General features: G+C 33.0%; 12 protein-coding genes, 1 long non-coding RNA gene, 1 other non-coding gene and 1 pseudogene across 21 annotated transcripts; 9 read left to right on the top strand and 6 right to left on the bottom strand.

Annotated features, from left to right (window-relative positions):
• Positions 1 to 844: 844 nt before the first annotated feature.
• LOC127900822 (4-coumarate--CoA ligase 2-like) lies at positions 845 to 10,433 on the bottom strand (annotated as a pseudogene).
• Positions 10,434 to 12,782: 2,349 nt separating this feature from the next.
• LOC102610487 (probable NADH dehydrogenase [ubiquinone] 1 alpha subcomplex subunit 12) lies at positions 12,783 to 16,083 on the bottom strand. Its single transcript, XM_006478847.4, has 5 exons — positions 15,924 to 16,083; positions 15,713 to 15,739; positions 14,993 to 15,081; positions 13,251 to 13,360; positions 12,783 to 13,175 (listed from the first exon to the last, which is right to left on the bottom strand). The coding sequence occupies exons 1-5, from the start codon at positions 16,004 to 16,006 to the stop codon at positions 13,017 to 13,019; spliced, it is 468 nt and encodes a 155-aa protein (XP_006478910.2). The 5' UTR covers positions 16,007 to 16,083; the 3' UTR covers positions 12,783 to 13,016.
• A 5,455-nt stretch (positions 16,084 to 21,538) lies between these two features.
• On the top strand, positions 21,539 to 27,636 carry LOC102610175 (ERAD-associated E3 ubiquitin-protein ligase HRD1B-like). Its single transcript, XM_006478846.3, has 8 exons — positions 21,539 to 21,702; positions 21,962 to 22,498; positions 23,125 to 23,301; positions 24,159 to 24,308; positions 24,393 to 24,601; positions 24,910 to 25,063; positions 25,580 to 25,859; positions 27,191 to 27,636. Exons 2-8 carry the CDS (start codon positions 21,966 to 21,968, stop codon positions 27,353 to 27,355), a joined length of 1,668 nt encoding a protein of 555 aa, XP_006478909.2. The 5' UTR covers positions 21,539 to 21,702; positions 21,962 to 21,965; the 3' UTR covers positions 27,356 to 27,636.
• Positions 27,637 to 27,950: 314 nt separating this feature from the next.
• On the bottom strand, positions 27,951 to 31,811 carry LOC102609866 (ER lumen protein-retaining receptor-like). 2 transcript variants are annotated; one of them, XM_052437362.1, is made up of 7 exons: positions 31,537 to 31,811; positions 30,934 to 30,966; positions 30,544 to 30,806; positions 29,715 to 29,830; positions 28,571 to 28,644; positions 28,422 to 28,485; positions 27,951 to 28,208 (listed from the first exon to the last, which is right to left on the bottom strand). In XM_052437362.1, the coding sequence occupies exons 1-7, from the start codon at positions 31,625 to 31,627 to the stop codon at positions 28,172 to 28,174; spliced, it is 678 nt and encodes a 225-aa protein (XP_052293322.1). In that variant the 5' UTR covers positions 31,628 to 31,811; the 3' UTR covers positions 27,951 to 28,171. The 2 variants fall into 2 exon arrangements, with proteins under 2 accessions (XP_052293322.1, XP_006478908.2); XM_006478845.2 differs by lacking the exon at positions 30,934 to 30,966 and having other exon boundaries at positions 31,537 to 31,803.
• A 6,229-nt stretch (positions 31,812 to 38,040) lies between these two features.
• On the top strand, positions 38,041 to 38,478 carry LOC127900821 (uncharacterized). Its single transcript, XM_052436068.1, has one exon. It carries the CDS (start codon positions 38,041 to 38,043, stop codon positions 38,476 to 38,478), a length of 438 nt encoding a protein of 145 aa, XP_052292028.1.
• A 6,064-nt stretch (positions 38,479 to 44,542) lies between these two features.
• LOC112498146 (uncharacterized) lies at positions 44,543 to 46,880 on the top strand. Its single transcript, XR_003065192.2, has 2 exons — positions 44,543 to 44,857; positions 46,629 to 46,880. It is a non-coding gene; the product is annotated as an uncharacterized LOC112498146 (long non-coding RNA).
• A 7,938-nt stretch (positions 46,881 to 54,818) lies between these two features.
• On the top strand, positions 54,819 to 71,678 carry LOC102609571 (protein EXPORTIN 1A). Of its 2 annotated transcripts, XM_052436506.1 has the most exons (32): positions 54,819 to 55,272; positions 56,489 to 56,605; positions 57,943 to 58,035; positions 58,133 to 58,204; positions 58,413 to 58,520; positions 58,601 to 58,683; positions 59,224 to 59,362; positions 59,477 to 59,545; positions 59,759 to 59,836; positions 60,032 to 60,094; positions 60,181 to 60,225; positions 61,021 to 61,128; positions 61,253 to 61,351; positions 62,252 to 62,455; positions 62,864 to 62,923; positions 63,878 to 63,988; positions 64,965 to 65,062; positions 65,313 to 65,421; positions 66,048 to 66,113; positions 66,267 to 66,365; positions 66,455 to 66,535; positions 66,650 to 66,739; positions 68,510 to 68,595; positions 68,721 to 68,801; positions 68,882 to 69,064; positions 69,495 to 69,561; positions 69,886 to 69,996; positions 70,162 to 70,269; positions 70,367 to 70,504; positions 70,582 to 70,719; positions 70,805 to 70,909; positions 71,076 to 71,678. In XM_052436506.1, exons 1-32 carry the CDS (start codon positions 55,174 to 55,176, stop codon positions 71,196 to 71,198), a joined length of 3,231 nt encoding a protein of 1,076 aa, XP_052292466.1. In that variant the 5' UTR covers positions 54,819 to 55,173; the 3' UTR covers positions 71,199 to 71,678. The 2 variants fall into 2 exon arrangements, with proteins under 2 accessions (XP_052292466.1, XP_052292467.1); XM_052436507.1 differs by lacking the exon at positions 59,759 to 59,836.
• Positions 71,679 to 72,070: 392 nt separating this feature from the next.
• On the bottom strand, positions 72,071 to 73,477 carry LOC102609299 (anthocyanidin 3-O-glucosyltransferase 7-like). Its single transcript, NM_001320060.1, is given in 1 exon segment — positions 72,071 to 73,477. A coding segment is annotated over 1 exon segment (1,407 nt).
• Positions 73,478 to 78,328: 4,851 nt separating this feature from the next.
• Positions 78,329 to 83,315, top strand: LOC102609009 (uncharacterized). Its single transcript, XM_006478842.4, has 7 exons — positions 78,329 to 78,615; positions 78,789 to 78,879; positions 79,448 to 79,563; positions 79,762 to 79,821; positions 79,905 to 79,970; positions 82,689 to 82,888; positions 83,078 to 83,315. The coding sequence occupies exons 1-6, from the start codon at positions 78,559 to 78,561 to the stop codon at positions 82,878 to 82,880; spliced, it is 582 nt and encodes a 193-aa protein (XP_006478905.1). The 5' UTR covers positions 78,329 to 78,558; the 3' UTR covers positions 82,881 to 82,888; positions 83,078 to 83,315.
• Positions 83,316 to 83,818: 503 nt separating this feature from the next.
• Positions 83,819 to 83,892, top strand: TRNAT-AGU (transfer RNA threonine (anticodon AGU)). Its single transcript has one exon. It is a non-coding gene; the product is annotated as a tRNA-Thr (tRNA).
• A 620-nt stretch (positions 83,893 to 84,512) lies between these two features.
• Positions 84,513 to 97,805, top strand: LOC102608528 (hypothetical protein). Of its 3 annotated transcripts, XM_052438671.1 has the most exons (18): positions 84,513 to 84,850; positions 85,244 to 85,302; positions 85,400 to 85,531; positions 86,148 to 86,288; positions 87,708 to 87,764; positions 88,859 to 88,953; positions 89,119 to 89,251; positions 90,449 to 90,622; positions 91,174 to 91,364; positions 91,532 to 91,598; positions 92,798 to 92,931; positions 93,248 to 93,314; positions 93,865 to 93,927; positions 94,018 to 94,262; positions 94,345 to 94,474; positions 96,260 to 96,352; positions 96,839 to 97,024; positions 97,224 to 97,805. In XM_052438671.1, exons 1-18 carry the CDS (start codon positions 84,601 to 84,603, stop codon positions 97,518 to 97,520), a joined length of 2,514 nt encoding a protein of 837 aa, XP_052294631.1. In that variant the 5' UTR covers positions 84,513 to 84,600; the 3' UTR covers positions 97,521 to 97,805. The 3 variants fall into 3 exon arrangements, with proteins under 3 accessions (XP_052294631.1, XP_052294633.1, XP_052294632.1); XM_052438673.1 differs by lacking the exon at positions 85,244 to 85,302 and having other exon boundaries at positions 84,703 to 84,850; positions 85,303 to 85,531; XM_052438672.1 differs by lacking the exon at positions 84,513 to 84,850 and having other exon boundaries at positions 85,252 to 85,302; positions 85,396 to 85,531.
• A 484-nt stretch (positions 97,806 to 98,289) lies between these two features.
• Positions 98,290 to 103,710, bottom strand: LOC102608047 (uncharacterized). Of its 2 annotated transcripts, XM_006478838.4 has the most exons (7): positions 103,436 to 103,708; positions 102,960 to 103,046; positions 101,934 to 101,982; positions 101,682 to 101,778; positions 101,098 to 101,150; positions 100,270 to 100,332; positions 98,290 to 98,990 (listed from the first exon to the last, which is right to left on the bottom strand). In XM_006478838.4, exons 1-7 carry the CDS (start codon positions 103,561 to 103,563, stop codon positions 98,715 to 98,717), a joined length of 753 nt encoding a protein of 250 aa, XP_006478901.2. In that variant the 5' UTR covers positions 103,564 to 103,708; the 3' UTR covers positions 98,290 to 98,714. The 2 variants fall into 2 exon arrangements, with proteins under 2 accessions (XP_006478901.2, XP_006478902.2); XM_006478839.4 differs by lacking the exon at positions 102,960 to 103,046 and having other exon boundaries at positions 103,436 to 103,710.
• A 3,184-nt stretch (positions 103,711 to 106,894) lies between these two features.
• Positions 106,895 to 117,887, top strand: LOC102607545 (protein TOPLESS-RELATED PROTEIN 2-like). Of its 3 annotated transcripts, none has more exons than XM_006478836.4 (25): positions 106,895 to 107,862; positions 108,297 to 108,476; positions 108,766 to 108,879; positions 108,965 to 109,123; positions 109,362 to 109,542; positions 109,619 to 109,745; positions 109,829 to 109,938; positions 110,107 to 110,245; positions 110,486 to 110,595; positions 110,894 to 110,963; positions 111,057 to 111,130; positions 111,212 to 111,307; positions 111,423 to 111,518; positions 111,691 to 111,818; positions 112,076 to 112,310; positions 112,383 to 112,550; positions 113,917 to 114,024; positions 114,101 to 114,247; positions 114,629 to 114,739; positions 114,819 to 115,001; positions 115,133 to 115,261; positions 115,663 to 115,758; positions 116,365 to 116,550; positions 117,074 to 117,246; positions 117,341 to 117,887. In XM_006478836.4, the coding sequence occupies exons 1-25, from the start codon at positions 107,783 to 107,785 to the stop codon at positions 117,546 to 117,548; spliced, it is 3,408 nt and encodes a 1,135-aa protein (XP_006478899.2). In that variant the 5' UTR covers positions 106,895 to 107,782; the 3' UTR covers positions 117,549 to 117,887. The 3 variants fall into 3 exon arrangements, with proteins under 3 accessions (XP_006478899.2, XP_052293049.1, XP_006478900.2); XM_052437089.1 differs by having other exon boundaries at positions 113,917 to 114,028; positions 114,105 to 114,247; XM_006478837.4 differs by having other exon boundaries at positions 106,896 to 107,862; positions 117,344 to 117,887.
• A 4,279-nt stretch (positions 117,888 to 122,166) lies between these two features.
• On the bottom strand, positions 122,167 to 125,469 carry LOC102607249 (uncharacterized). The gene is made up of 5 exons (XM_006478835.3): positions 125,060 to 125,469; positions 124,380 to 124,776; positions 124,176 to 124,253; positions 122,592 to 124,072; positions 122,167 to 122,464 (listed from the first exon to the last, which is right to left on the bottom strand). The coding sequence occupies exons 1-5, from the start codon at positions 125,171 to 125,173 to the stop codon at positions 122,387 to 122,389; spliced, it is 2,148 nt and encodes a 715-aa protein (XP_006478898.2). The 5' UTR covers positions 125,174 to 125,469; the 3' UTR covers positions 122,167 to 122,386.
• A 3,727-nt stretch (positions 125,470 to 129,196) lies between these two features.
• On the top strand, positions 129,197 to 135,256 carry LOC102606960 (uncharacterized protein At1g51745). Its single transcript, XM_006478834.4, has 4 exons — positions 129,197 to 130,082; positions 131,947 to 132,539; positions 132,708 to 132,995; positions 133,625 to 135,256. The coding sequence occupies exons 1-4, from the start codon at positions 129,895 to 129,897 to the stop codon at positions 134,911 to 134,913; spliced, it is 2,358 nt and encodes a 785-aa protein (XP_006478897.2). The 5' UTR covers positions 129,197 to 129,894; the 3' UTR covers positions 134,914 to 135,256.
• The last annotated feature ends 1,168 nt before the right edge of the window (positions 135,257 to 136,424 follow it).

Raw genomic sequence — 136,424 nt, 5'->3', positions numbered from 1 at the left:
TTTAATTACCTGTCGCTGGGTTTTACAACTTTGCAATTTGACCATAAAATATATATATATATATATATAGAGAGAGAGAGAGAGAGAGATAGTCCGGTAAAGTTTTAAAACCGCATGATTTTCAAGGCTTAAAACTGTAAGCCTTTAAAACCGTGCGGTTTTAAAGTTTTTTCAAACTTTCCCGCACTTTAAAATTACAGACCAGAAAATTACTATATATATGTTTATATAAGAATCTAAAGATTGACTGCCTTAAGAGTAGAGAGTTATAAGCTGGTAAAAGTTCATATCATACATGCATCAATGTGAATATAGCATGAAAGATATTGTAAATAGGCGACGTTCGTGATGTAAGATTTTTTTTGGTTTAGGTAACATTGCATCACACCTATTTATAGTTGAACCCATAATCTATTGCTTTGATTACAATAATTAAGTCAACTGAACTATTTTTTAAAATAGACCATAATATAAAATAACTAAGCAATTTTGTTTTTTCCGACAAGGAACCAGATATTACAGCTGAACCCATAAGAAGGCGTCCCTTAGCAATCCACGTACATAATCATCACATTTCTCATATCAGAACTAATCCAAATTCAAGTATACGATTTTTACATCAAAAAAAAAAAAAAAAACAAGAAGAAGAAGAAGTATACGACAGCACATATGAGCAAAACTTGTTCAAGCGCAAGCCTAACCTTTTCTTTTAATTTACTGCTTCTCATTCCTTTCTTCATTAATTTTTCTTTTCTTTTCATTCGTATAATTAAACATCACCACTTTTTATTTAATTAGATGACTAGACAAATAAGATTGTAATTTGTGAATTTAACGGCAAAAGTTCAAAGAACAAGAATTTATTAATTTACTAAAATTTATTACAATAAAATTTTGGAAAACTACTCATCAAAATTACATATTACAAGCAAACATGATAATTTTTTTTGTCACACCATTTGAAGTTCTTGAATGCCAACAACTCAAAGGCGAACAAAAACTAATGTAATAAATAAGAAGAATTAATTCAAGGGCATTGAAGAGGCCAGCTTGGCTATGAGATCTTTCCTCAAAATCTTACCGGAAGGAGATTTTGGAATTGCATGAACAAAATGAACCTTGTGCAGTCTCTTGTAAAACACTACCTGTTTTGCTATGTATTCTTTAATGGCTTCTTCGGTAAGTTCAAACCCATTTGATCGAACTACAAATGCAACTGGAACTTCTCCTGCAACTTCATCTTTTTGCCTAAATTTTAATTAGCGGCACGTCTAAGTTAGAATCTCTTCTGAAAACTTTAGGCCTCATTAATTATAAATGCGAGCAATCTAAAATGCTGAGTGTAATTTCACTTACGGAACCACAGTTGCATCTGCAATTGATGGGTGGCTTAAAAGGAGGGCTTCAATCTCAGCCGGCGGCACCTGTGTGCATGACATCCAAAAAAAATATATGGTTAAGTGCTTACATTATGATATGTAACATGAAAAGTATCTCACAAAGTAACATTAGGATCTTCTCCTGATCCGTACACTTTTGAGCTTTTAACAATGTTATGTCATGTGTCATGTAGTAATAGTATATGGCTAAGATATTACTTCTTTACATTTTAAATTTATTAACCACAAATTAATACATGAATTTTTTCTAAGGAGAGGATCTTAATCCTATAAAGTATATAATTTGAGTATTGCTTTCATGTTTCATCTTAGTTTCCGAAAAATTTTAGTTTAAAGATTTAACAAAAGGTTAAGAGAATATGCTTGGAATCCTTTGAATTTGATGATTTCCTTGACCCTATCGACTATGAAAACCTCATCATCATGATCAACATAGCCTATGTCACCAGTATGAAGCAAACCCTCAACGTCTATAGTTGCCGCAGTTGCCTCAGGATCATTCAAGTAACCTATAATTTACAAGATTTGAAAATGAGTGTTACATTATATTAAGATTAAAAATATCAAACAATGAGAAAGCATTGGGAAATTTACTCATTTGACCACTTTCTAATTTTTAATATAAAAAAAAAAACCTCACTTCAAATTTTCTTACAATATCAACCACTTAAAAAGCTCTCGGACCAAACTCCCCTAAATTCTCAAAACAAAACAAACAAACATCTCTCCCAATATTCACCTAAAAACATCTCTTACCGCCCGAACTACACCCATACAAAGTTCCTTCACTTCCAGCGTTTCTTAAGTTCCATCTAGTTCCTTCACTTCTAGTGGCGTGTGTGAGTTATTTTGGTTCTAGCAAATTCCGTCACTTACGATGTTGGTGGCTTAGGCACTTTCTTGATTTTTTTTCATTAATTTAGAAAAAAAATTTGTTTATATTGTCTTGTTGGTTCATCATTGATCATAGTTAATCATTAGGATGTGTATTGGGTATGAAAATATGAGAGTTTTTTTTTAAGATTAAGATATCTAATAAATGGTACACCAAGTGTTTGTTTAAATGCCTCTAAAAATTATTGATCTAAACTTAGAATTATTTTGAGGTTAAAGAGAAGGTTGGCGTGCCGCCTAATCAAGAACGTGGATGGTTACCCGTGTTGCCTAATTTTTGTCCTGTCACCCAATTTTCTCGAGACCTGCATAATGCTTGACTAAACCAAGCAATGGACAGCTTTTTAAAAAATCGGGCGACTGGCATGTCACCACATTGTCCGTTGACAACTTTACATGGGCGACATAAGCTGTCGCCCAGGTGACGCTGCTTGTCACCCGATTTTCAAGAGAGTGGCATAATGCTTGACAAAATAAAGAAAAGAATAACTCTCTAGAAAATCAGGCGACAAGCAGCGTCGCCTGAGCGACGAGCCTGTCGCCACAATGTTTGTTAGCTATTTGATGACAGCCTGTCGCACTGCTTTTCGAGTGTTGTCAATTGCTTGATTGTAGTCAATAACATGACACCATAATTAATCAACATAATAAAGTCATTCCAAATTTAGATAATACAAGATTTATCAAAATAAGAACCTCCCATAAATCTTACATGATAAAGTCATTCCAAATTACATAATACAATTTGCAAAATTAAATATATCTTTGAACACACTAAAACACTATTAATGTAGATTTGCTGGAAGGGGATTCTCACATGTCTTCCGGTTATGGCCACACTCCTCGCATCGACCACAAGTTATAGTAGACCGAGGGATATCCACACATATAGATGGTATTCTTCGTGTTTTCCGACGACTGGAAAATGATGGTACATCTGGTGGGTTCACTTGCGATGTTTGGACGTCTGCTATAATTTCCCAATTGTTCAAATGTTGCATTTTTTTTAAACAAAATGCAGTAACTTTTCCATTCTCATACTTCATACGACCATCCTCCAAAATCTCCCACGCTCCATCAAATATACATCTTAAGAACTATTGACTCTATTAACCTAATGTAGAATAATAATACTACTTTATTAAAAACACTGCAAACAATAACATTACTATATTAAATAAATAATTAATTATCAACAAATTCGGGTGATAGCACTATCTCCCAGGTGACAATATTATATATTAGGCAACATATTTTGTTGTCCAGGTGACGAAAATCCAAGTGATACATACCTGTCACCCGGGCGACAAGTCATTCTAAGCTTGGGCGACAGTTTTGTCACCAGGGCGATTGGTACTTGTCTCATGAATTCTAGGTTTTGTCTTCAACATCGTTCAAAAACCATTTTTGTCAGATTTTGCTGAAATTTTACTAATTTATAATTCTATGACCTCATATTAACTATTTAATGTACCCACATCGTAATAAAATGAGCAACTGATGTTTTGTATGAAACCCAATCAAAAAATAAAAGATAAAGATTGAAGAAATACTAACCTTAACTTCTTATTATTCTTTAGTTTGTTGCTTGATTTTGTATTCAATGCTTGGATAAATATATTAATTTGATGAATGTGAGATAAATAAAAGGGAGTTTGAGTGATAGTTGGATAATGTGAGAGAGGTGAAAAGAGGAGTGTTTTGGTGGTGTGTTCAGATGTTTGGCTGTTGCTTGGGAGTTCGATAATATTGGGCAAAAGTGTTTGTTTGTTTGTTTGTTTTGTTTTGAAAATTTAGGGGTAGTTTGGTCCAAAAGTTTTGTAAGTGGTTACTATTATAAAAAAAATTGAAGTAAGATCTTTTTTTATATTAAAAGTTAGAAAGTGGTCAAATGACTAAATTTCCCAAAAGTAATGGCACTTGCTAATAATATATACGCGCTATCATGTGGAACTATGTAAAGACATGGAATAAAATAGCTTCACACAAATAAATAATTGAAATTCCCGAAAATTACGGAGGATAGACAAGAAATTTTATGATTTTATGGTACGTTTTACGTTTGGGCGTCATAATTTTCATAAATTTCTCAAGTTCATGGTTTATCTTTATGAAGAATAAGGATGGCAAAATCGAAGCTTGGGCCTAGGCTTTCGATTATTATTATTTTTTAATTGTTGTAAATTTCAAATGAAATAATAATCCACAAGTTTATAATTAATAATGAATTAAAAAATATATATATTTTAAAATAAATAAAATGAAACAAATAAAAATTTAATTTTTTAACGCTGAATTATCTAATTCAAGCATTCTCTTAATTAATTAACACTTAACAAAGAATTTAATATATAATTTTAGGTTTTCGAATAGTTATTGATTTATGAATTAGGGATTTAATTTTTAATTATTTTTATTTTAAATTTATTATTTTAATTTATAATTTTTTTTAAAAAAAATAAAGGATCGGAACTGACCCGAACTTTTTTTTTTTCCCTTAGACGCCCTCATGCGGAGGGCTAAGTCAAAAGCCCATCCATCTAGTTCGACTTGGGCTTTGTTTGCCCATCCTAATGAAGACCCCACCGTTAGACTATTCAATTTTATAATTTCATCATCATGGCCTCTATCAGACCAAATTCAAGCTCCACCACTGTGCGCCACTGTTTTTGACCACGAGTAGTAGCAAGACTGTTAGGAATAAATTACCATTCATATATAATACACGGACGTATTGCACTGCTCATCATGTAACTAGTTCAATCAATAAGAACTACAAAGGGAAAAGGCAAAAAAAAATTCAAAAGCATAGAAATAAGGAAAGAAGATATGAGCATGTATAATCATGGCAAAAGAGAGGAGGGTATCTTTCATAATTTGAGGGCCGCGGATGCAAATTTCGCCGGGTTGATTGTAGGGAAGGGAGGCACCGGTTTCAGGGTCAATAACTTTGAGCTCAGCATTTCTAACTACGGTGCCACATGATCCTGACTTTGTAGGAAATGGCTGCTTTGCAAATCCTAGGCACATTGATAGCACTGTCCCTGCCTCTGTCATTCGATATCCCCGGTGTTTTTAGTCATTTACAAACTAATATAATTAGACAAAGATTTGATACAGTGTGTGTATACATAATCTTTCTTTAGTGTGGGCATATATAATTTTTTTTTTTTTCATGTGGATATGCTGTTAAGCCTTACGATTAAATAGAGCCAACCGGTTTTAATGTTATTAAACCGCACAACTTAACAGTGTGTCTTTAAACTAACAAAAAAATATTTGTTCAAACCCAATAATATGAATGAGAGGAAAAATTATTTGATTAGATTAAATAAAGAATTTAAAATGAAACATTTGCATACACTATCGCTTCTGGAGTTTAAAACCAATTTCAATATGGGATCTATATAGTACTAGATAAAGTTGGCAAAACAGGTCACTAGGTCAATTTCGTATCGTGTCAAATTTAGGTAAAATATAATTTATTTAATAATCGTATCAAAGTATTCAAACTCTAACCTAACAAAGAGACTCAAAGGGTTCTCACTTAATATATATATATATATACCAATATTATAACACACACACACATATATATATATCTACCAAGATTTTACACATTTATATTGTTGATATCTTAAATTTAAATAAAATTTTATAAATGAAACACTTGCTTATATTTATATCATGTCTAATAAACATTTATATCATATCTAATAAAAAGAAAAAAAAATAAAAAGAAAGAATCATGTCCAATTTTTGAGTTTTAATGACAAGATGTACATACATGTCCATACAAATTAATTTAGAATAAAAATATGATCGTGTCGTTGATCGGATAAATGGGTCAAAAACCTTAGCTTTAACCCGAACCAAAAAAAAATCATGTCAACCCCAATCCAATCCATTTAATAATAAAATCAAATTTGATAATTTATTCCTATTTATACGTATTGTGTTTCTATCAAATAATTAAGTCGTGTCAAATTTAGTTCTAATGCTAAATAACAACAACGTCAATTATCTACTTTCATATTTGGCAACGGCCACACTGTGAAGAATGAATCCATTGGATATTTAAAAAAAAAATGAATTTTTAGAAAAATAAATAAATAAGTAAAGCTTATTAATTGGGTACTGCAACCAACCCGCCGAAGTTGGATAGACAGCAGAAACACCCAGTCACCCACAAACCGAAAATAAGACTAAGGCCATAGCTCGGGCCACATCATAAATAGCCACATGTGAAATGTCAATTATTTTTGCCCAATGTGACAACATTACCCTGCGGCCGCAGCAAATATTACGGCAAAAAATCCAACCCAATCCAAAGGACTGACTTCATTCAAATAACTCAGCAACATTTTCGGAAAATAATAGCAAAGCTCAAATTGCAGCTTGACTGCCATGTGTACAAATATTTTTATATCGTCGTGAAATAATTTTCTAATAATTTACAATAATATAAAAATGCTTCCACATCATTATAAGTATTTTAAAAAATACAAATACGTGTGATTATGAGCTAAAAATATTAGTATGTCATATATATCTAAAAAATCGTTATTTCACGTCAATTATCAATGAACTAAAGTGCTAAGCACAAAGAAAATGATCCCCGTCGATCTATCAGTAATTGTAACTCATTCCTTTGACAAAATAGCATTGTTGTTAGACTAATAAAGGTTAACCTAAACGCACAAAAAAAAACAAATAAATAAAGGCAACTTAAAAACGGTTATTCAGTTATAACAACAATCAATTGAATGTAACTTATTTAGTTAATAAATGGTAATTATCATATCAGATACTGATAATATCGCTAGTGGTAAGTCTCTCATTATCGTGGGAGACGATGGTCCTTTGTAAAATGAATGACGACGACATCCTCATGGTATACTGTTAGTGCCATGAAAGGGGATGTGTTACTACTAGCGGGTCCACAAGATTTGCACACAAGACATGGTTGGCATTGATGCAAGGTGTGTGGTGAAATTTATGTCGATGGCTGACAAACTTCTATGAAAGTCAACACGGAAGTTACACCATAAATTTCGGCAGGAAATTTCGACATGTGCCGATTTAAAATTCTTAGAATTGGTAATTAATTTTAAGTGTTATACTATTTATAGTGGAGTATGATAATTCTCTATGTGAAGGATTATGACTAATGTGAAGACATTAAGTATAGTGTTGAGATTAATTGATTTTCAATCAAATCTCCAAGTGGGAGAATGTGAAAAGTGGCAAGCTGGCACCGCCCATCTAGATGGGGTGCCAGCCATTATCAACATTCAAATCTTTGAATGAAGAAATTTAAGAAAAAAATTATTTTTTAGCTATTTTTAGCTATAAAAGGGGAGGTTTTCCATAAGTTTTAAGCATCCAAAAATTCAATTTCTTATGAGAGAAAGAGAGATGAATGGTTAGTGAAGTTCTCTAGAGTTTAGTGAGAAATTGGTTGTACTTGGGGCTTGGGTGTGAGAAAATTATTTATGAGAGTGTGGTTGTAATAATTTTTTACATAGTGAATATTTTTTCTCTAGTTATCTTGTGACAACAGCCGTGGTTTTTCTCCGGATTTGGAGTTTTCCACGTAAATCTTGTGTTGTGGGATTAATATTATTCTCAATTTAATTTTTCTATTAATTTGTTGCGTGACAATTTACATGGATAGATCTTGGGAGGAAGCTCAAATTCTTAACAGTGGTATCAGAGCCATTTATTAAAATTTTGGTGTCGGGGGGCACTGTTCACATATACGGTACTATTCAGTATACGGTACTGTTCACGTATACGATATTGTTCACTTGAAGCAGTGGGAGTCAATCCAAACAGTCAGTGGTAAAGAGTAAAGGCTGATCTGCAAAGCAAATATGTGAGGATTAAAATTTTCAAGTTCGGTGAAATTTGATATAGAAAAATTCAATGGGAGAATTAACTTTGGCATATGGCAAATTCAAGTCAAGGATGTGTTGATTCAATCTGGGTTACACAAGGCATTGAAGGAGAAGTCATACCCTACTTCTAGTAGTGGCTCTGGAAAAGCTAGTATAAGCGATGAAAATTGGGAGATTTAGATGATAGAGCTGCAAGTGCCATACGACTGTGTCTAGCAAAGAGTGTTTTTGCAAATGTAGGAAATATTCCTACAACGAAAGAACTTTGGGAAAAGTTAGAAAAGTTATATCAGACAAAGAACATCTCAAATCGATTGTACCTAAAGGAACGATTTCACACACTGCGAATGGCTGAAGGTGCAAAAATTTCTGATCACTTCAGTGTTCTCAATGGTATTGTGTCAGAACTAGAAGCCATTGAAGTTAAAATTGAAGATGAGGACAAGGGGCTTAGGTTTCTATGGTCAGTTCCAACTTCCTATAAACACATGTTACTTACTTTAATGTACGGGAATGAGACAGTAGATTTTGAAGAAATTACTAGTACTTTACTCTTAGAAAAAATAAGACTCAGTGGTGAAAGTATTGAAACTATAGATGTCTCAGCTTTGGCAGTTGTGGGGAATTGGAAGAAAGATAAATTTAAGAAGAAATGAGTCTGCTGGGGGTGTGTCCAATCGGGGCTCATAAAAAGAGATTGTCATAGTAGAAATGGAGCAAGATCGGCAAGTGGCTCCAGATCATATACTGATAATATTGCTAGTGGTAAGTCTCTCATCATCATGGGAGACGATGGTCCCTTGTAAAACATATGATGATGACATCCTCATGGCATACCGCTAGTGCCATGAATAGGGATGTGTTACTACTAGCGGATTCACAAGATTTGCACAGAAGGCATGGTTGGCATTGATGCAGGGTGTGTGGTGAAATTTATGTCGATGGCTGACAAACTTCCAAGAAAGCCAACATGGAAGTTGCACCATAAATTTCAGCAAAAAATTTTGACATGTGCCGATGTAAAATTCTTAGAATTGGTAATTAATTTTAAGTGATATACTCTTTATGATGGAGTATGATAATTCTCTATGTGGAGGATTATGACTAATGTGAAGACATTAAGTATGATGTTGAGATTAATTGATTTTCAATCAAATCTCCAAGTGGGAGAATGTGAAAAGTGGCAAGCTGGCACCGCCCATCTAGATGGGGTGCCAGCCATTATCAACATTCAAATCTTTGAATGAAGAAATTTAAGAAAAAAAATATTTTATAGCTATTTTTAGCTATAAAAAGGGGAGGTTCTCCATAAGTTTTAAGCATCTACAAATTCAATTTCTTATGGGAGAAAGAGAGATGAATGGTTTGTGAAGCTCTCTATAGTTTAATGAGAAATTGGGTGTACTTAGGGCTTGGGTGAGAGAAAATTATTTCTGAGAGTGTGGTTTAATAATTTTTCACATAGTGAATATGTTTTCTCTAGTTGTTTTGTGACAACGGCTGTGACTTTTCTCTGGATTTGGAGTTTTTCACGTAAATCTTATGTTGTGGGATTAATATTATTCTCAATTTAATTTTTCTATTAATTTGTTACTTGACAATTTTCTTGGAGAAACCTTGGGAGGAAGCTCAATTTCCTAACAACAAGATCGTCGGGCTTGATGGCAACTTCTGGGATTTGATCCTCATTTGCTTCTGATAACACTGTGAAATGCAAGCAATTCTTCGAAGGGGCATCGACCGTGATCACTATGAAATCTTTGTTGGCCTTCGGCAACTTGTCGACGTACTGAGACCATATGATAATCAATTTGGCGCCAGAGGTTCTGAACTATTTCAAGATTTCAGCTGAAGTGTAGAAGGGATTGGTCGTCGTCGTGACTGCACCGATCATGGAAGCTCCCATGAACGAGAAGACGAATTCGGCGTAGTTCTAGAGGAGGATCATGATCATCTCGCCCTTTTTGATGTCGAGATTCGATAAACCGGCTGCAGTTTTTCGACAGATGAGGTGTGTTTTGGCATAAGAGTAAGTTTTGCCATTTGAACCAACGATTAAGCATGGATCGTCAGATAAACGATCTTGGAAACAATAAGCATGGAGAGGGAGATGATTGGAGATGGGTATATCGGGAAACTTGAAAATATGGGTGGTTATCTTTTCATTGGATGGTGCTGGTGGTGCTGCCGAAGAGATATTAAGAGACCGCTCTGGTTTTTTAGTGGCTATTGATATCATCGTGAATGCCTTTTTTTTGTCGAAATTTTTTTGGATGAATAAGAGAAGTTGGCTATTGCTTAGGGAAATTAAGTTAAGATAGACACATGTAGGGGTGGCAAAAATACTTGCCCGGTCCGGACTCGAACCGCACCTGGGGTTTGTGGGCCGGGTATTATCTGATCTGAGTATGAAGCATGTCCGTTCTTGGACATTACTTAATAAACCCAGAACCCGGATTTTATTAAAAAAAATTATAAAATATATTATTTTAAATATTTATATTTGACTCATTTATTACACATATATAAAGTTTTAAACATTTAAAGTTCATATTTTCATGTCAAATTTTATTAAAATAAATTTAAAACTTATAAAATTACCAAACAATAAAAAATATACACATATAATATTAAAAAATATAAAATTCGGGTACTCGGATTAAAGCCTGGCACAATCTAGCCCGGGCATCTATTGCATCTGGGCTGGGTCCGGTCATTGCGATACCCGGACCCGACCCGGGGTTTTGCCAACCCTAGACACATGACATGAAGCAAAAGATTGCACAAAGAAGAAAAACATTTAAGGAGAGTGGGGGAAAGGGTGGTAGGTAGAATAAATGGATGTGAGAAGTGGGGAGATTTTAAATTTGTAATTTGAAGGTGGACGTTAGCAAGAGCATATGCCCATCCCACCATTCAATTCCCTCGGTTATTTTTCTCCTTTCCATTACTTGCAATCAAGTCCCTGTCGAATTATGAAATTCCATATGTGGACATCAATAAGTGATTATCACTAGGTATTGTCATATTGTGATTGGTGACGTTGATTTTAATTAAAATAATTTTGTTATGTGGTAACGTAGTATATTGGCTGGTCGCGTAAACGGCAAAAATATAATTCTTTTTAATAGATTCATTTTTATAGCCGTTTGTGTTAAGATCTTGATCAATCTTATTAGAATTGACATCTTGCTGTAAATTGATCTTCTATTTTAAAAAATTATTAGTGGTATAATAAGAAATATTATTGCATAGAAATAAGACAATTGGCCTACATATAGCTAAACATGAAGAGAGCAAATAATCAAGATTTCAAATGACAATTGTCCTTCATGGTTTCACAAGAGAACATTATGATTAAACACAATTTACGATCGCAAATATGATTTTGGCTACAAGAATCAAATATACAAACAGTTGCATGTACATATTAATTAAAATAAGATTATAACAGTATCTTATAACTTCTATATATATCTTGCACTTAATTAAATGTTAGATTCAAGAATATATATTTCTAGACTGCTATTAAGAAACATAGGCAATTTCTTTACTTGCAGCCTGTTTTCAGTTCTTCTGTTTTAGCTGAAATTATGAGACCTGATGGCTCTTCCACAATTTCAGTTCTTAGTGGCGAATCTTTTTCCGCTGAGTTGGCTCTTGAACTCATGAGTATTCAGGTAAGGGTTGAACTCATGAGTATTCAGATGATTTTTACTCTATATTTCAATTCCCAAAAAAAAAAAAAAAATACAGGCCTATTCTAAACTATCATGAATTTGTCAATTCTAATTTTTAACAAATTAATTTTAAATTTTAAATTTTTTATAGATTATAAGAGAATGTTAACAAAGTTTATCTTTACTAAACTCTAAAATCCTTTAAAAAAATTAAAAAGAAAATATTTCAGAAACAAAACGTTTTGCCATCAACTGAAGGACATAATAACATCTCAATTAAAATTACTAATAAAACTTTAAATTTTATATAAAATTAATAAGTATCATTTCTTATAAATCCGATCCATTTGGATTTGGACAATCATTGTCATCGCTGACTATTATTGTGCATGCGTGAATTTTTTTTTATTTAAAAAAAAAACAAAAGTAAATTTTATTATGAGTAATGGGCACTGCAGTTCTGTTGTTTGATAAAAATTGAGGGAAAAAAAAAAAGATCGGTAGTTTGCAGTTCGTGCCAACTGAGTAAGTGACTTACTGTAAGTTCTCGTTTCAGTTTTTGTCCATAGACTTTGTTTGTCGTTCAACTTAACACTGAAAAGGCCAAAAGGTAGTCTCGAAAACAGAAAACACGTCTCTTCACTTCGAAATCACTAAAACTTGCTTTTCTTTCCTATAATTCCTAAACTTAAATTTGACTCTGAGTTAAAAAAATATGAACTGCTTTAAGAAATTCGCCGAGCGACCCAAAATCATCAGCTGTGAGAATCAAGATTCGGCATCTATCAAAAACCTTCTGAGAGACAATTAGATATCACTAGCTTACTTTAGCTTTGTTGAAAATTAATCTCTACACCTGAACAATATTGCATACTCAAAATTACAGAAGCAAAATTATATCTAAATGCTTGAAGGGGTAAATGGGTTCTTAAACTTGTCGAAGATGAGAAAGCACAATGATTATTCACTTGACATAATCCAAAATGAGCTTTTGATCAAAACATGAAGTACAAGACATTTCATTAATGTGGTAAGCAAATGCAAAAATTCTATTGCTCCAAACAAGTACTAGACATTTTATTAATGGAAATGGCAGCTAAAATCCAGATTTTGCAAGTTAACACAGGACGTTGATGAAGAAATTACTCTTTCTTGGTGGGTTCCCATGGTTGGTACCTAGACCAGTCTCTCTGCTCTGGATTGAGGAAATGTCCTTTGGAATGATAGATAAACTCCTCACCCTCTCCCGATAAATTTTCCCTGTGCTCAAGTCCGTATCTCTTCGGTTTCAGCATCAGAAGCTGAAAGAAATGCATTATCATCAGTACACAAATTTGTTATTTGGTATCATCTGAATAAGTTAAAACAGAGCTTGCCTCATCTCCTGTGTGATCAGTCATGCAGTGCAGCCAACCGTGCCATTCTGGTGGCACCTGGGAAGCATTGTAGCGACTCTTCTCCGCATATTCAACCCACCTGTGTCTTCCTGTAAAAACGGGCCGTAGGAAGTTAGAAGGTATATATATATAGGATTAAGATCCTCTCCTGATCTGAGCACTCATGATTTTTTACAGATCTTGTGCCACTTGTGTTTTAGTATTAGTGTATGATTAGGATTTAACTACTTTTTCTTTTTAATTTATTAACCACCAATCATGTTAATAGAACTTGTTCAGATAAAGATCATATCAAGAGAGGATCCTGATCCATATATATAAGTTAAAATATATAAGTGCACATCACATCCACAACATTTTTTTTTTATGGGAAACAAAGAAAATAGTATTAATAAGAAGAGTAATTACAAAATGTGAACAAAGAGTCCAAAAAGAAAGAACCCCCCCAAAAGATCACTGAGAGATCTATACAGTTGAGAGCTAATCAAATGACAATATAAGTATAGGGTCTAAAAGACTATGAAAGCTTTACAACAAAAACACAGAATTAAGCCAACACCTCTTCCCAGTTTTGATGAATGAAGAAGAAAGAAGAATCTTGAAAAGAGCTGCTAAGGCAATTTAGCTAGTGAGTTGTGACTTGTGACCTAATTATTTAATAAATATTTTACATTGACAACCTCCATACAGGCTTCTAAAAGAGCTCACAAAACTTAGGGGAGGCTTCTAAATTTCAGAAACTAAAAAGAGATTGCTGGTTGAAACATGAAAGTTTGTATCAGCCATATTTCTACTAAAATCACTAAATCCTGAGATAAGTATTGATATAAATAAAACACAGAACAAGTTAAAGAACATTATCCCAAAGAAAATATGAAAAGAAAGATAAAATGGCTGCTTAGGTTGTCCAGATGTTCATTCAAGGAATCCTAAAATTTTATGAAGGAAAACCAAGAAAGTACAGTATAAGTTATGCAAAGGTGATTTCCTTTTATGCGCCTCTCTCATTAATGGTGTGGTATGTGCACAAATACAGGCAAAAGATAGGCAACCTCCTCCTTCATTGTTGCACTGCTTCTAGTTTGTCGAATATATTAATTCAGGCAGCTAATCTTGAGTCGCTAGGCTAGAATTTGTAGCTATATATATTTGTGGAACAAATGCACAATTTTGGTAACAGGGTGGAAGTATGCTGTTTTGCTACATTTTTGGGTGATTTGTCAAGAACGAAACAGAAGAATTTTTAAAGTTTTGAGTCTGGAAGATGTAACTGTTAATGGGATAAACTACATTTGCTAGCTTCTCTTTGGTTGTCAGCAACAAAGGAATTTCAAGACACATCTTTCTTCTTTATAAATTTAAAATTAATAAGTAGTTTTAGACCAAGATAGATTTGTTGTCATTATTTTTGTTAGGTTTTTTCAACTTTGAGTGGGCAAGTTTGATTTTGGTTACTTTTGACGTTCTGTCCAGGATGACTCTAGTTTCTGCAGGCAGTTGATTACTTTTTATAAAATCCATACTATTTTTGATGTAAGTACAAGTTCCATTCTTTTAAATAGAAATAAAAAGAATTTCTATAAATAATCAACAGAAATTCACAAAATAACTAAAAGGAAAATATAGATGATGTAATTGTTCAGTAGTAGTCTTTTAGCATCTTCAATTAATAATAATACAAATTTGGCGTATTAAAACAGAGGAAGATTAAAATTACTGACCAAATTGCTCGTCAAGTTTCTGATAATACTTGTTACCAAATTTATCAACTCCAACAAGCGTTGCCCCTCTATTATGTAACTTGGTTTGCCTGTATCGGTCAAACAATTTGTAGCTCAAGATGCTGAAGATAAACAATTTGTAACTCTCACAAGAAAGATAAGAGAAAATATCACATTTTAAGAGCTTCTATTGCTACTCTATGCGACTAACACCCAAATTCAAACCTGCATGTTTCCTAGTTTGCAATATAGTCTATTCCCAGGTTAATATATACCATCTTCAACACAATTCATCATGCAATGCCCCCTCAACAACTCTTCCCTTTACTTATATCACCCTGCCTCTGCACCATATGATCTCTTGTTTAATAACATTTTTGAATGTTCAAACTCCAGCAACAAGTGACAGATCTAACAAGCATTTGTTCTAAATTCAGCAAGTGTTGCAGGTATTTTTTGATAGATATCATTGACGGTACAGTAGGTTTTATTAATTCCTATTCCACGCTAAAACAAATGAATCAGAAAACAAAGCATAAGAATATAAAGAGTTGGGGAGGAGGTACAAAACAACAAAAACAAAAAAAGCAAAACAGTAACAACCCTCACATAACAAACAAGAAATCAATAAAATTTAAAAAATTTAAGCAAGTTTCTTTCTATAATCTTAATTTTTTAAAAAAAAAACAACGAAAATATCAGCAAAGATTTCTGACTTACATGAGATTTCCATCAAGAAGTGCCCTCCTGAAACACGAAAACAAACAATTACAATCAGCGAAAATTGTAAAAACTACCAAATTATTTTGCGAATAAATTAAATTAAAACTGCAAAAAGAAAATTTATGTACATAAATCTTATATATTGAAATCATTTTGAAAATTTCATGGATTTTGTAAACAAATTAGAGTGAGGGAGAAAGAGACAAACAGGAAGCCTTCTTCCTTGAGCTCGCGAAGGAAGGAACCGAGACCTCTCTCTCTGATCGACTTCAACGCGCTCTTCATAGCCATTTTCTCTCTTCCTTCGTTCTAATAGCTTCCTCTCTTCGATTTATTTCTTTCTTTTTCCCTTGAAAGAATATTATTTACTGTACTGCGATTTTTCGTCTTTTTCCGTACAAAACATTTTTTTGGGTAAATTCTATATTGCCCCCAATATTTTGAGAAAATCATCCGAGATCCAATAGTTTTCCAATTCGTCAAGGTCACCCTAGCACAGATTTTTATGGCAATTTTGTTATGTTATACGAGTAAAGTAGGTAAGAAAACGTGAGATTATTTGAATTTGTAACCCACTGAAAAATGGAAAGGTTATTTGATCTATTAAATCACTTATTAAATTCACTTCTAAAAAAAAATTATTACACAAGTATCCTTAACCAAAAATCACTACTATTACTATTATAACTATTTCTCCCGCTAAAGGTTTTCATCTCTACATTTGTTTTTCAATACATATAAAAGAACATTGTTGCTCTGTAACATTGACTAAACTAATGCTAAAAAATTGAAAGCTGAGGGCTCGTTCGGTATCATTTTCCAATCATTATTTTCATTTTCGTTTTCAAAATACATATATAATACATGTTAGGTGGATTGTATTCAAAATATAGATTACAAAACAAAAAAAATCCAAATTCATTATTATAATTGATAAATTGAAAACATGTTCAATATGTTCTCCAAATATTACAAAACTAAACCAAAAAATGAATTAAAAAACAAAACCACAACCTCATGACCTCTCTCTTTATCCTTTTCTCTTCATCAACGCTCTCTCTTCCCCCTCACCTTTCTCGATCCAGTTACAGCAAATCTGCACTCTCTCTCCCTTTATCTTCATCCAACAGCATTCTCTCTCCTTATTTCTCTCGATCTATTCTCTCTCGGTGTGCCAGCTGCTGTATTTCGTCTCTGCCGCTGTTGCTACTTCATCTCAGCCACTGCCACTGCTCTGTCTCCACCGTAGCTATTGTTGCTTTGTCTCTGTCTAGCCACTGTTGCTCCGTCTCAACAAACTCAACTGTTGCTGATCGCTCGGCTCTGTCTCTTGCCGGTATTTGTTTTATTTGAGTAATTACTTGAGTGATTTAATTAATTATTTTTAATACCATGTAATTATTTGAGTAATTATTTTAATGATATGATATTGTTCACGATTGTCATTGCCATGATAGTGATTTCACTACAAATGCCATTTTGTTTAAGTTTGTTGCCTGTCACTCCAAAAATATTATTTTTTTAGAGAGAAAATGATTTAGGTAAATTGGGTTTTTCTTATTAGGGATAAATAGAGATTTTTTGAAGCTTTTCTTTTTATGGAATTCACTTAAACACCCTGCAACTTGTGGAAGTGAGAACAAAAAATTGAAACTCATTTTACCAATTTGATTAATTGATTATAATACAATAGCACTGATTATAAATTTTTTGTTGTGCCCTGAACAAAAAAAATAAGTTAAAAAAATTTGGTGAGAGCTCGGCCTTAATTTGAATGGGCCACTTTGTAGTGTTTGATTTTGATATATTTAATTTTTTTTATCTATGACATATTGCTGAAGTGAAAATATGTTATGTTGAATTTCATATGTGTAATTTATTATAATATGTGTATGCGCATGTGATCGATGTTAAACTATGTATTGGCTTGGGATAACATTGATCCCATGTGTATTGGCTTGGAATAACATTGATCGCATGCACATGTTTGAACAATCAAATTTGGAATAACATTCCACATTTGAAAGCTGTCTTTTTTCTACACAACTGTGCTGACATGGACATACACACCATGATCTTTCAAGTTTTTGGATTTATGGGGAATTTTATCTTGTTTTTTTTACCACAGCAGTGAATTGGGAAAAAAATAAGAGCAGTTTTTGAATTTGATATGTGTAATTTATAATCTATGTATGTGTAAGAGCAGTGTCTTTAATTTGATTAATATTTGATATATGTTATTTTTTAAAAATTTTTCGGGTAACATTCAATTTTCTATGACATGTTGCTAAAATAACTTTCATGCTATGTTGAATTTGATTAATGTTTGATATGTCTTATTTTTTCTAATTTTTCAAGATATAGATCCACATGATGTTGATGGTGAGGATCAGTACCTGATTGGTCTAGCCGGATCGAAACTGCTTTTATTCATATAGTGCATGACCATGTAAAAAAGGGTGATTTACAAACATCAAATTTTACTAACGAAATTTGGACCACTATAAGTGATGAGTTATTTGAACAATCCCAAAAAAAATTCAACGTAGGACAACTTAAGTCCAAGTTTAATATTGATAAAAAAATAGTTCAAGTTTAATAGGTTGCGCAAAAAATATCGAGAGTTTTCTAACTTAATAGCTTATATTGGGTTTGGTTGGGATCCTATTTCAAATACGATCACAGCACGGAAGCTGTTTAGACTTAATATATTAAGGTAAAACTATATTCGCAGTATATTATATAGTTTCGTATAAATATTTTTTTTTTGTTTTATACACTTATTTTTTACAGAGAGTGCCTGGGGTGAAGTCATATCGTAAAAAAATATTAGAGCACTACCAAACTTTAAGGGAGATATTCAACACCACCACAGTTTCTGGCCATTTACATTTTTCCTCTAACCAAGTTCCATTGTCCTCGAATGAAGATCATGAATTGGAAGAGACTTTTCTTATTCATGGAGTCTATGTTGATATTGAGGATGACGATTCAATGAAACCTTTTCCGAGACTAGGACAGGAAAAAGGCCTCGTCGGCCAATTTCAACTTCAACTGAGCGTGGTAAAAAAATAAAAGTGAGTTTGACAGCTACTTTAAAATGGCTAGTTCAATGATGAATGCTAGATTGGAGATGGTTAAATGTAAAAGTGTGGAGTCAACTTCCAATGTGTTGAAAAGTGATATATTGAAAAGTATATTGAAGCTGTGGAGAAATTGGGAGATGTTGATGGAGATACGTACAACAAATTGATGGATAAGCTAGTGCCCAGTATTGAGTGGAGAAAAGCTTTGCTGAGCATCTTTATCATTTATTTATTTTAATTAAGTTATAATATAGTTTTTCAATCAGAGATCCCTGACTTTAATAAAGTCAGGGATTAATTAAAAAAAAATATAAACACAGTCTCCAACACATTATATTTTGTCATGTAGTGTATTAATTTTTTTTTTCTTTTAGCTAATCCCTGACTTTAATAAAGTCAGAGATCCATGATTGAAAAACTACTATATATATATATATATATATATATATATATATATAAGTTAATTTCTTTAGCCTTTATTTTTTTAATTAAGTTATGTTTTATTGTTTCCATATTTTAGGATATTACTACGTTGTGGACTCAAGATAGTAGATACATAAATATTTACGGATTTTTGACACCATATAGAGGTAAGATATATCATTTACTCAATTATAGAGGACCAAGTCGAGCACCTAAAAGTCTCCAAGAATTTTTTAATTATAGACATTGATCATTATATAATGTAATTGGCGTTATTTTGGTGTTTTAAAAGTGCGATTTTTAATTTTAAGGGATATGCATAATTATAATTTATGTAAGTAACATTTAATTCCAATTGCATGTTGTGTTTTACATAATTTTATTCGACGAGAAAATACAAGTGAGAGGTTGTTTGGGGACTTTAATGCGCAAGATTTGGTTACCAACGAAGATGGAGATACTAGTAGGCCACTTATTAATATTGATTTATCTCCAGCAAGTGTCATAGAGATAAATGCTATAGGAGATATAATTGCAGTTTCTATGTGGCATGATTACACACGTAATGTATAATGTCTACCATGTGATTTTTTGTAATTATTTTGTTTAAATCATGTGTTGTAATATATATCTTAATTATAGTGTAAAAATAATGAAAATGTAAAACTTTTTTTAATGCTAATTCTAAAACTTTATCATCATGTAATTTTTTATAATAATTTTGTTTAAATTATTATGGTATATTTGTGTTTGTATTAGCTAAACAATTATTTTCTAACTATATGTATGACGTAAATGCTTAGTAAAAACTATTTTTGAAAAGGTTATTACCGAATACATATTCTCTGTTTTTATATTTTAGTCATTTGTTTTCTCTCAGTAGTTTAACAATAAAATTTTTCACAGCTGATTATATTTACAGCACAACCAACAACAATTATTTCAAAAGTTATAGCACTCTCAAATTGACCCTTAATATATCTTTTACAAGCGAGAATCAACTTAATATAACCCATTCCACTTAAGACTTTTGAACTCCTATGATTAAACAAGTGAGTATCAAGTTAACCCTTTTACTTCCTTCCACCAGAGAGATGAATAAGTTATACAATTTAATTTAGGACATAATAATAATATGTCACATATGGGTAATAACTAATAGCTACAAGTTTATCTACTTTATTTAACTAACTAGTCAGTCTCATGTGGGCCATACAAAATTAAATTAAAAAGTGGATTTAACAGGTGGGTTTAATAAGTTATCCTCCTCCTTAATATTTATTAAAATTATGCATGGAAGATTGTTAAGGGATCTATGCTGCAAAATAGAAATTAAAAAGAACACAATTAATTGTTTACGAAAACTACTAGACTGTTTGATTTTTTTTAGAGCAATAAAGATTTAGTTTTAATTTCATATATTAATTGAGTGTGATTAATATATGTGATTTTGATACTCCACAGTTTGAAAATTATAATGCCAAATTTTATTGGCTTTTATTAACTTTTAGATTATTTAACAGTGTCCAAAGAATAAGGTATAATATGCACAGAATTGGACAATTTTTATCATTTAGAAATCCTACAATCTAACCCAATCATGTACCGTACCAAACACAATAAAATACTAATTATAATCTGCTCAAATACTAATTATCATTTTCAATCCTATCCATGGGTCTAAACCCACCCAATTGTCATTGGTTGGACTCGTGAAAATGCAAGAGTGAAGCTTCTAAATCAGTATAACACTACTTTTAAATTTTGTTTTCTTAGTACCCCCAATTTAATTTATAAAATACAAACTCATATATTAAAATTAACCATTTTTCCATAAAATTTTGCCCTAAAAAGGTATTTCTTTTAATTTTTTATTAATAAAATACATACAAATTTTAAAATCTTAAATTGTTTTTTATTGTATAATTTTTTATCTTTATAACTCTAAAATTTTATAATTTTTAAAAATATTTTTCAATTAAAACTTAAGATATAAATATAATTATGAAATGAGTGCGTGCAAATAATTTGTTAAAAGAATAATTTATTTAAGTGTTTAATTTGAATTCTCAATCAAAATAAGAAATCAATTAATTTTTTTAATTATTTAAGTAATTTTAATTGAAAAAGGGAGTTTATGAGAAATTTCGTGGGTGTGAAAAGATCTACTCTTAATAGAAATCTTAGGCTGTAGTGACTTGTTGTCGGAAGTGGGGTCTTGTAAGACATCACATGGGGGCAGATTAGTAGTACATTGAGCGATCAAAAAGTAATTGACAGTTGGGCCTTGAAACTCACTTGCAGACCGCCAACATACTATCGCTTGCGTGGCAAACTCCCATTGGGATTGATGACGCCGAACAAATAGATCCATTTATGGTATATGTATAGGCAAATTTTCTTAAAATAAAAAAAAAAAAAAGGAATTTGAAGTTTCTGTTAATCGTGCAAGGAGTGGAGAGATTCTTAAAAGGCCAGGTAACTAATTTTTTTAATTAATTTTTAATAGGGTTTCTCTTATGATGAATTTGGATTCAATAATCGGACTTGTTAATGGTCGCTCAGAAATTACGAGATAAGAATGTACATATACGATTTTCAGTCACTTTCTCGGCAACCAAATAGGGCATTAGCTTGTTTTAGATATCTGATTTGATAGAAAATTTCAGAATTTTTCAAAATCTCTTCAAGTTAAAGCATAGCATTGAGTTTTGATTGAATGATTTTGTTGTAACAGTGAAATGATGAGGCTGCAAACGTACGCGGGGTTCAGTTTCATGGCTACTTTAGCTGTTGTGTACCATGCATTTAACAGCAGAAGACAATTTTACCCTTCCATGGTGTATTTATCAACTTCTAAGATCAGTTTGGTGCTGCTTATGAACATGGGTTTGGTCATTATGTGCATTTTGTGGCAATTGATCAAGAAGGTGTTTCTTGGTTCTCTCCGTGAAGCCGAGGTTGAGAGGCTGAATGAGCAGTCAAGGAGAGAGATCATGGAAATACTCTTTGCTATCACGATTTTCCGGCAGGACTTCTCTGTTTCGTTTCTTGCTATGGTCACTACGCTTTTGCTGATTAAGGCTTTGCACTGGTTGGCTCAGAAGAGGGTGGAGTACATTGAGACTACCCCAACTGTTCCCTTGTTTTCTCACATCCGGATTGTTTCTTTTATGAGCTTTCTTCTTCTTGTGGATTCTTTATTTTTGTACAGTTCTGTCAAGTTTCTGCTACAGACACGGCAAGCTTCAGTTTCTCTTTTCTTTTCGTTTGAGTAAGTTATTCATACTAATGCATTCTTTTATTGATCTCTTCATTGGCAGTGAATTATCTCTCTGTGTCCTTTTTGTCTTAGACGAGTAGCTCTATGTGTAAGTTTGGTATTAGTGGATGTGGATCACTTGGTCTTGCTTACATATTCGTGATATGTGGTGGTTATGTGTAGTAAATTTGATTAATATGATACATTTTAGCTGATACCCAGCCACTTCACTGCTCAGTCATGGTTAATGTTTCACGTTACTGTTACTTAACAGAATAGAGGTTGGGAAATGCCTACTTGTGTTTTTATCATTATCCAGATTCATGAGAGTGAAATCATTCATCTGATTTTCTTGAAACAGATTCCAGTTTTGTGGTTTTGTAGTCCTAAATAATTTGAGTGTACTGGATATTGGGACTTATCCTAAATAAGCCTGGTTTTGATCCTTTATTGGAACCCCTTTGATGATTCAACTTGTCAATGGAATTATTACTTCGTAAAAGCTTCTTTTATTTTTGTGATACTGTTGTTCTGATCTTCAAATTCTTTCATCTGGACTTAACTTAATGGATTAGATTAGAAGGCATACATTTGGGATTTTTTTTGATAGTGCTAATGGCATGAACTTTGTTTCTCAGGTACATGATACTGGCGACAACAACAGTATCAATATTTGTAAAATATGTTTTCTACGTGAGTGATATGCTTATGGAAGGACAATGGGAAAGAAAGGCTGTTTACACCTTCTACTTGGAACTCATCCGAGACTTGCTTCATTTGTCTATGTACCTGTGCTTCTTTCTTGTGATTTTCATGTAAGTAAAACTTGCCACTTCTGTTTGCTTAAAATGTTGTGTTGCATTTGATATTCACGGGTTGCTCATAGGCACAGTCACACACTACTCCAATTGAGGTATATACACTTTTTGTTTGATGAAGCTCTATATCAGGTTTCAGGTCACTCACCCGATGCTACAATTGGACTCCACATACATAAACATAATTATATAATTTTAAGCAAATAATATTATGTTGCTTGCTAATTTTTTGTTTACATTACTCTTTTACTAATTCTTCCATGCTTCATTTAAAAAAAAAAAAAAAGAAGAAAATGTTTTCGAGGCTTTTATTTAACATGCATTTAGTGAAGTCTAATTATGTGCTGATACAAGTTTTTATGATGAAAAGCAAATGGCTCTGTTGATTGTTAACTGGATTGGATTCTGCATCCTCCATTTCTTCAAAAGTGTATTTTGTTTAGGATTAAGAATTATTGTTTGTTCAGTATCTTTCAATTAGGGATGGAGGATGGTATTAGGCATAATGCTCAGGAGAGTTGTATGTCGGACTGAGTATTCCCCAGTTGAGATGCTGAACAGAACTTGAACTCACTTTTTGAGCTTGTGTTAGGTGGGTATGTTACTTGAATGGTTTAGGTGGAGGAACGGTGCATCGTGAGCGTGTTGGTTTATATTTAATTGGTTATTTTAATCTTTTGAGTTATGGGGAGCTATGATTCAATGTTTCCATTACAGTATTCGTTTTGATGTTTGCTTTGCAATGATACTTGATGACTTTGTTCGTATGTTCACTGTTGCCGCTTCTTACCATAGCACCTATCTTTAATGGTTATGTTTGCATTCCTCTGTTTTTGATTGAAACTAATCTGCAGGAACTATGGTGTTCCTTTGCACTTAATACGTGAGCTATATGAGACATTTAGGAATTTCAGGATCCGTGTTGCTGATTATGTTCGCTATCGAAAGATCACTTCAAATATGAATGATCGATTTCCAGATGCATCACCTGAAGAGCTTGATGCGTAAGTCTTGAATCTCTTATGAGCATATGCTTATATTGTTATCCATTGAGACATCTTTCCTTACTGTTTTGCATGGACTTGCAGAAGTGATTCAACCTGTATTATATGTCGTGAGGAGATGACAACAGCCAAGAAATTAATTTGTGGACATCTTTTCCATGTCCACTGCCTTCGCTCATGGTTGGAGCGACAGCATACCTGTCCTACCTGCAGAGCTTTAGTTGTACCACCTGAAAATGGGGCAAGCACTGCTGGAGTACAACATGGCCAAAGGCCGGATACTCACCAATCGGGTAATCTCCTTATTACAACCCTTATTATTGTAGTTAACTGTTTGTGATGAGTCTATAGCTTTGTTCCTTCTATTTATGTGATTTTTGATATTTGGTCATGACTAAAGATGAAATCATTGTCTCTCTCTTTTTTTTATTCCCTTTCTACATCTATATTCTATAAGCTTCATATGGTTGTAGTAGGGGGGATTTTTCTTTATAACTTCATTGTTCTCAGCAGAATATTTTACGTTTAGATATCTATTGAAATAAGCCCACCGATTTAAATGATTTGGAAAAAATTTGCTAACTGTTTAGATTGCAAACAGGTACTGCTACTGCAAACACAGCTTCCCAAGGTTCAGCTAATGATGCGGCTAACAATAACTTGACTCTCCACCAGGCTAGGCTCCAGGCTGCCGCTGTCGCTGCCTCGGTATATGGGAAATCCTATGTTTATCCTTCTCCCAACACACTAGTTTGGTAGGTGCTATAGTGTAGCAAATTTCAGATTTTTTGTTTGCAACCTGAATATGTTGTCTCACAATATAATCTTATGTCACATTTGCCATGAGTGTTCATAATTGTTTACAGATTGTGTTTTCCAAATTTTCCTGTATTTCTGATCCAAAATGTCTTCTTCTTCCCCTCTCCCCCCCCCCCCCCCCCCCCAACAAAAACCAAAACCTTCTGTTTTTGTTTGGAGTTGCAGAAGAATTTTGTGGTGTATGATGAGAGGATTTTTGTAATGGGTCACGGGTTGTTGAATTCTGATTCTAAAGCAGATATATTAGTAGTTATACATTTGGATAGTTTTAGAGCTTTATCCTATTTGCTTATAGATTTTCTCTAGATCTTTAACGATTCTGTGCTCAGTCCCATTACTGCCAACTTAATTTTATTTTATATTATTTATTTTTTCTAATTGCATTCTCAGCACATCTTTTTGCTGTGGTCATCTGGCTAAAGCTAACACATAAAAGTAAAACTTCTATGCAGGTCTCCTGGATATGTTGTACTTCCTCAAGCTAACAGGCCTTTGGGTGATTACACCAGTGTAGAATTGGGTCAAGAACAGGCTTCTGCTGGTCAACCACAGCAGTTTGTGAATCCTGGTGGATCTGCTACCTTCTCGTTTCCTCAATTTCCTCAATCAGTTTTTGTCCCTTTTCAGACACCCGACGCCAATTTGATTGGTGGAGAAAGACTGCCAAGCACTCAAAATACACCAGTCTCTCAGCTGGAAGCTCAGAGAAAATTTATTGAGAACCAGATTGAGGTATCAATGCAGCTCATTTTCTGTATTCATGCTTTCTCTCTGCACATGTCAATGAATAGTGGTTCTGATATTTCTACTTTTATAATTAAGATTATGTTTATATGTGCTATGCTTTATATCTGACCAGTATATAGTTGCCTTAGATAATTTATATTAGATAAGCAAAATTTATAACCAATAGAAGATGCAAGTTCTTGCTTTTGATAAAGGAATTTGCTGAACACACACACATACACACACCCCGGGTTTAAAATCCACTCAAATCTCAAGTTAGTCAGAGATTTCAAGAAGTTTTATTGCTTTTTACTTTGCTTGTTTTGGAATCAATGAAAGTTTTATTCCCATGTCTTGGGTTTCAAGGGTTTCTTCTCTCAAAGTTTTGAATAGATTTTGGTGTTCTACACTGTAGGGAAGGTTTTAGTCTGTGGACATCTGGTTCACTTTTGTAATTTTCTATAATCCCTTTTTTAAAAAAAAAAAAGAGGAACGAACGACCTTGTTTTCTTACATGGATTTGTGAGCTCATTTGGCTTGTTGAGCTAGCTTGATTTAATATATCCTTTTTAATTTTAGTAGTTTACAGGTGATGCTATATGGTTGTTTTCCTACATTTAGTATCACTGTATCAGAGGCAGTCTCCATTCTTTAATTTCGGAATAGGGATATTGCTTGTGAGATAACATATTTTTATTTATACCTACACAATTTCTCAGTACATGCACAAATTGATGCACACATGAGTTTATGGCCACTATTTCTGACTTGTATATATGTAATAAGCATGGAGTAGAAACTCCTGTCTGTTCCTTCAGTGCTAGCCTTTTTTTTTAACTTTTGTGCTAAATATGTATAATTTTCTGTCTAGTACTAACTTACAATACCCACACACACACACACACACATCAGCACCATAGTAGTTCTCCTGCTTTTGAACTATGTTCATATCAGATATCATAGTGTAATTAGATGCAAATTTACCTTGATCATTTGCTTTGTTCAAAAAATGCTGGATATTGATTTGTTTTATGGTGGTATCTTCAATTCATTGGCATGCTTGAAGCAAGAGGGGCAACTGCAGTCAATGGCTTCTACATGATTACAGTGAGATAAGGAGTGCCTAAAACACATTAGAGGAGCACTAAATTGCATTCTGTTATGGTCCCTAGATAGATTTTTTTTTTCAGCTGCACTAGAAAGATGGCCTCTTAGCTGGTCTCTTTTCAATTTGTTTATACTTGGAAGATCGGTGTCAGAACATAATTACTTAGCTTCTGCTGTTCAATAGATTGTTCCTCTGCATTTTTCTTATTTAACCCTAATTTTCTTAATAGGTCCTGCAAAACCAGCTCCAACTTCTGCAGAAGTCAAAGCCCGAGGGAAATGTGGAAACAAATTCTACAGTGTCATCAGGTGGCAAAGGAAAGGCAGTTGCATCTTCATCTGTTTCTGCATCAGACACTGGGCGCCATGGGGAAAACCAAGAAATTGGTTCATAGTTTTGTCACAATTGTGGTGTCAGTGGGAGACTCAAAAAAGTTTAGATATAGGTAACGGAGAAAACAGAAATTGCTTTCTTTTCTTCGAAGTTAAATTATCCATGTCCTTTCCCCTCCCCTTTTTGTCTTATTTACATTGAACAATGCCTGTGCAAATTACTAAAAAAGATTCTGTATTGTCGCTCATGTATAGCGTTGTGAAGGTGATAGATCAGTTTCTTTTAATGTAGAGGGGCACTGCAATTAATCATCTGAAAAACATTTCAGTTATTGGGGGAAAAGCTACAGACTCTGTTGATGTTTGATGTTGTGTTGAGTTGACTTGGGCAAATGCTACAATATACAGATAGGTCTTCATGCAGAATTTTCAATAATAATAACAATGACAAACGTTTTGGTGAGTGATATTACATGTGAGGTGTTTTAAATGATGATTTATCTTAACAAATGAAGAAAAATGCTTAATTTTATAATATTCAAAGTGAAATTAGTTAAATAAAATTCTAATTTTGCTGGCTTGCAGCCTGCATTTTCTTTTCTTCTTTCACTTTTAACAGCTCAAGTTTTTTTTTCCTCAAAAATAAAAATAAAATAATTTTAATTGTCCTCACCCAAAAATATAAGCTTTTTGCTTGCTTAATTAAAAATGTAAAGATTTTGTTAATCATAAACAAATTAGGAACAAGGACCCCTATCAAAGAGTATAGAGGCATTCACTGCAGACAAACTTACGTGTATTAAAAGCGAAACTAGAAAATTATAAGTTCTCTGTTATCTTAGAATGCCGTAAAACATTTTAACAATGAAAGCTCCAATTCAGGCAGGCAGCTTGAGAAGTTCACGGTTCTTCCAGCTGATACAAAAATGGGAAAATGCTGTTAGCAGGGACTCAAAATTTTAGATGTATGTTAAAGTATGAATAATTATTTTCATCTCCCTTTTTAAAAAAAAAATTCAGTTACTGTTTGATCGAACAATTATTTTTCCCAGGAAATGAATAGATTCCCTTGTATATGAAAGTTAAGGCTTGAAATAAAATGAAATACAATGAAACATGAAAATATACCTCTTAATGTAGTAGTAGAAAAAGTCAGCATAAAGAGCAGTCTGAGCCAGCCCCGAAAGCCAGGCTGTTTTTTGCACATTGACAAAAAGATTCTGTTAGGAAGGAGACCATGAATGCAACAACACCAGCAAAACGGCAGGAAAACTTACGTATCCAGCGGACTTTGTGATCCTCCACATAGAAACGGTAAACCCAGTTGAGGATATATAAAGCTCGGTAAGCACTAAACAAGAAATAAAACAAAATAAAGAAATAGATGAAGCAAAATAATAACAGTGATGCCTACCTAGACAGAGAAAGGAAACCGCACAAGCGAACATGAAATGCAACTAAACAAGAAATAAAACAAAATAAAGAAATAGATCAAGCAAAATAATAACAGTGATGCCTACCTAGACAGAGAGAGGAAACCGCACAAGCGAACATGAAATGCAAAATTTTAACCGCAGTTGTAGATCACAGTTTTTAAATAAACAAATAAATATCTGGCAAAGGCAAACAATAACCTCCCAATTTAAACTTAAAACACAGCATAATGTGCTAAGGGCGCCTGGATGTATCATTGAAAGATGAAAAATCCATCTGAGATTCATTATTCCACGACACGATGAATTAACTTGTTTGGTGTCGAATCAAGTTATTTAAATCATGGTTTACCAAGTCAATACATCCAAATCATACAAAGGAATTGTGTTCATATACAGTGTAAAACGCAAGGGTAATACACAAATTCTGCAAACTGGCCAAAGAATACCTCACAATTGAGGCCATGACAAATGGCTACTTGTATCGTTTACCATATGGATTGGGAATCATGTAAAAGAATTCTGCAGGGCTACCATTATTTTTATTTTTATTTTATTAACTTTTACCAACAAACGTCTAAACAAATTCTAACATCTGAGACACATTTATACAATGCCAGACTTCTGAAGACAGTTTTAATAACACTACATATTCTCTAGAAACTTCAGAATAAGTGCACTGAAGAAGAACCATCAGCACATCAGCGCTGATTTTCAATCACTTGACTCTCCGGTGGAAACAATTAACACTATTTTATTAACAATCACTTAATCTCTATGACCAGCCTGCCAACACACTAACAACTCGAACGTCAAAATGAAGACGAAGAACATGGTTCATACTCTTACAAGTTTTGCTAACCAAAATGTCATACCAACAAACATTATACAGTGTTAAGAAAGATATAGTTTGCACACGCAATACAAATATATGAAAATGGAGCAACATGAGAGAAGAAAGTAAGCATCTCAATATAAAACAGCATACCCGAGAAGAAAGACATAATTTCCAGTTAAGTTGTCAATGTTCCTTGACCGTTGCAGCAATACCAGCTGTGGTAAGATTGCCACTGCTTCAAGATAAATTGAAAATGTCCACAGAATCTTTCACAAAGAAATAGTTATCATCAGAGATCATTCAACCTAGTAAGTAACTAGTAAGTAAAAGCCAATTATACAATCAGACAGTAATAGGTTGCCGCTGTAGAGCAATGGAATCATTCAAACAAAATGAAAATGTAAGCAATTACAGAAGACATCAAAGACAAGTATTGACCAAATTATTGTTTATGGGGGATGTTAACCAAAAAAAAAAAAAAGGAATATTGAGGGAACCAACCATATGAGATATGACCATTAACCATAAACTACAAAGAAATTGTCCGTGGCTGCTGCCAATGGAACTGACTAGTCCAGCTCTAACAAGTAAGTTAAAAGAAGGCACTTAACTATTCATTGCGATTTTAAGCAAAAGTATTCATATATATTGTGATATTGCCCAAGGATGTATATTCCCATTAAAGGGAAAAGATCATGACTCATTCTTGATGTAATATGAATGCAAACAATTAAACATGTCAACTTATGGCCAATCAAAACTGAAATATTTCTCTTGCATCATGAAATCCAAAAGCGTGAGCCACGAATGAATAGCAGTTTAAGATAGTATTAACTGTAGTAAACAAAGGGTGTCAAATTCTAGATTGATGTTCAACAATGAAATGTATCATTTGTCAATAAAATTTGGTTAATACTTTATTGTCTTTAACAAACAATTTGTTAAATGGAACCAAGGATGAAGACAAAAACATTCATACCTCAACCGAATTAAAGGCATGGGGAATCAGAAGGGCCAAGACAAAACTCGGGAGAATCAGAAAATAGTGTTTGAATGTGTCTTCGTCCTGGTTATAGGTCTGCTTCACAACTTTGTGGTATCGCATGTACCAAACAATAGCTATTGAAGTTCCAATAAAGACTAGCTTCATTATGGAGTTATAGAGAGAGATGTATCTCGTGAAGAAGAGATACCGAGAAAGAAACACTAAGACATACAGTTCTTGAGTCTTGAGTGAAATTCCTGGGGCAATGAAAGATTATGATAACCTTACCAACGGAAAAATACTCAAAGAAAAACAGTGCAGCACAGAAATTATCCAAATTCAAAAAACAAAAGATGCCTCTAATTCTTAAGATCACTGAGAAACCTAATTCTGGAAAGCCCTTTTGAACCTGTTTACCTGGAAAAGATATTAAAGAATATAAAATTGTGGATACAAAATTTCAGTTAGCAACTTTCAAGGAAAATTCTCAAAGAAACAGATTTCAAGCAGAATCCCGTTAACTTTCTTCTACAAGATTGGAATTCCCTAAAAATTTAAAGGACAGTAACATCAAATAAGACTTTTAGATTTGAACACAAAACAAAAGAAGATTGGGAGCTCAATAAATCAGTCAGAATCCTATAAGTCAATGTATTTCCCTCCCATTTTTTTTCCAAGAAAATAAAACAATAAAAATAAAGAAGTAAATAAATAAAAGGTGGGAAGGTGGATAATTGGGGTACCTGAGATTTTAGTTGCAGTTTCAAAATTTTTTTTTTTTTAAAAAGAGAAAAATAAAAGTAAGCCTTTGCACATTCCAATTGAGTATCAATTGTATAACATACAAGAAAGCTCAAAAGCATTAAAAACACAAATGGGCAGTCAAAAATGCTGCAAAAGACCAACCAAAAGAAAGCAGGAATACACAAAATGGAATCAAAGGCAATAAAAAATTAAAAAAAAATAATATCAACAAAAAAAAAGTACCTGCACATGATTTCGTAGTACGAATTTTGAGTAGAAGGACCACTATACTAAGGAGGTGGGTCATGTCCCCGACCAATCTAAACAAGTTCATGATTCTTTGTTGTAATTTTTCTTTCACTTCCCTCTTTTCTTTTAAGCTCTTCCTTTTTTCAGTTCTGTTTCAATTTCCAGACCAAACCTAACGGCTCCCCTTTCAATTGTTTCACTTTAAGGTTGACTGAAACGGTTCCTAAGCGCCTTCGCAGCGCGTGGTCGTTGACTACTTGACTTCCCATATGATTTTTTGAAAAAAAAAAAAAACAAATCTAAAATTTTTCTACATGACTAGTTGACTACGTAACAACTAACTAGTGGTGGTAAAATTCGGATCCGGATCCGACTTAAACTTTTGACATATGGATCCGTAAAAAAATATGCAGATTTAGATACGGATAATATCTACATGGATTGCAGGTAGATATTTCAGATATCCAAATCCACATATCTAATAATATTAAATAAAATTCAATTATAATTTAACAATCAACAATCAACAATCTACCATCAATTCAATATAAATAACATACAACAACACTATAAATTCACAAACAATAACTTCACAATATAAATCAAACATTAAAAAAAATCTAAGGTAAACCGATTTATTACAATATTCTCTAATTATTATTATTATTGTTGTTGTTCTTGTTGTTAGTCTTTTAACATATTTTTCATAGTTAATGAAGATTATAGAGTTAATTATGCTTGTACATTTAAATAAATAATTTAATTTATATATTTTTCAATTGAAACTTAATTAAATAAATAATTTAATTATAAAATAATGCAGATCCGCATATCCAATTTTCCGGATGCAAGGGCATCGGGATCTGGATCCGCACGGATCTTGATTTTTAAGATTTGGATCTTCAGGATCTTTGCGGATTCGGGCCGGATCCGGAGTTTATTGTCAATCCTAAACAACATTTCGTTTCATTAGCTTTAAAATATTGTTGGAATCTGTGCATGGGTTCACGTTGATCAATTTTAATCCATTATTAAATTAGTGATCATAGATATTCTAAATTTTTATCTTAAATTTCATCCTAAATGAAATGTGATTAATTGATAATTCTTTACAAAATAATTGATGAATGCTACATCATTTAAGATAGTTTTTTGAGATAAATAATTTAGGATTGTTGCACTACTCTTATTAAATATATGGTATTTGCATCACTTGTTCAACTATTAGTACAACTTTAGTTATAGGCCAACAAAGCAATTGTTAAGGACTAATATGTAAGAAGATTTTATTTTTAAATTTTTTAATAATATTAAATTATCTATTATAAGAAAACTTATTTTTTAAACTTTTTCTTTAGTTAATAATTATTTTATAATTAAGATTTATTTTGTATTTGATATACTTAATGTTAAATAGCTTTAATTGATAATATTATCAAATCATTGATTCATTTGTTATTAGTCTTTTCAAGAAAAATATAATTATTTAACATTAAAATCATTGACTTTTAGGTTTTTTTCAATTCCTATGAAAAATCTTTTTAATCTAAAAAAATAGTAGACAAAGAATCAACAATAACCAAAAAATTTCTTGCTTTCTTCTCTAGAAAGAAGATCATTACATGCATTAGCTCATTAAAAAAAAATAAGTTTCTTAAAATATAAAGTCTATAGCCATCATCTAATTATCAATTATCATCTCAACTTTCTAGGTACTACTATTCTATATGTTTTATCTGAAATTAATATTGTTCTTATTTATTTATTTTTATAATAATTTTGATGGAAGCAAAAAAGATATCTCGTTGACTGTTTTTAAGGTTTATTTTTTAAATTTTTTAGGCTCTACTTGATTATTATTAAAATCCAAATATGATGAAAGTTGAATAAATTTTAAACTCTTTTATGTTGGTTTGACCATGGAAGTTATTAAACATAAGAATTTTTTTAAAAAAAATTGCCCGAGACCCAAATATTCTAAAGCCAACCTTGTCAACAACAATAGTGAATATTTAAATTTAGAGTTTTCTAAACAATAACTTATTCATGCACAAATAAGTATTCAATTAATAATATCATATTAATTTAATATTTATTTATTTATTATCTGCCGAAAGTTATTAGAATTTGAGTAGGTAATGCTAAGAATATTTCAAAAAATTATATTTAAAATTGTTGAAAAATGTATCTAATTGGTAGTTCCGTTTTAGGAATTGACTTACAGGAGAAGACTATGCTGCCACAATTGTAAGGTAGCCAGACTCATCATTACATGGGTCCAGCTACAATACCCATGCGGTTTGGTACCCTATTTTTTGTCTTTTTCAAATCTACCGTTGGATTTAACGTAAGAATTGCATAATGGCTGAGATGTAATTATTGGGTTATTAACAACAAAGACCCTTATTGTTCATGGCAAATAAAAAAAATCAAAAGTTTTAAAATTATGACGTATAAGTCCATAATATTCTCTTTTTCTTTTTAACTATTGAACTCGGTTTCTAATTAAATGATTTTTTCTTACATTTATTAATATCTATTTAAATTAATATATTTTTAATTAATAAATTAACTATTTTATTATATAGTTAAACTATGTATATTATTTACCAACCATAATTAACGATAAGTATAAATATGATCTTTTTTTTTATTTAACATAATGGTAACCAATTTCCTCTCACCTATGTGAATAAGGTTCAAAACCCATAATTTTTTTTTAACACGAGAGATTTTATTATCTCAAGTAGATGAAATATACAAAATACAAAAATAAATTTAATTTCATATTCTATATAGTTAATTTTTTTTGTAACATAATATTTATTAAACATACTATCAATTATTTAATTAACTAGCAAAAATATGTTGATTTACTAATAATAATCAAATGTTAGTTTATGAACTTGTAAAATCTTTTTTTTTAACAATGAGTTTTTGTCCTTAAAATAAAAAATAATAATTTAATTGCACACTTAAATAAATTAGTATTTGTTAAAAATAGTAATTTAATTGCACACTTAAATAAATTGGTATTTGTTACTCCACCCCAATTGTTTAAATAGTCATTAACTTATCTTGAGAGAAGGGTAAAAAAATTCTAAACAATTACTCTATTTGAAAATAATTTAAATATTTCTTTAGAAAAATAAACTAAAAATAAGTATTTTCTATTCTTTCTTCTTTCTTGCTAACATCACACATGAATAACAATAGAGATGGCAATTCAACACATATCTATCAATTCAAATAGAAGTCAATTAATATAATTAATTGAATAATTAATTTGTGTCATGAATGAGTTATCGTATTAGGAGTTATAAAACCAAACCCAATAGAATTATTAATCGAGTTAACAACTAGAAAGAGCAAACAAATCCATTCAAGTTGGATGTCTAAGTATCTGAACCAAATAGATTAGATAATATCCATCTAAAATACTCCAGATTTGATTTATTCAATATCCATCTATGAACTTGAATATTAGTAATATTTAAGTGTATGAGACTGAAATTGAGTATTATATTTAATATTTAAGTTTTGTAAATCAAATGAAAAATCAAAATAATATTGCTAAAAATTATTGCACCATCAATGACAACAATGACGGTATCATCACTAAGAAATAGAAATGAGTGAACACAAAAAAAAAAAAACTATCAACGTAATCAAAATTCTCCGATCAATGTAATGGTGGCAATGTTGCCGGATAAATAGATATGCCGGCGATAGATGAGCATTCCAATGCAAACAACTAGAACAAGACCCAATGATTAGATGACATTTTAACGTAGGGTGGAAGCGATACTAAATTTCGTTCTAGTATACGTCTTGAAAACTCAAGAAAGAGACTCTCACCAAAGAGAAGATATTTCAATTGAGAAAAACTGAATATTACTAATGAGAAGCTTGTGTCTGTTATCATAAATTAAGAATAATAAGCCTATATATATAATAGTAGTTAACTTAATCCTTATCTTTCTCAAATAAGAGAAATAATCTAAAATCCTAATTAAATTAGAATTTCAAATATGACTCAAGTAAGCTTAATAAAATAAGATAAATCCTAATAAAATATTAAATTCTAAATTGACCCAAATATTATAATTTCTAGTAAATTCTAATTTATTTATTTATTTATAAGTTTGTTTGGTTTTTGGGTTTTTTTTTAAAGAACAGAAAATTATAGGTAATAGTATAAGTATAGAAACGTAAAGGGGCAAAATTAAAAATAGGCAAAAGTTGGTGTTGTTGTCGACAGTGGTCGAAAAATTGGCCTAGGATAGGTGGATTTGGAAGATTTGATGGTGCTGAGTGTGATGTTGGTGGTGGTTTGTCTCAAATAGTTGTGAGTTGACCGAAAAGTTGAGCTAATGTAGCGGGTGGAGGTTGGTTTCGGTTTCCGGCGATCCGGCCGGGGGTTGGCAGCGTGAGTGGGTTGAAAAGAAAGAGCTGATGATGGTGGACGAATGAGTGGTGGTGGAGGCTGTGAATCGCGGCTGATTGTAGCGAATGGAGAGGCGGATTTTCGTGGTGGTTCAGCGGCTGTTTTGGCTAGTTTCCCATGGCTACGGTGACGGGATGGTGGTGTTATGGGTTGGGTTATGATTGGTGACGTGTAGGCTTTTAGATGGGAGAGAGGATCGACCGAAAAGAAGAGAAACTAGTGGCGGCGATAGCCGTGTGTGGCAGATGTGATGGCGGCTTCGGGTTTTGCTAGTTTTTTTTTAACTTGATGGAACTCATGTACGGAGTTGGTGGTCAGGAATGCTCTGCCTGCTACCAAAAAAAGCTCTAATATCATTTGTCTTGAAAATTTAAAAAAAAAATCCCACTAAGGATTAATATCTTAATTGTGAAAATATTGAATATTATTAATGAGAAACTTGTGTTTGTTATCATAAATTAAGAATAACAAACTTACATATATAATAGTAGCTAATTTAATCTTAATCTTTCTCAAATAAGAGAAATAATTTAAAATCCTAATTAGATTAGAATTACAAATATAACTCAAGCAAGCTTAATAAAATACTAAATTTTAAATTGACCCAAATATTATAATTTCTAGTAAATTTTAATTTATTTTATCTAATATGCTTCCTACATCACGTTTTAAGGTTCATTACCTTTAACAACCAATTTGAGGGTCTCTAAACTAAAAAAAAAACAAAAGGTGGTAGTGTAATGTAACTCCTTGTGTTTTTATGGTATAGTTATTGTTGCACCTATTTTAGAAGGAGCATGTAACTTTACATATCACCATTTGCTAGCATTGAGACTATCTTTATGTAAATCATCCAATTTCAAGTCTAATGGAATCCTTCATGTTCCATTTCGGTTAATAATGTCATTGCACATGAAAAAGATGCAACAATAACTATATTTTCATAAAAAAGATGCTCTTGTTGTTGAACATATATTTTCATTATCTGTAATCTCGACAACATAAAAGGCCACGAAATATCTCTACCTTAATAGGACGAGACTATGTGCAAGAATTATTGTCTGGGCATCTAGATAGGATGTATGATTTATTTCGCATGGACGGACATGTATTTTTAAGATTATGTGACACTCTTCAAGAGTTAGACTTGGTACGAAATGAGAGAAAAGTTGGAGTACATGAAGTTGTGGTGATCCGCTTATTTATTGTGTCACATAGTAGTCGTATGTGTGTTGTTGCTGATCGATTCCAACACTCGAATGAAACAATTCATAGGCAATTTTATTGTGTTCTTAGGGCAATATGTTCCTTGACACCACACATTATTTGTCCTAGAAATCGAGGAGAGACACCACGTAATAACCCAAAATACTATCCATATTTTAAGGTACGTATTTATAGCTGAATCACTACAAGAAAAAATAGATACGACAACTGGAATTTAGCAACGTGCATATTATGTGTGTTGCAAAATCTAGTATTTAACAACATTTGAGCATTGCGTGTTGCTAAAAGTTAGTAAAAGTTTACCTTTAACAACATGCTTCTTAGCGCGTTATGAAATATCTTATCACAACAGTTTATTAATTGTGGTGGATTTCATGAACCAAATGACAACGTGCGAATGGTGCATGTTGTTAAAAGTTTCATCCTCAACAACATTTTGAAGGGTGCGTTGTTAATAAAAATGTATCACAACATTCCCTTGATCATTGTCATTTGTATTCAACAATGTGCTTCCTTGTATATTGTGAAATACTTGACCACAACTTGCAAATGCACGTTGTTGATTATTTTATCACTTTCTTTATTAATGTCTATAGTAGTAACAAAGCAACTAATTTCAAATAATAAGTGATTCATTATAAAACAATTAATTTATATTTTATCACTTTCTTTATTAATGTCTTGCGTTCTCGTATTGCGGAGGGCTTGCGAGGTACGGCTCCCCCTAGGAGGTCGATCTGTTTAGCTGCTTGGACGAGGCCGCCTCCAGCCCTCCAATAGTGGCTAAGCTGACTGTGGATGGTTGCTCTAGGGGCAACCCTAGGATGGCTACTTCTGGGAGCATTCTTCAAGATCATCGGGACGTGGTTTTAGCAGCTTTTGGATCCTTTTTGGGCTACAAGCCGATCTTATATGCTAAGCTCATGGCGGTGTGCGAGAGGTTGGAGCTTGCCATTCAACTTGGGTATTCAGTGCTTGAGGTTGAGTCGGACTCAACTACAGTGGTGTCATGGATTCACACCCAGGGTCCTGTTCGATGTGAGTACTCTTATTCTCTGCACCAGGTGTGCCGTCTGGTAACGTCATTCCCCATTCAGGTGAGACATGTTCTTCGCGAGGCTACTTCTGTTGCTGATTTTCTAGCCAACTGGGCGTGCACTCATCGGACTAGCCGGCATTTCTTATCTCCTCGGGAGCTTCCCAAAGGCTTATCTGGTATTCTTTACTTGGATGCCCATACAATCCCCCATGTCAGACGTTAGGATTTTACCTTTTTCTTGTATCTCATTTTCTCTAGGAGGTTTTGGCTCATGCCTCCCTCCTTTGTATCTGATTCATTTTCGGATTTATATTATAAGTAGGGATTCTGCCTAACCCCCCACCACTCTGGTGGTTTTAAATAAAAAATAAAAACAAAGCAACTAATCTTAATCTTTTTACATAAATATAACACTTACAATACTCTACATGTTGAAATTTCTAGGATAAAAATTGTTATAAAAAATGAAAACCTTTTGTTTGATTTTTATCTTAGTTTTGCATATTTATAAGCAAAGCCCAATAGAAAAAGAAAGATACAGAAAAAGAGATTTTGAAAATTTCAAAAAAAAAAAAAAGAGCGAAGCCTAGCCCGCCATAAAATTTTTCAAAGTATATAAATAATAAATTAAAGAAACCGTAGTTTCAATTTTTTCATCTTTTTCCTAGCCGCCCCCCCCCCCCCCCCCCCCCCCCCCCCTTATCTCTCTAGGAGTGAGTCAACTTATTGCCCTCAACAATGAAGCCAAACAAGGAGATGACGTTACCAATGAGTTTATTGTCTTCAATATGTAAGTCCAATTTTATCAATTTCTTATGCCTCTTCATGTTTTTCTTTCTTTCTCTGTTGGCTATATCAGTTGAACTTACAAACAAAAATAATTGTAATAGTTGTAATAATAGACCCATTAAGGTTCCTGAAGTCCTAATTGAAATATGAAATGATTCTTTTCGCTTTAATTTTGTAATTTATTAAATTCTACATTTGGGCTTTTAGGTTTTAGAAATTGATAACTATTTTTCTAATATACGTCTATATTGTCTTGTGAGAATGACGAAAATAATCATAGAAAAAATAAACAAAATATAACATCAAATAAGGAGTACCACTTCGATTGATCATTATTTGGGAGATTTCTTCGTAGGTCTATCTATTTCTCTTTTGTTATTTTTTTCACCATCTCTAATAGGCTGGTTTCTTTTTCTTGCATATATTATTTAAGATATATGTAAACTAAATATTTTTCTTTATCCTTTTCTAGTTTCTTGTGTAGTTGTGCCAATAGTTATTATTTTGACAAATCTTAATTTTGTTTATGTAGGAATTTTTCTTTTTATTGCAAATGATATGATGGACCTTGATCGAGGATGGAGTTGTTGCTAATATTGAATCTATTGAAGAGATCATTTTTTGTTATTATTGCTTTATGATAGTGACAATATCAAATTTTGTTAAACAAATTGTTATAGTGAGTGTCAAATTAATTTGTAGCTACTTCTTTTTAATAAAATAAAAAAATTTAATCAATAATTATTTGTTTGTTAGTAGTAAGTTTTATATTTATAGAAAAAAAATAAATAAAATAATATTTTGCAAGTAAAAATTGCAGACAAAATAAAATTAAAAAACAAAAAGCCAATTCACAATGATTGTATGCATGTTGGGAAAAGAAACTTGAATGCTAAGTTTTTTACAACGTTAATTTTGTGTTGTTTAAAGCATTTTCAACAACAAACACAACACTTTTAATGACATCTCTTGCATGTTGCTAAAACTAGCCTTCCATAAGACAACATCTTAACCCGCAGCGTGCGAGAACACGTTGTCAAAGACTTTTAGCAACGCTCAATGTTCATTGCCATATCTAATTTTTCTTGTAGTGGCAGTGACAAACATTATAAATATTTAAAATTTTTAATTATTTGTTTGTTTAGGGATGTATCGGTGCAATTGATGGAACTTATATTGCAGCATGGGCACCTACTAAAAAACAAACATCATACAGAGGCAGAAAGGTTATAGTCACACAAAATATTATGTGTGTATATTCTTTTGACATGATGTTTACATTTGTGTATACGGGTTGGGAAGGGACAACCAATGATTCAAGAGTTTTCTTAAATGCAATAAGGATGAAAAATGAATTTCCTTTGCCGAAAGAAGGTATGAACTAAATATATTTTTTCAATGAAATTATTTTTAAAAGCATTTATATGAAACTAACATACATGCATACTTATAAATAAGATACTATTACATTGTGGACTCAGGATATATAATCATGCTTGGATTTTTAGCACCATAAAGAGGTCAAAGGTATCACTTACGTGATTATAGAGGGGCTCAAAGAGCACCAATAGGGCCAAAAAAAATTTGCGCTCTTCATTGCGAAATGTAATCAAACGGTGTTTTGGCGTTTTAAAGGCTCGGTTTCCAATATTGAAGTTAATGCCAAACTATCGTCTAGGGGTGTTCGCGGATTAGATTTTACGGATTGGACATCAATCCATATCCGATTCATGATTTTACGGATTGTAAATTTTCAATCCAATCCAATCCACGGATTGACAAATTCAATCCAAATCCAATCCACATGTTTATGGATCGGATGTGGATTTGACCCAATCCATATCCAATCTATTATTTTGCGGATCGATTTGTGAATTAAAATTTTTTAATTCTGTTCATTGTACGAACTTATTAAATAAAAAAATCTTATATAAAAGTAATTTTATTATTACCGATCAAATTTAAAATTAAATAAGATTTAAATAAATTAAAATTTTAAAGAAATATAGAATAATACATTCAAAGTCTCAAAATATAATATAGTGAAAAGAAAAAATCTCATTTGTTTAAATCAATACATGAAAATTAACTAAAATTAACTGTTTAGAAAGCTATATTTCTTTATTTAGTTATTCAATTATTTAATCATGTTTATTATATATTATTATCGGATAGGATATGTATAGTGTTAATATAACTACATTTTAACTTATTTATTTATTAGTAAGTAGTAACCCACATTTACAAGTTTTATTTTTTATTTTAAATAAATATATATTTTTATTTTTACGGATTCGTGGATTTTTGTGGATTTACATAAGTAAATCCATATCCAATCCACCGACTGCGGATTTTTAAATTTTCAATTCAATCCAATCCACCAATCCACATATCGGATTTTTACGGATCAGATTTTTGCGGATCAGACAGATTGAGCGGATCGGATTGGATTATGAATACCCCTACTATCGTCCATGTACACAACGACTTATCCTTATTGCTTGTTGTGTGTTGCATAATTTTATTTGTAGAGAGGCCTAATATGACAGATTCTTTGAAGAGTTTCAAGTAGAAGATATGATATTCGAAGAACAGAATGAAAGAAGAGCGTTGATAGACAAAAATTTATCTTATTAAGAGTACATTGGGCAAATGAATGCCATTAGAGATATGATTGCAAGAGCATTATAGCATGACTATACACGACATAATACGTATGTTAATATATATTTGTTATATATTTGAGTTTCTAATGTTATTATCATTATTAAATATCATATAGTTATTTTTTTAATTTACAGGTGACGCCCTTCGCGTTGAAAGGAATAGATGTTAGCTATGTTTTGAATGCAAATATTTTGTACTCTTTTCTTCTTTATATTTTGTGTTGTAAAATATAATTAGTACAAAGGAACTACTTAAATGTCTATAATAAATATAATTGAAGTGTGGTTTGTTATTTTGTTATGCTAATTAATTCTACATTTTATTATTTTATTTTAATTTCTTAAACTTAATAAAATAAAAGAGGGTTTTCTAAAAATTATTATTGTTGTATGAAATTTGATTTCATTTTGATTAAAATTATAATAATCAAAGATAAAATGTATAAATAAATTGAAGAAAATTATTTTATAAAATATTCTATAAAAAATTCTATATTTTCAGACAAACAACCAAACGTATTTTTACTGTTTTTCAAATTTTTAAACAAATAACCAAACAAATTTTTACTATTTTCATTTTCATATGCTGTTTTGAAAACACACTACCAAACAAATTTTCATTTTAAAAAACATCACATCAAAAATATCATTCTCTTTCTCTAAAATAAGAGCAAAAAACATTAGTTAAAAAACATTACCAAACGCACCCTAAATCTTAATCAAACATTGCAATATTTTAGTTAATTTAGTCTTGAAATATATTTTTGGTAGCTTCATATACACATGCTTTCTTTATGGCCATAATTTACTATTCATATTTTTTCCATTGACTTGAAAAGTGGCACCCACTTTGTGACCACAATATTGGAGACACTTTTAGCGTGAAATTATCGAAATAATATATGAAGCATTTATGGTTTTGATTTTTCATGGAATTTAGAATTTCTAAATGAAAGGTTTAACCATCAGTGGCATAAAATTTAAATATAAGAATTACCATTTTGATAAGTTCTTTTAAGAGAAATTTAAGATTTTTGTTTTACTGAGCCTACTAACTTTTGCTATTTTAAAAGCACTTTTCATTGTATTCGTGAGAATGAAGAAGTTTTAGTTGAAAGAGCCACAAGTTTTTGCATAAAATTAGTTTTATACTCAAATGTATAATCTGTTGTCATACGAACAACAATCATAACATATTGTTTGGTAAATATTAAGAATTAATCAGTTAGTCATTTGTAATATGGTATAGTTTAATTGAATTTATATATTAGATATTGACACTGCAATTTTAAATGCTTATTTAATTGATTTTACATTCTTTTGTGTGCCCCTGGCTTGTGTGTGCTTTTGTTTCCCCTCCATGTTCTTCTATTTGATCGAGAAGTGCTCATGTTCATCATTCTTTTAGTTTTACCTCTTTTGGTCTTTAACTCTTTATTTATTAGCCTGTGGTGGTGGCTCATATAAAGCATATATTCTATTCAAGTGGATAAAAATGTGACTGTTCCACCTGATACTCATGTATCCAAATGCAAATGCAGCTGTACTAATCTAATATCTTGTTCTTGTGCTCAACTCAATGGCTTTGAGTTTCCATATGTGCATCAAAATGGTGGCATGTGAGATTTACATTATTATTCTGATGTCAATGTTGTAAATGGTAACTCAGTGTTTCCTAATGTGTTTCGAAGAATAAAAACATCATTATTGTAGATAAAATGAATGGAAAAAAGAAAGAATTTTGTAACTGACTATATTTAATTGCGAATTAGACTCTCTTGAGTTGCGTTGGGTAATTTATAGTTCTTAAATTATTAGATATTTATGCAATCATATATTCTAGTTTCATTCTATCTGTTTAGGATATTCATGTTTTGCCCTTCAGCTTAGCTTAATAAAACATATGTATCAAGCATTTAATATTTTACCAAACATTTTCTGTTTTGCAATTTTGCTTCATTAATGCCCATACTTTATATTAAATTATTCCTGAAGGTGAACGTACTCTTCTCCTTGACACGTAGTTGTTGCATACCATTACGATATGTAATGGCATATTCAGCCGTCAACAAATTTGTTGTGTAAAACTAGTTATAAGTTAGTCGAATAGAAAATTATTCTGTTTAATGATGAATTCTTCTCTATTCTCTTCTATTTAATATAGAGGAACAATGGAGACATAACTATCCATTAAATATTTTAGTAGCTTAGGATTTTTAGGTCATGTATCTTTCTTGTATTTATTGTGCAGCACAATATTCGTTTTATTATTATTAGAGTTTACTAAATTAAAGTTAGCAATAAAATGATAATGACATTTTTGCTCTATAATGCCAGACGTGTTGTATGACCACTTTATAGTTCTCCCAGAAAGTTGTATTGATATCAATCATGCCCATCTTAGCTAATACATCTCCTATCAATTCAGAGCAATAACCCTACTAATTGACATTTAATAGGAAAATGAATAGATAATAATCTTATCATGGACCTTTTCATAATGAAGTGATTATTGACTTCAATATATATGACTTGGTCATTGCGATATCTTTGATGGGAGGCTATGACTTAATCATACCTATATTTTCGTTGGGAGGCTATCTATGATATAATTCAAAATCAAGCTAGATAGATTAGCAATTGAAAAATATTATAATGCAAAATAAATGTAGTGATATTTTATATTACAAATATGTACCTTAAATTTTCAGCTTAAATGTGTCATTAAAATAAGCTTTGTATGTTGAGTGGTGTCACTTGTGGGTATTGCACATATGCTGCCTCAAAAGCGCCAAACAATTCATGACAAATTAAAATGAAGTAATTAGCTCGTAAACATGAATACGTATAACACCGACTAAGTATCCCATAGTTGATCAAGACACCTAATTTCACATAGCCTTATGAGCGTGATGTGAGGTTTATCTACAATAATAACCATACATTTTAGAAAAGTTATTTAAAGTTTAAAAATTAATGGTTCTCTAATTATTCTGAAAATTTTCATTGAGTTGATTTCATTAGAATGTTTTTATTTACAAAGATGATTGGGAAATGTTTATGTACCTACAAGCAACCTTGTGGTGAAAGGAAATGAACAAGTATCAGAAAATTCACCAGAATTTTGCATAGATGCTTGTCTCTGTGGTAAGGTTGCAAGATTTATTAATCATAGTTGCGAGCCCAACCTCTTTGTGCAATGTGTTTTGAGCTCTCATTATGATATTAGACTTGCTCGAGTGTTCTTATTTGCTGCAGATGATATTCCGCCCATGCAACTTAGACTCTACTTTTAAATTTATTCCTTTGTTCTTATATTTATTTGCCTTTTTGTCTAATTTTTCTTTATTTGATTGCATAAAAATTGATAAAAGATTTGGATTTTATACTCGAGATGAAGGTACTCTGATTCTTATTTTACTGAATTTCATATTTGGATGCCTTTCTCTCTTCTAGTGATTTTGGCTAGCAGATTAGTTGTAGTTTTAGAAAAATTTAATAAGGCAGAAAATTTTTGCAAAGAAACTAAAGAAGGATTATTGTGAAACCTTGAGAATGTTTTTAACTAATCTATAAAATAATTCAGATGAAATAGTTTTCGACTGGTACTTCAACTAGAAGTAGTGATTGCAAATTCAACCTTATTGTAAACTCTGCTTGCTGGTTCGCTATGGATGTTGGATGGACTAGAGAGGAGAAGAGACAAGTTATTTTGAGGATGGATTTAGGAATATGTCTAATTTTCTTTTTCTTCTAAATTTGATAATTGTTGGATGAGCACTGATTAAGTACTTTTTTTGCTTATAGAAACCATTTCTTTTATGGCAAGCACTACGTTTTCAATTGTCTAACTTCTAAGCTTACAAAATAATGTTGTGAGTACAGTAGTTATGAATATTTTTTCTTGAAAAAAAAAATGTAAACAACCACCTTTATTTACGCTTAAAGAGTCAAGGTTGTGTCACCTTAATCTTCGCACTAAAATTGATCTTAAGTGGCGTTTGTTTTTTTGTCTGAAATCTGAATAGATTTGAATTAATCTGAATTCTGAATAGATCTGAATGTCTGAATTTGAATAATATGTTTGTTTTTTCGTCTGAATTTCGAAAAATAATTATTAAGTTGTTTTTTTTTCAACTTAAAAAATTGAAAATATGTACTTTTACATTTGTATCCTTATTAAATTTGAATGTCAAATAAATAATATATTAAATACCACAATATTTTAACATTTATAAGTAAAACTATATTCAAGTGAATACATAATGATTTTGGAATTTTAATATATAAAATACCATAATTTTCAAATTTTATTGTATATAATATAAGAAAAAAAAAACTAATAAGATGCTTGAAACAGTTGATTTGCCATTTCATCTCGAAGTTGTCACATGTAATTTTGATCTTCAATATTTGAGGAGTTGATACCAAAGTGAGGAGGGATTTCATGACTGCTAAAAAAATAATGATGAGATTATTATGTGGGGAAAGTATCTATGGGGGAGTTTTGGGATAGACATGAAAAATAAATCATAAAGCATGGATATTTTTGACATTAGAAAGTAATTGACTTAATTTAGATGTCTCTATTAAGTAAAAAGCCAAAAAAATTGGCTTATTTTATTAAGTCAAAATTATCTAAAAAGTCTCATTAAGTTATAAAAACAAACACATCTACTTAACTTAATTAATTAAGTTAAGTCACTTTAAGTCATTAAGTTAAAAAACAAACGCGTCAGTCACGCAGCCAGTTATTAGTGTTTTATTGAAGTCCTTCGTAGCTAGTATCTTAAGTATATTGCTTCATACTCAGCCCTTAGCTTTCTTTTTTGGGATTTATTTGTTCTTACAAATAACATAATGTTGTTTGATGATGCAAACAAGAACTTACATATGATTATGGTTATGAACTTGATAGCGTAGTTGGTCCTGACGGTAAAATAAAGCAGCTGCCATACAACTGTGGTGAAGCTGGCTGTAGAAAGCATTTATACTAGGCAGATGGAGTTTCTGCAATTCATTGACTCTCATATCAGCTGCCCACCTGCTGAGCTATCAGAGATAGATCAGTATGGCTCCTGTCTTTAATTTTGAATGATGAAGAGCTGTTAAGAGTCCTAATAATGTGGATTGTTGCATATATGAGAATGTTCGACATCTTTTCCTTAAACTGATGGTGATATGAGGATTTAAAAATACTATAGGATTTTTTTTTTAAAAAAAAACTTTTTTTCTTTTTTAATTCTTCCCTTGTAAGAATTATTTATTCAAACAAAGGACAATTTTCATGTGAAGTTCTATGAAACAAGAATCATATAAATTCATTGTACTCGACTTTGTGGTTTTGAAGGGCCTTTCATGTCCGACTAGGGCATGTAGATATAACTCTCTTACGGCCATAGATAAGTAATTTAGAATTATGTTTTTTTTAAGGAATTAAAAATTATGTCACGAAAACAAAAAAATCGTGAAAAATTGAGTGATGGTACCTTAATTAGAGTAAACTCTTTTGAAAAATTTTACAATCTCAATTCTCACAAACTAGTATTGAGCTCATCACAATTAGTTCTTTTAAGTTACCCCTACTATACAGCACGAGTCATCCTATATTTGATGCTAAATATCGTGGAAACATACTTTTTCTACATGAAAACAATGTGAATTATTAATATAATCAAGGAAATAATTTTATATCACCCATATTTTTGTATTTCTTGATAAATATATAAGATTTTTCCAACTAGCATATCATCAATTTTCATAAATTGGAAACTAAGGTCTTAGGATCGATCTTCAATAACTATGTGAATAAATTAAAAAAAATAGTATTAATTATTGATAGATGACATGGGGTCAATATAAATAAACATAAAAATGGAGTGTTTCAAGTAATTGATTATCTTTTATTAAAAACTCAAGCTTTGGGCGTGCTGTGTTAAACATTTTTACCATCTCTAGCCAAGATAAAACAATATAAACTAGAGTAATGTTAGGCAACACAACCTAATTGTTTCTATTAAAAAAATTAACTGTTAAAAAAGTATTTTTCAAAGCAATTTGGTGCTTTAATGTTACAAGGGCAAAATAATCATAATAATATTTTACTAAGGCAATCTTAGTAGTAGAAAATGGTCAAGGATCTAATTGACGGAAAAAAAAATAAGAAGAATTTTGTTTGATTGATATTCTAATAAATAAAAAACAAAAATAAATTTAAGAAAAAGAAAAAAAAAATTCATCAATGATGAAATGATTTTGTTAGAGCATATCTAAAAAAGAAGTGAGGAGGATGTTGACCACTAAGTTAATGAATGGTTTGTTAATTTGTATTAAGCTGAAGGAAGAAAAATAAAAATAAAAAAAGAGGAAAAAATTGGCCTTTATTGAATAACTTGTCATTTTTATTTTTTTATTTTTTATAGATGACAGTTCGTAAATATTTATTGTTATTGTAGGACATAACATTTATAAATTTGGAAAATAGACAACATGTAATATATTTTCACCTTGGAGTAAATAATGCATGACATGTCTTTTATTAACTCAATAGATGATTAGATGACGGTCAATTTTGTTTATAAGTATGTCATGAATTAATATTTAAATTAGTCATAGAAATATTTTAAAGCATTGGATGTATAGTAATAAAATTATGAATTAATATTTATGCTTATATTTATACTAGAAAATAGAACCACGCTTCACGCGACTTTAAAAAAAGAATTTAGTATTATCTTTTTTTTCTTACTTTACACTTGATAAAACTGATAAAAAATATGAATTGATTTTTTTTTAAGATGAGCAGTCTTATAAAACTAATGTTATTTATAAAAGTTAATTTTTTTGTTAACTTTAAAAATATATATTATTGTGTATAGTGTAAGTGTACAGACCTTATACTTTTTGTAGTTGTTAATAAGTTCTAAATTATATTCAACTTTCTAATCTGTTAGAACTTTTATAAATTTTTTTTCCAACCAGCTCCAACGATCTCAATATCACCCACACCACATAAACTTCCGACAACTTCTGTAATATTATGAAAAAATAACATAAACATGTTAAAACATAAGGATCAATAATTTCTAATATACACTTAAAGATTAACAAACATTAATAAATAAAAAAGAAGAAGAGAATTGTGTTATCATTCACATGTGTATCAATCAAATTTAGATATATGAATTGGAATCCATTAATCGGAATCTTAACAGTTCATTCTTCTAACCTCTTAAGCGAAGTTATAACCAACAAAATAATATTATTTTGATTTGAAAGTGGTCTGTACTCGCCTGTAGTTGAAACAACTTTCAAATTCTTGACACTATACAAATAACCCTCACTTAACATGTACTTAAACCTTGTCACTAAATTTTTCCTGATTGTTGCATGCATTAGATTTTTCTACGAAAAAAAAACATGCTACATTAAGTGTAAAACAATTGGAAAAGAAATTAGAGAAAATAATGAGAGAAAAATTTTTTTATACAACATTTTCATCAATAAAAATCATGTTCACACTAATCAATTCTCTATTCTTCTTGATACTAACAGACTCTCACATCCTACAAAATCTAACCCTTATCATCCAACTATTTTTATCATTGTTCAACTCATGAAAAAAAGAGTACTGTACGAAGCACAAAATACTAAAAAATTAAATAAGTTAAAAAATAAAAACACAATAATATTTCTAAAAAGGATGTTGGTTAAATTAAAAAAAAAACAAACATAACAAATCTTAAATACTTAATGTTTATTGAGTTTGAAGAAGTCAAAAGATACTAAACAAAAGGTTGCATAATTAAATATGAGATTATGACATTAAAATTAGGCCCTAATGACATTGATGAGGGAAGATGAATGAGCCTTCCTTCCTATATTAATTAGTTCATGTATTTTAAGCCACTAAATTTTAGTTGTTGGCTTAATAAAATAAATGAATGTTTCAAGACTTATAATTAATTATTATTAATGGTTACATATTGTTGAATTTAAATAAAAAGAGAAAGAGACATGTAATCTTTTGTAATCTAATAATTATTTTCTATTTATTTTCTATTTTTAATATTTTGTAATGTAATTATTTTTTAATCTTAACCAATATATTAGATAATAGAGAATATAAAAAGATGAGAAATAATAATGCCACAAATCTTAAATACTTAATGCTTATAGAGTTTGAAGAAGCCAAAAGACACTAAACAAAAAGTTATATAATTAAATATGAGATTATGGCATTAAAATTAGGCTTTAATGGCATTGTTGAGGGAAGATGAATGAACATTCCTTCCTATATTAATTAATTGATTGATATACTTTAAGTCACTAAAGTTTAATTGTTGGCATAATAAAATAAATGAATGTTTTAAGACTTATAATTAATTATTATTAATGGTTACATATTGGCATAATAAAATAAGTGAATGTTTTAAGACTTATAATTAATTATTATTAATGGTTACATATTGTTGAATTTAAATAGAAAAAGAAAAAGATATGTAATCTTTTGTAATTTAATAATTATTTTTTTTATTTTTAATATTTTGTAATGTAATTATTTTTTAATCTCAACCAATATATTAGATAATAGAAAATATAATAAGATGAGAAATAGTAATGACACATCACCTCTTGTAGTCCCAACTTTATATATATACTAGGAAATAGAACCGCGCTTCGCACGGCTTTAAAAAAATAATTTAGTATTATCCTTTTTTCTTGTGAATACATTGAATAATCTCTAAGGCTTAGACTTATAATTTTGTTATTTAAAACATACTATCAGAACTGTGTTGTCTTCAACATCATATTATGGAAAAAAATATAGTTCTATGGCAAGGGATAATTAATGATCCTCAAGGAAAACATAGTTGGGGCTATTCATAGTTTTTCCTTTTCCAAGGTATCTAAAATTGGCACTGAGGAAATTATATAAATGCCGAACATAACAGAGCATAATAAATTACTCAGCAAATGGTTCTGATATCTATCACTGATTTATTTCTACGCCAATCAGTTGATGCCATCAATTTTGTGACTAATTTTGACATCTTAGAAAGCATTTGTTTTTCATATATCAGTTTGAACTCCTGCTTTTCTACACATGAAATTTAACGGGGATTCCAAATGAATTTGGCTAGTTTATAAGCAGAAGTAATACATGCGTACATATAGATAAAAGCAGTAATATAATGATAAGTTTTAATAGTATTTTTCAGTCCTGGTGCAATATATTGCAGATTCTAATTTCACAAAAGTTTTGGCTTAATTAATTTATTATACCGGTTTGATCTTGAGGAGGAAACTACATCAATTGTAATCCCTTCACTTATCTTTGATTGTAGTCTCTAGTTTATCTACTTCAAGTTAACTCACAGCTTGATACCATATCAAAAACTAAAAACTAAAAACTAATCTATGAGTTTCAAAAACGACAAATTTCAGATTAAAATAAAATTATTCACAATAATAAAAGTTTATCCCCTCAAACCAGATACAATATTTATTTTACTAAGTATGAAGATCGATTAGTAAGATTTATCATTAATCCACTTGATTTCAATTAAATACAATCCTAATATCATCCCGTGATTTGGTATACCAGTTCATAACAAAGAAATACCTATTTAAATTATTTTTCCACTTCAAATTGATCACCATAAGTATATTTCTAATTGGGTTATTATTAATATATCTGTCAAGCATGAAATGTTTTCAAATCATCTGTAACTTTAACTGCTAATAATTCACAAATCTTTTTAAGTTTTCAAAGCATGATATGTTTTATCTTTTAACTACCAATTAACAGAAACTTACTGGTAGTATAGCACCGACACCTATCTATTTTATAGGAACTTGCCAATCCAATTTATAGGAACTTACATGCATAAAAGCATCCAAATCTGATCTTCAATATTGCTAAATCCTCAGAATGTTCATTAATTGCAGTCCAAAGCAACAAATCCTCATGGTTAGAGCACTGGAATAAAATTGCAAAAAGAAGAATGTTGTGGAGGTCTTAGATTGATGATTGCTGAGAAGTCAGTAACACAAACCTGGATATCTGTAATCAAACATGTATAGAGATAAGAAATTGCTAGGTCTGAGTAGAACAAAACATCAAACCTCAACTCAACATTAAGAGGGGTTAAAGTGGAAGGAAGATGTCATATGATGGGGAACCTTATCAAATTTGAACAATTATAGTCCAACCGCCAAAACAATAGAAGAACAAGACAATAAAACACCAGAAATACTACTGATTTTAAGGGTACATGCAAGAATAAGACACTTAAGAACACAATAGAAAAGGGTAAATATCTATTTGTTCTAGTGTAATTTTGCAGTTCAAATGCTATAAAAAAATTCAGCCAAATTCATAAAGATAAAAAGATATATTTAGATATTTGTATGATACAGTGGAGCAATCTAGTCACCGTCTACAAGTCAAAGGAAGCAAGGAAAAAGAAAGAGTACAGCTGCAAATAAAGGCTCCAAAATACACATCATAAGCGGTATACCTAAAGCTATAAGTACAATCGACAAAGACTACAAGATAAAAGAAGTAAACTAACGGCCAAAGACGTTAACAACATGAAATTTCTTCCAACTTCCAGGTTCAAAACATGGAAAAAAAAAAAGAAAGAAGTTAAATTTCAATACTATTTGTTGTCCGCATCTCTGCCATGAAATGCTAAAACAGTTATATGTTAGGACTTGCAGCAGCAACACATTGTAGATCGGATAAGGAGAAAGAACGCCAGGGGGAGTTTCGTCGAAGAGGTGGTGGCGGTGATCCATTGCTGGGAGATTTTTTACCTTGAGGATGTAGAGGTGGAAGATGATGCAAATGTGATGAAGCAATCGAGTCGGAATCCCCTCTGTGATTCATTTCACAGCTTTTCATGGTCATTCCCGAAATCATGGCACTTCGACCACAGTTGGCCGGTTTCTTTGATGCCCCTCTCCCATTACTTTTAAATTGGTGGTTGTGATTCTTATCAAATAAGTTATTATGAGCCAATAGATTCTTGCATTTCCTGGTGTATGGATCTTCTGGCTTCGCAAGTTCTTTAATAGATGAAGCTGAGGAGACATTAGCTAGGCTTGTGAAAGACTTTGATTTTCCATTATAAAAACTGGATATACCTCGAATATATAGATTTATGATCAAGAAGGTTTTAATTAGAGAAGATAGTGGGTCTTTTGATGAACTGTTATATATTGATTATGTAATAACAGTCAAATTAATTATGAGAAGATAAAAAGATAAATCTGAAAGAAAATTTCTTTATTTATTAGATAATAGAGAATATACAAAGATGAGAAATGGTGATGCCACATCACCTTTTATAATCTCAACTTTATATAAATACTAGAAAATAGAACCGCGCTTCACGCGGCTTTGAAAAAATAATTTAGTATTATCATTTTTTCTTACTTTACACTTGATGAAACTGATAAAAAATATGAATTGATTTTTTTTAAGATGAGGCATCCTTATAAAAAATAAAAAAAATTATTAGTCAGCAATACAAATAAAGAAGCAACGCAAGATAAAGAATAAAATGAAAGAATATATTATAGATTGATTTTATTCATTCCAATTGTGTGTGTACAAAACAAAAAGATGAACTCTCCTTTTATAGTTACTTAATCACCCCATGAAATTAATGAAAAATTATGAATCATAATTCCTTGTAAGATAGTATGAGTTATAAGTAGGGTTGGCAGAAAAGCCTGGGCCGGCCCAGGCCCGCGGGTTTTAACCCGGCCCGTGGCTTGAAAGTATGGGTAAGAGCTCATAATTAATAAAGCTCATAACATATGGGCTCAGTCAAGGGCCTAAATGAAAAGCCCGGGCTTAATAAATAATATAATATATATATTATATATTATGGATAAAGGCTTTTTATATATATATATATATATATATATTAAAAATGTATAATATATTATAAAATTGAAAAAAAAATTAAACAAAACAATAAAAAAATTGGGCAAAGGGAAAGGGCAAAGGTTGTCACAAAATGTAAAAATTCATAAATCGGTAAATCTCTATTAGTTTTTTTTTATATTAGTAGTTGATTTGTATGTTATGTATGGTACTTGTATTGTTAGTATTTTTATATTTTGTGTTGGCTAATTATGTATTAGAGAATTATATTTAAGTTTTTAGCCTATTGTAGTATTATGTATTGGATAATTATGTTTTGAAAATTTATAGTTTTATTTTTAAAAAAAATTTGAAAATTCGTAAAAGTCCGGGCTCGGCCCGAGGCCCGCCCTGCCCAAAGCCCACCCAATTTGGATGGGCTTTGAGAGGGCCTGAACTTATTTAACATTATATGGGCTTGGTCCTGAGCTTGGCAAAGCCCAACCCAGGCTCTTAAATTGCCAACCCTAGTTATAAGGAAGCTAAAGGTTGCTAATGAGAGATAGTGGAGAGATTAAGAGATATATATTATGAACATCTATATTTATTTTAATAAATTCATAACACTCCCCCTTGAATGTTCATTACAAAGAATATGCCTCATTAAAATTTTTACATAATTGTTATTGTGTAATAACAATCAAATTAATTATGAGAATATGAAAAGCCAAATCTAAAAGAAAATTTCTCTATTTATTAGATAATAAAAAATATACAAAGATGAGAAATGATGATACTACATCACCTCTTGTAATCCAAACTTTATATAAATATATAGATTTATTAAATTTTTTTCCTTTATTGATGAAAATTAACAAATTGATATTTTTTCTTAAGTTATCTGAAAAATTGTCTTTAATAAGAACGAATACGAACTGAAATGGTAAAAAGGTGGCAAATCATGTGGTGACACGGAAGACAACTGATTTTCACATCTCTGTTCTCTCACGCAAGTCATTAATTACAAGCGACGTCGTTCAAGAATCACGGCCGTTGGCCCCACGCAATACACCAATGACCAAGGTTTATTCTAGAGTCACGGTACGCGCGCCTTAATTACTTACTTAATTACATTTTTATTAAATTAATTAAATTGAATTTTATAAAAATCAATAAATTAAATTTTAGCACCAAAAAGCCTCCACCCTCCCTCTCCCAAACCCTTGTAAATTCTAGGGCCCTAAAATCTCTGTTTTTCTCTCTCTCTCTCTTTTTTTCCGAATTAATTAAGTGAAAAAATGATTAAAAATAAAAATTAAAAAAAGGGGAGAAAAACACATTTCAAAGTCTCTTTCTCTCCCTCTCTGCTTCGATTTTAAGCTGTCTTTTAATATAACCTTCGACTCCGCTCCCTCTATTTAAAGTTTACACAGCACTCTTCTATCTTTTTCCCTCAACTCTCTCTCTAGAAAATCAAATCTTTACCTTTTTCTCTCTCTTAGGGTTTGGACCGTACACTATCTAGGGTTTTATTAGTGTACCTTTTCGGAGACAGTGTGGTAGTGCCGTGTCTGAGGTTTCAGATATGGCGGCTGAGAAGCTCCGAGATTTAAGCCAGCCGATGGACGTCGCGTTGCTTGACGCCACTGTTGCTGCCTTCTATGGCACTGGATCTAAGGAAGAGGTCTGTTGCCTTTCCTCTTCTCTCTCATCATACTACTTTTCTATTTGTTTCCCGAGAAAGTAACGGAATATCACTCTGTTCGTCTAAACTATTTGACTTCAATACGATTATAAGAGGGTTTTCACGTGACTTTTTGGTTTTCTCTCTTTTTAGTTTCTGCTCGGTTCCCGAGTTGCGGGAAAATGAGGGCGTTTTCGACATGTGTATTCTTTTAGGGTTTCATTGGCTAAGTCAATACTAAGAGAAATTGTGATCTCTGGTTCTTGAGAAAGTGAGTGACATTTGAACATTAGGGTTTAGCGAGCATACCACCTAACTTTCATAACTTTTTTTCTCCGGTCACTGCTGGTTCTGTTTGTTTGGTTTTGAAAATGGTGAGGCAATATATAGGCAAATGCCAAAACTCAGGGTTTAGGACGCTAAGCCTTCTTTAGCTTTGACGATTTGGATTTGTTTATTATAAATTATGAGAAAATGAGTTTTAGATTCTTTGGTGCAATGCCCTTGAGACTTATAGACTCAGGGTTTTTATTCACCTCGATCATTTCAGGAAAAAAAATTGAGGGTTGGAGTTCTCAATAAGCTAACTTGCAATTCTCAAGATATTCTGTTTGGTCCACATCAAAGTGTAGGAAGATAGGGTAAATTTTATTATTTGTAATAAGGTTGAAATTTCTTGACTTTTACTGTACTTGGAATTTTTATTATTTGCCTGGTAGTTTGGAAAATGAAGGAAGTGCAGAGGATTGTGTGAGAGTATGTCGTCTAGTTAAGTTGACTTTTCTGTCAGGAAATATGGGTTTCATTGTCTTCATTGTTTCATTCCTGTCTATTCATTTTCTTTGATTTCTTGGCTAACAAATTGGTGTTTTGACGAGATTTAGTTTTTAGTTGCTTATGCGTTAGTTTACAGCATGTTTATTTGTTGGGCAAACTGATATTTGAGTTCTTTCTGCTTCGTTAAAGTAAAACATGTATTAATAGAAAACATCTTAAGAATTGGTAATATCTTTAATTAAATTAATTCATTTAATTAGATAAAATTTGGATAATTATTTTATGGAATTGAAGGAAATATGTTTGATGTCTCATTTCCACATTTTGTAATTCTGTTCGTTAAATTACTAGCTTTATTTGTGGTAAGTGGTGGTTTCCTGTTTAACCGTGCATTGGGGTTTTATCTCATTGTTTGTTTCTATTTTTGTTGGTGATGTAGAGAACAGCTGCAGATCAGATCTTGCGGGACTTGCAAAATAATCCTGATATGTGGCTCCAAGTTGTGCACATCCTGCAAAATTCAAAAAACCTCAATACCAAGTTTTTCGCCTTGCAGGTCAGTGACAACATTTATGTTCATAGTTATCTACGCTTAGTGCAATAGTATAGCGTATAAAAGCAAGTTAGTCAGCTCTCTGTTTTCACAATTATTAATTTTTCCCCTTATTTGAAAATGCATAGATTTTTGTTATCTTTGCTCAGAACTGTTAGTCACAGTAGTTATACTTTTTTACAGTTACGCTGTTTTAAGAATGTGTAGTTCCTGCTAGGATGACGTTGACTTTTTGAAAATAAATCAAATTTCTTATACTGTTCGAAAATTTTGAATTGAAGTTTATCATGTTGCAGTACTTTGGAGCTGTTTTAACATCCATTCTAGTTCTGATAGTGATGAGTGGTTTTGAAGAGGGATGCTAGTTTTGTGTCTCCTTTTTCCTGGCTTCTTCGGGGTTGATAAAATGGCATTGTTTCATTATGTGTCTTTTCAAGATTATTTAATCTTGAAAGTTAGTATTGTTGACCCGGTTCAATGAAAGTGATGGCCTGGCAATTGGTTGATTAGGAATTAGTGAAGCGAAGAGTCATGCTAATTTTGAGACAATGCCATGGTCAGGACTAATGTGTATGTTAAGTCACAATGCTGGGGTCCGGTTTTGCTATCTGTCGGGCTAGTGGTGCAGGTGTGTTGGATGATCTTTTAAATTTGTAAATAAATTTGTCAGATTTCTTGTTAGGCAGTTGTTTATTTGGTATGACCATAAGAAAGAGGGTTTAGAGAGTTCTTATCTTTCTTTTTTTTTTTCAATTTGTATTTTCTTTTGCTGCTTTCTCTTTACCGAAACATTCTCTGCTTTTTGGAGTAATAAAAAAGCTGGTTATTGTGGGCTGTGCTAGTCAGATTGAGAGAAACACAAGATCTTATGTAGACTTTATACTGGAGGATACTCAGTATTGTAGGGACAAATTAAAATTTTTGGGACATCTCTTTGGTCATTTTTTCCCTAAGAGTTTCGAGAAGTGCCTTTTCTTTTCATACTATATAACTTGGAGATGTGATGCAGAATATGCTTTCTATAACATTACTGATGATATTTTGACAGAACCTTGTTCTTTTTACTTCTGTGGTTAGTTTGATCCTTGATTTCTGCTTTCTTTGTTCATAGCTTGTTCACTGTTATATTACATAAGTACTTAAGGTAGTTAGAAAAAGGGAAGAAGAACAAGATCTAGATGGATACTATCCATCACCATCAACAATTTACATTACTAACTGATTCTTATTAAATTTGAACTTCTTATTAGTTTTTGAACATGTTATTGAATATCGATAATCATTATTGAGGTGCTGGTTTTAGGTAGACTTTTCATTTTCTCTGCGTATATGGTATGCAGGTTCTCGAAGGAGTTATTAAATATAGGTGGAACGCATTACCCGTTGAACAGCGGGATGGAATGAAAAATTACATTTCTGAAGTCATTGTACAGGTATCTGTATTTTCTTCATGAGATGGGCTAAGAAAATGTTTTATATATTTTATCATTTTTTTCTGACAATGCCTATACTTTGGTCACGCTTACATAGCTATCAAGTAATGAGGCCTCTTTTCGAGAAGAAAGGCTGTACGTCAACAAGCTGAATATCATATTGGTTCAGGTATTCCCAGCTTGACTCTCTGTAAAATAAATTAGTAGAATGAATATTGTGCTGATGATATCTTATTGATTGCACATTTATTTTCCTATAAATTACACTTGTGTTTTCCGAATCTCTTTTTCTGGTATGATTTTTAAAAAATTGTTCAGAGCACGCATTTATACCGTAGCATGGCATCTGATAATGCTTATTCTTACTGGTATTACAGATTTTGAAGCATGAGTGGCCTGCACGGTGGCGAAGCTTTATTCCTGATCTTGTTGCAGCAGCAAAAACTAGTGAAACCATTTGTGAGAATTGCATGGCTATTCTCAAGGTATGTGTGTTCTTGCATTGCTCTTTTGCGGTGTAAGGTTTTGGTGAATGTAAGTAACATGTGATTCCTTTTAATGTCAGCTTTTAAGCGAAGAAGTTTTTGATTTTTCAAGAGGGGAAATGACTCAGCAGAAGATCAAAGAGCTTAAGCAATCATTAAACAGGCAAGTCTCTTGATGTATTTGCAAGTTTTGAGATCTCCAGAGATCTTCAGGATATTCTAAATACCATCTTCTTGCACTAAGTTGCTTCTAGTTTGTTATTCAACTCTAGCTAAAATAAGTGAAATTACTCCTCAATTTTCAGTTAATTTTATTGGACACCATGTATTCCTGGTTGAAATGACATCTTAAGTACTTTTATTACCTTTATGCTTCTTTTGAATCTCAGAAGTACAGATTGTTGAGGGAATTGTTTTTATGTTTAATAATAATAACAGTTTGCGGGGCCCTTTTCTTTTTCTGCTGCTTAATTTTGAATTTTTCAAATACACAGAGGGAGTACATAGTTTGAGTGTGTTTAGTAAACTGCCATTACCACTATATGCTATGAAGAACTTATAATCTGGTTATTGTTTTACACGCGCTGGATTCTTGGTATTTCTAAATATTCATTGCTGAGCCTCTGTTTTAATTTTTAATTGAGATCTTTCTCTTTTCAATTTACATTTTTTATCTTATGATTTTTTTTTATATATAATACAGTGAGTTTCAGCTCATTCATGAGTTATGCTTATATGTACTATCCGCATCTCAAAGAACTGATCTCATAAGGGCGACACTGTCCACACTGCATGCATTCCTGTCATGGATACCCTTGGGCTATATTTTTGAGTCCCCATTAGTATGTATTTTCTCCTGATTTGTTGTTATTGATTTAAGTAGAGAATGTAGTTTCTGTTGTAATTGATGTGAGTTCTCAATTTTCATGCTCTGTCTTCTTTTTTGTGCCTTGCAGCTGGAAACACTGCTGAAATTCTTTCCCATGCCTTCTTATAGAAATCTTACTCTGCAATGTTTGACGGAGGTACACTGTTTTACAAATTGCAATTTATTGTGAAATTGTATTTTTTGGACTTTTTTTTTTTGCGGACTTCTTGTCCCTTATATATATGTGTGTGTGTGTGTGTGTGCGGGTGTGTTTGTACACTTATTTTGTATCTGAGCTAAAAGAATATTTGTCTTTTACTTTGAAATGCCTGGCATGAACTGTTTATTTATTTCATTATGATGTTGGCAGGTTGGAGCCCTTAATTTTGGGGACTTCTATAATGTGCAGTATGTTAACATGTATAATGTATTCATGGTTCAGTTACAGGTGTGTTAATACATTGTTCTTACATTTACTTTATATTTATGATAATTATATTTTCAGTAGATTTTTTTTTTGGTAATCCTTTTTTTTTCGTTTTTGAGAAGTAACTGGAAGCATGTGATTGTAAACTTAAGTGTGTCACTGTTTGGATTTCATATTTTATGTCCATATTTAATTTCTTTTTTCTTACATTGTTAGACTATTCTTCCTCCAACTACAAACATCCCTGAGGCTTATGCTCATGGCAATAGTGAGGAACAGGTAATATCTCATTGCTCATGGCAATAGTGAAGCACAATGTTTGTTTTACAATTTATGGGCTAATGTATTTTATGTTATTTCTTCAGGCATTTATTCAAAATTTGGCACTCTTTTTCACTTCATTTTTCAAGGTAAGCCCCCCCCCCCCCCCCCCCCCCGCGTTCTTGGTATTTATTTATTTATTTATATATGAAACTTAAGAATGATTTTTCATTGCATTGATTAGAGCAATCTGATGAATGCTAATAATTTTTGTTTGTGAATGGATGGTCACTTAGACCACCCTTGTAAACAGTCATTGACTTTTTTAATTGTCTGTTGGTAGATTTTTATTCTGGCAAAGAAACTTTTAATAATAGAAGAAAATAATATGATGAGTATCTTTTTTATGACTGAAACTTGATACAACCTGAGAATATACAACTAGATACTGAACTGCTCCAATGCAGATGCAGTAACTATCCAGAGCAAAATTACATGTTAAGTACTGTACATGCTTAACCATTCTATTAATACAGTTGAAGTATATTTTGTTAGTTCCACGCTATCATGTCTATTTTAGATTTATCTATTGACCTTTTTAGTCGTCAATCCTTATTTCTTTCCGTTTTCTGATTGTGCTTGTTCTATCATTCAACCCAAAAAAAAAAAGCACACCAACCCTCTCCCTCTCTCCCCCCTTCAATGTTTTAATTATCACAGATTAGAGAAAAACATTTTAAGGATAACCAACTGCACCTTGTGCTTTTCATAAGAACCTGAGTACTGTTGGGAGATTTTAAATAATGATACAGGTTTTCAAACACACAATTTGTATGTTTGTGGGTTTACTGATATGCATTTAAACGCACAATACATTTTCATTTTGCTTGCATATAAACTCTGTGATAACTAATTATCTATCTGATGTTATTCTCTTGGTGCAGTTTCATATCAGAGTGCTCGAATCCACTCAAGAAAATATAAGTGCATTGCTGATGGGTCTTGAATATCTCATTAATATATCATATGTGGATGAAACAGAGGTTTTTAAGGTGTGGTGTTTTTAATAAGTTACCTCCATAGAACTATTTTTCTTTGCTTCTTGACTAGGGATTGAATATTTGAATTGTTGAACTTATTTCATGATCTGTACTTGCCGGACACATTTATGAGCAGGTTTGCTTGGATTATTGGAACTCTTTTGTTTTGGAGCTTTTTGATGCGCACAATAATCTGGAAAATCCTGCTGTGACAGCAAACATGATGGGACTACCGGTATGCTTGGTTTTCGCTGCTAATTTAACTTCGGTGATTTGCTTTACAAAGTTAGGAAATAGTTAAGTTGTAGTTCCCTTTTGTTATCCTTCTCTCTCTAATTCTTCAAAAAATTCTGTATCCAAAGAAGCAGATTTCGTAAATGTGCCATACAGAAGAAAAATGTTCCATAAGATTCAGTAGTCATGTCCACAGGGAAGAAATTTATATCTCTATGCTAGTTTGTGAAGGTGGAATAAATTTAATAAATTTATATCAAACAGTTGTGATATAGAGTGATTATTCTTCTCCGCTTTTGGTATTGGTTTCCAAAAATTAACTACACATCTTCCTTTCTTATCATCTTGCTTGTTGTGTCTTACATTTTTGGTAATTCTCAGAATGATTGATATGTTCCTTTTTTGGTTGTTTTAAATCCTCTTTGAACGGTGTTTTTGTAACCGATGTGGATATATCTGGTCAAGATCTGTACCTTCTCTTTTTATCAATATACTCATTTTTGTTTCTTACTAAAATAAAGGAATTCAGGTATGAGCTAATTATTTTTTCGTGAAATGGCAAACGACAGAAGTTCCTTGTCTTTGAATTTATTTGTTTCCTAATATAAAAGAGATTATACTGTGTGGTGCAATAATTTTGATGACCCTTGATCTGAATTATGAATGATACAGTATTTAGAGAATATGGCAAATTTTTATTAAGTGGTTTTAGATGGCTGTATGTCCATGACTACTTTTTTTTATATTTTTAATTCTTTTTATTGAGTTTGATTCAGATTAACTGTGTGCATTTCTTTAGTGCATCCTATTTTAGTTTCAAGCTTTTCTCATTTTATTTTGTTTGGAATATTCTATGTGGGAGGAAAATTACCTTAGCTTGTTCTTTGTATTGAATAACTAGATGCCTTTGCTTCCAAGTGTTGTCGATGGTATTGGGGCACAGCTTCTGCAACGGCGGCAGCTTTATGCTGTTCCATTGTCCAAGCTGAGAATGCTAATGATCTGTCGTATGGCTAAGCCTGAAGAGGTCCTGATAGTTGAAGATGAAAATGGGAATATTGTCCGCGAAACCATGAAGGACAACGATGTTCTTGTTCAATATAAGGTATAAATCTCGATCTAGTAAAGATGTTAATTTTGTTTGTGTACCGTACTCTTATATGAAGGAATAACTTTCACGAAAGCAAAACTGAATGTCTTGGCCCTTTCCTAATTACTGTTTCCCAAATACATAGGAATGCAATTTGATTGTAGAATTTGTCGAAGTTTGCAAAATTTAGTGCCTTCTCTGTTTTGAGTTTTTAAGAAGTTGCATGATTAGTTCTATGGGTTATCTCAGAAAGCAGAAAACTCCAATTTTTGTTAACATGTATGTTAGACTAATAATATTGTCTTCATTTGTTAGTAATTTGCCTGACAATTATGTGTTCTAGTAACTATGTATTTGATTTTACTATCAGTTTTTCATAGTTTTTGTTATTAGTATCCATTGTTGATGTTTGTCCATATGCAGATTATGAGGGAGACATTAATCTACTTGTCACACCTTGACCATGAAGACACTGAAAAGCAGGTATATGTTGATAATGGTAGTTGGTTTCTGTTCCTTCTTTTAAAGAATAATAAACATATAGAAAATCATATAGAAAACATGCTGTAATATTTCATTTATTAAGACCCACATCTCTGTATGATTATTCGAATGGAATGATGCCCAGTTACCTTTTGTGGGTTGATTTTGAATTTAACCCTTCTTACATTATAGTCGAACTACTCACAGACTTCTAATTAGTCTAATTTTGGGGTAAAGGTTTTATTCCTAAGTATGTAATCATCTAAAATGTTTTATACAATTAAGCAAACCATGCTGCTGGAAACTCAAAGCTTTGAGTATGATGATAATATCTTCTGAATGCTTTGTCACATGAGAAAAAGGTGCGATGCCTAACTACCAAAAAGAAGGGAGAGTGAATGTTTAATAGGGACCCCCCCCCCCCCCCCCCCACACAAATTGTTGCTGTCGATCCTTTATTCACAATTTTTATTTATTTTTTATTGTAACCAAAGAATAGCATATGAAAGTCATCTTACAAATGAAGAGCTTGTAAATCAATGCAACTGTGTCAATTTGCAGGGAAAAAAAATGTTTTTGAAATCATGCCCCTTTCTCCTTTATAGAATTACTAGCCCTAATCACAGACATGAATAAAATGACTAGGAAGGAACAAAAACATGTTTTTGGCGGATGACAGTTAATGAATTAAAGACTCATTGTTTTGGATTGGCTTTTGTCCTTTTCATCTTCTGTCGGAAAAGATGGAGTTTGGACAACTGACACACAAGTATGACTCAATTTTTTGGGCCAGCATTTCTTTGGGCTCTCCCTTCGTGCATTCGTTGCTGAAATAAATGAAATCACACCAAGTTATCATGTTGTGGATTCATGTTCAGCAAGATATCTTATAATAAAGACCGTCAAGATATCCCATCATGGATCAGTGCTTATTTCTTCTATAATATACTGCAGATGCTAAAAAAGTTAAGTAAACAATTGAGTGGTGAAGATTGGACGTGGAACAATTTAAACACATTATGTTGGGCAATAGGATCCATATCCGGGTCAATGATGGAAGAACAGGTGTGCCTCTAATTGTCTCATTGTTTATTTTAGTTTATTTATTCTTTATTTGATCCTTAAGTTTTATGAGGGTTGTTGTATGGAACTGTTTTAATCAGTTTTTCCTCTTTACTCATCTAAGTTGTGCTCATTGGGAGGGGTTTTTGACATTGGGTTGTAAAGGATTGTCTATCCTTGTAGAGGGGTAATTGGATAATACTTCTGTTCGGCACAGGAAAGTATGATTCTTTGCTAAGTTTGTGGACAGCTGGTCCACTTCACTCTACTGGTTCTTAATCTTCAACTCAATTTTCATTTTCTTATTTTTTTTATTTTCTTATTTTTTTATTTTTTTAAACTTGTGCTCATTGCTAACACTAGCTTAATTCTGCAACCCTTTAGATGCTCTCAAATTTCTGTCTTCTTACTTCTAAATCATTCATAACTGTTACTGCACTTTGAAAATCTAATCTCAGCGGGTTTTGCTGTTATTATTATTTCCTAATGTTAACAGAATAAAAAATGGAACTTGGGCATGTAAATTATATGTTATAGGATTGGTGTTCGACAGTTTTAGGATTGAGGAACAACCTATATTGATCTTTTGTAGACAGCCCTCTATTTATTGGGTAATCTTTTAATATTTATTCTAGGTTAGTTCAATGCTGTATGAATGAATAAATATGGGGGTGATATATTTTGTTTTGGTTTCTCAAATTACTTTTATCTTGGTTTCAAGTTTCAGGGATTTAAACTTTTTGTTTATGGTATTCGACTAAAGCTGATGCTGAAGTGTTTGCTTAAATCTTCAACTTATAACTTTTTTGTTGTTGGAAATCTTTGTTTTATGATTGTTATGTTTGTCCTCCCAGAGTAAATGTCCTCCCAGTGTTGGAAATCTTCAACATTGATAGAATGCAAAATTTTTGGTGGTTGGAAGTTTTGCAAATATGGATTTGCACCAATTACATCAATTACCCTTTTTTCTTGTGTACAGGAGAACAGATTTCTGGTGATGGTTATTCGTGACTTGCTGAATCTATGTGAAATGACAAAAGGAAAAGATAACAAAGCTGTTATTGCAAGTAATATTATGTAAGTTCAACGTATGTGCACGCTTGAATGTTTATCAGTTGTTGAATGTATCTGGAGTAGCTGGCTGTTTAGTTGTTTAATGGATTTACTGATAAGGGCATGGAATTTTGGTGCCACATTTAACTTGACGAATTTGAGAGAGTTTTTGTTCTGAATAACTTATGTTTACAGTGGAAAGCAATTAAGTAATGTTATTTTTGGCTGTAACTGTAAGTAGAATGATTGTTTGGGATTTGGCCTTTGTCTGCAGGTATGTTGTTGGGCAGTATCCAAGATTCTTAAGAGCCCATTGGAAGTTCTTGAAAACTGTTGTGAATAAGTTGTTTGAGTTCATGCACGAAACACATCCGGGAGTTCAGGTAATGTTGTGATGTTTTAAATTAATACGTACAATCTTACTCTATGAGATGTTAAATTCATTGTAAACTGCATGCATCCATATCTGAAAGTAATTTTACTTTCTTTTGTGGGTGTTTATAAGCTGAATCTTATCAAAGTCAAATCCTCCTTAGGATTGCTTGTTGTTTTTGAAATCTAAGTAAAATAATAACTCGAAGCTTTATATAGTTGATAATTAGTGATGCCTGATTGACATGGTCCGACGTTGCTAATGTTGTGTGTATTTTGAATTGATCAGTTTAGAAGGTGCCATGGTGAGAAAGGAAGCCTTAATTTGTTGAAAATATTTGTCAAGTGTAATAATTTATAATCATTTTTAAGTTTTTGACAATTCTTTGTAGTGTATTGGTCTGTGCTTCATGCATACTGAATGTATCTATCATTTTCTTGAATAATTTGTTATCTTTATAACATCATGGATGTTTTGGTTATTAGCAGTAGTACTATTAGTCAGATGCGGTTTTCTTATCTTTTAGTCCATGCACAATTAGCTTTTTTTCAGTTGAACATATATAATATCTATTCCTCTAAAAACAATTCTTCACTAACTAGCAAGTTATCTCACTTTGTTGGTCGTATGTTCCAGGATATGGCTTGCGACACATTCCTGAAAATTGTTCAGAAGTGCAAGCGGAAGTTTGTTATTGTACAGGTAATAATGGTGCCTCAAAATTTATCCCTCCTGGTGTTGATCTTTGAATCTTCCTACTATTATTAGCCGAAAAATCCAATCGAATTTTGTCTTGCTTCAGAATTAATAGTCTTTGTTTCAGCATTGATGAGATGTTTTTTTTTATGTTTTCAGGTAGGAGAAAATGAACCATTTGTATCTGAACTTCTCTCAGGCCTTGCAACAACAGTTGCAGATCTTGAACCTCATCAGATCCATACATTCTATGAGTCTGTATGTCACTTGACAGCCCCCATCATTAAACTTACGTAGCATTTATGTTATTTTGAAGCATGTCCCATTCCCTTCTCTCTTGTTTTTAGGTTGGTCATATGATTCAAGCAGAGTCTGATGTACAAAAGCGGGAGGAATACCTGCAGAGGTTGATGCTTCTTCCAAACCAGGTTTGTTTCAGAGAGAATTGATTACCTTTGGCTGATTTGTTCTTAAAATTTCATTCTGTGATGCCAAAAACAATCCGTGGCAGTAATGGTCTATAATTTTGCCTCTTTATGCAGAAATGGAGTGAAATTATAGCACAGGCACGACAAAGTGTTGATTTTCTTAAAGATCAAGATGTGATCAGGACTGTGCTTAATATATTGCAGGTATAGCTTTTCACCTTAAGATATTGAAGATTGCTGCTTGCCCAGGGATTTTGCTTTTTGACATGTTCATTAAAGCAAAAAATTCAGTTGTGTATAAATACAATAAGGATTTGATTTACTCCTGAAAAAGGAGAAGTCTAAATTCCAGTCTCGGTTGCAATCCCAATTTATATCCCAGATACAAATCCATTGAATGAGTAATTTCCCAACTAGTAAAATTACTGCTACACTATCCATTAGATGAATGCCACATCAGTTGGGATACAATTTGGTTCCAAAAATTGGGATTCCTACCAGTATTCAAGTAAATATTATGAACACTCAGTGTATTTATGGTAACTGTAATTCTTTTGCATTAGATTTGGTGGTGAATTGATATTATGAACACTCAATGCAACATTACTATGAATATACTGAGTGTTCTTAATATTGCAAAGAATGTCTTTAAAAACATGGTTTGAATTGATCTACAGCAGAAGTCTTGTTTTATTATTTTGAAATTTTAAAATAAAATTTTGGAAGTCAAACTATTTTTCTTTGTTGAAATCCCCTGATTGTTTATCTTAAATTGTTAATTGAAAAGTTTGGTTTTAGCTGTTTTTTGTTTATGGTAATTGCATTTTCTGTCTGAAATGTAATTAATGTTGGATCTTTTTTCGGTAAAACAATACATTTTAGTGAGTTGCTAAAATTCAGAATAAGCCAAGAAAAGGTTGTCTTAGAAAAGTCAGGCCAATTAAATATATGTTGTTAGAATGTTGGTGGTAGGGATGTTTAGAATTTAATCCGATCCGCTCAATCCGTCTAATCCGTGGATTGGTGGATTGGATTAGATTGAAAATTTGATAATCTGCAATCAGTGGATTGGATATGGATCTGCTTCTGTAAATTTGCAAAAAAATAAAAAGTATTTATTTAATTAAAAAATAAAACTTGTAAATATGGCATTAGTACATACTAGTAAATAAATAAGTTAAAATATAGTTACATTAACACTATATTATATCTTATCCGATAATAATATAAAATAATTAAATAAACAAATATAGCTTTCTAAATAGTTAATTTTTACGTACTTATCTAAATGAATGAGATTTTTTTCGTTTTGGTTTGTTATATTTTGAAATTTTAAATTTATTTTCTAGCTTTATTTAAACAATTAATTTATTTAAATCTTATTTAATTTTAAATTTGATCGATAGTAAGATTATTTTTATATTAACTTTATTTATTTAGTTAATTCGTGGATTGAACATAATTAAAAAATTTTAGTCCGCAAAATGGTGGATTGGATATAAATTGGGTCAAATCCGCAGATGTATGGATTGGATTGAAAATTTATAATCCGCAAAATCGTGGATCAGACATGAATTGAGGTCCAATCCGTAAAATCCGATCCGCGAACACCCCTAGTTGGTGGTAAGGTAATTCAGTATCTAATATCTTTTTGACATTTCCTGTCTGAGGAAGAAGAGCAGAAAAAGGAAAAAACCAATTGCATGACAAATTGGTTTGTTTCTCTTGAGTACACCCAAGATGTAAACATTTTTCCTGAATTGAATATCCCACAGTATTTTATTCTCTGGGCATTATCTTTTCCTTTCTCTTTTTATCGTGAATCATCTTTCGTTTTATGAGTATTGGATCCATAATTGCGGTGCATTTGTTTACGAGAAGATATTTAATTAAATTGTAGATGGGTATTTTTGGTATTGGTTGTTCCTGAGCTGCTAGTGTGATTTTTTTGTCTGTTCCCCACCTTTTCTGCAGACAAATACAAGTGTTGCCAGTGCTCTTGGAACATTTTTTTTGTCCCAAATTTCTGTGATCTTCTTGGACATGCTAAATGTGTACAAGTAAGCTTTTCATCATTCTTGCTTCCAAATGCAAGTAATATGATTCACAATCCTTATTTCCAAATGCATGTAATATGAGCTATCCTGTTAGTTGGAAAAGTTATAACATTATATTTATGCAACAGAATGTACAGTGAGCTTATATCAAGTAGCATTTCATCAGGAGGGCCTTTTGCATCTAAAACATCTTATGTGAAACTTCTACGGTGAGATCATATACTCATGTTTTGTTTGTCTTGGTTCCATGCTCAAAAGATTCTTGCTTATCAAAGTTTGCAATGAACAGGTCTGTTAAAAGGGAAACTCTGAAGCTCATTGAGACATTCCTGGACAAGGCTGAAGATCAGCCGCAGATAGGAAAACAGTTTGTCCCCCCAATGATGGATCCTGTCCTTGGTGACTATGCTAGGAATGTGCCTGATGCTAGAGAGTCAGAAGTTCTTTCACTTTTTGCCACAATCATAAACAAGTACTGAATTTTTTTCTTAATACAACATTATTTAACATATTTCTGAATACATTTTCACTTTAAAATGATACTGAACTCTGAAATGAGAAACAACTGATGAGTGAAAGCACTTCTTCCACTTGACCCTAAACTCTGTGTGTGTGTGTGTGTGTGTGTGTGAGATGCATACACCCACTTTGAAATTATACCCTGCAAAGCTACTGACTGAGAGGTTAGTGTACCTTGATAATCCTCTAATTTCGGAAAGTATCCTAGGATTGTTTCACCTGTTGACCTTAATGTTAGCTTATGCTAATAAATTGATGGACTACTGGGTCAAATGAGGTGGTTGTCTTTCTGTCTACTCAAGTGTAGGACAAATGTTAATTTCTTTGCTTTTGCCTTTTTTAAATTTTACTGCTTATGGACTGTTGCCCCATCTTGCTTGAAGGTATAAGGGTGCAATGATAGATGATGTGCCTCGCATATTTGAAGCCATTTTCCAATGCACACTGGAGGTGAGGATACTGTTACTTTTGTGATCAGTGATCTCTATGTATTATGCAGATTTTGCAGCACAATTATTATTATTATTATTATTTTCTTTTTGGGGCGGCGCCCCGCGGGGGGGGGGGGGGGGGGGGGGGGGGGGGGGGGTTGTTGGGCGGCAACGAGCACTAACTTTACTTGTCTAATAGTCTAAAAATAAGAATTGGTGTAAAATAAAACACATCATACATATAAATTTATCCCATAGGCGGGGGTGTATAGAAACAATCATGCAGTGCTCAAGTGTATAGCGTCACCAAAAATCCTGGCTGATATTTCTGGTTGCTTTGCAGATGATAACCAAAAATTTTGAAGATTACCCAGAGCATCGTCTCAAATTCTTTTCTTTGCTTCGTGCCATTGCTACTCATTGTTTTCCTGCTCTGATTCGGTTGTCAAGTCAGGTTGGTGACTATTTTTGTAGCTTTTTTGGGGTTCTTTATTTTCCATGTTGAATATTGGGGGGTTGAATTAATGGCATGATGAAGTAATATTAGTTAATAGTTCAATGGGTTATCAGAAATTTTGATGTAACTTATTCCTCTTTTTGCTTTATTAATCTTAATCAGCAATTAAAACTAGTCATGGATTCAATCATATGGGCCTTTCGGCATACAGAAAGGAATATTGCGGAAACTGGGCTAAATCTTTTATTGGAGATGTTGAAAAACTTTCAGGTACCTGTATTCTTTAATTGAAATCATGCATATTGTTGCTGTGACTATTTTTTGCCATGTCAGCTGCATAACTGTATTTTTGGGGACAATTTGACAGGCGTCTGAGTTCTGTAACCAATTCTACCGGACATACTTTGTGACAATTGAGCAAGAAATATTTGCCGTATTGACTGACACATTTCATAAACCTGGGTTCAAGTTGCACGTCCTAGTTCTGCAGCACCTGTTTTGCCTGGTAATGTATTGTACAATCCTTTACATGTTTTTGTTTTGGCATTTTAAGATTTTCAATTGATAGTCACTTTTTTTCAGGTTGAGAGTGGTTTATTAACAGAGCCTTTGTGGGATGCTGCCACAATTCCTTATCCATATCCAAATAATGCAATGTTTGTTCGTGAATACACCATAAAACTTCTGGGTACTTCTTTCCCCAACATGACTGGAGCAGAGGTGTGTAATTATAAAGAATGTTAGTCATTGATGTATTTTATATTAAGTTGGAAATGTTGCTAACTTGAAGGCATCTTCTTGCTAGGTTACTCAATTTGTTGATGGATTATTGGAATCAAGAAATGACCTCTCTACGTTCAAGAATCACATACGTGATTTTCTTGTTCAATCAAAAGAATTTTCAGCTCAGGTAACATTGAAATTAGATTATGCTTCGTGCTGCCTATAACAAGCTGAGGATATGTGCTATGCTTTCTATTGGTTGGTCGTTGGATTCTGTATCCTTGTCCTTGTGAAAGAATTTGTCTGACTTTTGGAGCTGATGAGTATAGCCTGTGTCTTGATTTGTTCTGCAGGACAACAAAGATCTATATGCAGAAGAAGCTGCCGCTCAGCGGGAAAGAGAGCGGCAAAGAATGCTTTCTATTCCAGGGCTTATTGCCCCAAATGAGATACAAGATGAAATGGTGGACTCATAGATGGCTAACTTCTGCCATGGAAGCTACTAATTTCATTAAAGTTTATCCTTTTTTTTGTCTTTTTTATATTGGAGCTGCTGTGGGTGTCTTGATTCCGCCTACCAGAATCAAGTGGATATGAACAGAGACAGCAAATTTTTCCCCCCATTGTTTTTCTTCTCAAGAATTTGAATTTAGTGGAAACTGGTGAATCTTGGAGGCACCCAGGGACTATGGTTTTTGGTGGCGGCACTTCCCTGTTTATTGGCAGGGTGTAGAGTATTTAGATGCTAATGTAGGATAATATCAGGAGTCATTGTACGGTGTCCTGGATCCAGCTTGATATTTGTATTCATCAATGATGGTTGGAATGCAACTGTTTAGATGACTCATTTTGAATTGTTGATTCATCTTTTAGGCGTAATACTAACTTTGGCGAGTTGTGCAGAAATTCTTCTCCCTTTTCTCTTACAAGTAGAATGTGATGTTTTGTTTGGTTAAGTTCAATATTTTTCTTTTTTCCTTTTCTGGATCATTTTTGTCAGTATTCCTGTCAATTCTAGTGGAGCTAAGTCGTTGAATTTTTATTTTTTATTTTTATTTTTTTTAGAATAGTAGTTTACTCTTTTACCATTACCGTTTCTTCTCATCGTGAAAAATGTCAAGAGAACTAAATTTAGACATGAATAAAAAGACCGGTTAATCCATAATTTAACAAGCGTACTGGAGCAGATTAAAAGAAGAATGGGAAATCAAGAATGCCTGTTAACAACTTACAACCGAATAAGATGATAAGAGAATTCTGAAGTACATTCACTAATCAGGCCGGGGCAAAAGCTCAATACATGCACCGGATCAATACTACATATGGGCCAATCAACATAAAATTAAGCCTAATAAGATCTTGATATCATGTCTACCAATGCATCAAGATTTTGCATGGTGCTTCCACCGGGACCAATTGCATTTTGGCACAGTTGCTTCAGCTTTGTAACCTTCTCCCTTATTTTGATTCCTTTCTCTTGGCACAAAATTAGATCCAAGCTGCTGAGTAAACCTTCCTTTGTGCAAATCCCTCCACCATCTACAGCGACACCAACCCCCCATACTTGTTCCATCATTCTTCCATTAATCCGCTGATCCCCAAAGAATGGCCTCCCGATCATCGGCACACCTGCAGCTATGCTTTCAAGGATTGAGCCCCAACCACAATGTGTTACAAAGACCCCAACTGCTTCATGTGCTAAAACATTGACCTGGGGGGCCCAATCCACCACAATTCCATCTGATCTTGTCCTTTCCAGGAACCCATTTGGCAGATTTGCCTGCGACCTATGTCTCAGTGACCAAATAAATGGCACTTTACTTGCTTCCAAGGCCTCTGCTATTGCCACAATTTCGTTTGGGGATGGTGTTGCCACTGTACCAAAGCCGACATACGCCACTGAAGCAGGTTTCTTCTTCTGCTTGTCCAGCCACGCCAGGCAACCATATTTATCATCCAAATCAGTTGCTGACGACGGTTGCTGATCAGATGCTAGTAGTAGCTTGAAAGGGCCAACACTGAGAAACTTCTTGTTGAATTTAGTCTTGAGATGATTTGTCAACTCAGGGTCTAACTCTTCAAAGCTGTTGATGAAAACAGCAGCTGCCTTGGGTAGCTGACGTCCCATTTGATGCACCATAACAGAAAAGACTGAATCCAAGTCTCCGGAAACAACTCCTTCAGGCAAGTCGGCGACGCGTATCTTATTCATTCCTGGAATGAAGTGAATAAGTTGTTGATCTTGATTTTGACTTTGGGTGCCTATTTTGTCCCTGATAATGTCAGTGTAAAGATGAGCAGAAAGAGAGTTGGGGCCAGCGGGCGAGCATGGAATCCAAGGGACATTATTCCAATCTCGAGCCATCTCTGCAGCAAACCAAATGAAAGCATCTGTTACCAAACAAGTCAAGGGCCTGCCAGTTTCGGCCACTGCTGCCTCAACTGCTTTCCTGAAGTTGGCATCAGCAGCATTCATGAACAGCTCGATATCTTCCTGACGCTTCCCGGAGAACACGTGGCCTTCCGGGACTCCATCGGATACGTCGTAAGGCTTTACATTGCTGGGAAGATGACGCTGTTGGCCAGTGGAGAAAAGGGCCTTGTTGGATTGCGGAGTGCTGAAGAATGTGAACAGTGCAGTTGGTGCCGAGACGGCGAGGCGTTTGATGATTGAAAGAACGGACGAGGCGTGTGTTGAGAAGGGGAAATTCAGCACAGCTATGTGAGGTCGGGGCTGAGACTGCGTTTGAGCCATCGTTGTTAATCTGTTGCTGCTTCTGGGCTCTGGCTCTGGCTGGCTGCTCCCCCATCTTTATTTTATAGTTGAAAAAATAAATGTCATAATTATCTACGCAGTATTGCAACCACCTAGGGGTTGTAGGTCTGGCTTTCACGTCTTCTAGAACTAGAATTTTTTAAAAGGCATCAAGTGACGGTCCTTATGCAGTTAGAATTTAACTTGTCCATTAAAAAAAAAAAAAAAGAAAAGAATTTAACTTCTCTATACTTGAATTTAGTTTAGTTCAAGGGAATAAAAAATCACACTGTTTTTCAAACGTACAAATTGATTTGGTGACGCATCCTTGGACTACTAGTTGACGACAAATTCTTAGGCCTTAGTTAATGCAGGCACGCGTGGTTGATTTACGATCTTAAAAAACAATGTAACCGGAAACTGGTGGTTTGATTGTAACGTGGTCGGTTCTGTAACGCAGGGTATGGGGGTTCACACTTCACACGTTGTCAGCTGTCTGCTCACTCCACCAACTTTTTTAAGTTTGTTAACTATAGAAATTTAAATTCTTTTTTGTTGTCTTAAATTTGATTTTAAATGATATTTTATTCATTTATTAGTTGGTAATTTATTATAAGATCAAAGTGAATTAATTATATTATTTTTGCCAAACAATTTATAAATGTCACATTATTTAAAATAATTTTTAATTATAAAAAATTAAAAATATGCAGCATTACTTTGACAAAATTATTCATTATTTGTTTAAATTTGACAATCTAGATTCTAGAGGCAGAGTTGGGTGACATCGGGGGGTCGGATTTGCCCTTCTCAAGAAAAATAAAAGGTCCTTCTCAAAAAAATAAATAAATAAATAAAAGGTGCAATATGCAAATGGCACGTGAAGGGAAGTAGTGGGGCTCTTGGGCCTGGGCTGAATAGTGGGACTGAGGGGTGTCAGCATAGAGATTTAGTTGGAGATAAAATTGTTTGGCCTGAGACCAAGTGTAACAGTTAAGGGTAAAGTTGAGCAGATATAAATTGAGCGGATAAAAGTATTGTAATCTTTAAACGGAACTCGTAAGGACAGTAAAGTCTAATATCAAATGAGAAAATGTGCCGGATTTACGAAAGTTTATTAGTACAAGCGCTGGATTGACAAATTGAACCGCAATGGATTCAGTAATATGAAACCAGCCTCGTAAGATCTTGGTATCAGGTCTACCAATGCTTCAAGATTTTTGCTCATCTTGTCACAGTTGGGCCTCGGCTGACTAATGGAAGGGGTGATAATATTTGACGCTCTTATTATTTCTCACCGCCCTCTATTTTTGAATTAACTTTATTAAAAAAATTTAAATTAATTTATCTCTTTTTTTTTTTTAAATGGAAATTTTCATTAAAATAAAAGCATTACAAATATTTTAATAAGCACAGAGGTGGAACATGACTCCACTCTCTTGGACCTGACATAGAACATCCTGCTCGAGCAATAGAGTGAGCAGCAAAATTCGCAGATCGGCGCACAAATGAGAATTGAAATTAATTTATCTCTTAAATACACTATTTAAATCTGAATTTATCTTTATTATAATCTTTTTTTTCAAGCACTCACCATATAAAGCTTATATAATCTATTTTAGAAAGGAAAAAAAAAAAAAGAACTCTCATAATCAATATAATCTCTCTCTTTCTTTTTAATAATTTTATACATCATTATCATAACCATAAAAAATAAAAGTAAAAACATTTGATATTTTTTCATCATCCTCAATTGAGTACTGTAAATTAATTTCTTCTAAGATTACAAAAATAGAGTATACAATATTTGAGAAAAGATAATGACTTAAAAAGTTATCTTTTTAAAAAGTTAAAATAAATTAGATTAGTTAAATTAGATATTAATAAAAACTATCATGTGGGTGCACTTAAAAAGTTATTTATCCTTTTAAGTCATTTTATATAAGGATAAAATAGGTATTGGCGTAAAAATGATTAGTGGGAGCTATTGAATATATATGAGGGGGTTAAATATCACAACTCTCATGAAATTGAAAGGAATATTAAGGATATGTTTGGTATAATTTTTCAAGAAAAGTTGATTTAAGTGGAGATTAAGTCAGTAGAATTTTTACAAATAGAGCTCTTACCCAAAAAAAAATTTAGTTATTTAATTGTAAATGAAAAACTTTTATAAAAAAAATATAAAATTGCATTAGCAGGCAAGTTTTTTTTTTTTTAAGTTGTGTTATGAAAAGAATATAATAATATTGTCAAATGAGTAAAGAATATTTTAAAAATTGTAACACTTAAAAAAAATTTCAACCTCTACTCTCAAAACCCCAAAAATTGAATTTTTCTTGGTAGAGACAAAATATCTTATTTAAATTTAATTTTTAAAAGCTCTACTAAAAAATAATAAGAACAAAAACTTTTATAAGAGTTTGTGAGATTAAATAAGCACTGATGACCATTAGATGTGTATGTTTGGTATGACATATTTAATGGTTATAAGTACTTATTTAATCACATAAGCTCTTATAATAATTTTTATTATTGTTTGGTTATTTTTCTAATAGAGATTTTGAAGTTTAAATAAGATATTTGGTCTTTACTAAGAAAAACTCAAAATTTGGGCTTTTGGGAATAGAGGTTGAAAATCTTTTTTTAAATTTAAAATATCTAAAATATTCTTCATTTATTTGACAATCTTATTTTATTCTTTTCATAATATAACTTTAAAAAACTTGCCTATTAAAGTAATTTTATAAATTTTTAATAAAAACTCTTATTGATAACCAAACAACTATTTTTTTTTTATAAAAGCTTTATTTATAAAAACTCTACTAAAAAAAATTCTATTTAAATAAGTTCTACTTGAAAAGTTATATCAAATGGAGCCGTGTTTCGGCTAAATAGGTATTAATTAAAAGTTCATTTAGCATAACTAAAGCCCACCCAACCAAAGAGTTATTTGGCTAGGGTTGCCATGTTTCGGTCATTGTTACTAAACATATCAATATAGTTCAATTATAACCTTTTTATTATTTTCCAGTTGGGTTTATGAAATTATTAGCCACCCTTTTAAAGATTACCCTATCATAATATAAAAAATAGTATAACATTTTGATTTATTTAATTTTACAAATATTGTTTATAATTTGTATCAATAGTCTATTAAAAAAACATAATTAGTTTTAGAAAATGATGACCACCAATATCATTTGTATTTACTTTTTTTTTATCATTTTTATAAAAGTAATTTTATTTTTTCAATAGCCTAATGATGCACATTATAACATTTAACTACAAACATGTAAATTGTAACTTATTTAAATAGTTAAAATTGCCAAGCCTCTACCAATGAGCTCTTTTAGGGTTGGCAATTTAAGAGCTTGGGCTGAGTTTTTTCAAACTCAAGCCCAAACTCATTAGAGTAAAAATGTAAAGGTTGGGCTTGGGTCAGGCCCACTGCAGGTATGGGCTGCGCTTGAGCTTTTATTTACTTTTTAAAATCTTTTAAAAAAATTATTGTAAATTTAAAATGAGTTAATAATAATCAAATTGTTATAATTAACAATGAGTTAAAGAAAATAAATATTTCAAAACTAAAATAATAACTAAAGAAAATGAAGCAAATAAAAGTTTGTAGATTTATTTCTTTTGTATTAGACTCTCTAATTTACGGACTCTCTCAATTAATTAATACTTAAAAGAGAGTTTAATATTATAACTTTAAGTATTTTGATTCATTATTGATATATAAATTAAGAATTCAAGTTTTCTTTTTCTTTTTTATTATTTTTTAAATTTAAATTTATTATTCTAATTTATAAATTTATTTTTAAAAAAATAGAAGGCAAAGCTTGTCCCGGACAATTTTTTTTACTAAACCTTTGTCTAAGCTGTCATGTGAGAGACCTGGACCAAAACCTGTAAAAATGAAAGGGTAAACCAAACTTTTTTGTCATCCCTTGATCTTTACTGGCCAACTGATTTCAATTACAGGCATGAGGCACGTTAACATGTAAACAATACTAGGGGCAGCGAGTTCGGGTCTCTGCAATTAATCGTAAGGGTAATTTTTAAAAACCTTCCCTGAATTTTGAGGTTGTTGCAAGTAGATGGTGAAAATCATTTTATTTGTAAAAGACCCCCTACCGTTAGTTAAAATTTTCATTGACTAACTGTTGACTTTAAAAAGATAATATTACCCCCAATAATAGTTTAAGTCAGTTAAAATTTCCTTAAAATCTTAAAAAAAATAAAATTAAAAACTTAAAAAAAATTATATTTTTATATCAAATAATTAAGATTTGTAATTTTATTACAAACTTAAAAAAAATTATTTTAAGATTTGTAATTTTATTTTTTTAAGATTTTAAGGAAATATCAATAGCTTGATCATGGTGAAAATAATTGTTTTAATTACTTATGAAATTGTAAATATTTAGAATTGTAAATATTGGGGGTAATATTGTCTTTTCAAAGTCAACAGTTAGTCAATAAAAATTTTAACTAACGGTAGGGGGCCTTTTACAAATAAAATAATTTTCACCATCTACTTACAACAGCCTCAAACCTCAGGGAAAGTTTTTAAAAATTACCCTAATCGTAACCTTTCTTATTTTCTTCTTTAAAATTAAAAATTATTCATACAATGAAGGGGTATCTTGGACTTTTTATGATAGAAATTTGGATCAGAATTGCAAAGTCACAGGAAGATGATCTACTTTTCATGACTTGAAAAGTCTCTCCCGATGATTGTTGTGTCGATAGTCCAGTCTATCGCCAACGTAGTCAAATTTCCGAAAATTATCATAATTTAAAAAACAATAACACTAATAAAATTTTAATTTTTAAAATAATAGTTAATAATAAAATTATAAAACGAAAATCAAAATGTGCTGATTTCATTCGTTGCGTAGAAAGAAAGATCCGAGTGAAAGGAAACGCAGAGGTAGTTGCGTTTGTATCAAATTGATCTCCGATCCATTCTCATAATTAGTTTAAAGGTCGATTGTAAAGCGAAATCAAGAGGAAATTCAAAAGAAAGAAAAAAAAAAAAAGAGAAATCATCAACAAGCTCAAAGGGACGGGGAATGGGTCAAGCCTTCCGCAAACTGTTTGATGTCTTCTTTGGCAACAGTGAGATGCGGGTAAAAATAAAGCCTGGCTAGGGTTTTGGCTCTGGTTTTTATTTTGATTTTGGTTTGTGTGTTTTTAATTTTTCGAATGCAATCCTTGCTTATGCATTCGCTTATTATTTAGTTCAACGTGCATGAGTAATTAATTAATTAATGCGATATCGGTTTGGATTGGATTGGATTAGGTTGTGATGTTAGGTCTGGATGCTGCGGGTAAAACAACCATACTGTACAAGCTGCACATTGGTGAAGTTTTATCTACTGTTCCTACTATTGGTTCGTGCTCTTTATTTCATATTTTTTTTCTTTTTTTTAATCTCTAAGCTTGTTTCATTTCCGAGATTGAATCGTTTTATCAATTTATTAGCCAAAAATTGATTGGTTAAGGTCATTATTGTTTATGCATTTAAAAAAAAAAAATCACTGAAAATTATTATAGTTTTTTAATTTTGTCCTGAAAATTTTAAAAAAAATGCTGAAAATTATTGTAATTTTTTGATTTTGTCCTTCAGTTTTACGGTAAGAATTTGAAATAGTCCGCTTTGTGTACCACTCTTAATATATGGCATTATTCTAGAAATTTGTCGTGTATTCATTTCACCATTCTTTTTGCTACGCAAGATAATCATCTGAAACTAAAGATCCCAACACTGTTGTTGTTCTTGATGCGAATTTGGTATATCTGGTTTTGTCATGCTGTTCCAGCAGGTCTAATTGTTTTGTATTTATATGTTTAAGAGCAGACTTCAGTCACAGCCATGATGTGGGGAGTGTTTTTCTTTTTCCTGTTGAGTGGATTTATAAACTTATATAACAAGTATTTCTTTTTCCGTTGCCCCTGAAGGTTTTAATGTCGAGAAAGTTCAGTATAAGAATGTCATATTCACTGTTTGGGATGTTGGCGGACAAGAGAAATTGAGGCCACTATGGAGGCATTATTTTAATAACACTGATGGACTGGTAATTACTTGTCTCCCGCATTTAGCGGTGAATTTTGGTGCCTCCTTTACCTTTTCCATGATTTTATTTTGCGTTCATTGAGTTTTCAACTCAATAGGTCTCGGCCATCTTACTTTTAGTTTATATGTTTATTTGCATTTCTGTCGGTGGTTCCAACAGAATCCTATGCAATTTATACCGGTTTCTTTGTGTATGCAGATCTATGTTGTTGACTCCTTGGACCGGGAGAGAATTGGTAAAGCAAAGCAAGAATTTCAGGTAGTAAATTTTTGGAGAGATATAGAACTAAATACACTAATTTGAGTGTTTATTTCCCAGTTGACTGAACGATTTTCTTGCAGGCCATTATCAAAGATCCTTTTATGCTGAACAGTGTCATTTTGGTGTTTGCCAATAAACAGGACATGGTACGTTCTATTAATAGTTTCTTGTCTTCTATTTTGCACATAAACAGGAATGGCATTTTGTTTTTTGGACAAAAATGGATATCTATACATGGTTTGTGTGTGTGTTTGTTATGAGAAGTTCAAACGCTTTAATCTCATTTACCTATTACCGATGTCTTACAAAGTTTACCGAGTGCACATGTCATAGTCACGTAAGACATATTTGTGCCTTCATTCAATATTGCTAAATACGAAAACTGTGGTCAATCATCCATTGATTGGAGATTTCATGTGTGCTTGCATGCATAATGATTTTACTTCTTGAATTGCTAGTGTAACCTGATGTGTTTGAGTTCCTGCCATATTCATGTTCCATGATTGACAAATGGTCAGAAATAATTTAGAGATATCTTTAACATGCTTTAACAGGTTGTAAGACCATTTAGCTATGACCTTTGGTTTAGTTGGATTTTCTTTTTGTCTAACTTCCCCCTCTTGACAATTAGACTATCGGTGGGATTTGTGCACACACATCAAATAAAAAAGAAAGTGCATGTCATCATTAACTATAAATTTGCAATTAGCAAAATGAATGCCAAAATTAATCTTTTTTTTTCAAAATAAAAGGACGTTGTCGCATGTGAAAGCCATGAACTGAATCTCCTTTTATCTTTGATTTGCAATTAGAAAGGTTCATTGTATTTGTGCACTGAATTATATGTCAGAATATTTTAGGCTAACTTTTGTTTGGACCATAATTCACTAAGAATCTTCTTGGGGTTATTGCCAAGAATGAGGAAGCATTAAGTGCTGCAAGGGTATTTCAGTCCTGTAAGTTGCATGTTTGACTGATCCGTCATCAGTCTTCTTAATATATCCTAGGCTCTAGTTAGTGGGAAAGTGTTGAGGCTGGGTTGGGAAAATGGGTTCTAACATGTTGATCAATCAATTGCTGTTTTAGCATGCCTCTGAATTCTGCCTGATATCATGTGTGCCAGCAGCCAAATAATTCTCACTAATACCGCCTTCTATTTGGTATGGTCATCTAAGATCTTAAGGAACTATGGAAATATGAAACATGTAGGTATAAATCTCTTTAATTTGAACTGCGGATATTGCCTTTTTGTTTTACTGATTGTGGTGATATTGTGACATTTCCAGCTCATCTTTTGATTGACCTGTATTTATGGTCTTTTCTGTTAGAATCAGGCCTGAACTTCATCAATGGATACTTCTCTTTTTTCTCTCTTGATAGATGTAGATGCTTTTTATCAAGATGTGAAGATCTGCAATGTGTCCATATAATAATAGTCAATCATATATGGTGCCTTCACAATATACATCTAAAACTGATAACTTTTCTATGAATTCTTCAATCTATGCAGTTTGTATACTGGATACAAAGGTATTTGTATAAAATATCACGGTGGTAGCTTCACAAATCACAAAATTCAAATTACTAGGGAAATCAATCAAACTTTACCTGGCTGTAGACTTACCAAAGTTACGGCTTGTATTCCTTTTCTTACAGTTTACCTTTGAATCTCAAAGCCAGTGTTCACCTATGTCTTGTGTGATTTTTGAACCCATGCGAACGAGAAGGAACCATGGAGTAGTATTGAGATTCCTAAGTCCTGGTTGGATGCATTTTTTCAATATATGCTTTTTATTACTAATGATAGGGTAACTGAGCATGTGTTTGACACAGAAGTATGATAGGTTACTATTTCTAGCTGAAAATCTTGCTGCATCTTGTGTTGGTGGGTGAGGCTGTAGTGGAGGAGTTTGTAGGTTTTTGTGGTGGGTTGATATCAATGTATGTTTCCAGCCCCTCAGCAGATTTTTTTGCAGCTGGTTGTCTGGCGATGATGGTGGTACACTTTGTGATGATTGTAAAGCCTTCAGTGGCTGCAACACTGGTGAAGGTGAGAGTATGATGGTGCTGATGCTGGTCTAGCAGAGGGTGTTAGTGTGATGACGGCAGTGGCAATTGTAATTGCATTGCTATCATGTTTCTGCTCTAGTTGAATTGCTGACTTGGCTTGATTGTAACCGGCCCACTAGCAAAATATTTTCCGCTTTGGGCTTCATGCATGCATCCTTCACTCTCACAAATTGGTTCTTGGTATGGGCCTAAGCCTCCTCAAAAGACTTCTTGCTAGTCTAAGGGAGGTCGTCCTTTATAAGCTCATTATCAACATTAGTCCCAAGTGATGTGCAATGTCCCATTGATGCAATTCATTTTTTATGTTCACAAATTAATATGCACTTGGCATTCTTGGTTTTTATTAATAAATCAACAATCGTGTCTTAGAAAGAGCACACAAGCTGTTAAAATATCTTATTTTTATCAGAAAGAGCGTAAAAGACTTGAGTTGCCTGATCATGATGTTGATTGTATGTCCATCAAGATCAGTTAGAAGGGGAAAAATGGAAACGAATTAGAGAGATAAAGATGCTTCCTTTGATTCCATGGCCTCAAATGGGTTTTGTTTCTATAAATTTGAGAAGACTTGATAGTTGTTTAAATGTTCTTTACTTAATAGGTTTGCCATTGAAGGGGGCATAGAAAGGTCAACTAACAATTTTCAGAGGTAGATTTAGGGCCTCCATAGAGAGAGTGAAGGCATTGAATAAATTCTCTATTGCTTCTTGCAAAAATTTATTAGCATGTTTATAATGTATGTGGATAAGTAATATGTGGATGGAGTTATTGATATATTGGATGCTTATGTTCAGAAAGGAGCAATGACCCCAATGGAAGTATGTGAAGGATTAGGTCTCTTTGATCTCAAGAACAGGAAATGGCATATTCAAGGGACTTGTGCACTTAAAGGAGATGGACTTTACGAAGGCTTGGATTGGTTGGCTTCAACACTTAAGGAGATGAGAGCTGCTGGATACTCTTCAGTGGGCACCTCATCATTCTAGGGATCCAGGTTGAAAATCTTACCACTTACATTGAGCCTACCCTTCCCCCTCCCCCCCCCCCCCCCCCTCCCCCTCCCAAAAAAAAAAAACCAACAACAACGAAACAACTTGAAGTGATTGTTATTGGTTTTTTCTCTACTTCCATCAAATCTTCAGTTTTTACTGAATTGATGATGAATCCTGACTTGTTTTTCCAGGTTTACACGAGAGGATTTGAGGTAGATTGAATGATGAAACTCCTGAGTCATGCGTTTACTGGAGGGAAGTCCCGTCTGTAATCAAATTCTTTTGGGTTGTATGTATCTAAGGCCAATGAAGCTTTTGATAGGGTGCTTACATTTGACCGTACTTGTTTGTGTGACTTCCTGTAATGTATATTGAAGTGAACTGGACTCGGGGTTCAATACATGTCCTTTATCCTCCTAAGATTCAAAATATGAGTTAAATCGCACACGCACGGGCACAGACACGTGTGCTTACCAGTGTGGTGGTGTAGGATAATTGAATCTGGGAGATAATCGCATTTGAAATCTTGCGTGGCATTAAAGTAAATTAGGTTATTCTAGGGTTAGCCGTGACTGATGTGTTGGATGATTGAGTTCACACATTTTCCATCCATCTCAAAAGCATTATCCTCCTATACTTGCTTCAAAACCAATTTGTTCAAATATTAGGCTCTTGGGGATCACTTATCCCTTGAATAAAAAGTCAACAATACCTTAAGGCTTAATCTGTGGAGCTCAGGTTCACGATTAAAACATGACATAATCGTGCTTCTTTGTCGTCAAAAAGGTGAAAAAGATCCATTTGTTTGATAGAAAGGTAGATTGTATAAAAAAGTTCGAAGATATTTTTAACTGCGCGGGTTGTGTCCTGGTGAAAAAATGCATAACCCGGCAGCTATTTTTAGTGCTATTTGAAAGTCACCTTCAATGGCAGCTCTCGTAGCTCAGTTGGTTAGAGCACCCGTTTAGTAAGCGGGAGGTCTTGAGTTCGACTCTCAACGAGAGCAATCAATTTTCAGAAAATGAAAAATTTTGGAAAAATGTCTTTTTAAAATGGTTAATTAATGACTCAAAATTTTTTAAAAAATTTAGGTGACAAATTTTTTTTATTAATTATATTACAGTTATAAAATATATTATAAATGAATTGAAAGATGCAAACATTTATATATCTTCAAAAAAATAAACTCAAAAATCCCAACTCCTAAAATGGAGAAAAAATACTACCAAATTACACGGAAATACATTTTTACTTCAATTTGATGCTAACTACAGTCACTTGAGTTCATAGAAATGGTGAAACGTAAACATCTTATAAATTATTGAAATTTATTTAGAAGAATATATTTATATTAGTTCAATTTTAATGCAGATGGTATATATTTTTATTATAAAAATTAAAACAGAATCCGGAAAACTTTATCCTAAACCTGTAAACAGCACTAATTCCCTACAAAACATGAGGGATCTATTAATACAATAGATAAAATTGCACTCTTCTTTAGAATAAAAAAATGAACAGGGACCGAAGTGATAAAAATAGCCCACTAAAATTTTCCCCACCATACGCTGTCAAGTCAGAAAGTGAGAGGCAGCGGGAAGCATTAGTTGTGATTTTTTTAATGATTTTTTTTTTTTTTTAAATTGATAACTAACAATAAGTGAATAACATCCCCAAATTCAAATGATTCAAGTCCAACGAATCAAAATCAACTATGCTAGGCTTAGCTCAAAAAAACTCTCCATTTCCGATATTCTTCTGCAAATTTCGCCGTAACCGACCGAAATTCAGTTGCCTTTTAGACCACGCCAACGTTATTGCGGCCGCGGCCGCTGCAGGAAAAGTCCATGGCGCCGTCACCTCAGCCATCACGCATGTCGCTGTCACCGCCGTCGCCATTGCTTCTGGTGCTTGTCTTTCTACTAAGGTTGATTTCCTGTGGCCTAAACTCGAGGAGCAACCCGGTATTTTACATTTTATCTTTTTCTTTCTTTTCATCTTTGTTCAATTTAGTCCAACTATTAACCGTAGTGAAACTTTTTGCTCTTATTCATAATTAATCATTTGAATTTAGACTGGTTTTAGTTATATCATCTTCTAATAATAGTGGTTCAGCTGAGGCTTAGAAGATAAGCTGACTCTAAGGTGATTTTGTGGTTGATTGATGAAAAATCTTTATTACTTTTACTCTTTACTAGAATTATTATATACCAAACATTGTGAAATTGAATTTCACAGTGGTTTTAGGCCACATTACCTCAGTACCAAAAATCGGCTAAGTTTAACTTATGATGCATTTTTTCGGTTAATGTTTACATAGTTTTCCATTAACCTTTTTTATCCTGAGAGCGTTGCAGGTACTTTTATAGTGGATGGAGTCGATGTAACTGGGTATCCCATATTTAATGATGAACAGGTTTAAAATCTGTGACTATACTGGCATCATGACTTGACACTTGCCTGCGTTTTGTCGTCATCTTCTGCCACTAAACCAGTTCCATCTGTCAAGGCAGGTGCAAAAGGCTATTGCATTTGCTAAAAGAGCTCACCATGGCCAGTTTCGCAAAACAGGAGATCCATATTTAACACATTGTATCCATACAGGAAGAATCTTAGCCATGCTGATTCCGTCAAGTGGCAAACGAGTATGCAATTCCGTTACTAGCCATTTTGTTTAAATTTTCCTCAGTTCTTGTGTTCTGTCATTTTATTTTAAATCACGGGTGGATCTATTTGATAATGCGCTTTAAACAATAAAATAAAGAGTAGTTTTGGCTATTTAACCTTATTAGAAAGTTAAAAAAGAGCTGCTTGGAGAAGCCTTAAATTTGAGCTTCTCCCAGTGGGCGTCAAAATGCATTTTTGACTCTTCATAAATTTTTTCTCCACTTGTAAACAATTGAGACCAAAAAAAAAAAAAAATCGAAAGAATTTTTAATAATAAAAAAAAAAGAGTTTGTTTAGCCAATGGAGAGGCAATTTCAGACAAGCATTGATTGTGATATCATATTATAGGAAATGAAATGGGAGTTGGGTTCATTGGAGTTGTTTAATAAGAAGTTAATTTTTTTTTACAATAAAACTTTTATCATGTTAAGTAATAATTAGCTGATATGAGACTCTTGTATCCTATGATAAAAGATAAGAGACTTAAACTATGTAAAAGAATTTCTATTTCATTGAAGTGTCTGCAGCAGAAAACTTCCCTTGCTCAAAGTCACAATGAGTTAAACCTTGCTAAGACAGTGAAATCTGCTGCAGGCTGTTGACACAGTCGTTGCTGGTATTCTACATGACGTTGTTGATGATGCATGTGAAAGTTTGGGCAGTATAGAAGAAGAGTTTGGTGATGAAGTAGCAAAATTGGTTGCTGGAGTTTCCAGATTAAGTTACATAAATCAGGTATTTTAAACTTGTTATTTCACTAAGCTTATCATTTCCCTCTTTCTTAATAAAATTTTTCATCCTTTATACCCTATTGGGTCTGTCCTCTTTCTACAGCGGGGCCTTGGATTCAGTGTTGCATAATGGATGGTAGTGACAGTGGGACTGGTTGGAGGGTAGGAATGCCATAGATTGTGGTGCTAATCTTTGTTGATATAACAAAAATTAGACAGTCCAGAAACACTATGTAAAATGATATCTCTGGCATTGAAACTCTTTAAAAATTATTTTTTAAGTCTGATATGAAATTACGGCTTCAAAAGAAGTTTTCCTTATATTGATTAATTGATATGGGAAGCTTTGCTAACTTCAAACCTCTCACTTTCTCTAAGTTAATCAAGGTTTATCTATTTATATCATCATTGTCACTATTATTGTTTTTTTTTTGTCCATTTTTAGTTTCATCTTGTAAACACATCACATTTTCTTCTCTTTGAGAAGAAAAATAAATCTGCTAGATTTTCATGGTTCATATCATGGCTTTCATTCTGAGTAAGTTTGATTTAATTTTGAAAGAAGAAATTCTTAATTAGATGGAGTTTGAATCACTCTTGTGAAATGGATCTCTTGATTTGAATCACTCTTATGAAAGGGAGCTCTCTTGATCTTACTGGCTTGCTGTTTTCATTAGAATTTAATATATTTTGGGAAAGAGGCTACGGATGCTAGAGATTTCCATTGGTTTTTGGTTGAAAGTCGAATTGTAAATTGGTGATACTTTAAAAAAAGGGAAGGAAAAACACACACACATAATGCGATGCCCTATTATAAGATAAACAACCACCAAAATCTAGTCCTTTGCCATTTAAAACCATAAATCCTAATCTACTAGCAAACTAACTAAATTGCAAATTAATCTTTTTAATTTATTAGCCTGTCCCAAACTTAAAGATCTTAAAACTGCCTTATCTACCAGCCAGTATGTCCTGCAGTATTGCTGTATGCTTTTTCCACCAGCTTGCTTGTGTTGCACTTATTTTCTGGAATATTTGGTGGCTTTTGCCTAATCTATTGTGTCTACCCTTTTCTCATTTATGTTTTCTCTTGTACATTTCCATGTGCTCTGAAGTTTTCTTCTTGCATCTCTTGTTCAGTTCATTTACTTATCAGAAGAATTTATTGTCATATTGTAGGATAGAGAAAAGACAAAGTTCATACATCTTAAAGTGGAAAGTTTACTTAAATTAGTTTAAATCCGTTTTGCTCATTAGGTCATCATTTATTTATTATTTTTGTAGTATAATAATGTTATTATTTCTGTGCAATCAAGATGAAATTTTCTCGTCTCTATGCCTTGATTTAAACCGAGTCAAATTTTATCCTTTGCTTTTCTCTGGTTTTCTCCTTTTGTCACTTAACCAAGCAGCTATTTTGCAGCTACTTAGGAGACATCGGAGGATAAATGTAAACCAGGGTACCCTTGGTCATGAAGAGGTATGAAACTGGACTACTGAAACATGATAACTATCAACTCACCCCCTAAATTTAGAAATTATAGATTTGATCTATAATCTTGAGTCAGAAATGTCAGTTTGGTTTCTTTTCCTGAGTATGATAATCTAGTTATATTTTCTACATAATTTATCAGAAGTTGTAACCTAATGTGGGGTGTAGTCAACTTGTAGAAATTAATAAATTACTTAATTGCTTTTCATGCAGTTTGCAACATTTAGTTAATCAGACTTCCACAAACCAATTTTTATTGTACTCAAGTATGCTGGTTGAGAAATTTTTTCTTCAATTAAAAGGAAAATTGAAGAGAATAGAGGTGTTTTATTCGTTTATTTATTTCTTTGTGGGAAATTATCGCACAACCGCCTCAAGAATGTCGTAACTACAAGTAGCCACCATAAGTTTCTGATAATATCTTTGCACCACCTCAAGTTTTACCTTCTTAACTATATCCATGGGCAGAATATTCTTTTATCTTATATTCCTTGACGGTGGCTAATGGAGTTAATGGAAAAGGGGTTGGTTGTATAAAATTAAAACTTAAGGTGGTGCAAAGATAATATCAAAAACTTGTGGTGTTCACTTTCAATATTCTTGAGGTGGTTGGAGGATAATTTTTCCTTTAAAAAAAAATGGGGGAATTTATCATATAGGTCCTTGAGTTCTCACATTTTGTTAAATATGGATAGAATTTGTGGCATTTTACTTTGTAAGACATGGCCGTTAATTTGCATTTGTTAATTTTGATAGCGTGTACCTATTCTTCACTGAACTCAAGTTATGAATTCCTAATTTTCCCCACTTGAATGTGAAAATTAATGTATAAAAATAACAATAGAGACCTTTTAATAGAAATGAGATAAACAATGCCTTCTATAATAAAACATGGAAATTCAAGGTATTTCATATAATTATTTGTATAATCTTTTGTTTCTTAGCCGAAAATTCAAGGAGCAATATGATAAAACCAATTTTTGGAAGTTTAACTTGAGGAGTTTTGTTGGTCTAAAAAGATAAAATTAATTCAAGTAGCTGTGCTACTTTCTAGTCTCATACTTTTGTTGTGCATCTCGAAGGCAAATGACTTACGAGTTATGCTCTTGGGCATGGTTGATGATCCACGTGTGGTGCTTATCAAGCTTGCGGACCGTCTTCACAATATGAGAACCATGTACCAACTCTTCACTTTGAGTATTACTTTATGCCTATTAAAAAGTGATTCCATTCTCAGAAACTTTGTACTTCTCTGTTAATGTTTTTATGACATTTTGAATCCCGGTCTTTTAGAGGCTTAAAGAATTTGTCAATAATTTTAGATTATGGTATTTGAGTTCAGTTATGTTCTGCCACCAGCAAAGGCTCGAGCTGTAGCACAGGAGACGCTGCTTATTTGGTGCTCACTTGCTTCCAGATTGGGTTTGTGGGCGCTGAAAGCTGAATTAGAAGATCTTTGCTTTGCTGTTCTTCAGGTTTGCTCATAATCTTTTAGGGCTTAGTCATTTCATTTATGTAGAGAGAAACATGCTTTGCATGACTTAAGTAATAATGTAATGAGTAACCATTTGCATCTTAGTTTCAAACGTGTATAAGAAAAAGGGACGGATCATAGTTAGCAATTCTGGTTTGTTGTTGAAATTTGTGTATTGCTAGTCTTTTAGTGTCTTCCTCTTTATGCACCATGTTATTTAAGCAGTCGTTAATGTTGACTTTTAAAATCAATAAATAATCATTTAAAGAAGTAGTTAAATGTTTGGTAAATTTTTTATTTTAAAAGTACTGTTGAGTTTTAAAATCAATGAATGTTCATTTGGTAATCCTCATTGTTAAATGATGTGACTTTACTTGATAATTTAAATGAGCATAATGTCGAACTAAATTGCTTCAATACACACACATGCACCCATCCATAAATGCATACATAATTTACAAATATACTTATGCATGTCTATGTATAATTATATTTTCATTAATATATTAGTATTGAAGTTGAACATGAACAATTTTTTGTCCTTATATAATTGATTAATCTATGCAGATAGTGTTGAGTCTATATGATTTTTCCTTTATTATATTTTTGATAGAAAACAATAACTGTATATATTAATAGAAAGAAACGAGATTAGAAAAGCCAGACCAAATTGTTTAAAACTATAGAAAGAACTTTTGAAAGTATTCCTGTATAGATTTGAACAGGCCCCATGATAGCTCTATATATTTGTATCTCGGACAAGTTCAAAACTTTCCAAAAAAAACTTGATTCTGGAGGAATTTGGCATTAGTACCAGCATTAAACACCAGCAGCAACATTTTTGGAATTATAAGTTAAGGAAAAAAAAATTATTGCCAAAATTATATTTTGAAAAGCAACTCTTTTCTCATTCTTTAAAATCTGCTAAAGAATTGGGTGACTTTTCCAATAGTAATTAAAATAGTTTTACCAAGCACGTACAATGACTTTTAACTGCTCAAACTTTTGACCATCTCAGTAGCCATCTCAAACCAGCCATAAGGGATTTTGATCAATGAGTTGGCCATTGTTTTCTTACTGACGTTTTAGGCTAAAAGTCGTCTTCCTATTTTTCTATTTACTTGTTGCAGACTGTACTACTTCTTCTTAACCTATACTAATTGTATCTTATTTTCTATGGCAATGCCCTAATCTTTAGCCTCAAATTTTCCGGAAGATGCGAGCTGATCTAGCATCCATGTGGAGCCCTAGAAACAGAGTAGGCTATTCAAGAAGAATAACTACAATAGTTAGCTCACCACCCTTGGATGAAAGAACTGCTTCTGATGATGAAAGTTTTACAACATTTGATGAGCATGTTTTAAGCATGAAGGTATGCATATTATTCAGAAAAATTGTTTATATCTATTTTTTATTTCCTTAAATATTGGATAACATTCCACATTAAATGATGAATCTCGTATGAGTATGATGCAATGATTCTGATTCCAATAATATCTTTGAAACTGTTTGGTTTGCATGCATAGTTATATATCACGTTTTTCTATTTTTTAAATCGCATTTGTATTTATTTATTATTATTTTTTTTTAACAGCAAGCTTCATTCTCTTACTGTTTATAATCATGCAATTTGAAAAAAAATGAAGTAATGAACATGGAAACTCTAGGTACCGGAACGTGATCACAATGCTTCAGAACCTGAACTTTAGCAGTATTAGAATAGATTTAAACCAACAATCTAAAATGGCTGTTATGGGATGAATTCTTGTTTCAACCTAGATATAATGATCAGTGGTCAGTAGGCAGATTGGCAGCAGCTTGGGAGAGTGATTGTAGCTTGCTGAAAGAAATGGAATAGTTTTCGGTGGTAGGTGGATCATAGGGCTGTTGATTAAGTCATTTATCCAATAATTCTGTCTGCAGGATCTTTTGGAAGCTGTTGTGCCTTTTGATATCTTATCAGATCGCAGAAAACGGACTAAATTTCTTCATGATCTTGCTAAAAGTTCAGAGGCTCAAAAAAAAGCCAAGGTTGTGCAGGATGCTGGAATCGCTTTGACATCGCTGGTAGCCTGTGAAGAAGCACTTGAGAAGGAGTTACTTATATCAACTTCGTACGGGTTGCTTCTCCCATTAGTTTTGCTGCTTGTAAATCAGAAGAAAATCACTTTTAATCCATAATTCAATTTCCATTTTATAATGCATACAATGGAGCAACCACTATCACTTTCACCGTACATAATGACTCTCTCCTCGCTCACTTTCTGTTTTGTGATTGCAGTTACATTCCAGGAATGGAGGTTACTTTATCCAGCCGACTAAAAAGCTTGTACAGTATCTTCAGCAAGGTATTAATGAAGTTTATGGCTTTGTTATCCAAATGACATTTAGGATATTTGGGCCTTGATTTTTCCATGCTTAACCTTTTACAATTTAAATCTTGAAAAGAATTATGTCCATAGGTGTATTTTCCTTTTACTGCAAGGTCACAGAATGTTCTAAATAGGCATTGCTCATTATATGGAGAAACATAACATTATGTCATATCCTATGTAGAAGTGGACGGTAGTATTAACATCTTGTTTTTTCCTGGCAAATTTATTATAACTGGAGAATGAAGTCTGTCTTATCACTATTATTATGCCAAAGGCACCATAGCTCTGTGATTCTATTGCATAGGATAATAAATTATTAAACTTGGATTTAGGAACTTCGCTGTATGAGTGATATAATTCCACATTTAGTTTTTCATTCTCATATGAACTCCTGAAAGAGCTTTCAATGTCCAAAAGTCTCTTTCTTGTCCTAATGTTGGGGTAACGAAAACTTTGTTTACACCTATGAATTTAATTAAACACCTTGCAACCAATTGATCAAACTCATCCAAGCTGTCAAACACATTCCAAAATCTTGTTTGAATGGTTCAAATAGAGAATATGGTGGTACACAAGCAACAGGAAAATAAAATCAACACAAAAAAAATCAACCACAACATAAAACGAGCAATTACTTAGTTCACCAACTTGGCTACGTCCTTGGAGATCATCAATTTCACTTGATAAGAAAATTCAGTGATACGAGGATTTACCCTTAATAATTGCTTCCTCACACTCTAGCTCTTAATTTTTCAACCTCACTAACTCTCAATGTTTTAGGGATTCTGTCTTTTTGCTCTCTCATTTCCCTCTATCAAAATTTTGTCTTTCCTGCCGACCATAAAACAGAAATTAAAAAACTGTTCCTTTAGTTTATTTAAGTTAAATATTTAGCCCTTATATAGTATAGCCTTTAGTGAAATATTGATCTCCTATTGCATTAATTTGAAGGACCACAAGTATGAAGTAAAAGAGAAAAAATAGTTGGCAAGCAATTTATCTGAATGACTAAAGTAGACCTTGTTGGATTTTATCTTACTTGGCTTTTTGATCTCCTATGTGCTTTAGTTCGCTAGTTAAGTAATATATGCTACACTAATTTTATTCCATCATTAATTTTTATTTGAAAACTATCAAGTATAATATTTGTGTTTTATCTTCTTTTCATGCAGATGAGACGAAAAGACGTAGGTATCCATAAAGTATATGATGCTCGTGCATTGAGGGTAGTGGTTGGAGACAAGAATGGAACTCTACATGGACCTGCAATTCAGTGCTGCTACAGCCTTCTTGATATTGTCCATAGGTACATCATTGTGTTCCTTTTATTTAATTATTGTTGGATATGTTCAATTCGTGTCTTCAGGAACATTGATGTGAGCTTTTTTTGACAAATAAAATTATTTTGAAATATTTTAGATCATAGCTACACTAGTTTTATAGACTCAGAAAATGCATCTGGTTTCCCTGATTTTTGCTTTTGTTGATACGCTGGATTTTATAAGTGATCATACATTTTAAGCAACTAGTTCAAAGTAGCATGGTGATGCATTATTACATAAATTTGCTGTCTTTGTACTTCCTAAAACTACACCAACTCTGACAATCTTTCCTTTTTGCAGGCTCTGGATCCCTATTGATGGTGAATTTGATGATTACATTGTTAATCCAAAGCCTAGTGGGTATCAGGTTATGTTTCACTACAAACACTTCTGCCGTGAAGATACATTATGAAAGAATAAAAGAAATTACTAAGATGTGGCGCCTTGCATACAACCATTCTGAGTTGCATTATAAAGATATTATTCTAGCCTAAAGAAACAGAAATCAAGTTACTATTAGATTTTTATAGTTCAAAGAGAATCTTGAGGAAAAAGTTGAAGTTGCAGCTAATCATTTGGTTGTAGCTATGTTAGATTATTTTGATAGCCTACAATTAAGCTGAGATACAGTTTTCTGGACAACTGCTTACCAGTGTCAGTTATTTTCATTGGAAAGTTCTGATCAGTGGCTGAGACTTGAGAAATTGTATATATGATCTTGTGAGGGAAGGAGTCACATAATTTACATTAAAGAAGATTGTCCTCTTGATATATCAGTGTTTTTGCTTATCACTTACAGTTTAATTTGTTTTATATCAAAAGGGTTTCTGATTTTGTTCATTGATATAATTCGATTTGTGTTCCAAACATTTATCTTGTGTTGGAGTTCAAACCTGCGTTTTGTTAAATATTTGCAGTCTCTGCATACTGCTGTACAAGGACCTGACGGTTCAGCTTTGGAGGTTCAGATAAGAACACAGGTATTTTATGTGGTTCCAATGCTTTTTTTTTTTTTTTGGAGACGATGGTTCCAATCCTTTATGATGTCAAAATTGTGCTCTATTTTCCAGAAAATGCATGAATATGCTGAACACGGGCTCGCGGCACACTGGCTTTATAAAGAAACTGGAAACAAGTTGCAGTCCATTAGCAGTATGGATGAATCTGATATAGAAGCATCTTCCTCTCTGTCCAAAGATACGGATGACCATAATCCCTTGGATACTGATTTGTTTCAGAAGTATAGTTCTCTGAAAATGGGCCATCCAGTTATTAGGGTTGAAGGAAGTAACTTACTTGCTGCTGTTATAATTAGGTTTGTCATATATTTTTAATGTATTTATTATTCTTCATAGCATAGTCACTTATCAACCTTTGCATGCATGTTGTGTTTTCAGAGTAGAAAAGGGTGGAAGAGAATTACTTGTTGCTGTGAGCTTTGGACTTGCAGCTTCTGAAGTGGTGGCTGACAGAAGACCTTCTTTCCAGATAAAGTGCTGGGAAGCTTATGCAAGATTATACAAAAAGGTTGAGTTCCTTCTCTTCATGTCTTGATTACTTTGTCTAATCACCTAATGAGCATTATGAGTTTGAGGATTCTATTTATGGTTACCACATGACATTGATTAGACAAAATGAAAATGGTTAGTAATAAGAAATTTGAATGATTGGGGAATTGGTTAGCTCCCACATTAGGATGTAGTGGTGGACTGGTGGTAATAAAAGTTACAGGAAGTGAAGATATAGTAAGAGGCTCAACAGAAAGAAATAATCGGTCTTTTGATGAAACCTATGTTCCAAATGCTATTACCCATTTGGGACATTGACTGGTGATGCCATGGTGAAGCAAGCGAGGAGAAACTAGATACAGAATTTAGGTCTGTAGAAGTTCAAAAATCCTTGTTAAGAAAAAAAAAATTACAATTTTAAATTTCTACTTATGGTTGGTGTTCATGTAATCAGAAGCAACATTATTTTTAATGCTGCTATAGTGAGAATATTTGTTTAGGGTTTGTTCATGTAATTGGCAGCGTTAAAAATCCTTTGGATCTTTCCACTAATGTTAACTAACAAACTGCTGGGACTCTATGTTCAACTGTTTCTAAAAGATATTCTTTTTGCTTCCACATAAAGAGCGAAATTGGTTTGAAAACTGAAAATAGATGCTCAAGATTTCTTATTACCATACATCATCTTTTGGGCTCTGAAGAGAATAAACCACAATTTTTATCTTTGGCATTTGTTCCTTGTGTTATATGAAGAAGTTTAGAGGGAATGCTGTTTAGAAAATAACAATACTCATGCTTATTTTGGAAAAAAAAAAAAGAATTTTAGATTGATTTGTCTGGAAGGATTTGGATAAAAATAATCATAAATTTTATGGAAGAGACCCAAAATTAGTGTTAGTTTACAAAAATAACTGCCTTAGGCCCTTACTATTTTTCTTACTTTAGTAGCCTAAAAAGAGCATTTTGGACAATGATGCACCTAAGTAGACAGTGTTAATTGACACTTTCTACTGCAATCGATAGAGGACATCTATCACGGTTGACACTGTCTCCTTAATAGACCTGTGCAAGACTCTTTCAATCAGCACCATCGATCGCGATAGACTGTGATAGACAAACATTCTCAATTGCAATGGATAGGCACGGCAGCATGCCAACTTACTTAAGGGCATTATTGTCCAAAATACCCATTTTTGGCTGCTGAAGTCAGAAAAATGAAAAGTGATATACTTTTGTCACTTAGTCCTAATTTTGGGCCATTTCCATAAATTCCGCAAAATAATATCAGAAAATTTCAGTTTGACTTAATGCTTTCCGGTGAATTTCTTCGGTATGAAGCCTAAAATGATTTACCTGTAATGCTGAACTGCCAACATTGCTATTTTGTTGCTGAGATGGCTGAATGATGTCTTGAGAAACAGCAAGGTGGGGTGACAAATGGAAAAATAATACGTTAAGATCTTTCTACTTACCATTTCTGTTTTTTAACCATCTTATACGGGGATCTTAGATGCAGGATATTCTCTTAGGGTTGCATAGATCCTTGTCTAATCTGTATCATCTCAACCGATGTTGAAAACATCTAATTGAGTGCCTTCAACTGCAGAGTTGTGATTAATTTGTTGAAGCAATACCATAAGAATTGGAAAGAATAATATGTAGGATTAATTGAATTATTTTCAAACTGTTAATTTACACCTGAAGTCTTCATTTTAGTGGTATTGACAATGATATAATAATTTTGTCTATGTAGCAAGTCATCATTCAACTTATCTCGTTTTCTGTTGCCAACTTGACTTTTCAGGCATCAGATGAGTGGTGGTGTCAACCTGGACATGGGGATTGGTGTACTTGCCTAGAGAAGTATACTCTTTGTCGAGATGGCATGTACCACAAAGTATGTTTAATATGCACTTATTGAGCGAGCATAATCATGAACTTCAGATTTTGGTAACATAAACAGTCTGGAAAGGAATGATAAGAGGACAACTGAATAGAGAAAAGAAACAGAAAGAACAGTTGCCATGTCATTCGTACTGAATGAAGCATAAAACCATATATATATATATATATATATGGTAGTTTTTTGGTCCGGAATTTTAAAGTGTGGGAAAGTCCGGGAGCTTTAAAACCGCAGGGTTTTAAAGTTTTCCCATCCTTTCCTGCACTTTAAAATTCTGGATTGAAAATTTTCTATATATAGATATATATAATAATCATTCTCTAAAGAAATCTTATTGGCATATAGACTGAACACTTGGGTTCACAATTGTTATCAAATTTTGTCTGATTTATATTATCATTTTATACAGCAAATAATGTTGTTCTAAATATTTAATGGGCTAAGTTAGAATATTTTATGTTTGAACTTCTCTTTATGCAGCAAGACCAGTTTGGGCGCTTACTACCAACCTTCATCCAGATCACTCATTTAACCGAAGAAGAAGAATCTGAATATTGGGCTGTTGTCTCTGCTGTCTTCGAGGGGAAACCAGTTGATTCTGTTGTATCCAGGCGGAGCTCAGACTCTGTTGCTCCAACTTCCATGGAAGCTAGTATCAACAATAAGGTTTGTTGCAACATTCTTACCACCTGAGACTTCATGTTCGTAGTAGATCTTTTAATGCAGAATTGCATGTGTTTTTCTGTTAATGTTAGCGTTCTGGTTCTTTATTGCAGACAGACAGGCCCAGAAACAAGTTTTTGTGAATTAAATGTGAAATACTAATATCCACTGCAAATGACTAATGTCTACGTGTTAACTTTAGGTTCGTCTATTGAGGACAATGCTTCGGTGGGAAGAGCAACTACGCTCTGAAGCTAGTCTCAGACAATCAAAGCTCGGTGGAAAGGCTAATGGCAATCCTGATTCTGTGGTCCCTGGTGAGGTGGTGATTGTGTGTTGGCCAAATGGTGAAATAATGAGGTTGAGGTCTGGCAGCACTGCAGCAGATGCAGCTATGAAAGTAGGACTTGAGGGAAAGCTGGTTTTGGTCAACGGTCAGTTGGTGTTACCCAACACTGAGCTCAAAGATGGTGATATAGTTGAAGTTAAGTGTAAGTAAATAAAAACTAAGAAGTCGTAGGTAGCAGGTATATATATATATATATATATATATATATATATATATATATATATATATATATATGCAACTAAATTGCCATTCTGACGGAGTATGGTAGCTCAGTAGCTCTAGCTCTAGCTCTAGCTCTAGCTCTGAATATTTGAGGGCATATTGAAGCATGAAGGGCGAGCCCTACTTCAAGATTATATATGTAAATTGATTCTGTTTAGTTCTTTGTGTAAATATAGACAATTTTACTACAGCAGAAAGTAGTATTGTTATTGAGACTTGAACTTTTAAGAAAAAGATATATAGATTTATTGATGGAATCAAATATGCAGTATACACATACAAAGGTATTCAGTAATTGGGAAAAAATCAATATACAAAGTTGGAAGAATTTGATTTCACTTATTTTTTCTTATCTCATTGGCTCGTATGAAAATACCATACCCGAATTCATAACCTCGCCAAAAATGGAATAAGTCGATTATAATACCCCAATGTCTCGAGTTGAAGTGTTTTATGGGCTAGCTTGGGCAAACATTTAGCAATACAAATAAGAACTTATCAAAATCTATATCTTATGAACTTTTTGAGGTCTTGTGGCACATGCTTATTTGTGACAACACATGATTAAAGTTTTAACTATTATTCTTACCCGTTGCTCACATGAATTTTACTCCACTCAAGATCATGAGAAATCCACGTAGCTGTGAACAATGGTTGCAAATATTCACAGATGTTGCCAAAATCGAAGAGGGGAGGATCTTAGAAGTATATAGAGATTTTAAAAAAATAAAATAAAAAATCCCCGTGACAGTGGTAACTTAAAAACTAAACAATATCACCGAATCATTAAGGACACTCTTAAAAACACATTTAAAAGTTCAGTGAGGCCATCTCGAATACTTTTAAGCTGGATAAACCGTGACCTTCAGTTTCGTCATCAACTAATACAACATCCAAACAAATAGATTAATAGCAATAGTTGCTGTGAATCCTTCAGGTAAAGTATTTGCAATTTTCTTCCTGCTGCCAACTTGAAGGTTTACCAAACCATCATCATAATACAACAGACCAACAAGAAATGTTGTGGAAATTTGACTTGGCCATGTCCCTCTCTAGAGGCAACAATTCCATGAGCTGTGTACACCTGGGAATTTTTAACAGCCAAAAAGACTTGATGGAAACCTAAGAATTCCCACTGGGTGTGGAATTTGTTTCCGATGATCCAACTATTTCATCCAAGGCTTCCATATCGATTGTCATTTCATCATCAATATCAGCCGGTTCTACCTCCGTCATAACCTCATCTCTGTCTCCTACCATAGGTTCAACCCCATTCTGTACTGAATGGGAATGCAGCTGCAGTTCCTCACTCGTTTTTTCTGATTCCTCTGGACCTTGCGTCATTGTTTGTGGATAGGGATCAGCACATGCAGTCAATGTAGACGTCACCAATAAATTCTGCAGTTGCAATAGATCAATTGAAGTCAATATAATAATCATAAAATATAAAAATTGATATCGAGGGTGAATAAAACATCAATTGGAATTTGAAATTAATTGTATATTAAGAAGTTTGAAAACCTTATTCTCCAAATAACAAACAAAGACTAACCCAAACAAAATAACAAACAGCATAACAGCATCAAATACAGAAGTCTACAGTTGATGTCAACATTTTTTACAAGCCAAATGTTTAAAGCATTTCACAACACTTCCAAGTTTTAAGCCCTAATCAGAACTTGACCAAAACTAAAGTTACTACAAAACAATCTCTTAACTGGAGGGACAGACATGGAATTCAGCACTATAAATCTGGTTTACAGTTGTATATCAAACAATATTCACTCATAAACCATCTATACTCCCCTATCATAAAAAACCAGCCAACATTGCCCAAGAATTGTTTCAGTTCAACCGAACTGACAAGTCTGACTTATCAAGCCATAGAAGATGCAAAAGTAGATGCAGAAAATATCACTTAAACTTTAAAACTATAAAGGAACTGAATTGGTTTTTATGGAAACATGAAGATTGGCTTGCAGCCTTTGTCGAGGTGAATTGTGATTGAGGGAAGGAGACAGAGGGCTGCTGTGCGGTTGATACTAGGGTTTGTTTTACCTAACTGCTATTATTGTTTAAGGGAACTTGCAGACAGAACCATCCCCAATCATTTGGCCTTTGAGTAACAGATTGCATAATCTTTGAAGAGCAAAACAAAGCTTGGTCTGCGATGTGCAGGTTAATTTGGTTTGAGGCAAATTTCTGCCCATCCATAGGGGAAAAAACAGTGAAGATCTGAAGTAAAAAATGCTGGAAGCATATTGACCACTAAGAAATTGTTCTAGCAGATGCAAGATAAACTGATCACAGACCAAAGAAAAACTTCACTACAATCCTCACAACTGATCTTCTAATGCTCAAATGCAAAGATAAAAATGAATCCAATTAAATTCAAGGGTATGATTTTTACATCAATCAGCTGAGAAAAATAGTTTAGCATTTGTGTTAAAATAAAGTAAAATATGTATCCTTATCCTTATTTAAAACAATGAATGTGAGAAATAAATAATACATTATGGGTGCGTTTGCTAGAAGAATAATAAAATAGGATTGAACTATTTAATGCAAATTTTATCTTGTACTAGGTTTGGTGCATTCAAGAATCTAGGGCCAAAAGAATAATCTCATAAAATAAAATCAATAGAGCATTAAATAAGCACATTGTCCGTCAACGTACCTTTTCAAGTGCCAAAGCAAGCTTTGAGAGATTCGGATAAATGCTTCGTGCAGCCAAAAGAATCTGTTCAGTTTATAAGTAAACTCAAAAGATGAGTAAGACTGCAAAGATAATTTAAAACTAAAAGAATAAATAATTATATGAAACAGTTTAGACCAAAGTATAGCCTTCACAGCCTAAATCATAGTGTTGATTGCTTTATCACTTTTTGTAATGTCTGGTTTGCTATAGCAAACATTAAAATGCAAGTGCCTCGAGCGACAACCCCCAAACAACCTTTTTCTTTTCTTTGATAAGTGGATTGTCAAGAGAAATGCACACATATCATAGGGCTTCGTATACATAAATTTAACATTAGAAGGGACCGCTATAAAAAAATTTTAAGAGAAGGAATGAACAACGAAGTTCAGGATGATTAGCTTGAATACCAAAAAGCCCTCTTCAAGATAAAAGGCTCCTCAAAATGCTCAAAGAAAAAGTATCAAAGCACGAATGTGATCTATTGCTATCTTAAATATTATTTTCAACGTTCATGTAAATATCATCACTATACTGTTTATTACAAAGTATGGTGGTTACGTGAGTGAAATGAAGAATATACCTAGATAGGTCTATATTCCATAAGCAAGGACAAAAAAGCTAGTGGGAAGTTATGAAGTTGAAAACTAATCCAGGAACATAAGAAACTCAAGTAACCAACACAAAGATGGATGATATTAAATTAACTTTCCAACCTTCAAACGTATCATGAAAATGCAACTTCTTGTTCACACAGAGTAATGTGCAACGATAAAAAAATATATATTACGGTATTAGTGTAGTAGTAACCTCACAAAGTCTCTGAAAGGTAAATGGAGGACCTTCAATGAAACAGAGAAGTGCTGCAAAGCAGAAAAAATAATGTGTGTTATGTATCATAAATACTTTTATCAGAGAAAAGAGCTTGTGATTGGCAAAAATTATGGGATAGATCAATAACAGATGACTGAAAATTTTCTATCATCGAGAAAGAACTTATGATTGACAGAAATTATGATATGGATCAACAATTGATGACTGAAAATTTTTTATCATCAAGAAAAGCTTGTGTTTCTATCATCAAAACCAGTTATGGGGGCAAAAGAAAAAAAAATCAGTCAGACTCATCATCTGTATTTAACTACTTTCTCTCTACATGTGCATCCGCACAACCATTCTGAGATTTCTTTTTGCCACAGCCAAGATGAAGGAGACATAAAGCAAGCCCGTAAGTAGCGGACTAGTCAATGTCAACCATCAATTGACATTGACTAGTAAACTAGGCTTATCTTGTTGTCACCCATGTCCTCGCATCCATAGTTTCACAGTTTGCATTATCAATTTGTTTCAGCCATGTCTAAATGAACAGTGATACAATTTAACTAGGAAAATACCTTCATCCAATCGTTTCAACAATTCTGGGTAAGTTTCTCCTAAAGAAGCATTTTGCTGCTCAGGATTCATTTTTGCCTCAGGATATTCTGACAGGACCTTCAGAATAAATTAGCAAGAGAAATGCTAGGATCATCATCTCGTAAACCAAAATAATACTGGTTTAATACAAATACACCTTCATCACAAGAGCAATAAGACACTCAATGATCATTGTGAACAAAAGATTTACATAATGTCATACCTCCCCATACCTGCTTCAGCTGAAAGGATAACATGCTCTTCAGTTTGTCCCAATCATGCCTGCAGTGACATATAAACCATTAAACATCACCAAATTTACAGCTACATTCACCTTTTAGATTGTAATGAAAGCAAAAACAAAGAAACAAAGAGGAAGTTGTTAAAATATATTATCCATGAAGCATGGGAGAGCATTAACTGCATGCAGTCACATGGTTTTGAGGAAGTATAAAAGAATACAAAACCTGTCCCTGGAGCTCAGACCAAATAGAAGAATTTAAAGATGATGGATTCTTAGAATGTTGGCAAAATTATAACATCTCAGTAGTTGCATTAACTGCACCAAGATTTCACCATAAATCTTATTGAATTCAAGTTCATATTCACATCAACATGAACTATCTTCTTGTATTATGCCAACAACATTTAGCATAAGCATCAAAGAATCAATATTTTGCCAGAGAAAATACGAGAATTCATAGTCAAAATAGCATCTAAAAGTAATATTTCCAGCAAGCAGGAGGGAATATTGACAAGAATTAGTATTTACATTATGCCAAATAAAATTGCTTCCTCCTAATATTTAAAATACCTTTCAGTATTTTTCTGTACCTACTGAAACAGCATTTGATTGCTTTTTACCCTATTCTGAACCATAATTTCCAGTTGTAAGCCTCAACCACCCCTTAGCATGAAAACCTAACACTTCCAACAACCTTCTGATCTATATATTCCAGTTAAAGAAAACCCTAAACGCCCCTTTCCAGTTGCCTCAGAATACCAACCTCTTGATCATCAGATTTTAAATTCTAAATAAACATTAATACCAAACCTTTTCAAGTGGATAAAATTGCAACATAGTAACTCCACCTGGTTAGTCATTATGCGTCTATTCACTTTTTCTTTTGGCTAACAAGATGAGTGGTCATCGCCTCCACATCACAAGTAATGTCAGTGCAGTAAACAAGAAACAAAGCACATTACCATATAGAGAATACATAAGAAACTAACGTTTTTATGTCATGATTAAAGCCTACCAAAATTTTCCAGTGGAAGCAATGACTTCCAGTACGCCTCTAATCTCTTCTTCATTAAATTCAGGTTTGGGTTCCGATTCAGGATCTCTGGCATTGAAGTAAATTAGTAAAATAAATACGGCAGCAAATATAATATAGTACTTAGTTGAACACAGATAACAAACATCCGAATTCCCTCCCACCAATCAAGCTAAGAAGGTTGTAAGACAACATTGTCACTATCATTTCACAACATTAAAGCAAAAAAGCAAAACAATATAGGCAAAAAAGAAATTAAAGTTACTCCCAACAAGAAAAACCTAAAACCTTGCAAATTAAATTAATCGAATAGGAATTTCAACAAGTCATTATCACTGGAAAAAATAATTCGTTAACTCAAAGGGATAACCAAATGATAAAACCCTAATATTATCCAATATCCGATCATGAACCAATAATAATAATAATTAACGGCAATATTAAACAGAGGAAAGTACCCGTGACTAGAATTTGAGGCATCCGGTACGGGAACAGGATCTTGACCTTGGTCTTGGTGTTGGTGATGAATAGGATCAACAACATCAACCGAATTTTCAACGTCATTAGCATTTGCCGTCGTCTCCATTTTACAAGAGCCCTACCGAGTAACAGTAATCCACTTGCACTCGCCGGTATCTGAATCTTATTATTAAGTTAATCAATCGGTGAGGCAGGTCGGTTCTTTTCGTCACCCCGACCCGCAACCCGAACCGTGACTATGAGAAAATAACAAAAATACTATTTATAATTTATTAACTATTTATCAAAGTTGGCGCATGAAGAAAATTACAGTAACTAAAATAATTTATTACTATAACCAGTTATAATTTAATAGATGTGTAGTTCTAACAAAAAAATATTATTTGACTTAATTATTTTTCAGTGAATGTGATATAGAGATAATACACGTGCTACATTGATAATTAGTTAATAGGACATGTTAAATATAATGTATAGACATTGATAAGAGAAATAGGCATGGTTTTTAAAAAATTAGTATAAAAATTTATGTAGTGCTAAGAAATATACATAGTAATCTTAAAAGTTTAACGAATAAATTGTTTTCCTAAACAACTTTAAAAAAAAAATTTGTGTTCCATCTTAAAATTTTAATGTAAGATAACACATATTTTTCACAATATACACTTATTACCATATTAGGCAAGTTCCTTATATGTGATTTAAAAAAATATATATAACCTATGAAAATATAAAGTTTATTCTTATATATAATTGGTTAAAATTTTTATGACTATATAAAGGTTACTCTTAAATAGAGTATTGTTGTAAAGAGATTTTAATGTACCAAAATATTAAAATGTTAGTTTGGGATTTCAATGTTATGTTTTCTTCTTATTCGTAAGAAAGGAAAGATGTCTATGGTCCAATGTAATAACATCATAAAGCTTCCCATATTGTTATGTTTTCTTATAATTATTCATTGATCCATCACCAAGATGTAGAAAGAGCTATTACTACATTTCATTATGAGGCAAAATGGACCCACTTAGTTGAGTTGTGTTTTATATCAACTCATAAAATAAAATAAAAAAAAGTTGTTTAGATTTATAAGTGGATAAATTTTTCATCTAATAAATTAGTATTTTGAATTAAATACCTAAAAATCTTAAGTTTCAAGACCAAACACATTGATTTACCTATTCCACAATGACGAAGTATCATCTTCCCCCCCCCCCCCCGGGAAGAGTAGTACTGATTGTTACCAAAGTCGTCGCAACTTCTTAATGCTCAAGAGTATGATAATATAATAACATCATAATGCTTCCCATTTTGTTATGCTTTCTAATAATTATTCATTGATTGATCCACCACCAAAATATAAAAAAAGCGATACTATTCTAAATTTCCTTCTTAGGTAAAATGGACCCACCATATTGAGTTGTATTTTACATCAACTAATTGAAGAGAATCGTTTACATTTATAATTACGCTGAGAAAATTCTTCGCCCAATAAGTTAGTATTTAGGTTTGGACGCCTAAAAATCTTATTTCAAGATCCAACGACTAAGCATATATAAATATGCCATCTCCTCTTTTTTTTTTTTTTTTTTTTTTTTGAGAGAAGTACTGATGCAGCTTCATACTGTTCAGAAATGATACACACAATTCTGGCCATGCAAATTTTTCACAATGAAGAAAGCACGTCGAAGGTCGAATCTAAACGAGCATAAAAGTCAAACACGTGTCAGAAAAACGGGTTACAGCTCGCGAGATGTTGATAAGTGAGACAACTTATCAGATCCCATTTGGCTCTTGCATCTCGCCACTTTGCACTCGGCACTCGACACAGCCCAGACATACTTCCGTTCCGTGTAAAACACACACACAACAAGACAAGACCAAACCAAGAGGGTGATTTGATTGATTGGTCATCAATTCTAATCGTTATGTTTTTTTTTTTTTTAAATTTCATTTACGCCCAAATTATATTTATAAACAAATAATTAATTAATTATAAATAAATTTGTAGTGGGACAGATTAGAGTGACGGGACGAGACGGGAATCAATTAATCAAGCATTGACATTTGAATATTAACATCGTTTTCTTGAGCTTACTTTAAAATTAGTGACCATCGGAGTAAAATAAAATTAAATATATATATATATATATATATATATATATATATATATATATATATATATTATGGTCAAGATCAATGGGGTAGGAAAAATAATTCTTTAAATTTATTATTCATCTTCCCTTAGGCCTTAGCTGTTCTTTTCCTTGTGCTTTCCTATTGCTTTTCTATTCCTCATTCGGTCTTCTCAAAACTACCAAACTGTTGAGGTATATCGCACGCAGATGCATAAACTTTTAAGTTTTAAGAAAACCAAAGTACCAAGATTGGAAAAGTCACATATGTACTTTTTAGTCAATATTTTTTTTTTAAATTAAAAATGGTCAGGAGCTTGAAGGCAAAAGAGTCATTTCATGCCCACAAATTTTCTTTTTGCACATATCCCATGAAATTTAATATAATATATATAATTATTTTTAAAATTATTTAATTTGGTATTAAGTTTTTGGTCAACTTTTCCATCTTTTTGTCTCATACTTTATCTATTCTTTTTTTTTAAAAAATAATTTTAGGCAAGCGGTGATTTTTTTGAAACTGTTTATTTCACAAGCTTCTATGTTTCAATAGCAGTTTTAGAAAATATGCAAGTGGCAGTTATTTTTTAAAAAATAGCTTATAAATAACCCACTACATAATTAATTATGTTTTCTAGAATAATAATAAAGAGCTCGTAGGAGTAAATAAAAATTGAACTAATAATAAAGTTGTCCCAAATTTTAAAATAATAATAAACTTGCAAAAAAAAAAAGCTTTAGTGGGGTTGAAGTGGGGTTTATTGGTGGGGTATATATTATTTTTTTCACTTAAGTTATGATAGAAAGTAAAGATTTCAATATATGAATCCTAATTAATATAACATTTATCAATCAAATGATAGAATAAAATAATAAGTAATTATACATTCATATTCTCATAGACGAGTGACATATATTATTGAAATTCAAATTATATGTCACTCATATAGAATGACTTAAATATTAAAATGTTTAACAATACGACATGAACAATCTTTGGCAAAATGAAAAAAAAAAAAGAAAAGAAAAAAGTTCATGAACAATCGAAGAGACAGCCCACACTTTATCATGTCTCATTACTTTAGGGTTTCATTTTGGAACAGTATCGATCTACTAAACTTAGATTTATTACCATTTCAATAAAAAGTAAAAAAAGTACAGAATTCTCTCCCCAAAAAAAAAAGGCGGGGAAGAAAAAAAGTAAAAATAGAAATAATTGATTATTAAATATTTCAAAGAAATAGAAAGTGACGCTTTTTATATTCATCAGTGATCAGTTCGAGAGGAAAGGGTTATTAAAGTATAGATATTAATCCCTTAAAAAAATTATAGAAATTAATTAATAAATTACTATTTTTTTTTGAAAGAAATTGATTTACTTTCTCTATATAGAATGTTGAGAGAGCCAGAGAGATGAGTAGATATAAAAATCAAAGCTTCTATTAACTTTTCAGAGAGAGAAAGTGAGGGAGGTGGTGGTTGTTTCTGCCGCTGCACAAAAAAAGCATCGTTATTATTATTATTATTATTAGCAAGTAAAAGAAGATTAAAAAAAAAAAAAACCTAACCCTCGTTCATTTTTGTTTCAGTTCAAGATGAAAAGAGGAGAAATGTTTATCATTTTGTGGTAATTTTATGGTGGATTTTGTTGGTTGCTGTTGTCAGTCGCGCCCGGATCAACTTTGCTTTTTCCTGGATTTTTTAATATAAATTTTGAATTTTAGGGTTTATGTGTAGTGGGTTTTGTCTCATATATTATATATATTCGGTTTGGGGGTTATGAGTTGTTTTGGTGAAGGAATTTATTGTGCTTATTTTGAGGGGCTGAATTTATTTAATATTCGATGAACTATTTACTATTGAAGGATTATACGAAGGCAAAATAGAACTGAAGAACAAATAGCTTGTGGGCAATTTAGGGTTTATCATATTTTGATCTCTGTTGACGAGCAGAGAAATAGACTCATTGTGCTTGGGTATTGTTGAAATGATTTTGAGGCATACTACTGTTGCGAAAAACCATTGAGGAAGAAGCAGCTTTAAGGGCACATTAATAGATTGTCGAGTGTTTGTTAATGTGGTAAATTACCACTTGCTTCTTGGGGTGAACTTGGGTTGGCTTCTGTCAATTTTATTGAGTTTGTTTACTATAGCAACTTTGCACTGGAGTCGTTAGGAGTACCTGGGACGATGTCTTCCTTAAGTAGGGAACTGGTATTCTTGATACTGCAGTTCTTGGATGAGGAAAAGTTCAAGGAAACAGTTCATAAGTAAGTTTAGTTTTCATTTTGATTGTTTTCTTTCATTTTAAGATTCTTTTTTGCTGCCGGGACAACTCAGGAAATCAAAGAAACATTTACAATTTAAGCTTACAGTTAAGTAAAGCTTGTTGACATTATTCTGAAGAAATACTGTTATGGGCTTAATTATAATGGGGGTTTTCAAGTTGTTAAGTTATGAAAAATTTTTGAGTTGCTTACTGTTTTTGAAGTACTTTGCTCACTTTTCAAAGTCTAAGTTGCTTGCTTTTAGCTCTTCATGATGAGACAATTACTTTCACAGTGCTTGCAAAGTAATTTCTTAGTTGTTTCATCATTTTCTGTATTGTCTGGTTGCGGGTGGAGTTTAAGACAGTTGAGATGTGGATAGCTGGCTAATCCTCTGTTTTTGTCTGTGTACATGTTAATTGGAAACTAAATATTAGGTTGGAGCAAGAGTCTGGTTTTTTCTTCAATATGAAGCATTTTGAAGATCAAGTCCAGGCTGGTGAATGGGATGAGGTTGAACGGTATCTGTGTGGGTTCACAAAGGTTGAAGATAACAGGTACTCGATGAAGATATTCTTTGAAATCAGGAAGCAGAAGTATTTGGAAGCTCTTGATAGGTGAGTTTTTGAGAATCTGCATTCAATCACTTCTTTGTCAATGATTAAGTTTTAAAATCATTAATCTTTCACCGCTAATGCTTATGCCAAAATCCAATAAAAATTGATGTGATAAGGACATTTTAAGAATGAATGGGGAGATTATTTTAGCTTTTGTCCTATTTAGAAAGGCTGTTGTGGTTATCGTTGCTCTGCAGGCATTTGAGTTTTTGGTTTGTGATCTGAAATTTTTGTTTATGCTTAAACTGTTTTATACATAATGATGTTCTTTTCCTGCTTTCCTGCTCAGGCAAGATCGAGCAAAGGCTGTTGAGATTCTTGTCAAGGACCTTAAGGTTTTTTCATCATTCAACGAGGAACTTTTCAAGGAGATTACCCAGCTTCTTACTCTTGATAACTTTAGGTGCCTCCTGTATCATTTTGTCAATTCATATGGCATGCCATGTGGTCGCTTTTACTTAATCTTTGCTGTGTGCGCTTTTCATTAGGCAAAATGAGCAGCTTTCCAAGTATGGAGACACAAAATCAGCTCGAAATATCATGCTTGTAGAGCTTAAAAAGCTAATTGAAGCGAACCCTCTGTTTCGAGACAAGCTTAGCTTCCCATCATTTAAGAGTTCACGACTGAGAACATTGATAAACCAAAGGTAATTCTTGAATTTTTTACTGTTACTTAATTTCTTTGTTGTCTGTCTGCTGCATGGAGTCTTTTGGTAAAGAATAAGACCTAGTGATATATTTTTTTATTTTATACTGGGTTTCCATTTTAGCTTTCAGTTGTGTCTATAAAATAGTTCATGACATTATGTTTAGACTTACAGATGACCTGCTCCCTACTGGTCAGAGATATTTAGTAAAAACTTATGTCTGCTTTTGATTTTACAGTCTAAATTGGCAGCATCAGCTTTGCAAGAATCCTCGTCCAAACCCTGATATCAAAACACTCTTCACTGACCATTCTTGTAATCCTACGAGTAATGGAGCTCGTCCTCCTCCTCCTACAAACAACCCTCTTGTGGGACCAATTCCTAAGGCAGGACAATTTCCTCCAATTGGTGCTCATGGCGTAAGTATATTGCATCTATCTGCCATCCAAAACACGTAAATGCCAGATGATAATTGCGATGAATGTTAATGTGCAGCCATTTCAGCCTGTTGTTTCCCCATCTCCTGGTGCTATTGCTGGGTGGATGTCGAGCAATAGCCCTTCTCTGCCCCATCCCTCAATGGCTGCAGGTCCCCCTGGTTTTGTGCAGCCTTCTAGTGCTGGTAAGGATGTCTGCAATTATATTGTGGATTACTTTTCTGCTCTGTAAAGGCTTATGTTCTGTGATTTTCTTTATGGTTTTCAGTTGGATTCTTGAAACACCCAAGGACACCAACAGGTATGACTGGGATGGATTATCAATCAGCTGATTCGGATCACTTGATGAAGCGAATCCGCACTGGCCAATCAGATGAGGTGTGGATAAGTTGGAAAATCCCTTCCCCCCACCAAAACAAACTTTTTTTAAGCTCTTTCTGCAGTGGATAGCTGTTATAAGTATATTGGTGGACTTCATGTGGGGTTGTTACTATTTTCATCATTTTCTTTTCTTTCCTCTTACATGACTACATTTGGCCTTTGTAGGTGTCTTTTGCTGGTGTGGCACATACTCCAAATGTCTATTCTCAAGATGACCTTACTAAAACTGTTGTTCGGACCCTAAACCAAGGATCTAATGTCATGAGCATGGACTTTCATCCTCAGCAGCAAACTATTCTTTTAGGTTTATACTTGGAAAATACATTGTTTGCTATGATGTTGTAGAAGGGTATAGATGGTCCTGGTGGTTGTGCTGTACAGATTTTGATAGCTAATTAAAGGCTTTTTTTTTTTGCCTGTGCAGACCTCTGGTTCACATTTTTTTTTCTATTTTAATAATACATTTCTGTTTTAATCCAAAAATTATTAAACAATTTAATAGACACTGTCTCTTTATTCAAAATTTTCAATCTCCTGTTTGTAGTCGGGACAAATGTTGGTGACATCAGCCTATGGGAAGTTGGCTCCCGGGAGAGGTTGGCACATAAACCATTCAAGGTTTGGGATATTTCAGCTGCTTCGATGCCACTGCAGGTATGCTCTTTCTGAGCTTCCTAGAGGTCACTAAGTACCAATTCCTAATTTGTTTAATTAAGTCGAGAATGGCTTAAGCATGGTTGGGTAGTCTACCAAACCTATATACTTAATTTGTAATGAAAGTAGAATTAGAAATCTGTCGCTTATCATAGGATAACCACTAAAAGGATTCTTGGCTAACCAGTGATGAGTTGCATACTGAACCATTCTTCTTTTTTTTTTTTAAAGGAATTGAAACACTGACTAATCCTCTTTTTTTTTTTAAAAAAAAAAAAAAAACTATGTACAATACCAGAATGCATTGTTAAATGATGCTGCAATATCAGTTAATCGGTGTGTGTGGGGCCCTGATGGACTTATGCTTGGTAAGTACATGAATTATGAGCCCTTGAGTCTGAATGAAATACGTAATACTTTTTACATTACTCTGATGTTCTTATCCGATTTTGTATGTTTAGGTGTTGCATTTTCAAAACATATTGTTCATCTTTATACTTACAATCCAACTGGTGAACTAAGGCAGCACTTAGAGGTATGTTCTGTATTCTGAATTTCTTATTGGGCCTATTGATGGCTAGCTATAGGCTATTGACTCACTTGTCTCATCTTTTAGATTGATGCCCATGTTGGTGGTGTTAACGACATTGCATTTGCTCATCCCAACAAGCAACTGTGTATTGTCACATGTGGTGATGACAAGATGATTAAGGTATCACCTAAAAGATTGTCCCATGCTTCTGTACAAAAGCGGAAATTGCCATTTCTTTCCCTCCATTTTAAGTTTTGGCTTGTGGGGATCCAAATTTGGTTTCTTCTGGTAACAGGTATGGGATGTCGTAGCTGGACGTAAACAGTATACTTTTGAAGGCCATGAAGCTCCTGTATATTCAGTTTGCCCTCACCATAAAGAGAGTATTCAGGTCAATTCTTTTAGTTTTTTCCGTCTATCAATTTAGATCTCATTATTGGTGATTTGATTGTAGTATTTTTACTTTTCCCTTTTTTCTCCCTAACAAATAGCTCAAAGAAATAAGCTAGTTTCAGCCCATATGAAATCTGATATTATCCATGTTGCGATGTCTATACGTTCAGTTTATCTTTTCTACTGCCATTGATGGAAAGATTAAAGCTTGGTTGTATGACTACTTGGGATCTAGAGTGGACTATGATGCTCCTGGAAATTGGTGCACCATGATGGCCTATAGTGCAGATGGAACTAGGTAAAGCTTGCTTACACTCAAATGGAAGAAGCTAATATAGTTTAATATGTTTCCACATAGTTTGTGCACATTGTGCTTTATATAATAATCTAAGTATTAAATGGTGTTTTTATTTTTTCTAGGAATTAATAGCATCTAGCTATGAAAGGACCTCTTACCTGAACTTTTAAGAGATTTCTCTACCATTTATTTGATGTTAATTTAATAATTCTTAAATCATATACTTACGAATAGGACTGCTGGACTGTTTCTTGCAGGCTCTTCTCTTGTGGAACAAGTAAAGAAGGTGAATCCCATTTAGTGGAGTGGAATGAGAGTGAAGGAGCCATCAAGCGGACATATTCTGGTTTTAGAAAGCGATCTTTAGGTGTTGTCCAGTTTGACACAACAAGGAATCGGTTTTTAGCTGCTGGTGATGAATTTCAAATTAAATTCTGGGATATGGACAATATGAATATGTTGACAACTGTTGATGCAGATGGTGGATTGCCGGTTGGTGTTTGTTATGTGTAAGTATTTAACTGTAGTTCTGAAGAGTTATTAATTCCGTTCTACTCTTTGCAGGCTAGTCCTAGACTGAGATTTAACAAGGAAGGATCTTTGCTGGCTGTCACAACAAGTGACAATGGTATCAAAATTTTAGCCAACAGTGATGGTGTGCGCTTGTTAAGAATGTTGGAGGGCAGGGCTATGGATAAAAATCGGTGCCCTTCTGAACCCATCAGTTCTAAGGTAATTCCGTGCTTTGGTTGTTCACTTCTTTTTTTTGTTTGTTTTGTGACCCAGTAAGAAATTGCCAGAGGTTTTCCTTTTCTTGTAATTTGAACCTGTATACAACTAAAATCCTGAAAAGAAAAGAGTATCTTTGTGATTAAATTCTCTTTTTAGTAATTTATCAGTTGAAGTGGTAGAGCTTTTTGAGTTGTCATTTCCATGGACACTAATTGATCCTTCTGGCCACTCGAATATAAACAACTCTGAAGATTTTGTTATAATAATATTTTGTTTGCAGTAGTACAGTTCATGTCAATTTTATGACTATTTGCTTGAAGTCCAAGTATCATGCCGCCACTGTTATGAGATTTAGTCTGCACGTACAACCATCTAAACATGGTGCGCATGCCCCTCACTAGGTGACTTATTGAGGGCTGTTTTGTGGTTGGCATGACCCATCTTACTTAGGTCAGTTTTGTGCATAATTAGGGTAGTAGTTTTATATGCCACTTGTTTTGATGTTGGTTGAAAGTAGCTTGTTTTTGTGGGACTGTTGGAGGGGATTATCTTTAAATAGTTTTCTCAGATGCAATTTGTCTTATTTCTAGTAGAATACTAAGACTCTTACAACTTATTTGTATCCTGTTTGGTTGATAAATTTAATTTGTAGTTGTCGAGAATAAATAATTGTTTGACACTGACAAAGTTTCCTTCACTGAAAGATATTTGGAAATATGATTTTGTCTTGGAAGAATAGCCAGCTTAAAACGAGAGTTTTAGTGGAAAATATTACTTATACAAGTAGGTCAGAACTAGCCTAATCAATCTTAAGCCAAGATTGATCATGATTGCGATGTTCTACCCCCACCACCCAACATAAGAAATGATACCTGTGTTTACTTTAGTGATATTGTGGGGTTTCCAAAGAGTGAACAAGCGGTCCATAATCTTCACATTAATCATGATTAAGATTGTTTTATCTTTACTGAAAACAACACTCCTGATTGCGCAAATTCTTGTTGACCACTATTTCTGTGGTACTCTTGGCTTGTAAAAATATAATATTGTTTATAGTCATCATATTCTAAGCCTATCTATGAAGATGATATGGTGGTGACTCTTAAGGTCAATAAGTTTGGATTTTTAACTGAAGCTTTTGCTTTATGGGGAGAGAAGGGGGGGTTTTTGGGGGAGGGGGGGGGGGGGAGGAAGAAAGAGATCAGTTTTGTGCTTTTTTTATACCTGAAGCAAAGTTTTCCACAGAGAGAGAGAGAGAGAGACCTTTATGTCTTCTTTTATTTTCTATTGTACTTATATAGCTTATTAAATAATTTCGTTTTGCATTTTTATTTCATTATTTGTTTCTTGTTCACCTTTTTTTCAGCCATTGACTATCAATGCTCTAGGTCCAGCGTCAAATGTATCTGCTGCCATTGCTCCAACTCTGGAACGCCCTGATAGGGGTCCACCTGCTGTCTCTATCAGCAGTCTTGTAAGTTTTGGTTTTTCAGTTGCATACAGTAGTTAAGCCTATCTGGGGCATAAGTTCATATGCTGTGCCACTGCAGGGAGCCATAGACAGTAGCAGACTGGTTGATGTTAAACCACGGGTAGCAGAAGATGTGGACAAGATTAAGAGCTGGAGAATTCCTGATATTTCAGATCCATCACAAATTAAAGCCCTGAGATTGCCTGATTCTATAGCAGCAAGCAAGGTAGTTGATGATGTGTTCGAATTTTCAAATTTTTCTTTGAATTGGGGGAGAACACCATCCCACTCATTTCTTATAAAAAATAGGCAGGGAATGGGGAAACAATAATGCTTCCATCTTATTGGATATTCTTTTTATGAGTTTATAATTTGATGTCTGCACTGAAACAGAAATTTATTCACTTGAGGACATGTTAGACAAGAACGTTTGCTTTATGATACTTCATATATTGCGAGAATTTGGTTAAGAATCATATACTTGAGGTTGCATGTCTAATCTACACAATCGCATATCCACTTTGTCTTACATAAGTATCAGATAAGTATATACATGCTTGCTCTATCTTTTAATAACTTAATTGTGCAAATTGATCTTATATTTCAGGTTGTTCGGTTGATCTACACCAACTCTGGCCTATCTCTATTAGCCCTTGCCAGTAACGCTGTTCACAAGCTTTGGAAATGGCAGCGTACTGAAAGGAATCCGTCGGGGAAGGTTTATTCCTTTCTATTTGCAAACTCTCTTTCTGTTTATATTGTGATGTTTCTGATGCAATCTACTGCAAACTTGTCAGGCTACTGCAAATGTGGCGCCACAATTGTGGCAGCCTCCTAGTGGGACTCTTATGACCAATGACATAAATGAAAGTAAACCAACTGAAGAGTCTGCTGCTTGCATTGCACTATCTAAAAATGATTCTTATGTTATGTCTGCATCTGGCGGGAAGGTTTCCTTGTTCAACATGATGACATTCAAGGTTAGTTACCACAGCATTTCCAGATATGAAAGCGATACTCCTTTCTTGTCCATTAACATAATTTCAAAAAATTGGCAATGAAATTTATTGTGATTCCTTGTGAATGAATGAAAGTGGTGACTGCCTCTCAGGTCATGACAATGTTTATGTCCCCGCCTCCTGCAGCCACCTTTTTGGCATTCCATCCCCAGGATAATAATATTATTGCCATTGGCATGGAGGATTCTTCAGTTCAAATATATAATGTCAGAGTTGATGAGGTGAAGTAGCTCACTTAGTTTTTAGTATTATGAATTTTTCTAATCTAGTTGCTTGTATCATTGGTAATAATTTATGTCTCATTTGAAGACATGGTTTCTCCTTTGTTGAAAAGTTTAGTATTTGATTTTCTAAGCTGGTTTTGCAGAATTATCACCTGTAATTCTGTATACTGTAATTTGTGCTTATTTTCCACCTTTTCCCCTTTACAAATTTATTGGCTAGACAGATATTTATTCTTTTTATGGGATGAGATTTATTGAAAGGAAAATCTTACGGTTGCTAACTTGTTTTAAGGAATTAATTGATTTACAGTGATCTTATCATTTATCCCTTTATTATCTTCAGCTTAGTCTGTAATATATGATATTAAAGCATACTTAACCTTGGTTATCATTTGCAGGTTAAAACCAAACTTAAGGGTCACCAGAATCGAATAACAGGACTTGCGTTTTCCCCAACTTTGAATGCACTGGTATCTTCAGGGGCAGATGCACAGGTTAATTACTGACTTATTATTCTGTAATAGTAGAAATCATATATCACTCATTCTATTTCATTATAGGTTCTTGATTTATTGTAGCTAGGTTTTTGGGAATGCTACTTGTGTGATTGCATCTAACAAAATAACTTTTCTCCTAAAATTACTTGTTTAAATTATGAGAAGAAATATTCTATTGCAAAAGTAAATGGTGTAGTTAAATGCTTTGACTTTTGGATTTATTATATACTGACATTAGACAATGTCAATGACCATAATAAATTGTGAATTGCAAGGTAAGTTGATTTATATACTGACATTAAAGTAAATCACTGTCAATTCTTCAAAGAAGTATGACTGACGCTGTAAGATGTTAAGTGTCGTAGGTAGAACGAGATACTTGAGCAAAAGTGAAAAGGAAAAAGAAAAATAGGCCTATACATCAGGTGCATCCAACAGTGTAAACCAAAACATGGACTGTCCCACTTCTAACAATTGCTGAATGGGGTCATGTTCTTGAAATTTAAGTTGGCACTTGCGTCTCATTTCTTATTTTGAATTGCTGATTTTGGGATTTGTTATTTTCAGAACATAAAATTTACTTTTACTAAATTTTGGATGCAGCTGTGTATGTGGAGCATTGATAAATGGGAGAAACTGAAATCAAGGTTCATACAAGCACCAGCTGGTCGTCAATCCCCTTTGGTTGGAGAAACTAAAGTCCAGTTTCATAATGATCAAACCCATCTGTTGGTTGTCCATGAAAGCCAAATTTCAGTTTATGACAGCAAGCTGGAATGTTCACGTTCGGTGAGTTTTCTATCTCTTTGTCCTTATGTTTTTGGCATTTCATTCATTTTCCTTTTAAGTACATTAACCAAATTATCAGTTGCTGTCCATGATCCATTGATGAAGTTTGATAGAAAAAGAAAAGTTCCATGGAGGGGGGTAAAAAAGTAATGATGATAACATAACTAACTAGGCTTTTTAAAGTCCTCTTCCATACTGAAGGTCCCAAATGACCTGAATTGTACTTATAATCATTACAGTGGCTGAGTATTAACTAGTTTTCAGTTAGACTATTCTCGATATGACTTGACATAGAATACTGCCTATTGATTTTGCAAATGTATATGACAGTCAATTTAGTATGTTTCAACATTTGCCAAGCAAAATGACCAGATCAAATGTAAGGTTAAACCTGTTGATCAAATTTCTCTGGAGTACTTTATTATTCATCTATATTTGTTTTTTTCTTTAATATTGGTGTTATAATGGTCCCGATGTTAGTTATGCTCTTATAATTATGCCTTTGCAATCTCCTTTGTTTCAGTGGTCTCCAAAAGACGCACTCCCAGCTCCAATTTCAAGTGCAATATATTCCTGTGATGGTTTACTGGTTTATGCTGGCTTTTGTGATGGTGCTATTGGAGTTTTTGATGCAGAGACTTTAAGGTTCAGATGTCGAATAGGCCCATCTGCTTATATACCTACCTATGCTGTCAGGTAAGTGGAAATTTCTTTAGGATTTTCCGTTTGTGTTATTATATCAAATAAGAAGTGGTAGCATGAGTAGTTTCATTGACGAAATGTACTGCAGCAGCAACACTGCCCATCCTTTGGTTATCGCACCTCATCCATCTGAACCTAATCAGATTGCACTTGGCATGAGTGATGGAGCGGTGCACGTGGTTGAGCCCTCAGATGCTGAGCTGAAGTGGGGCGGCACACCTTCTCAGGATAATGGTCCCCTCCCTTCTAATTCATCAAATCCTCCTTTGAGTGGTCAACCTTCCGAGCCCAGGTAACAAGCTGATACCGCAGGGAGCGTAGACAGATTTTGGTGGTCCTCTTTATTTTTCCGATGAGTTTTGAAGATCACACGTCTTCACCTTTGCTCTAAATCATGGCCTTGGCCTGTTATAAACTGTTGTAAATTGTTTTTCTTCTCTTCGGCCATTTTGTGGTAGCTGTAGATAGGGCATTTTATGTTGCTTTGAGCCAGCAAAAATTGGAGCACACCTGCAAGCTGATTGGGTAACTCTAGCTGGTTTTTCGAATTATGTATACATTAAGGGTTCCGGAAGAAAAGATTTTTGTTTTTGTTTAGAATGAGCCCTAACATAAAACGAACTATTTTCTGTGGACCGAGTGCCCATGGTGTGCAGATATCATTTTTACAGTAGTTTTTGGCATGCATATGCTGGTTATGTTGAAAAATAGAGTAAGTAGGTTTTGATTATGCATCGAATGAGTTATAAGAACCCATCTGGTCTTGGGGTTTAACAATAAGAGAAGTGAGTTTATTTATGTTAATTAAAAGAAAAAGTTTTAGTTGCTCTAGTAGAATTTAAGGAAAAAAAAATAAGGATTATTAGGGGTTAATTAAAAATCACTAAACTCACCAGTCTTAAACCGTTCGCCTAAAATCAATTTTTTTTTGGGGAATGACTCAGTTATTATTGTCAGACAATTAAGGAGTCTGTGTGAAATGTTTTTTTTTTTTAATTCAATTGTAGCAGTTGCCTAAAAAAAATTTAATGATATTAATTTTTTAGAATATTTGTGATTTACATCATGTACTTTTTTTAGTAGGGTAATTTTTAGGGACTTCTCCTGAAGTTTGGTGTATTAACATTTAGATGGAATGTATTCATGTAATTACATATACATATCCTTCTTGCTAATTAATAAAGTTGACCGTTAGTAAATATTTAAAATTACTAAATATCCTTCCTACTAAAATAATAAATTATTAGATATAACTTTGAGAATTCCGTTGGCAGTGAGCATTCCATTGAAAGTGGCCGCAAGTGCAGGTTGAAGAAATCATGCGTTCGTAGTTGTTGAGATGTTAGTGAGGTCGGGGTTGCATGAGGGGTTGGTTAAGGGGATGGACGGTGATGATATGGAACCATCACCGTTGGTAGAAATTGCGGCAGCGGTATGCGGCATGACAAGCCCGAACAAGGGTTTTGAGAGCTGAGTGCAGTTGGGTTTTGGGATGCCAGAGGTTGCGGCATGGTATCATAATGGCTCAAGGGTGATGTTAGCGGCTGTTGGGTGGCGTCGGCGATGGCCAAAGGGACAGCAGGGGTGTGGGGGTTGTAATGAGACAAAAGCCCACTTGGATTAATGTGTTGGTGGAAGCAGTTGATTCAAAGGCTGCCGTGAATGGGGTTGGTCGCCGGTGTGAGGAGAGGACTCCGGCTGTGGCAAAGCACCACCACCCAGAAGAGCCATTGGTCATCCCAGGCCTTGTCCTTGTTGTAAATAACAGCAGCCCCGAGACTCCTTGCTGGGTTAATTCCAGTGCGAGTGATTAGGATTGTGGCCAATTGTACCATGAACACAGCAAATCCAATGGAGAGTGGTGCCAAAACCTTGAGAAATTAATTCCAGCAACAATAAACATCCGAAAAAAAAAAAAACTATGCACTTGTGACATACTAAATACCATTCATTTACATTTGAAGCCGATAATTCAATCTCAAAAAGTTATTATAAATTTAAAAAAATGAATTAAAATGAAGAAAGAAAAGGAAGAAAGAAGTAAGCTGGATTCTTCACGAAGTTCACCAACAAGAAAAAAAAAAAAAAGACACCGTCCTTGTAGGCTAATAAAAGGTGTTTTGCCTATTAGTCAAATACAATAAAACCCACATCACAACCACAACATCTGCTCAGGACTCTATAATCTCAAATCTAAGGCAACAAAACTTATTATATTAGCTGATGAATTTTCTTAGTGAAGGGAAAACGCAAAGCTAAAGAGACCCTTCAAGTGTACTTTGGGTTAATGTGTGTTGGTGGACGCAATTGATTTAAAGGCTGCCGTGAATGGGGTTGGTCGCCGGTGTGAGGAGAGGACTCCGGCAGTGGCAAAGCACCACCACCAGCCTCCGGTAGAGCCATGACCGGCTGGTCAAGGTTGGGCCAATAACAGGTAACTGGGTCAAAATTTTAATGATTTGGTAAAAGTAAATATTTTTAATTTAAAATATGTTTTTACACATTTACCCTTCTATTTGACGCTATACGTATTTTTATACTAACTGTAGGGAAGGTATATGTAATTATATGAATATATTCTATTTAGGTGTTAATACACCAAATCTCAGGGGAGATCTCTAAAAATTATCCTTTTTTTAATATGACTTTAAGTTGCCACGAGTTCTATTGAAAAAAAAAAAAAATTAAAATTACTTTCAAATTTTGTAGGCGCTTTATTGTATTTCATTTTCAAGGGAAAAAAAAAAAGGATGGAAAAATAATTGTCAGCGCTTTTATAAAGTCGCTGAACTGAAAACTTACTAACAAAATGGTTGGAGGGAAAAAAAAAAGCAAAGGTACATTTCGAAAGCCTTTACAAAGTTTTATAAATTTCCAAAATTCTGAAGCTCTCCGAAATCTCTTCAAATATTTGTTTTGTCCAGGCGGTAAATACTAAAATGAGAGATGAGTATAGAATCTTTGTTTTATGGGTTCGTCTATGATGCTGTAATTTTTTTACAGCATCAATAATATTTTTAATTATGTACCATTGGATTTAATTAATGGTACACAATATTTGCAGTAAAAATAAAAATAAAAACAGTGGTAAACGGTTAACATGGGTGGAGAATTTTATAAAATAACTATGACCACCCTTAGAGTTTAAAATAATTTCACTTAAATAGCATATTTTATTTAAAATTATTTTTCAATCCTCCTTTAAATTTGAAATGTAATAATCTTTTTTAAATAAATCTTCCAAAATCTATTACCATTAAGTATAAAATATAATGGTAGGTTATTTAACACAAATCAAATAAATAAGTTGCAATTGCAAAATTTATATATGATATAATATTAATAAATAACACAACTAAGTACATATACTTAAGTAAATGTCATAGTTACATCAATAAACTCATTGTTGAGATTGCTTGTAACATAAAAATTACTTGATCACTCATGTTTTAATAAAATTTCATATCGTATATTAAAATACTCATTATTTTATATAATATTAAGGGTAATTGCATAATTGATCATGAAATATGTATTATTTTTAACACCCATTTAACATACTTATTCTCTGAACTTTATATTTATCTTACAATTAATATCCTTACATGGTAGGAATTTTAAATTTTATAAGCCTATATATTTTCATTTAATTTTCAAATATCACTTTGTTAATTTCATGAAAGTTAAATCTAATATTTATTCCTAATGAACTTTAGTTTATGAATCGTGAAATATTATTTTATTGATATCCTTTGATTGTAATTATAAAATTTTATGTTATTAAGAATCATTACTTTTGTTATGATAATTAATAGTGACAATAAATAAAATATTACCTCCAATAATATTTACGTGGGAAAAAAAATGAAAGAAAATCATTTATATTTTTAGATTTTTATTGACATGGTAAGAAATTATCTCAGCCTTATAAAATTTAACTTTCACAAGCTTGTTTTCATTTTATTTTCAAATGTCACTTTGTTAATTTCATAAAAGTTAATCTAACACATATTCCTAATTAACTTTAGTTTATGAATTATGAAAGATTATTTTATTGTTATTCTTTGATAGTAATTATAAAATTTTTATGCTATGAAGAGTCATTACTTTTATTATGATAATTAATAGTGACAATAAATAAAATATTACATCAAATAATATTTAATAGACAAAATGAGGAAAAAATCATTGTATGTTTTTATATTTCTATTATAAAGATATGGTTTGGGATACTTTAACTTAAAATTTTGGCACAATATTTGAGCCACTAATATCTCATAGTCTAATGGTTGATATTGAAAGTCAAAACAACATTGCATAATGTTATATCCTCCACCATTGAATTGCATGAAATAAATAGTTTAATTGTTTGATAAAAATTTAAATCAAAATATTTCTCACTCTATAGTTATATAGACACATATATTTTTCAATAATAATTGGTGAATAAAATATGACTCATATAGTTTATTGCAATGCTTTCTATTATCATTATTGTTTAAGTATTAATAGTTTGTAATTAAATTCATACAATACAACTTATTTCAAGACTTTGTGTTAAATAACCTACTTGATATTATATTTTATACTTAATGGTAACTAATTTTGGAAGATTTATTTAAAAGAGATTATTATATTACAAATTTAAAGGAGGAATGAAAAGTAATTTTAAATAAAATATACTATTTAAGTGAAATTATTTCAAACTATAAGGGTGGTTATAATTATTTTACAAAAATTATCCACCCACTTGAACGGTCACCATTATTTTTAACTTATTTTTTAGTATAAATATTGTATACCATTGATTAAATAGATCAATACATTTAATACATTATTGATGCTGTAAAAAAAATTACAGCATCATAGAGGAACCCATGTTTTATATATTTTACCAATACGACTCTTGCTGAAAAGAAACAAAATGGATCTTAAAATCATCAAATTACTAAACTGGGTTTAGGGTTTAGTCTAACGTTATTACATCAAAACTTATATCACAAACAAAAGGAGGGGGCAAACCAAGGTTTTCTAAAACCCCCATAATACTCAACCAACACTTGACAAAAACTGGCCTCTTCCTCTTTTTGCATGCATCATCATCTCATCATCATCATCATCATCATCACTTCTATTAGTTTTCATTCTTTGGTCCACCGGCAGGCATTAGATTCTCTGGCAGCGTCTGCAAGGCTGGCCTTGGCACTTGTTTCTGCTCATTCATTAACAAAGAAACAAACATTTTACTAGCAGTTAAGCATAAAACAACGACTAGTAATTGAGTTGTCAACAGTTTAATGAAATAGTAATAGTAATAGTAATAGAAGCTAGCCATTCACCTTGGTGGTGTTGTTTTTTTCTTCATTGTTCTTTTTGTTGTTGGATATCTGCAGTTTCTCCTTGAGCATCTTGGTTAGCTGTCTTAGACTCTTGTCATTGAGTGATTTTGGCTTGCTATCATCTTCAGCAATGTTAATGTTGTTCCTTTTCTTCTTTACATTATCCTTCTTGTTAGACTCCTCATCTTTCATGATCAAGACCATGCCACTGCTGTCAATGTTCTCCTTATTGTCTGCTTGAATAAGGGCTGCCAGCTTCTGATTTGACGCCTCTGACTGATTTGGTGAGGGGCCAGAAGAATCGCAACAATTAGATTGTTTGGCAATGGCCGCTGGTGATGATGCCATGGCAAATTCTTTAGATGAGAACATAACATGGATGTCACGCGACTTTTTCATGCTGTTGCCCGGGGGCAGAGGAGGAGAAGAAGAATGGCTTATTTGCTGCTCCACAGAATTAGAATTTGGAGTTTCATCCTCATAGGCCTCCATCAAGCCAACATCAAACAACTCGTCTTCAATGCATTCAGCTGCAGTAGTCTGTATATCCAATTGATCAGAAATAGACTTCTGAGAACCTGAGTCATCATCAGCATCAGTGTCACTAGCTGACGAATCTGCATCTGTCTCTGTCTCTGCAGCAATAGATTCTGTGGCAAATAGATTTGAATAAGCCTCTGCAATGTGGATGTTTTGTTGATTACCAAAAGGCTTCTGAGAATCTGAGTCGTCATCAGCCTCTGCATCAACAATAGGCTCAGTGGCAAATTGTTTTGAATCAGCCTCAGCTATGAGGTTGCCTTGTTGATTAGCAACAGAATTCTGAGAATCCAAGTCATTATCAGTATCTGTATCAACAGTTGACTCGGTGGCAAATTGATCTGAGACAGCCTTAGCAATAGGGTTTTCTTGTTGATTAGCAACAAAATTCTGAGAATTTGAGTCATCTTCGGCATCCTTATCAACAATAGGCCCAGTAGCAAATTGATTTGAAACAGCCTCAGCAATGGGGTTGCCTTGTTGATTAGCAATAGAATTCTGAGAATCTGAGACATCATCAACACTCGTATCAACAACAGATTCAGCGGCAAATTGATTTGAATCAGCATTGTGTTGTTGTTCCTTAGTAGCAACAGACTTCTGAGAATCCGAGTCATCATCTTCAGCATCCTTATCAACAGCAGATTCTTTGGAGGCATCTTGATTTGAATCAGCCTCATCATCAACATCAAGGATGTCTTGTTGAATAGCAACAGGCTTCTGAGAATCTGAGTCATTATCATCATCAGCATCCAAATCACTGGGAGCATCTGCACCAATAGATTTGTTGGCCAATTGATTTGGATCAGCTGATTGTTGAGAAGCAATTATCTGGTCCATTTGATCTGCTTCTTCATCAACAACATCCATCATCTTATCAGAGATTTCATCAGAAACCTTATCTCCCACACACTTCGCCTCCCCAAAAGCATTCTCAGTCACTGACACATTAAAAGCAGAAATAAAAAACTAGACTAAGAATTATGAGATACCAAAATGACAGAAAAAAAAGAAAGTAGAGAAAGTCAGAAAACAAAAAATCACCAATTTCATCTTTGTGAGCCTTCTTCTTGTCATCATCATCACCATTATCAATACTGTCATTCTTCTGCAGAGCTTTATCTATAATAATAATTCAAATGTTAGAAAGACCAAATATATATATATACTCATATATATACAGAGAGAGAGAGAGAGATAGAAGTACAAGCCAGTAGCCATTGGTAAGATATCTCCATAGGCACATACCAGACACCTGATGATATTCTTCAACAGTTTGGTCCAAGGAGTCCATCTTTATAACAGGTGCTGCCGCCCTTGCTTTGCTATCCTTCAGGCTCAACTCAGCCATATTCTTCTCTAACAACCTCACAGACTGCCTCGTCCGCACTGGCACCGAAGAATCCACTTGGGCCTTCCTTCCTCTAGTCCTGCTGGTGGTGCTGCTGGCTGCCGGTGCTGGGGTCTCGGCCACATCCTTCTTGCTTCCTTGGTCCAACACCGCTCTTCTTGTGGTGGTGCGACGTGAACGGGTCAAGGGCTCCGCCGTTTCAGGGTCTTTGGTTCTGCTAACAGTGTGAGGAATTGATGGTGTTTGAGGAGCAGCTTTTTCTTGGTTCATCATCAAGTCATCCAATCCCTCGACCTGATTTTCAGGAATATGAAAAAGCAGCAAGATTTGATTAGATTCCAGGTCTAAAAGTAGTTTCATGATAAATAAGGGCCTATAATAAAATTTTACACACTAGTATGCCGATTTTACGTCTGGCCGGACCTAATTTTTAAATGTTTTTGTTAAGATCCATACACGCTTTATATTTCTACTCTACGGCCCTCGTAGTTCCGACCGATTAGATTAGATCAGATCTGATCATTGATTCCCATGAAAATAGCACAAGAAAATACAAGAACAAGAATAAGAAACTTACGTATTGAAGATCAGAGAGAGCGTCGGCCATGGCTATATTGGTGATGTTAGCAGGAATCTTGTTCTTCTTGCAGAGAGTCTGGAGCTCTTTCCTTGTAAGGCTGTGAAAATCCATCGTCGTTTTAGTCTGGCGTATTTGATAACTGATTTGATATCGAAATCTTCTTCTTCGACTGCTACTGAACAAAATGAAGATCAGGGGGCGGGCCTCTTATATATGTGAAGAAGTAGAAAGGAAACCTAGAAATTTTTGACCGTTGGAGCGCCATTTGAAGTTTGAAAATTCGGAGCCCACTTATTGCCACGTGTAAGATATTCATATTTCAATTTGTTTATCCCGACGCATCCGGAGTTTGGTAAATTTTATTAAAAAATTAAAAAGAAAATCCCCCAAACCATTTTATTACTATAATTGTCTTTAAAATAATAATAATTAAAGATGAAAAAAAAAATTCCTTGTGGGAACGGGCACTGATTTGTTATGGTCAGGGGATACCGGGATAAAGATTAAAATATGGTCGTCCCAAGTAAATTTTTCATCCTTTTTGGTTGAACGAACCAGGAATAAAAAGGACTCTTTAGCCCCACCTCGCTCAATATACTCATTTGAGGTTCAGCTATTTTATATTATTTATTCTTTAAAGTTCAAATTAATACTGTAATAATGCTTACCTTAGGGGGGGGGAGTTAATAACAAGTAAATAAAGAATAAAGTAAAAGATATATATTTGGTATTAGCCAAAAATATAAAAACCTAACCTATATCATCCACTTACCGTTGAAAATGAAATAAATTATTAATAGAAATAAATTACAGTCTAGTGCAACGACCATTTTTTGTTTTTTATGGAAACAATATTAATTATTGATAGAAATAAGTAATAATTTTGAAAGTGTGTTAACACCTAAAAATCAATGACCGGCCCAAAAGTCCAATCCAATTTGTTAGATGCTTATTTTATGATGTATCCAAATTATTGTGCTAGGGTAACCACTACAAACTATGGTTTGTAAGATACAAATACATCAAAGTAAGGCTCAATTTGTGTTAGACCCTTTTTGATACGAACCCCGTCAAGAATTGACGCGACGCTAATCAATTTAATCCCTAAAATCGAATCTAAATCAGGAATTGAATGGAATCTCAACTCAATGCTTAATGAAAGTATGAACTTTGGTATGTGAAGACACCACAATCAATTATGGATGGTTTGACTGATAAGTCAAGAGTTTGAATGCCATGGAAATCCGATAAGTTCAAAGAGTTTGTAAAAAACTAAAGAGAATTAACTCTCTCACCAATTGCATCAAAAAATATATATTTGTTTATTGGATACGATTACATTATATAGGGTTGATTACAAGAATTTTTAGAAATAAATGCTAAACCAAAAATTAAATCTGAATCTGAATCTAAACAAATAGGAAAGAGTATAAATCAAGTCAGAATCATAATCTAAGCGAATAGGAAAAAAATTAAATTAAATCATAATATTAATCTAAGTAAATAGGAAAAAAATCTAAATCAAATCAGGATCTTAATTGGCTTAAATGTCTTACATCAATTAAAATGGAAACTACGCGATTAAAATAAAAATAATTGATTTGTTTTCCTAATAGCCTTCTCAAGAAATGTGAAAGTATATGAAAAAATAAAATAATATATTTTTCCGCCATAATGTGCAAGCCAACTCCCTATTTCATGGAAGTGATTACTTAAAAGCTTTAAAAAGCCTGAATTATGCATTCATCATGTGCGATTCCTTCAACGGGCCTCCATGAATTTGATTGAACTCAAGTTGATTGAATCAATCCATTAAGCGCTTCTTTGAATTTCTTTGCTCGAGCTCTTATAACGGGTCCGACGGGAATTTGAGTAGGATCTGAATATGCCTCATCGCATGTGCTTGTGATAGTTCTATCCTTAATCTCATCACCTTTGCTACTTAGGGAACCTTACCCCATAAGAAAAATGTCCTGTGAAATAAGTTAGTACAGAATAAAAAATTCTTTATTAGAAAAAAAAGGTCTAGTTTAAAACATTAAATCTTAAATCACAAGCATACATTGTTGATTCTCATGCACCTACTATTTATTTGCTTTCAAATTAAATGTCAAGGACTTAGTAGATAATTATTATTTGAAGAGGCTCACTTTAGGGAGCATGCATCACAATTGAATGTACATAATTGACAATATGAATTGAATGTGCATGAACAAAGCATGCATAAGGTAAAATGCAATGTAACAAATGTTTTTACTAAGCCAATTAATGCTGATAAGTTTGTATGGCGTTGATAATTGTATGGGCTATCGGAAATGTAAGCGTCATAATAATAGAAAATTAGAAAGGATGATGTAGAGGATTGGTTTCCAATCAATCCTCTCAAACACATTTCCAAAAATAATTTCTGCAACATTTTCAAAATTCTTCCAAACACATTTACAAACAACATGTTTTTAGAATTCTTCTATAAGACATTTCGATATTCATTTTCTTAAACAATTTCCCTTCATATTTTCATACTCAGTTTTTAAAAACATTCTATTTTTTTCATATTTTGCCTAATTACACTTTTTGGGCACTAACAATTCTAAAACATTAATATTAAGTTATTAAATTTCTATTATTCATTCATGTATTCAGCTCCCATGCCACTGCTTACAATAGTACCATTATTGTTTAAGTCCAAATCTACTAGTCAACAAAACATTAATCATAATCAAAGTTATAACAAAGACTTATTTGCTCCATATTGCCTGAATATGCTTTTAGTTTTATTTTCTAGACCACGTAGCAGAATTAGGTGGATTGTAGATTACTAAGTCAGAATTTTCAATCAGACCCAACATTATTTTAATTGAGAAGGAGCCAACCCTCGTGACATGTGGCTTGGTGGAATTGCCTCCCCAAACAAAGTGCAATAAATTTTTTTTTTTTGCTATATAGAAACAATATAAAATATCAATACAAATTATGTAAATAAAATTTGTATTCATATATTTGTTAATCTACAAATAATGGAAACTTATAGTATTTTTCAAGTACCAGACCATTAATCGTCATAAAATTGCATTAATTGTTGTAAAATTTTATGAGGTTTATATCCGAGCGTTAAAAGAAAAAGACATTTAAACATTTAAAAAAATATCTGTTAATTTATTAGTTGTATTTTATTTTATTATTTGGTTCTATATTTTACAAAATAGAAAATGGGTTCTATCTAGCCAATTTTTATTTATTTTGCAATACTGGCTATCAAAATTTTTTCAATGCAATGCATGATTCTAAAATGCATCTTGATTTCCTCTTTTTTTTTTTTTCTGATTTTCAAATTTAATTATTTTTGTTTATGGTAGTGACTACGATTGAGCTATTTCATCGTGAATCATTGATAATGACTGTTGAATCATAGTAGCAAGTGGAGCATAGTTAAACCAATGGAGTATGGTAGTGGCTACAGTTTAATATTTATCTCTATAATCGTATGGTTATCATCAGTACTCTACAGTGGAGCAGTACCAACATAATCAGACCCTTTTATTTAAAAATCGATTCTAGCCATCGCTCTGCCAGTGCCAAGTACCAACTTTTTACCAATCCCTATCTTTTTGGTAGTCACTTGACATTAAAATTCAATTTATAAAAAGATTCCCATTATATTTATTATTTATAAAAATTATACCATCATATTGATTTTTTTTAATTTTTTGTTAATTTTAAATATATGAAAATAATTAAATTAGACTTTTGATTTTAAAAAAACCCTAGCTATAGTGTATAAAGCAAATTTTTATCTTTTGAAAATACATTTTTTTTACAATATATAACTAAGGAAGTTAAAAAACAAAAGGTCAGGAATTAGAATGGGGAATTCTTGTCCTGTATTTAGTTTTGGTTCACAGCAGTATATGATTATGAACGAATATTAATATCTTTAGATCTTCTCAAACCCTTATCATTCTTATAAATAATTAAATTTCAGCCATCGACTACTATAAATACAAATGAAAAAAAAATATAAAGAAAAACAAACACAAATACGATCAAACGCCGTTCTAAATTTATGTACAAGTTTTTGAGTAACATAAGAATTCCGTTTTTAATTTTTTTTTTTAACTAGTGCAAACGTGCAAGTCTCTCATTTATTTTAACTAGTGAAAAAGAAGAAGCAGCAAAAAAATGGTGCGAGAATTTTCGATTTAGACGCGTCCGTCCGTCCACGTCTTCCGTTTTCCTCCCCAAAAGTGATTGCCAAAACCCGGCGAAGCAAACATTAGAAGAAAAACTAAACTAAATAATATTAAAAAATAAAATTAAAGAAATTAAAATTACGGTTTTTTAGTTAGAGAGGGAGAGGGAACGAACCTTCTAGAGAGAAGTGAACAAAACAAAGACAGAAACAAGACGATCAAACCAATCTGAAAACCCTAGAAATGAAAAATCCCCAAATCTAAATGGAATCCCTAGCTCTGACCCAATTCATTGCCATCGGATCCTCCAGTCACGCCAGTTTCTGCTTTCGGATCCTCCGATTCTCTCCCTTCTTTGCCGGTGGTTGAACAAACCCAGTAAGTAAAGCTTCGTATCTGTCTCCATGCATTATTACAGAAGAAGAGGCTGTGATAGTTAAATCGCAGAGAGTGCAAGATCATAGGATTGTGGAGGTATTGTTATATTATTATCACAAAAGGAAAAGCAGTGAATTTCATTTAGAGGAGAGCTTTTTACTTGTCAATCGTAGCATAAGGAGAAGGAGAAAGGGAAAGGGAAAGGGAAAAAAAAAGGAAATTTTTTTTAGGGTTTCAGGCACTTGTTTATGCTAGCCTTTGCCAATGGGGGGTTCTAAACTGGAAAGTGATGGTGGGGAGTGTGGGGTTGGTTCAATTGTTTGGGTGCGTAGGAGGAATGGGTCATGGTGGCCTGGAAAGATATTGGAACCTGAAGAGCTGACGACATCTCATCTCACTTCCCCACGAACAGGCACACCTGTCAAACTTCTCGGCAGGGATGATGCCAGTGTGTAAGTTTCTCATTTTTCAACTCTTCCTTGTATTGTATTTTGCAGCTCAAAGGTATAATATTTTGCTATTGATTTTTAGTTTACTACTAGGATTGCTTTTGGTTTTAAGATTTTAGTTTTGATATACTTGTTGAATTGTTGCTTGTCAACATAACTTTTGGTTTCTATTTAGTTATTCATCTTTAACTTACAAACACACAAATGAATGAAATGATGTATTAGGTAGAAACAGAAAGTATTATCTCTGATTTGCTCCTCCAAAACCATTCAAATATCTATATCTATATATATATATATATTTTCTAACTGATGGATTTACTTGGGGCCAACTTCAATCAGATCTTATATACAGTAACATTTGACTCTCAACCTCATTGAGTTGTAAGTGTAATTGCTAGTTTTATGGCTTTTTATTGAAGACTAGGACCTATACCATAGAAAACTATTCTGACGAAAGCATATGATGTAAAATTAATTACAATTACTCCTGGGCTACAAAGCCAAGCAAACAACATACATATTTTCGTGTTGGTCTTGTTAATCTTATTACATGCTTGTAAATGAGCATGGCTTTATGCTCTAATGGAGAGTATGGTCTATTTTAGCATGTCTTTTGAGTTTTGACAATGTCAATGTGGAAATGAAGGGCTGTGATTTATCTTGAAATAAAAGTTGGGAGCATATGTGGGAATGGCAAACTTTTTTCATTTTGGTTGGAAAGGTCCTCTTATGTGGTGCTTATCACCTGATGCTGAAGAATTCTGTGGGCAAATTTCTTTCATGCCAAAATTGGTTCACTTTTTTCCACTTAATGGATGATCTCATAGACTTCATTTTCTTTTGATAGACAATATCTGTGCATACACATATACATACATAATTAAATACATTTGATGTCAATGGACAATTAGTCCACTAAATTGAAAAATACTTTTGGTTTTCGGAAGGGGAGCAAAACCAAAATTCTTTGGAGGAGTTTGCCGTTGTCTTATTTTTGGCCTTGCTTAGGATGTTTCATAGTGATGTATCGCGTAACAGGAAGTTACTACAGGCAGCTGCATGTGCTTTGTGCGCCATTGGCGCTTTGCTTTCCTCTTATTCTTCATTGGACGGTTAGGATGGACTTTGCCGTTCTTTCCCAACTAAAATAGAAAAGGCTGTCTCACATGGAGATGCCGATTCGTTTTCCGCCCCCTCAGCAGACACACAGTTCACATAAGGAGGTTACCTTAGGAATGAACCCCTGTGATGTCCAAGTTTTGAAGTTTCTGAGGAAGCAGCTTTGGCTTGAAAGATCCCTCATCTCAAACTAAATTTGATGGTTACAGTAAAAACAAGTGCAATGTGTTCTGCTTGACTTTTTTACTTCTCTTTGAATATACTTACTCTCGGTCTACATTGTAATAACAGTGCTGTAAATTCCTTGCAGTTTCTGAAATTGGAAAGATGTGATCATTCAAAATTAATGGACAAATTTAGAAACTTTGTAGGGAGTGTCTGCTACCTTCTTATGGGTTCTTTCTGTAACCTTAATTTGAAACTTTGTTTGGAGATATAATTAGTATTATTGTTTATTTATTTCCTTCCATGTTTTCTTATAGTAATCAAAAGTTGCTAATATCATAAAGTTTTTTGGCCCATGGGTGGATCTCAAATCAGCAATAATTGTTTTACATTTTTTATTTTTTTTCATTTTTTATAAATTATTAACATCATAAAGTTTTTTTTGGGGCCCATGGGTGGATCTCAAATCATCAATAATTGTTTTACATTTTTCATTTTTTATAAATTATTACATAGTTATTTCTCTTTTTATTTTTTATTTTTTCACACTTTCAATACATTTTATGGTGTGTCTTCTCAGGGATTGGTACAATTTAGAAAAATCCAAACGTGTCAAGGCATTCCGATGTGGTGAGTTTGATGATTGTATTGAGAGGGCTGAAGCCTCTCTGGGCATGCCAACCAGGAAAAGGGAGAAATATGCTCGTCGAGAAGATGCTATTCTTCATGCACTTGAACTGGAGAAGGAGTTGTTGAAGAAACAAGGAAAGTTGGGTGTTATTTCTGATCATGTAAGTAATTCATCTGGTTCGGTGAAAAAGGAATCAGTTACATCTTCTGGAGCACTGGAAATAAGCACTGGGAACCCTGGGAATATATCGTCAAATCAATTTTCAGAGAGACCTGAAATATCTTTGAAAGATAAGAATGTTGGCAGTCCTTTAAACCTTCAAAAAGCCAAAGACAGAGATCAACCCAGTTTTGAAGATGAACATTCTGAAGTAATACCTAGGATGAGAGGCTTGAAGGACCTTGAGCTTAGGACAGCCCCTCCAAAGCGGAAGCTTTCTTCACCTTCTGCTTCAGATGGTTCTGGGAAACTTACAGTTGATAATAATTGTCAAACTCCTTCCAGTAGTGCTCCTGGCATGGGGAGAACCAGTCCTGCAAATGGTAAAATTCTTTACAAAAATGGAAAATGTTTTTGAGGCATTGACTGAATAAAATTTTGGTCAACAGACTGATAGGAGTCAGTCACTTCTTCAATTATTTCAGAATAGTGCAGAATCAGGTTTCTCATTTCTCGCAACTTGACTGACTGTGGTACTATTTGTTGTTCAGGGGAGCAGACAGGTGTTTTCCGGTCCAAGAGGAGCAGGTGTATCTACTTGCCAGCTGTTTCTGGTGAGACTCTGGATCATAAAGAAATTCCTCCAAGCCAGATGGAGATGTCACATCTGCAGTTGGAAGATGGTTACAGCGGTCCTCGTACTGGTTTTTCTGTTGAAGAGAGCTCTTCAGGGTTTATGGAAGATGATGAAACTGATTCTTCTGAGTCTGAGTCCGAGTCCGAGGATGATTCATCTGAGACTGAACTGGATATGGATGAAGAGATGACTCCAGTTTCAGGTTGAATTTTTGTCTATACTATGGTTTCTCCCACTGAGGAAGAAGTTGATTGTTTTATGTAGGTTTAGCCTTTGATATGTTTGAAAGATTAGTTTGCAAACTAACAGGTGATTTCCTTTCTGCTATTGAGATTGACCAATTTTACTCCAAGAAAATTTCCTGAACATGTATAAGGTTAGTTATTAAGAGATTGTATTTTGCCTGCGTGTTTGCCCATTATGTATCTGAATCTACTGGTGTCAGTTTATCAATTGATGTATCAAGAATTCTTTAATTTAAATCAATGGCGGTTAACCTAGTGTAGTATCTTTTTTTTTTTTCCTTTGGTTGCTGGTTTTTCACTTTTTTGAGGTAATTTAACTCCTGTATCCTCTTTGAATTATGCTCGTTTCCAATGTGAATCTTGTCGTGTGTTGGGGGGGGAGATGTTTTGTAGTATTGAATCTTCAACATTAGTGGCGTATTTTGGCATTCCCTAGTTAATTATGTATATGTACTTGTACTCAGATTTGCAGACGTGTTAATGAATTTTGATGGATTTGATGCATTTTCTTTGGTGTTTACCTGTTGCCTGCTAGTTTAGTCATTTTTATTTTCATCTCAGTCGGATTTGTTGCTTGCCCATTCAGGTGCTTCTGTGCCTAGAGAAGCTGAATTTGGATCTCAAGCACTGGAAGAACATGGAAGCACGAGTAGTGAGGAGCATGATCAGTCAGCCTTATCTGGTGACATGTCTCACCCACATCCTCATGACCGTATTTCATCTTATGAAGCAGTTTCCAAATGGCAACTGAAAGGCAAAAGAAATATCCGCCATCTTACAAAATCTTCTGCGGATGGAACTGACAGAAAAAATTATGATGGATCTATTCATGGAACACGTCATGAAGTAAAGGGAGTGGCTTTGAAGCAAAATAAATCGAGGCAAGGTTTGAGTTTCTGGAGAAATGATGATTTCAGCGAGGCCGTTGATGATGCTGATTCTGATGATAGAGAGTTCTGTACCCAAATGACGGGGTTGGATGGAGGATACGGCTATAGATTAAGGGCTGCATCAAAAGGTCTAAATAGTTTCAGTCGCAATATGATTGATTGGGATAACATGACATGGGGAGATCAGCCAACTCTTAGAGGACACTGGGGGAACAAAGTGGGGCAGTTTCATCCAGGTTTCATTGGTCGTTATAATTTTGGTGGCAGGACAAGATCTATGTTGGTAGATGTGGATCTGAAGGTCCAAGCAAGCTATCAAAAAGGGCGTGTTCCCATTGTTTCTACGACGAGCAAGTTAAATGGAAAGGCAATAATAGGGCACCCAATCCAAATTGAAGCCGTAGAAGACGGATCGTCTGAATGTCTTATTCCTGCAAACAATTATTTTGGAAATACAGTAGTGGATCATGATAGAACGCTTGCACCGGCATGGAGGACTGTGAGGAGAACTAATTTTCGGGTCCCACGATCTGTTCTATCAACTTCACCTAATGGTGACATGGCTGCTGAAAGTCATTCAGTTTTGGATGAAGGAAGAAGATTTTCCAAGAAATCCAATATACGGAGTTTTGGTTACAAGGAAAGCCCCATTGGGAAGAACCAGTCTCATAATTCCCGACCTACCATGGGTAGGAAATCCCTGAAAAAGCTGCCGAAGAAAGTAAGCTTATCTTCTAACCAAAAAACAAGAACACTTTCCTCATTTGCTATTGACCATAGGCTCAGTTCCAGGGCTTTGTATGATAGCAGTAATAGTCAAATGAATGGGTTGATCAAACCGGAGTCTTCAGGGCCGACAACAGTGTCCTGTATACCCGTGAAATTAGTATTCAGTCGGTTACTTGAGAAGATTAATAGGCCACCAACCAAAGTATCTAGTAAAGTGGTTATTTCCGGTAGTGATGCCGAGAGAAACCGATCTTAGGTTACATGTACATTTTTACATGGGCTCTAAATAATTCCAGGGCAACAATTATTGCCAATTTTCTTTTCCTCCCAAAAGGCATGACCTGCCTGAACCTGGCAGGTAGTGGGAAAGAAATTACATAATATGAAATATATATTCCATGATGTGGCTTTTTTAGCCAATATTAGTAGCACAGTTGTCAGATGGGGAGGACAAAGCTTGATTAGGCAGAAAAGAGTTACCGGCAAACTATAGTGGACAGTACTAGATGGTGTTAACATAGATGAATGTATATTTTGCTGCGCATTTGTTTGTTTTCTTGATTAATTTAAATATAAAAAGAAGTTACAGTGGATGCTCATTTTGATTTTCCATACTAGATTGGGTAGTCGTAGCTTCCCCGGTGCTGGCGGAAATAGCTAGCCTCTTTTCTCTTGTATTTATGTTTTGGAATGTGGAAGCTGTTGCACGTGTACCTTTATTAGTTGTGGATGCATTTTATGTAGTCCCTCAGGTGCTGCGTCCCGACGCAAATTTTGTTTGGTCGGTAACCATGTTGGATTCTGATAAATGAAACCCAGCGCATATGGAAGAAGGATCCTCAATCATTTTGGCTGATTTGAGGACCGCAATTACAGCCAAGTCTCCGTGGGAGTTTTCATGTGTTGAAAATGACGGCATGATTTGAGAAAGCATTATTGGCTTTATAATAAGAGGTCAAATTCTACTTATTCTAGGAACACTTTTTAAGTGTACGTTTGCATGTGATTAAATATCCCAAGTACTACAAGCATCTGCATTGTATATTATTCACAAACCCGTCCAATGTCGCCATCTGACAACCTCTCAATTATTAGCTTCAGGTATGTGACAATGCCAAAGCCAACTGAGTTCACCGAGCAATCAACGGGGACGATTTCTCATTGTCCTCGGATTACGCGAAGAGAAATGATTGTTTGTTAACTAACCTTCATGGACCCAAACTTGTGTGGATATCAAAAATTCAATTATGGTGCCTATTATTGTAAAAGCATGCAATTATTGTAACAGTATTTCTAAAGTTTTATTATTGAATTTTTTAGGTGTTTTGATAAAAGTTATTTGGTGTTACAAAATTACAAATGTGTGTGTCGCGACATATATAGAGGAATGTTTTAATCCGAAATTTTAAAATATGAAAAAGTTTGAGATTTTAAATTTTTTAAACACCACAGTTTTAAAATTTTTTCGGGTTTTTCCTGCATTTTAAAATTTTCCACCAAAAAACTATTAATATAAAGGAATGTTTCAATCTAAAATTTTAAAGTGCGAGAAACTATCGGAAAGCGTATAAACTGTTTTAAGTTCTAAGATTTTTAAACTCTACAATTTTAAAGATTTCTCGAATTTTTTCTGCACTTTAAAATCTCGGGTTAGAAAACTATATATATATATATATATATATATATGTAGTTTTCTAACTTAGCCACATAAAGAAAATATATAAGTTAGAATATAAATAACTTAGTCATATTAAGTTGTTAATGAAC

Source organism: Citrus sinensis, chromosome 3 (genome assembly GCF_022201045.2).
Source record: "Citrus sinensis cultivar Valencia sweet orange chromosome 3, DVS_A1.0, whole genome shotgun sequence".
Lineage (NCBI taxonomy): Eukaryota > Viridiplantae > Streptophyta > Magnoliopsida > Sapindales > Rutaceae > Citrus > Citrus sinensis.
This window is presented reverse-complemented; position numbering and strand designations above follow the sequence as displayed.

Bases quoted from the DNA above. Each gene is read 5' to 3' on its own strand.
- LOC102610487 (XM_006478847.4), bottom strand. From the start codon at position 16,006: ATGGCTATGAAGAGCGCGTTGAAGTCGATCAGAGAGAGAGGTCTCGGT. The intron at 15,740-15,923 runs GTTTGTCTCTTT...TTCGTGTTTCAG, and splicing joins CTCAAGGAAGAAGGCTTCCT to GAGGGCACTTCTTGATGGAA. The intron at 15,082-15,712 runs GTAAGTCAGAAA...TGACCGATACAG, and splicing joins CTTCTTGATGGAAATCTCAT to GCAAACCAAGTTACATAATA.
- LOC102610175 (XM_006478846.3), top strand. From the start codon at position 21,966: ATGATGAGGCTGCAAACGTACGCGGGGTTCAGTTTCATGGCTACTTTA. The intron at 23,302-24,158 runs GTAAGTAAAACT...ACTAATCTGCAG, and splicing joins TTCTTTCTTGTGATTTTCAT to GAACTATGGTGTTCCTTTGC. The intron at 24,602-24,909 runs GTAATCTCCTTA...GATTGCAAACAG, and splicing joins GCCGGATACTCACCAATCGG to GTACTGCTACTGCAAACACA.
- LOC102609866 (XM_052437362.1), bottom strand. From the start codon at position 31,627: ATGAACTTGTTTAGATTGGTCGGGGACATGACCCACCTCCTTAGTATA. The intron at 30,807-30,933 runs GTTTCTCAGTGA...TCATTGCCCCAG, and splicing joins AAAGGGCTTTCCAGAATTAG to GAATTTCACTCAAGACTCAA. The intron at 28,486-28,570 runs GTAAGTTTTCCT...TGCAAAAAACAG, and splicing joins TCACAAAGTCCGCTGGATAC to CCTGGCTTTCGGGGCTGGCT.
- LOC127900821 (XM_052436068.1), top strand. From the start codon at position 38,041: ATGGCTACTTCTGGGAGCATTCTTCAAGATCATCGGGACGTGGTTTTA.
- LOC102609571 (XM_052436506.1), top strand. From the start codon at position 55,174: ATGGCGGCTGAGAAGCTCCGAGATTTAAGCCAGCCGATGGACGTCGCG. The intron at 59,837-60,031 runs GTGTGTTAATAC...TTACATTGTTAG, and splicing joins TATTCATGGTTCAGTTACAG to ACTATTCTTCCTCCAACTAC. The intron at 65,422-66,047 runs GTAATGTTGTGA...CGTATGTTCCAG, and splicing joins AAACACATCCGGGAGTTCAG to GATATGGCTTGCGACACATT.
- LOC102609009 (XM_006478842.4), top strand. From the start codon at position 78,559: ATGGGTCAAGCCTTCCGCAAACTGTTTGATGTCTTCTTTGGCAACAGT. The intron at 78,880-79,447 runs GTTCGTGCTCTT...TTGCCCCTGAAG, and splicing joins ATCTACTGTTCCTACTATTG to GTTTTAATGTCGAGAAAGTT. The intron at 79,971-82,688 runs GTACGTTCTATT...GCTTATGTTCAG, and splicing joins TTGCCAATAAACAGGACATG to AAAGGAGCAATGACCCCAAT.
- LOC102608528 (XM_052438671.1), top strand. From the start codon at position 84,601: ATGCTAGGCTTAGCTCAAAAAAACTCTCCATTTCCGATATTCTTCTGC. The intron at 91,365-91,531 runs GTACGGGTTGCT...TTGTGATTGCAG, and splicing joins GAGTTACTTATATCAACTTC to TTACATTCCAGGAATGGAGG. The intron at 92,932-93,247 runs GTACATCATTGT...TCCTTTTTGCAG, and splicing joins CTTCTTGATATTGTCCATAG to GCTCTGGATCCCTATTGATG.
- LOC102608047 (XM_006478838.4), bottom strand. From the start codon at position 103,563: ATGGAGACGACGGCAAATGCTAATGACGTTGAAAATTCGGTTGATGTT. The intron at 101,779-101,933 runs GTATGGGGAGGT...TTTATTCTGAAG, and splicing joins TATCCTTTCAGCTGAAGCAG to GTCCTGTCAGAATATCCTGA. The intron at 100,333-101,097 runs GTTACTACTACA...TAAACTGAACAG, and splicing joins CCTTTCAGAGACTTTGTGAG to ATTCTTTTGGCTGCACGAAG.
- LOC102607545 (XM_006478836.4), top strand. From the start codon at position 107,783: ATGTCTTCCTTAAGTAGGGAACTGGTATTCTTGATACTGCAGTTCTTG. The intron at 109,124-109,361 runs GTAATTCTTGAA...TTGATTTTACAG, and splicing joins AGAACATTGATAAACCAAAG to TCTAAATTGGCAGCATCAGC. The intron at 114,740-114,818 runs GTTTATTCCTTT...CAAACTTGTCAG, and splicing joins AAAGGAATCCGTCGGGGAAG to GCTACTGCAAATGTGGCGCC.
- LOC102607249 (XM_006478835.3), bottom strand. From the start codon at position 125,173: ATGGATTTTCACAGCCTTACAAGGAAAGAGCTCCAGACTCTCTGCAAG. The intron at 124,254-124,379 runs GTATGTGCCTAT...TTATTATTATAG, and splicing joins AGAATATCATCAGGTGTCTG to ATAAAGCTCTGCAGAAGAAT. The intron at 124,073-124,175 runs GTGATTTTTTGT...TTAATGTGTCAG, and splicing joins GGCTCACAAAGATGAAATTG to TGACTGAGAATGCTTTTGGG.
- LOC102606960 (XM_006478834.4), top strand. From the start codon at position 129,895: ATGGGGGGTTCTAAACTGGAAAGTGATGGTGGGGAGTGTGGGGTTGGT. The intron at 130,083-131,946 runs GTAAGTTTCTCA...GTGTCTTCTCAG, and splicing joins GGCAGGGATGATGCCAGTGT to GGATTGGTACAATTTAGAAA. The intron at 132,996-133,624 runs GTTGAATTTTTG...TTGCCCATTCAG, and splicing joins AGAGATGACTCCAGTTTCAG to GTGCTTCTGTGCCTAGAGAA.